The following is a 144,179-nucleotide window of genomic DNA, read 5'->3' as shown; positions in this document are numbered from 1 at the left end:
AACTCAAATGTGGTGATGTTTATCTTTTGTGTCAGCATGTACCTAGGGTGTTTAAATAATAGTTATTTTGTGGTTTGATTGTAAATGAGTTATAATTTTAATATTGGTTTGGTATATACATATGAATATGTGTTTGTGTTTGAAGTTATATCCTGGTATGGTAAATTGAACCAAATCTAGATAGGTGCATGTGAATTTAATTTTATATTTAAGTGCTCATGAACTAGGCAAAATGGATTGAATTTGGTATGTTTATAATTTGAATTTGAATGATGTTTTCATAATATAATTTGATGATATAATTGTGGTACCAATGAGGGTACATTGGTTTGACACCTAGGATGATTGTTTTGAAATTTTGGATATGTTTGATCGTGTTTTGAATAGGTTAAATGAATGATTTTTGAATTGCTTAATGTCCAAGCTTGCAGGGAATGATAAACTTGTCGTTTAAGGTACATTCTGAGTCTACACGGCCACACACACGGCCATGTGAACCCTGCAACTTTGAAAATTTTTAATATTTTTTTGAAAAATTCCCCGAGTTTTTGAATTAGTCCCAACTTGTTTCTAACGCCTATTTTGGGTCTCGAGGGCTCAAATAAGGGACAATATGTATGAGTTTAATTGGTTCTGACCTAAATATTATATGATACGAAATGTTTGAAATTTATGTCTGTTTGATCGATAAACTATGGTAATGCTTCGTAATCCGGTTCCGGTGAATGATACGGGTTGGGGGTGTTACATTACTCATATTGACAAAAAAGGTTACATTACTCATATAAATTTAAGGTAAACTATTTTGAATTTTTAGGGTATTTTTATTTTGGTTATTCAAAATTTTTTTTATAATTTCATCATTAGAATTTTAAAATGTTTCATTTTAATAATTCAAGCGTTAAATCTTTAGTAGTAGTTGACTCTATATGTTTGCATGATTTTTACCCTTTCAGTTCGGTCAACTGAAGTCGTTTTAATTTTGGTCCCTAGAAAAAAATTAAGTCTTGATCTAGGAAAAAACAGTTAAGGATTTAAGTGAAAAGGTAGAATAAACTAAAATAATGTAGAAAAAATTTATCAAATTGAACTTGTTTATCTCATTGCCCAAAATTCTAAAAAAAAATCAATATTGAAATTGTATATTTCAAAATATATCAAAATCATTTAAATAAATTGTTAATTTTTACCCTTAATAATGAAAATCAATTTGTTACTATAATATTGAGATTAATTAAATTTATTAATTTAATCTCTTAAAATTAAAATTTTATTTTAACATTTTAAAATAGCTTTAACGAAATCAACTCATATAACTCATATTTAATAATTGTCTACAAACCTTAAATTTCTTTTGATCATATAATCTCTATGGAGTGCGCCTCGCATTTTCGGACATTTTGCAGGCACTCAACGCAACCAGAACTGAATCAAAGGTGACGTCCAGACGAGGAAGCACAGGACGTCACGATGATACAACAAAGATGTCCTGACGAGGAAGCATGTGATGCCGCAACGACGCGGCTATTCTTCAAGCAACACATTCGCGTTTTTACATCCAAGTAGGACCCTTACTTTCATTCAAACTCTGATTATTCTAGAGAAGTTTTAGTTAGATTAATCCTCTAAAATTAACCTATAAATAGATCCATTATAATTCTAATATAGTAAACATAACACACAATATTAGAGAGAAAAATCAAATAATAGTTTTAGATAACTTTAAGGGAATTTTGTGTCTTAGCTAGAGAGCTTTGTATTCGAGTTACGGTTTGCTTTGAAATTTTTCCATCTTATATTTTCGTTTGTTTATTCATTAGTGAAGTCTCCTTTACCCATGGATTTTTATCCACTTGATTGGAGGAGTTTTTTCACATAAATTTGTGTGTCCAATTTTCTCTATTTCTTCTTTCTCGTTGTTTATACGGGTCGATCCCCAAAAAACTGGTATCATTGCTTGGTTAGGATTTCACAATCAACTCATTCAGATATGACAACAATGAGATTCAATATCGAGAAGTATGATGGAATGACAAATTTTAGTTAGAAAACTAGTATTGAAAGGTGCTTATGGAGAAAATGGCATCCGCATTATGGAAAACGTTAAAAACCATTTACATGATAAAGTCTCTAGCTAATTGATTGGTGTTGAAACAACGCCTATACACGTTCCATATGGTCAAATGTACGTCCATTAGTGTTCACATCAGTGAATTCGTTACTCTTGTGAATAATCTAAAGAATGTCGAGGCTAATATAGATAATGAATATCAGGCTATGCTATTATTGTGCTCTTTGTCCCATTCATATAAGACTTTCAAGGAAACACTGATCTATGTTAGAGATAAATTCTCATTCGAGGACTTGAAGGGAAACTTGTTAAGCAAAGACAAACTCGACAATGAGCTAGGTTCGAATAAAAATTTAGATGGGTAAGCCTCAGTTTTGGTTGCAAGAGGAAGACAACAGTATAAAGATTTAAGTCAAAACAGGTTTAAGTCAAAATCGAAGTTGAGGAATCGAGACAAGACCTGTGGTTACTATAAGAAGTTGGGTCATATTAAGGTAGAATTTTATAAGTTACAAAATAAAAATAGAAGGGCTACTTAGAGCAATAAGAAAGGAAAGAAAAAAATCTTAGGTAGCTGATGCTAGTGTAACTGAGGATAAGGATGATGGTTTGTTACTAATGTCTACAACTGAAAGGTTTAAACTTATGTCCGATTGGATTTTGGATTCGGTGTGTTCTTACCATATGTGTCCTAACAATGACTAGTTCTCCAGATATAGTCCAGTTGAAGGTAGAGTTGTGTTTATGGCGAAAAACTCACCTTGTAAGATAACTGCTATTGGTACCATTCAGATCAGAATGCACAACATGATCAACAGGACGTTTCCAGATGTTAAAAATGTTCATAAATTGAAGAAAAATCTCATCTCATTGGGTATTTTAGACTCAAATGGTTATAGAGCCGTCATCAAGTCTAGAGGTATTAAGGTATCTTGTGCAGATCTCGTTTTGACAAAAGTTTAGAAAATTGGCAGCCTATATTTCTGCAAGGTTCAACAATGATTGGTGTAGCAACAATTACGGGGGTAGAGCCAAAACAATCACGATGAAAAATCATTTGACATAGCGACGTCGCGGTGAATTCTATTTATTACGAATTCAGAGTCAACTCGGTTGTGGCACATGCGACTTGGTCATATGAGCTAGAAAGGTATGACCGTTTTGAATAAGAGAGGCTTTCTTCCAGGAGTAGGAGTTGGAAAGTTAGATTTCTACGAACACTGTGTTTATGGGAAGCAAACGTGAGTCAATTTTAGTTTTGCAGAGCACAAGATGAAGGCCACACTTGACTACATTCACTCTGATTTATGGGATCCAACTCAAGTCACCTTTAAAGGAGGCAACATATATATTCTAAAATTTATTGATGACCACTTCGAAAAGGTTTAAGTCTATTTTTTGAAGCACTAGAATGAAGTTTTCGGGATTTTTAAATAGTGAAAGACCGTACTAGAGAAACAGAATAGGAAGTCTGTGAAGCGGTTAAGGACGGATAATGGTTTCGAGTTCTATACAGCTGAGTTCAATGATTATTACAAACGGGAAAGAATTGATCAACATCGCATAGTTGTTGGTACCCCGCAACAGAATGGTGTTGTTGAAAGAATGAACAGAACTCTACTTGAGAGAGCCTGGTGCATGCTTATCAATGCATGTTTAGGAAATGAGTTTTGAGTAGAAGTTGTAAACCTAGCGAGCTATTTGGTGAACCGGTCACCACATCGATCATTGGATGGAAAGCTTCCTAAAGGGATATGGTCAAATAACCCTCCAAACTATTCTAACCTTAGAGTATTTAGTTATCCTACTTATGCATACGTTAGCGAAGAAAAGCTCAAACCTAGGGCAGTGAAAGGTATATTTCTTGGTTCTGCGGCTGGTGTAAAAGGCTTTAAATTATGGTGCCCAGAAACTAAGAAAACTATGGTTACTAGAGATGTAACTTGATGAAATAGTGATGCTTCACTCAAACAAGGAGTAACATGTTCTTCTTGACATAGAAAAACAGAGTATTTCAGGGAAGGTAGAGCACGAACGTTGTGATGAGGAGGCCCGTGACGTTGAAACGATATGATGATTTCTTCACAATTATGAGAAAATATAAGGGTGGCGTTACGATGAGAAAACTCAAGACATTGTGATGATATGACAAAATTCTTTGGAGCTGCAGAAGAATATTGAAAAAATTTCAGACCAGTTAGAGACTCCATATAATTCACATGTATCTCTTACATCTCAACTAAAAAAATTATCAGTTTGCTCATAACAAGAAGAGACGGGGTATTAAAACACAGCAGAGGTTCTGCCATGTAAATCTAATGGCATATGCTCAAAGCATTGTCAAGAGCATTGACCAGCCGGTCCTTTAAATTACTCTGAAGCAATTCAGGCCCCTGATTCTAGCAAGTGGCTTATTGTTATGGAATAGGAGATGGAGTCCCTCAAAAGAACGGGACTTGGTAACTCGCGAGACTACCTACCAGAAAGAAGATTGTTGGATGCAAGTGGGTGTTTAAAAGATGGAAGGATCGAGTCCAAAAGACATTAAGTATAAGGCAATGTTGGTCACAAAAGATTATAGTCAAGTGGAAGGAGTTGATTTCCATGATGTTTTCTCTATTGTTGTGAAACATACGTCCATTCATGCATTATTCGCCTTGTTGTAGTATACAAACTTGAGTTAGAGCTGTTATATGTGAAGATTGCATTCCTTCCTGGTGATCTAGAAGAGGACATTTATTAGCAGCAACCTAAAGGTTTCAGGATGAAAGGAAAGGAACATCATGTCTGCCTTCTATAGAAATCATTATATGGCCTAAAGCAGTCTCTTTGAAAATGGTATAAGAAGTTCAATTTTTTCATGTTAAGCATTGGTTTTGTTCGAAGTAAGTATGGCAGTTGTGTGTATCTATATCACTTAGATGATGGATCATTTATATATTTGTTACTTTATGTTGATGATATGCTAATTGTGGCTAAGGATCCGTTTGAAATTGATCGATTAAAAACCATCCTTAACTCTAAGTTTGAGATGAAGGATCTCGGTGTAGTCAAGAAAATTTTGGGGATGGAATTTTCTAGTGATAGATGCACCAGAAAATTATTTTTTTCACAACAGAGCTATATCGAAAGGATCCTTGAGCGATTTGCAATACAAATTCGAAGTCGGATAGTAGTCCTTTACCTGCACACTTCAGACTTTTGGCTTCAGAGTCACCAGAAACCTAGGACGAAGAAAAGTACATGTCCAAGGTTCCCTACATTAGTGCAGTTGGTAGTTTAATGTACGTAATGTTTTGCACTCGTCTCGATATTTCAGATGCTGTTAGTGTTGTGAGTATATACATGGATAGACTTGACAATTTACACCAGAAGGCAATTAAGTGGATTCTTAGGTATTTACGGGGCACATCTAATATATGCTTGGAGTTTGGGAGAAGTTCAGAGGGTTTAGTTGGATATGTGGACTCTGATTATGAAGGAGATTTAGACCAAAGGAGATCTCTCGCAGGTTATCTGTTTGCTTTTGAAAATTATGCTATTAGTTGGAAAGCCACGTTATAGGTCACTACAGTGTTATCAACTATCGAAGTAGAATATACGATAATCACAAAGGCTGTGAAGGAATCCATTTGGTTGAGAGGCCTGTTTGGGGAGTTGATTAATGAAGGAGTGACTATCGTATATTGTGATAGTTAGAGTGCTATACATCTCACTAAGGATTAGATGCATCACCAAAGGACAAAGCACAAATACATTAGGTATCACTTTATTCGGGGGGTGTTTGCTAAAAGTGATGTTCAAATCCATAAGATTAGCACAAAGGATAATCCAACCAATATGATGACTAAAAGTCTTCCAGTTTTCAAGTTCGAGCATTGCTTGGACTTGTTAGTATCCTGCAAAGGTCGAGTTAGGCCCATAACAGGGTTTGACAAAAAAGACATGTTAAATAGGGGTCAAGGTGGAGATTTGTGGAGTTTGCCTCGCAATTTCAGACATTCTACATGCACATGACGCGACCAAAACTGAATTAGAGGCGACATCCCGAAGAGGAAGCACAAGACGTCATGACGACGTGACGACGTCGTCCTGGCGAGGAATGTGATGTTGCAACAACGCGATGTATTCCTCAAGCAATGCAGTCGCATTTCTACAGCCAAGTAGGACTCTTTCTTCCACTCAAACTCTGATTACTCCAGAGAAGTTTTAGTCAAATTAATCCTCTAAAATTAACCTATAAATAGAACCATTATAATTCTAATAGAGTTAATATAACACACAACATTAGAGAGAAAAATTGAGATAGAGTTTTAGATAGCTTTAAGGGATTTTTTTTTTTGTTTTAGCCAAAGATCTTTTTATTTGGGGTTAGGGTTTCCTTTGAAATTTTCCATTTTGTACTCTTCGTTTGTTTGCTCATTAGTGAAGTCTCCTTTGCCCGTGGTTTTTTATCCCCTTGATTAGAGGATTTTTCCACGTAAATTTGTGTGTCTAATTTTTCGTTATTTATACGGGTTGATCCCGAATGATCTCAAAACTTCCATGAAAAGTTAAAAGCAAAGAAAAAAATCATTATAATTAAGTAAACTAGTATGATTCTCGCCGACACTTCGTGTTGGATTGAATATTTATTTTTTTCCTAATTATAAAGTAAAAATTTAAAGGTTGCAATATGTTCTAAGTTCTTGTAATATTCATATATTTGGAACTTAGTCTTCATACTTTTATTTTCAAGAATTTCGTCCCTCTACTTTTTGAGTTTTAAAATGTAGGTCTATTTGTTTACACTATTAAAATTTATTTGTTAAATTTGTTGGTGTGACAATTTGAAATTAAAAGAAGTACTCACTTGGTATCCATGTAACAAAATGACATTTTAATGAACTTGAATTTAATAGAGAATTTTAATAGTATTAACAAATCTTAAAAATTCACATAAACATTTTAATCTGAATAAAGTATTTAGACTAATTAAGGGTATTATAAGAGTTTTTTTGCTCAACCTATATAATATTTTTTGGTATTATAAGCATTGAGTTGTCAAATTATTTCAAAATTGAAGTATAGGGATTAAATCTCAAATTGAATCAAGTATAAGGGTTAAAACTAAAATTTAATTATTCTTATATAATCTAAAAGAAATAGATGAATTAGAGTTAAAATTTAACCATTATTATTATGTCAAAAAATAGAAAAGGAAATGATAATGGACATGTGTCAAGTAAGGTCTTCCTTTTATATTTAGTATAATAGATTAATTACTTATTCTTCATTTGAGTAAAGAAATGATAAAAACAATTCTAAGTTTTTGTTAGGAAGATAAAATTAAGTAATTTAACTAGTTGTAAGTGTTTTTCCTTTACTTTAGTTTAGCATAAAAGATTCAATATTATATAATCAAAAGAAATTTGTGTTTCAGAGACAATTATTAAAGATGAGTTATTTGATTTAATTTTAATTTAGAAACATAAAATAAAATTTAAATTTTAGAAGGAGATTAAATTAATTAAGTTTAATGTTATAGTAACAAATCGGTTCATATTATCAAGGGATAATTTTTTTCAATAATTGATTTAATTGGTTTTGTGTTTTAAAATTTCAATATTGAAAAAACAATTAGAATTTTAGCGAGCGGTAAACAAGTAGAATATGAAAGAAATTTTAATGCATTATTTTATTTTCTAACATTTTTTTCCTGTTAGTTTTAAATTTTTTAACCTTAATTAATATTTTAAAAATGATTTTTGTGTAACCAAAATGAAGGTGTAAACATGATATGGGGTGTACAGTCAAACGCTATAAAAGATTTAACGCTTGAGTGACTAAAATGAAAACATTTCTAAAAGATGGGTGACCATCTAAATAGTTTATCCTAAATTTAATATTTAAATTATTATATTATTTTCTTTTAAATTTAAAAATATATATTTAAATGGACTCGAGCTCAGTTTTATTGCTGTAATAAAAGGTGTTAATTCAACTGAGATAAGTTAAATTAAAATATATATGCTGTTGTTTTAACAAATGATGAAAGTTAAATTATAATAAATTATGATATATTAGAAATCCTATCACATGTATATGTGTGTGGAAACTACGGAATGAACACATATGTGTGTTTAATAATAACATTCAATAAATAATGAAATATATGGTTTGAAACTAATTAATTATAATAACACATGAAATATGTACAATATTAAAATAAAAATTAGATTAAATTGTGAGTAAAACGAAATTTAAACACATAAATACATCGAATTAAGAATACTAAATGTATACTATTATTAATCATGGTGTTGTCATCAATCCTAAATTAGTGTCAAGTTAGCTTTTGACATCAACTCAATTAACAACATTGTTAATATATACAACTAATGAAGATAATAAATTGTGCATATTAAAATAAAATGTATAAAATATATCAAAATAGAGTTTTGGTTTAGTGGTAAATTTAAGGTTTCATCAATTCAATTGGCGTAAATTTATATCCCACCATATGTGTATTTTTATTTTTATTGGTTTTATAAAATAAAAGACTAAAGTATCCTAAAATAATATAATATATTTTAATTATGAAAAGATATTTTCATAACTTTCCTAATCGAGTTGGTGCTCGGTTGATTCGTAACATCAACTCAGTTAGAGGCTTAAATAATTGTATATATATAACTAATGGAGATAAAAGATTTGTGTATATTGAACTACAAATGTCTAAAATTTATAAAAATGAAGCTTTTGCTGAGTGGTAAATTTAAGGTTTTACCAATTCAATTAGTATGAATTTAAATTATATTATATGCATACTTTTTATTGGTTTTGTTAAAATAAAATATTAAAATACCCTTAATAATATAGGATATTTTAATTAAGGAAGGACGATTCTATCATTTTTCTAATTGAATTGGTATCCAATTGACTCCTAATACTAACTCAGGGAATTAAGATAAATTATAAAAACATTTTTACGTATAGACAGACTACCCTCTCTTAAGTAATGAAATTTTTGTACAAGGTTTACAATTATAAAAGTATTAGCCGATGAGGCCTAGTTATTATTTTAAGTTTTATATATGTAAATTATGCGTAATTTTTATTTCAGATTTATTTTATTATTAATTTGATTTTTATAATAATTTTGAATGTTGTTATTGGGAAATAATAATAATAATAATAAAATTAATGTTAATTTTGATTTTCATCTTTGTTACCACTTTATACATGGAATTTAATTTTATATTTTAATTTGATTTAATTTATCCCTTATATAATACAAATCACTAAAATCATTAAAAATTATTAATATGCTGGTATGGAATTAAAGAAAAGTCCAAGCATAAGGTTGAGTTGGACTTTTGGTTTAAATGACAAATTAATGAAAAATAACTATTTTGATAATTATATTTTCACATTTTAAATCACATAAGGAATTTCATGTTTGAAATTTTAATTTTTTTCAAAAGAACAAAAAACACATCAACCTATTTTTCTTGTTCAAAAACTTCACCTTAACTGGTTAATGAGATTTCTAATGTTATTTGTGATTTATGTAAGAAATAACATTACTAATTGTTAGAATATTATTATCGATATCATCTTTTGCAATTTGATTCTTATACAACTACTGTTGTATAGATTTATATATATACCATTGAGGTCTATCAATAAAATCCAAGATATTACCCTATTCTTGTCATAACATCTGAGCAAGATTTTTAAATTTTTTTCTATCATTCTAATTGGTTGGCGGTGTGTCTCCTCCTCCTCCTCCACCACCACCAGGGGGTGCCATTTCCTGGTTTTATCCCTGAGCAATGGCAGTTTCTTCTGGCGAGTTCGGTAATAAACAATCAACTTCCACTCGATTGAATGGTAAGAATAATTAGATTATTGATACAAGGTGTTCAAATCATGTTAGGGTGATCTTATGTGTTTGATGAATGTGAGAGATGTTGTGGCATGTTACAGAGGACTTGCTAATGACCAAACTGTGGTGGCTATTCAAGAAGGAATGGTTAAATTGACAGAAAAAATTCACTTAAAACATGTTATTTACATTCTTAAATTAAACTACAATTTAATTTTGGTTTCCCAGTTGAATGATGATATAGATTATTTTGTCCAATTTTCTACTAACATATGTGCTATTCATGACCTTCATTTAAGGGAGCTGATTGGAGTGGGTGAGAGACAAGATGGACTTTACTACTTCCGACAGGTTTCAACAGTCAAAGCAGTTTCAGTTAAAGCTTTATCCTTTTTGGAACTTTGGCATAAAAGATTGGGTCACCATTCTAAGAAAGTTGTAAAGTTACTTGCTTATGCTAGTAACTCCCGAGATCTTCTGAATAAAGCATGTGAAATTTGTCATCGTGCTAAGTAGACAAGAAATAGCTTTCCAATTAGTGAACAGAAAGTCACTCATATTTTTGAGTTAGTTCATTGTGATTTATAGGGGTTTTATGACACTCCTTCATCTTGTGGATCTCATTATTTTTTGACATTGGTTGATAATTTCTCTCGAGCTGTTTGGGTATATCTATTGGCTAATGAAAAGGAGGTTTTCAAAGTTTTCATGTCATTCATTGCTGTGATTGATCGTTAATTTTCCAAGTGAAGTGTGTCATGTAACACCCCGGACCCGAGACCATCGCCGGTGTCGGACACGAGGGGTTAACAAGCCAAGTTCACATATTTTGCCCACCAATTTGACATTTCCAGTCAGGCTGGAAAACTGCGTCACCGTCGCCTTAAAAATCATATCTCGAGTTTCAAAACTCGGAAACTGGTTTCGTAAATTTTCCCTGAATTTAGACTCATATATCCATCCATGGATTTATTTCTAGAATTTTTGGTCGGGTCAATTGGTACAGTTTATTAGTTAAAGTCACCCATGTTACAGGGATCGACTGCTCTGACCTTCGCGCGTTATAACTTGAATATCTCTCTGTGCAGGGCTTTAATACTAGTACCGTTTGTTTCTAATGAAACTAGACTCAAAATGGAATCTGTACATATAAGGCATGACTCCTAATTATTTCTGGATAATTTATAGTAAATTTTTAAAGTTGCGACAGGGGACCCAGAAACAGTTCTGGCCCTGTCTCACAATAGCTTTAATATCTCTTAACATGTAACTCCTATGACCATTTCGTCTCTTCCATATGAAAATAGACTCATAAAGGTTCATTTACATAGCTTATTAACTAATTAATACCATTCCTACAAATTTTGGTGATTTTTCACATTCACATCACTGCAGCTGGAAGCATCTGTTTTTAAGGTAGGTCTTACCTATTTTGTAGTCTCCATGAACCAACTAGTCTTGCCATACATAGGTTCATATATGATCATTTTAACCATACCAATGGCTGATCATGTGACCAACACTCCCATTTCCAATCCAATATCACATCATGACACCATATATATACATACAAACCACAATTAGTCTAAGTTCATGCTTCCTTTTACGAGCCATTTTCGCATGGCCGTATACATATACATCACCACATTTTTAAACCAACAAGGGGTAGTCCTATACATGCCATTTCAAAGTTCAACCAAAAATTTATACCAAAATAGAGGCGTTGATAGTGTGGATGACTTCGACTTTATTGATCCCGAATCCGATTGCTATCGAGCGAAATCTATAAAACAGAGAGCCCAAGTAACGGGGTAAGCATTTTTATGCTTAGTAAGTCTCAAGGAATAAAATCAGCTTTAATTTAAGCAATACATTCACATAACCAAATGCATCATTTCATTAATACACATTCTCATAATCATTCTTACTTCACACTTCATCATTATATACTTTCACAAAGTATCAACCAATCCAATAGCTGAAATTCGTTAGTCGATTGAGCGAATGTTGCTCAAACATGTCGACTTTCCAATGCACATATAAACGTACCTTATTCTTTGGGCTTTTCGAGCGTACTAATTGAATTTATTACAGCAACCAACACTCACCTCCAGCCCAAGATTCTTTGGAATATAACCGGATATAACCACGTGCACAAATGCCTTCGGGTCTTAGCCCGGATAGAATGACTTCATACGAATGCCTTGGTCTTAGCCGGATGTAGCCACTAGCACAATTGCCTTGGTCTTAACCGGATATAATTTCCAGCATAATTGTCTTGGGGCTTAGCCGGATATCATTCAATTTCTCATGCACACATACATCAATAATCATTGGACATACATATTTCATTTTCGTTACTAAGGCTCAAACACAATTATAATTGCTAGCATAATCGCCTTCGGGACTTAACCCGGGTATCAATCGAATACTCATACACACATAAATCAATAATCAATACATCCATATTTCATTCCACATAATTCAAGTAAGGTCACTTCTTGAGGACTTACCTCGGATGTTGTCGAACGGCTTTTACGGCTATTCGATCACTTTTTCCTTCCCCTTGTCCAATTGTGGCCCTCTTAGCTCTTGAGCTAATTCAAAAAAATTCAATTTATTAAAACCTCATTGTGCTAGTTTATGGCCGAATATGACAAGGAGTTTAAATGGTCATATGGCCACCCTTTAGCTTGAATACACAATGGTCATGCACATTTTATACTACATCAAGCAATTCAATACAATTTATTCGAGCATCAAGGAAAAGCTAAGGCCTTCAATAGGCTACCCAAGGCCGAATATTCATGTCCATGTTGAAGCCAATTATGCACTTAATACCTCACAAAAACAGCATGCATTTTACTAGTTAATGCTTTGCATATTGTAGCTCAAAACTTATATTATAGCATCAAGCACTCATATGTGTGCTAGGCGAATGTGCTTGCAATTTCACAATCATTCTTCAACATCTTCTTCTTTAAACAAACATATTCATCACTTAGTTCACAACCAAAACATCATGTGCAAACATATATATACATATATGAGCGTGGCGAATTTCAAGGTGTCCATAGCCATCCAAAACACAAATTTTAACTAACATGCAAGAAGCATGAACCATGCTCATGAATGCATCATGGCGAATATGACAATCATGCCCTTTTCAACTTCAATCATGGTTAAACAACAAGAAAACTCAAAATCTTACTCAAGAGTAGACAATCCATCATTGCATGCATCATCATCAAGCTTTACACTTAGCATGCAATGGCTTTATCACCATAACAACTTTGGCCAAATGCCATTTCCATGGCATAACAAAGATTTGAGCCATGGCTAACATGCACATCAAGTTAGCAACCAAAACATGCATGAAACTCCCAACACAACCTCATACATACCTTAACCTTGATGCAAATTTAGCCAAATCTCCTTCTAGATCTCTTCTAAACCAAGCATGAAGCAAAAATCCTCCCCTTTTCCTTAGTATTTTCGGCCAAGAAGTGAAAATGGATGAACAAAATTTCTCCTCTCTTTTCCTCTACTCACGGCAACAAGGGCATCCAAGCTCATCTTTCTCTTTTTTTTCATTTTTTATGCTTATTTTTATTATAATACTTCCTACATAACTCACTAGCCAAACATGTTGGAAACATGTTTTCCTTGCCCATCATACCCACCTTGGCGGCCATTATAGTCAAATTTGGGAATTTGACATGCAAGGACAACATTTCCTAGTGTGCATCAATAGGCCACTCCAACATTTGCCTATCTCATTTCTAAGTTTTCTCACACAAGTCCTTTCTAGTGAAATTCACCTTTATAACACTAAATCAATCATCATAAAATGTCATACATGAGCACACACATATTATAGGCATCAAAATAAATTTTTAATTATTTTTATGCCTCGATTTTGTGGTCTCGAAACCACATTCCGACTAGGGTCAATTTTGGGCTGTCACATGTCAGAAGTGATAATGGGACGAAGTTTAATTTTCTCCAGGAGTATTTTCTTGCAAATGACATTATTTTTCAAACATCTTGTGTTGGTACTCCTCAACAAAATGGGAGAGTGGAGAGAAAACATCAGCATATTTTAAATGTAGCTTGTGCTTTGCGTTTCCAAGGAAATCTGCCTATATCTTTTTGGGAGGACTGTGTGTTGGCTGCTTTTCATCTCTTTAATCGAACTCCACCTCTTTTTCACAATAAAACACCCTATGAAATGTTGTTTGGTAGCCCTCATTTGTTTGATGATCTTTGTGTGTTTGGTTGCTTATGTTTTGCTCATAATCAATGTTTTAAGGGTGATAAGTTTGCTAGTCGAAGTCGAAAGTGTGTTTTTGTTAGATACCCTTTTGGAAAAAAAGTTTGATATTTATATGATCTAAAAGCTAAGAAGTTCTTTGTGTCCGTGACGTGAAATTTTTTGAGGATATTTTTTTGTATTTGGATGGGAATACTACAACCATTGAGCCTAACAATGTTGCTTTGCCATATGGGATTCGTAACACCCTAAACCTAGCCTAAAAGTTTAGACCGAATCTCGGATGTTACATTGATCACTGAAATGATCGTAGATAAATTTTTACCAAATAAGTTATCCCAAAAAAGTGAGTCATTTAATTGCTTAAATTTGTTCAGTAAAAATACAGTTAAGTTTATACTAAAACCTGAATTAAATGATTGAATGAAAAATTGAAACATTTGAAATGGAGCTTGTACCACAGTTTTATAAAACTTTACAGTTCAAAAACTAAATAATAAAATAGTATTGAAAAGACAAACTATTAATCTATTTTACTCCAAGACTATTTGAGACCTCCGCATACTATGTCCAGTGTCAAAATTCTGAATTGTACCTGAAAAGGAAACACTAAGAGGAGGTGAGCTACTCGAGCTCAATGTGAGTTCAAAACAAGACTAAAAAAAGAATCACAGAATTTAATATAACTGTGCAACAGGTTTACATATGTAAGCTGAAACAAATACCAGGTAAGGGACCAACGTCCCAACCAAACATAACATTCAGACACTCTAAATCACAACCAAACAGACAGAACACCGTCAAATAATCTAACACCCAGAATGCTCAAATGGATGCATATGAAAAGTAGTCAAGTACGAAAACCCACCCATACAGCCAATACACCTCTTCGTCCCCCGACTACACTCCAAAAGAGTTGTTAAAGCTCATCCAACCAAAACACACCACATAGGACCTCAAAAGGCCCATCCAACCCTACACACCATGTATAGTCATTCTGGGTTGCCCAACAATAATAACCTCCCACCCCGGGTTGCCCGACAATGATGGCTTATCAACATGTAGTTAAACTGCCGAATCAAATAAAGGTACGCAACAAAGCTGACGTAAGAGCCGTACGGTGCTGTAAATCGTTATACTAATAAGATTGCAGTTGAACTGCCAAATCAGATCAGAATCAGTCTCCCTTCTCTTCGTAATCCCTTCCAAAACTTTATGCAAGTGTATGTATGTATACATTAACACATAATACAAAGATCACATCCATAGACAGATATGCACACCCACCCAACTAACTTGGCTCAGAGTCAGACATCTTACACAATAATTACAAGTATCACGCGAGCCACAGCCTAAATTAAAGTCTTGATTGCCCTTTCTAAGGCTTAGCCAAGGGATGAAACACACATACACATCTTCAGATCAAATACACACACTTAAAACCAAACAAGTGCCTTAAGACCACACGCCCGTGTGCTCTGGCCTTGTGGAAATACCTAGACAGTATGAGAGGTCAAAAGTCCGTGTAAAGAGGGGCACACAACTGTATGGCTGAGACACACGCCCATGTGAAGAGGGGCACACGGCTGTGTGACTAAGGCACACACCCATGTGGACCAGGGACATGGCCGTGGGAATAGGCCGTGTAACTCTATGTCCATTTACACTAAATTAGAGTCTAGGGTAGACACAGCTGTGTGAGATCACCAGACACGGCTATGTGTCTAAAACACGCTCTCGTATGGGATTTCTAAATCCCCAAATTAGCCACGTGACCGTGTGGCACCAAATCACTCAAACCCTAATTCTTAAACACACATGCCCGTGTGCCCAAAGAACACAACCGTGTGAAAATCGACAAAATCCCCAAATCAGCCACACGGCTATGTGGCCAGACTATGTGGCACCCAAATCAGCCAAAAACCCTAATTCCCAAAAGCATACGACCACGTGTATTGACACACGCCTGTGTGCCCACCCATGTGGTCATGAAACCACCCTAAAAATAGCTCCGAATACATGCTTTCAGCCATGAAGCACTCTCCAAACCTCGATAGTTCAAAAATTTACCAAATCGTACACATTCTAATCATATAAAAATGACACAACGTCGAAATTAGCAAGTTTGCGAACACTCACTCGCATGTTGACGACTTTTCGTAAAGTCAAAGTAAAATTCAAAAATAAAATAAGAGAAGATATGAAACCCACACCTGATTCAATGATAGAGGAGTGAAATTATTTGATTTATACATAGCAAAAACCGTTTCTCAAGGGCCAAAAAGAAAAATAAAAGAGAAAGCAAAGACCAAAGTAAAAAGAAAATAAATAAAAAAATAGAAAATCAGAAAAAAAACGTTTTTGAGCAAGAAAAAATTAAAAATAAGAATAAGAATAAGAATAAATAATTTAATAATATATATTAAATTAAAACAAAACAAACAAAACAAAATGAAAATGTTCCTCCAAAAAGCACATATAAGGACTCTGTAATAGCCCGATTTTAGGGCTAGTCGGAATAGTGGTCTCGGGACCACAAATCTAAAGTTGAAGAAATTATTTTATTATTATTTTGGAGTCATAGCATGTTTATATTAGTACATGAAAAATTTGGTGAGTTAATTTAGATGTTTGTGAGCCCAATTGCGAAAAAAGACTAAATCGCATAAAGTGCAAAAGTTCTATTTTAATAGCTAAAGTTTTTTTAGAGAATCAAAATTGGGGATTTTAAAGGGCAATTAGACCCTTATAAATAGAGTGGCCGGCCATAGGAGACATATGTGGCCAAAATTTTCAAAATTTGTTAGGTTAGGTGACCAATTTTGACTAAAATAGAAATAAAATAAAGAAGGATTGTATCATCCCTTTCTCATCTCTTTTCTCCACCAAAAATTGGTCACTAAAGAGGGGTTTGAGAGCTTAAAATTTTCAGCAACTTGAAGCACTCACAAGTAAGTAATTTCCATACCCTTTGTTGATAATTTTTGTATTTTTGAGACCCTTGTAGCATGAGCTTTCAAATGAGGGGTATATCTTGCAAAATGGTTGAAGGTCTAGGGTTTTTCCATGAGAGCATTTAGGGTGTTTTATAAAATTTTTTGGAAGAATATGAGTCTTAGTTGCGTAATAGACAACTTTTGTGAAAGGTGTTACCATGAAAACACCTAAATGGACTATTTTGCACAAGTTGTAAAATAATTGATAAATGTGTGAAATGGAGAGCATTTGGGGTTGCTATAAGAGTAAAAATAGTACAAATAGGCTTAATATTAGAAGAAATTAGATAAAAATTGATTTTCGAGCATAGGGGTAAAATGGTCATTTTGCCAAAGTCTAGGGGCAAAATGGTCATTTTATTGAATATGTGAATTTTTAATTGCTTAATTTTATTTAGTGATTAAATGAGTGCATTTTTCTATTTTAGATCAAGAATTTCCAAATCCAAACCTAGACCGGGGGAAAACCAAGCAAATTCACTAAACCAACTAGTCGCCACATTTTGTAATCCGAGGTAAGTTGTACGTAAATAATACAACTACATTACTAATGTATGTGTTGAATTGTATTTGAATTAATATAGCAAGAATTTCTTGATTGTGGAATTGAGATGGTATGATGATAATAGAGATAGTAGAGTTCCTGTTTGAACCTAGGAAATAAATCCGATATTCTTGTCGTGACATATGGGTTATTATTGGCTAGTGTAAGACATGTCTGGGACATGCATCGGCTACATTATGAGAGTTAGAGTAAGACCATGTCTAGGACATGGCATCGACATTGAGATGAGAGCTAGTGTAAGACATGTCTGGGACATGCATCGGCCTCGAGACGTAAGCCAGTGTAAGACATGTCTGGGACATGCATCGGCTACGAGATGATAGTCAGTGTAAGACCATGTCTGGGACATGGCATCAGCACCCTACCCATGTTTGAGGCTTAATGGATATCTGATAGTGTTCTAAATGGTTCAACGGTGAACGTTATGTTCTTAAGCTAATGAGGAAAGTGTAACCATGTTGTGAGTGGTACAGGTACCTAATTGATACGTATGAGATATGACCTCATTGAATAATATGTAACTAGTATGGATGGTAATGAGTAAGATATGCTTATGCCTACCTTGGTATCATGAGCATGTGGATCATTGATAAAATGTTGTTATTGTGTACTTACTTCTATGCAACTTACTAAGCTTTTATGCTTACTCCCTTTTCTTTCCATTTCCTTACAGTGCCGCTTATTTAGCTCCAAGATCACCGAAAGTCAGAGATATCGATCACACTATCAACCAAAGCATTCGGTATAGTTGGATTTATATTTTTTATTATGGCATGTATAGGACTTATACTTTATTGTTTTGTGACTTTGAGAATTGGCTAAATGTGTTGGCTTGGGTTGGAAACCTTTCATTTTGTATTAAGCCTTGATTGATGGCTAATATTCATTTTTAGTTTTATAAAAGATGCATTTTCATAGTTGAATGAATATCTATTGTGACTGATCTAGTTGTATGAATTGTGCTTGTTTTGGTATTGGTTGGTATTTGCATGGAACTAGGTATGTAAGGGTGGCAATGAGGCTTGGTAAATATCCTTATATTGTCCACACGAGTAGATACACGGACGTGTGTCTAGGCCGTGTGTGACACGCGGTCTGCCCCATGGGCATGTAGTCCGGCCGTGTATCCCCTGCACGTAAAAATTTCAAGTCAATATGCATGGTAATAAACACACGGGCAGAGACACGACCGTGTGTCTCAGCCATGTAGAGGACACGGCCTAGTACACAGGCGTGTGCCATGGCCGTGTGTCATTTTGGGAATGCTGACGTTAGAAACAGAATAACTTGGTTTTTGCACATGGGCTAACACATAGGCGTGTATTGGCCGTGTGAGGGACATGGGCCATCAACACAGGTGTGTGTTTGGCCGTGTGAAAACCCCTGTAGGTGTGAATTAGAAATTAATTTCACACAGGTAAAGGACATGGGAATGTCCCTAGATGGGTAGGTCGTGTGAATCATACGGACCATCAGCACGACCATGTCGAGTTGGTCATATGGGCGTATGCCCTATTTTGAGGACAAAATTTTCATAGTTGGTTTAAGGACCTGCTATAGTCCCGATTAGTTTCCAATGGTCGATTTAGGGCTCGTAGGCTCATAATAAGAAGATTAAAGTAGAAATTGAAAAAGATTTAAATTAGGCCGAGTCTGGGTGACTCGAGATTTTTTGTGTACATGAGATCACATTAGGTAATGCCTTGTACTCTGCCTTGGCATGGGTTACAGGTATGGGGTGTTACATTTAGTGGTATTAGAGCTATGGTTTAGTCGGTTCTAGAACTAACCTAGCGAGAATACGAGTCTAGCTATAGATGCCATAGCTGTATATTGATAGTGTGATGATTTCTAACGATTATAAATTATGTTTTTATATAGTGAATGGATCATGATAGAGCCACAGCGGATGACGTGGAAAGTAACACGCTAGCTCCCGCTGAAGGGCCAAGCCAGAGAGGCTAGAGAAGCCTACCTTTGGATGATGGACGCTTGGTACATGGAGTTTGTTCGTGCGAATCCGAGCATTCCACCTCCCCCATCCCCTCCGATTCCTCAGTATGCCCCGGTAGCTCCACAAGGTGCGAACATGTTTAGAAGAGATAAGCCACTGGTAGACAAGATCCGGAAACAAGGGGTTGAGGAATTCCTAGCTAGCATAGATGATGACCCGAAAAGAGCTGAATTTTGGCTGGAAAATACCCTTAGGGTATTTGATGAGCTAACATGCACACCTAAAGAATGGGTGAAATGCGCAGTGTCACTTCTACAGGACTCGGCTTATTTGTGGTGGAACACTCTTGTGTCCGTCGTGTTGAGAGAGAGGATTACGTGGGAATTCTTCTAGGGGGAATTCTAAAAAAAGTATATTAGCCAAATATTTATAGACCAAAAGAGGAACGAATTTTTAGAGCTAAAGCAAGACCAAATGTTAGTGGCGGAATATGAACGTGAGTTTGTGAGGCTTAGAAAGTATGTGCGGGAGTGCATATCTACGGAAGCCACCATCTGTAAGAGGTTTGAGGACAGCCTCAATGAAGATATCTGAGTGTTTGTTGGCATTTTAGAGCTATAGGAATTTGTAGCACTTGTTAAAAGAGCCTGTAAGGTCGAAGAGCTGATTAAAGAAAGGAGGAAAGTGGCTTTTGAGTCGCGGGATTCAAAGAAAAGACAGATGGGGAAATCACATCAGTCCTCATCTAAAAGATCAAGAGAGTTCACTACCCAATCGAATGCTTTGGTGGGGGTATTCGAATAGGAACAAGAACCAGCAAAACACAACTTCGAAAGCCCAGACTATTTCGGTCGCCAGTGTTGGTAGCACTCGGCCAAATAGGCTAGAATGCTCACAATGTGGTAGGCATCATTTTGGAGAGTGCCAAGGGAATGAGAGGGGCTGTTTCAAGTGCGGATTATTGGAACACATCATCCATGATTGTCCCGAATTGGATGAGAGATAGAGAAGACAAGATGTGAAAGCAAGTAGTGCTCCCTTAAGGGGTAGACCACAAAAGAACCCCGGAAGTGGGGCTAGCAGTAGAGGCATGCCAAAAGATGCTGCGATGAGGTCTGAGGGCAGTGCGCCTACAAGGACTTATGCTATTCGAGGTCGAGAAGAGGCAGAGTCTCCCGACGTAATCATGAGTACCTTTTCTATCCATGAAATACCTGTTGTTGCTTTAATTGACCCGAGATCTACTCACTCTTATAGTTGTATGGATTTGATACTATGAGTATGCTAGTAGAGTCCACTGAGTTTGTAATGAAAGTTTCCAATCATATAGGTAGATATGTGCTAGTCGATCAAGTATGTAGGAATTGCCCTTTGACAATTAGAGGTCATTGTTTTCCGGCTAATTTGATCTTATTGTCGTTTAATGAGTTTGATGTAATCCTTGGAATGGACTGGTTAACTTCTCATAGTGTTGTAGTGAATTGTGGAAGAAAAGTTATTGAGCTAAAATGTGAAGACGGTAATGTTCTTCGAGTTGGTCCAGATGAGTCAGATAATCTGCCTGTAGTAATATCGTCTTTGACTACCGAGAAATATTTGAGGAAAGGATATGAGGCTTATCTGGCTTTTTTGTTGAATACTCAAGTGTTTGAACTGAAGATTGAATCGATACCAATGGTTTGTAAGTTTACAGACGTGTTTCCAGAAGAATTACCCGGATTGCCTCTGATGAGGGAAATAGAATTCGGAATTGAGTTAGTCCCCGGTACGACACCCATTTCTATTGTTTCGTATAAGATGGCCCCAACAGAGTTAAAAGAGTTAAAGGCATAGTTGCAAGAGCTAATAGAAAAGGGCTTTGCGAGACCGAGTTTTTTACCTTGGGGAGCTCCAGTACTTTTTGTGAAAAAGAAAGATCGGTTGATGAGGTTATGTATCGACTATAGACAACTTAACAAAGTAACAGTAAAGAACAAGTATCCTTTGCCAGGGATCGATGACCTATTTGATCAGTTAAAGGGAACCATTGTATTTTCTAAGATTGACCTGAGATCCGGATACCAATTAAGAGTGAAAGAGCAAGATGCACCGAAAAATACGTTTTAGACAAGATACAGGCATTATGAGTTCCTCGTCATGCCCTTTGGTTTGACTAATGCCTCGGCAGTGTTTTTGGGTTTGATGAATTGTATTTTTCAACCGTATCTAGATAAGTTTGTCGTCATCTTTATCGATGACATATTGTTTTATTCGCGTAATGAGAGCGAGCACGCGGAGCATCTTAGAGTTGTGTTGCAAACCTTGAGAGATAAGTAATTATACGCCAAATTCAGTAAGAGTGAATTTTGGCTTAAGGAGGTCGAATTCCTAGGACACATTGTGTCGGGATATGGGATCCGAGTTGACCCAAACAAGATCACAGCTATTGTAGAATGGAAACCGTCGAGGAATGTGACTGAGGTCCAGAGCTTTTTGGGCTTGGCTGGATATTACAGACGGTTTGTAAATGGATTTTCTATGATAGCTATGCCAATGACAAGGCTACTACAAAAGGATGTCAAGTTTGAATGGACAGAAAAGTGTCAACGGAGTTTCAAGAAATTAAAGGATTTGTTGACCAAAGCCCCAGTGTTAGGACAACTAGAGTCGGGTAAGGAGTTTGTGGTATATAGCGACGCCTCCTTGAATGGTTTGGGGCGTGTACTTATGCAAGAAGGTAAGGTTATAGCTTACGCTTCGAGGTAACTGAAACCACATGAGAAAAATTACCCGATGCATGATTTAGAGTTGGCTGCCATCGTATTCGCGTTGAAAATTTAGAGCCATACCGTAATAAAGAAAAGTTCATCTCTCACCTCACCTGCTTCAGAGCCTTCCTTAGGTACTCTATTTCCTATAGCTCATCATGTTAATTGTGACAAAATTACTGTGAAACACTGAAATTTTCTTACACCAATTACTATAGAGGTCGAGCCACATTCTTTTAAAAAGGCTGTGAAGGATACAGGATGGCATGACGCTCTACAGAAGGAGATTTGTGATTTGGAGGATAATGATACTTGGTCTATGGAAACACTTCCTCTTGGAAAGAAAGCACTGGGTAGTAAGTGGGTGTACAAGATTAAATATAACTCTGATGGAAGTATTGAGAGTGTAACGCCCCGTACCCGAGACCGTTGCCGGAGTCGAACACGAGGTGTTAATGGACTTAATTCATTACTTAAACAGCTCATACAATTCATTTTAAAATTTCTAGACAAGCTGGATAACTGCATCACAGTCGCTTTAAAAATCATATCTTGAGTTATGAAACTCAAAATCTAATTCTGTAAATTTTTCATGAAACTAGACTCATATATCTATCTACTAATATTTTTATAGGATTTTTGGTTTGGCCAATTAGTACAGTTTATTAGTTAAAGACTCCCCTGTTTCAGGGTTCAACTACTCTGACCTCTGTGTATTACGAATCAGATATCTCCCTGTACAGAGCTTCAATGACTATGCCGCTTGTCTATAATAAAACTAGACACAATAATGAATCTGTACATATAAAGCATGACTTCTAATTATCTTTGTAAAATTTATGGTGAATTTCCAAAGTCAGAATAGGGGATCCAGAAATCGCTCTAGCCCTTTTTCACAAAAAATTAAACATCTCATAAAATATAGCTCATATACCTGTTTTCTTCTTCCATATGAAAATAGACTCATCAAGATTCGATTCCATAACTTATTCATTATTTAATTATATTTCTACTATTTTTAGTGATTTTTCAAATTCACATCACTACTGCTGTCTGAATCTATTTTATGGTAAATTTTACCTATTTCATGGTTTCCATGGATTAGCTAGTAATTTGACATACATAACAACAAATATGATCATGATTAGCCATTCCAATGGCTACTCATTACCAAGCATTTCCATACCACTCAATAACCATATTATAAGACCATATATACAAAATGATTATAATGTTATACATGCCATACTCAAAATATACAAGCCATTATGCCAAGATGGTATACGGATAGTGTGAGCGAGCCTCCGACCGTTCCCAATTTTCGAGCTGGCTTGTCAAAACTACAAGGAATGAAAAGGAGGGAGTAAGCATAAATGCTTAATAAGTTCACATGTAAATAGCAAGTAACATAACCATATAAGCAAACATAAAATATCATTTGCATAATCATCACCAAGACATTCATATCACGTTTTCATTTATCATTTTACCATATTGTTGTTATATCGATTTTTTAACCCGAGGGTTAAGTACATACCTGTTAAAAGTACCCATTTCACAACACTTAACAATACGTCCCTTTCATCTTGAGTATTCCTCCATTCAGTAGAAATTTACCCGTTGAACACATCGGAATATAATTCGGATACATGGAAAGTTTGCACATAAGTGCCACATATGTAGCCAAGCTACCATGTAACCCGCCTATAAGCGAACTCGGACTCAACTCAACGAGCTCGGGCGTTCGCATCCATAAGTGAACTCGGACTCAACTCAACGAGCTCGGATGCCTAGTTACATCTCTCGAACTCGGACTCAACTCAACGAGTTCGGACATTCGCATCCATAAGTGAACTCGGACTCAACTCAACGAGTTCGGATGCTCAACCATCCTAGTGACATGTCACTTGTATCCTAATCTATTCCTAAGGTTCAAGCGGGATTTTCCTCGGACACATCTCCTTGCCATCTTAGTAAAATACCAAACCAATACTCGGTAGTACTTTATATTTAACAATTAATACACATAATTTGCATTTTATTCAAAATAACCACAAAGCATAATATTTCATGATAATAATCAGCATCATATCATATAAACAACATTAAATTGCTTAAAATGACAATTATGTTACTACATTTACACATGAACTTACCTCGTATGCGAAAATGGCTACTTTTACCATTTCGTCCACAACTTGGTATTTTCCCCATTTTAGCCTGAATTTCAGTTTTCCTTGCTCTATCATTTAAAATATAGTCTAATTAGGACTCACATTATTCAAATTGACCCAAAATCATATTTTGGAAAAATTACAATTTTACCCCTAAACTTTTGCATATTTACACTTTTCCCCAAAGCTCGTAAATTAAACTTCAGCCTATTTTCTTATGTTTTATGACATGCTGATCATTTTTCCCTTCTATGGAAACATCAAATTCTCACTCTAACATGTACTTATGACTATTAGGTATTTTTACCGATTAAGCCCTTTTGCTCGTTTTCACTTAAAACTGAGTAGCACAAGTTGTCTAACATAATTTAAAACCTCATATTCAATCATAAAACACCAAAATACACAAATTTCACCTATGGGTATTTTTCCAAATATAAACCCTAGGTTAAATTATTGCTAGCATAAGCTAAATCGAGCTCTAGGGACTCCAAAAGCGTAAAAATCATTAAAAACGAGGCTAGAACGGACTTACAATCGAGCTTGGAAGCTTGAAAAACCCTAGCCATGGTTTCTCCTTGCTATATTCGGCCATGGGGTTGAAGATGAGCAAAATTGGCTTTTAATTTTGTATTTTAATTCATTTTACCCCTAAATGACCAAAATGCCCTTACTACTAAACTTTCCAAAAATTCCATCCATGTCCAATTTTTGTCCATAGACTTAGAAATTGGTAAAATTGCTATTTAAGACCTCCTAATTAATATTTCAAAACAATTTCATACTAGAAACTTCTAGAATGCAAGTTTTGCAAATTATTCGATTTAGTCCCTAATTTCAATTTAAGCACTTTATGCATAAAATTTCTTCACGAAATTTTCACACAATCATGCAATCATATCATAGACCTTAAAATAATCATAAAATAATTATTTCTATCTTGGATTTTGTGGTCACGAAACCACTATTCCGACTAGGCCCAAAATCAGGATATTACAGAGAGACTTAAAACTCATCTTTTTGTTTTTGGTAATCACCAGGTAGAAGGTATTGACTATAATGAAACTTTCACACCTATGGTGAAAATGGTGACTGTTTGTGCTTTCTTAGTTATTGTAGTTTCAGAAAATTGGGAGTTACATCAGATGGATGTCCATAATACCTTCCTGTATGGCGATCTTGATGAAGAGGTTTACATACAACTTCCTCCAAGTTTTGCTTCTGATAAGCCTGGAATGGTTTGTTGTTTTCACAAGTCTTTATATGGGTTAAAACAGACTCCTCGATGTTGGTTTGTGAAGCTTGTTACTGCACTAAAAGGGTATGGATTTCTTTAGTCATATTCTAATTATTCTCTCTTTACATACACTAAGGGATATGTATGCATTAATGTGCTAGTTCATGTTGATTATTTTCTTATTTTTGGGAACGATTTCGCTGCTTTGAAAATTTTTAAAGGGTATCACAATTCTTGCTTCCATATAAAGGATCTTGGTGTGTTGAAATATTTTTTGGGGATAGAGGTAGCTCGTAGCTCGTAGCTCTTTGGGATTATTTATTTTTCAAAGGAAATATGCACTTGATATTATTTCGGAGGCAGCTTTTTTGGGAGCAAAGCCCGCATGATTGACAATAGAGAAAAATCATAATTTAACGCATGCTATAGGGATGATTTTGTCTGATCTTGATTCATACAGACGGTTAATTGCCCATTTGATTTATTTGGTAGTGACGAAACCCAATTTGGCATACTCAGCTCATGTCTTGTCCCAATTTATGCATGGGTTGAGGCAAAAGCATTGGGACGCAGGTCTGCGTGTTGTTCGGTACTTGAAAGGCTCTTCTACTAAGGGATTCTTTTGACATCTGATTGAAACTTGTCCTTGAAAGGGTGGTGTGATTCGGATTCGGCTGCTTGTCCGTCAACTCAGTGTTTTCTTACTAGTTGGCTTGCCTTTCTGGGATAATATCCCATTTCCTAAAAAACTAAGAAACAACATACTATTTCCCGTTCTTCTACTAAGGCTGAGTATAGGTCTATCGCTTTTATTACTTGTGAGCTCAAGTGGCTGAAAGCATTGCTATTGATCTTAGGTGTTCATCATCCTAAACCAATTCCTTTATTTTTTGATATTCAATCTGCATTGCATATTGCATAAAATCCCGTATTTCATGAGCATACTAAACATATTGAAGTGGATTGTAATTTTGTTAGGGATGCAATCCAAGATCGGTTGATTGCACCTTCTTATGTTCCGACTGCCATTCAGTTGGCTAAAATTTTTACAAAGGTGCTTGATAAATTGTAATTTGAATATTTTCTCAGCAAGTTGGGCATTTATGATCTGCATGCTCCAACTTGAGGTGTTACACCCCTTACTCGTACTCGATGCCGGAAAAGGGTACGAGGCATTACTGTACTTGAACGCAATCAAACACACAAAACTAGACCATAAAATTTTGTTCCAATTAGGGTCCTTCAAACATATATTTAATGTCCCTTAAATGGGCCTACGAGGCCAAAACATGCTTCGAGAAATATTTGAAACTAAATTGGGAACTTCTTAAACTTTTACAACACTTAGAAAAATTTCCATGTTTTGGAGAGTCACACGCCCGTGTCCTCAGCCTGTGTAACTCTCTGACTATGATGTCATCAACCAAATAAGGTCACACAGCCAAGGCACATGCTCGTGTCCTCAGGTCATGTGGCGAATTAAATTCTAAAATCAGGTGCAGACTTCACAAGGCCTAGGCACACGCCCATGTTCTGAGGCTGTGTCTACAACACGACCGAGACCCACGGCCGTGTCTCTGCCCTTGTGTTTACTACTAGGCATTCTGTTTTGCATTAATTAGGGTGCAGGGGACACACAGCCAGATCACACGCCCATGGGGCAAGCCGTGTGGGCAACTTTAAGGCTATTTTCCAAGCCAATTGCCACCATTATTTGTACAAACACATATATAGCTTCAATGATACCTTAGCACTCATAAACGCAGCTTAAGCATGACAAATTCTGATCACATTATACTCGTATAAGACTCCCTAATATGACAAATCAAATCTTACCAATATGCATATACATATAAGCAATATTTCTTAGACTTGCATGCATGCATTTTCATACCATCTTATACACACACGACATTCATCAACATTCAATCATCAGTAACCATAGGCCATATCATCATAGAATTGGCACATACATACATGAATGAATAGGTTTACAACCCAATAATCATTATGAGCCATATCTCATGGCTGTACACAAAATGAATTAACTATCATTATAAGCCAACCCATTTGGCTAGACCAATATGACATATAACAAAAAGACTAGGTCCCTATACATGCCATACTCAAAACGTTGAGACTAACTATACCCAAAAGATCCAATTGATAGTGTGAACGAGCCTCTAATGTCATTTGACCCCCGAGTTAACTTGACGACACTACAAGGAAATGGAAGAGAGAGGGGGTAAGCATAAAGCTTAGTAAGCTTGCATGTAATTAATAAGTAATAAGAATATGCATTTTCATACACATACATAACATAACTTGACTTGTCGCATTTTCAATAATCATTGTAGTCATACCCTGCCACATTCAATTTGTATGATATTCAATAGAACTCAATATCATAATTTCTTTATTCTCCTCTTACCGAAGTTTTATCATTTCATAATCTCAATACTATGAGCTTAACATACATACCTGTACCCTTTCAACATGATCATACCTCATCATTTCTCTGACACATCCTTGGTCTGCCTGTTGAACCATTTGGAATACTAACGGATACTCGGGAAACCCTGTTCACATAATAAGATGGCAACGCCATATCCTAGATATTGTCTTACATGGGATCACCACACGATGCCAATGCCATGTCCAAGACGTGGTCTTACATGGGATCTCATATGTTGATGCCAATGCCATGTCCCAGACATGGTCTTACATGATAACACATATCGATGCCGATGCCATATCCTAGATATGGTCTTATACGATATCTGATCAACCTCAAATGTTGTGATATTTGTACCTTAAGTATTCCAAAGGTTCAACCAGCTTTCATAACCTCGATTTTTTATCGAACAATATCAATAATACTCGCAATGAAAAATATACAATTCATGCAACACTAAATGTTACATACATAATAGGGTGTTATGCCAATTACACACAAATTTACCTCGGTACAAAATATGGACAACTTATTCGATTTAGTCCAAGATCTTGCTCTTTCCCTTGTCTAGTCCTAGACACCGTTTTTCTTGATCTATAATAGCAAATTTCACTTGTTTAATTACCACATTATTCAAAACAGCCCATAAATCATATTTTGGAAAAATTATAGTTTTGCCCCTAAACTTTCACACAATTAAAATTCAACCCCTAGGCTCGTAAAATGAAATGTGTCCATTTTCTTGGTTATCCAAGCCTAGCTGATTCATATTCCCCCTATAGCAGCCCACATTTTTCATCAAATCACATTTTTAACACCTATTTTTACATGTTTTACAAACAAGTCCTTTTAGGTGTTTTCAATAAAATCACTTAGAAGAAGATGTTCATCTAACACCAAACTTCCATATTCCTCCATTAATCATCAAAATACATGCATGACACACATGGGAAAATATTTGAACATAAACCCTAGCTCAAAATACTGGTAGAAATAGCTATATCATGCTTCAAGGATCTCAAAACCATCAAAAACATAAAAAACTAACACCAAAATGACTTACATAGAAGGAAAATGGCTTGAACAAAATTTTTTTCTCTTCTCCAAGTGTGAGAATCGGCTATGGCATGAAGGAGGAAGAAGGTGATAGCTTTTTGGCTTTTCTTTTTCTTTTTCTTTTATTATAATAGGCTTTTGTCATCAAAATACGAACTTCACCAACTTTGACTTTTCATTTATTACACTCCATGTACATCCATCATCCCCCTAAATGGTTTAATTACTCAATAAGGACCTCAACTGTTAAGTTCCATAGCTAACCAACACATCTAGCTAATAGAACACAACTTTAGCCCTTTACGTGACACAAATTAAGCATACAAACGGTAAAATTTCTTAACAAAAATTTTACACAATCCTATTATCATGCTGTAGACCTGAAAATAATACTAAAATAAATTTTATGACCTCAAATTTGTGGTCCCAAAACCACTATTCCGACTAGGCCCAAAATCAGGATGTTACAACTCTCCCCCCTTTAGGGATTTTCATCCCCGAAAATCTTACCAGTAAAAAGGTTTGGGTATTGGCTCCTCATTGTTTCCTTGGGCTCTTATGTGGCCTCTTCAACCCCATGTGGTTACCGTAACACTTTTACAAGGGCAATACTTTTCTTTCTTAATTACTTGACGTCCTGATCTAAAATTTTAATATATTCCTAACCATAAGTCATATCCGGTAGTATCTCAACCTCTGTCTGTGTAATCACATGTGAAGGGTCTGATCGGTATCGATGCAACATAGATACATGGAACACATCATGGATCTTCTCCAATTCAGATGGTAGAGCCAACCGATATGCTACCGACCCTATTCTTTTAGTCACCTCATATGGTCCTATAACACGTGAACTCAACTTGTCTTTCCGACCAAATTTGAGAACATTCTTCCACGGGGACACTTTTAGAAATACCTTATCACTGACTTGAAGCTCAATTTCCCTTCATTTTAAATCCGCATAGGATTTCTGTCTATTCGAAGCCGCTTTCAAGTGATCTCGAATCACCTTTACTTTATCTTCGGTTTCTTTGACTAAATCAACCCCATGAATCTGATTCTCTCTGAGTTCAGTCCAATATAATGGTGTTCAGCACTTATGCCCATACAATGCCTCATAAGGCGCCATTTTCAAGCTCGACTAAAAGCTATTATTGTAGGCAAATTCCACCAACGGCAAGTACTTTTCCGAACTATCTCGAAATTCGAAGACACAAAGCCGGAGCATGTCTTCAAGTGTTTGTATTATTCTCTCTGTCTGACCATCGGTTTGTGGATGGAAAGCGATACTAAAATTCAACTTTGTACCTAAAGCTTCTTGTAGCTTTTTACAAAATCGTGATGCGAATCTCGAATCCCTATCCGAAATAATCGACAAAGGTATTCCATTAAGTCTCACAATTTAAGAAACATACAACTCGGCTAGCTTATCGAGTGAGTAGTCGGTGAGTACCAGAATAAAGTGAGCCGATTTCGTTAATCAATCAACTACGACCCAAACGACATCTTTCTTTCTTGGTGACGACGACAATATTGTCACAAAATCCATAGTAACCTGGTCCTATTTCCATTTAGGAACCATCACAGGCTGAAGTAAACCCGAAGGTACTTGGTGCTTGGCTTTCACTTACTAACAAATTAAGCATTTCGACACAAACTCTGAGATGTCTCTTTTCATACTCAGCCACCAATACAACCTCTTCATGTAACACCCCGAACCCGAGACCGTTTCCGGTGTCGGACACGAGGGGTTAACAAGCCAAAACCACTTATAGCACCGACCAACTTGACATTCCCAGGCAAGCTGGGAAACTGCGTCACTATTGCCTTAAAAAGCATATCTTGAGTTACAGAACTCGGAAACTGATTCCGTAAATTTTCCCTGAATTTAGACTCATATATCCATCCTTGGATTTTTTTATAGAATTTTTGGAAGGCCAATTGGTACAGTTTATTAGTTAAAGTCACCCATGTTACAGGGGTCGACTACACTGACCTTCGCGCGTTACAACTTGAATATCTCTCTGTACAGGGTTTCAATACTGATTCCGTTTGTTTCTAATGAAACTAGACTGAAAAAGGAATCTGGAAGTATAAGGCATAACTTATAATTCATTCTGGATAATTTATGGTAAATTTTCAAAGTCGTGACAGGGGACCCAGAAACTGTTCTGGCCCTATCTCACGAGAACTTTAATATCTCTCAGTATACTGTTCATATGATCGTTTCGTTACTTTCATATGAAAATAGACTCGTCAAGGTTCGATCACATAATTTATTCACTATTTAACACCATTCCTACAAATTTTGGTGATTTTTCACATCCACGTCACTGCAACTGGCAGCCTCTGTTTTTAAGGTAGGCTTTACCTATATTGTAGTTCCCATGGACCAACTATAGTCTAGTCATACTTAGGTCCACATATGATCATATTTAGCCATTCCAATGGCTGATCATGTGACCAACACTCTCATTCCAAACCATAATCACATCATGAAACCAAATATAATTACAAACCACATATGGTCAAATTCCATACTCCACTTTTACGAACCATTTTCGCATGGCCGTACACATATACATCACAAGTACTTAAAAATAACCGAGGGTAGTCCTATACATGCCATATCCAAAACTCAACTAAAGGAGTACCAAAAAGGGCTTTGATAGTGTGGTTGACTTCAACTTCTATGATCCCGAATCCGATCGCTAACGAGCAAAATCTATAAATAGAGAAACAAAGAAACGGAGTAAGCAATTTATGCTTAGTAAGTTTCGAGCCATAATATACACACAACCAAAGCATAGCATTCAAGTAGCTAAACAATAATTCATATGCACAATTTCTCATGCTTACTTCACAATCCCAACTCTTATATTCATACACAAATAACGGCCTAGTTAATGCCGATAGCTCATTTATCATTAGAGCGAATATTCGTACGCATTTACTCATAGTGTGCAAAGCACACACAAAACATACCTTGTTGTTGGGAATTTCACAAGTGCAATAACTGAAAATTTTCCAGCAGCTTATAAATTTCAATTCACATACCTTCGAGTTTATCCGGATATAGCTACTCGTTCAAAACACCTTGGGACATAGCCCGTTATGGTAACCCGCACAAATGCCTTCGGGACTTAGCAGGATATCACAACTCGCACAATTGCCTTGGGCTTAGCCCGTATCATAGCTTCGCACAATTGCCTTGGGCTTAGCCGGATATCATAGCTCACACAATTGCCTTGGGCTTAGCCCGGTATCATAGCTCGCACAATTGCCTTGGGCTTAGCCCGATATCACTCGAACATTCATACACATCTTTGTTTCATTTTCACAACAAAACTTTTATGCACAATTCACTTAACAAAAATATCATTTCGCTCAATGGCCATATACAAGGGCAAATTTCGATTGCTTATTACTTCATTCAATCGAATCAAAATCTAAGTTTCGATACTCGAAAACTTACCTCGGACGTGGTCGAACGATTTCGACGGCTATTCGACGACTTTTTCCTTCCCTTATCGGATTTAGCTCCCTTTGCTCTTGAGCTTAATTTAACAAATAAATTGGTTTTATCATTTGAGCATCGAAGAGGAATTCAAGATACCTAGCCAATATATATGCTCATTAGGCATCAAAGTCGCATATGTACGAAATCACGAATCGAACTCAACACATTAGTTAATATTCCTCTTAGTCAATTTTCTAAGCCAATAATAGGCATCAATATGCTTGCCTCTAACCGAATGCATGCACACCAATTTCCCCTCATGTGGCGAATATGCATGTCCATGTTGATGCCAATTATGCACTTAATACCACACAAAACAGCATGCATTTTACTAACTAACGATTACATATTGTAGCTCAATACACATCTATCATGTACTTCATAACCAAACATCATCACAAGCAAATATATACCTTGAAATAGTATATATGTCATGCCAATACATCATGTGCAAACATGTATACACATATAGGTGCAAGGTCAATCTCAAGGGTTCATACCCATCCAAACACAAATTTTACCAATCAAGTACAAGCATAAATCATGCTCATGAATGCATCATGGCGAATACATCACATTTATACCCTTTCAACTTCGGTCATGGTTAAACAAAGAACTCAATGTCTTACTCAAGATGCTACAAAGAAATTTCAAGAGTAGTCAATCCATCATTGCATGCATCATTATCAAGCTTCACATTTAGCATGCAATGGCTTTAACACAATATCAACCTTGGCCTAATACCATTTCCATGGCATAACAAGGATTTGAACCATGGCTAACATGAACATCAAGTTAGCAACTAAAACATGCATGAATCTCATGACACAACTTAATACATACCTTAATCTTGATGCAAGTATAGCCAAATCTCCTTCTAGATCTCTTCTAAACTAAAAATGGAGCAAAAATCCTATCTTCTTCCTTAGTATTTTCGGCCAAAAAGGAGAGAACAAGGATGAACAAAATTTTTTTTCTTTGCTTTTTTTTCACTCACGGCAACAATGGGGAGAATACCACACTCACACACATTTTTTTTTGTTTCTCTTCCCACCACTAAATTTTTTTATCATTTCATCACATCATGCATTATCAAAACATGTCATAACATGTTTTTCCTTGCCCATAACTCCTTGTCATGGCCGCCACTATGCCATCTTTGGAATTTGACATGCAAATCCTTTAATTTTGCATGCATTATCAACTAGTCATCACACATTTCCCCATCATACTTTCAAAGTTTACTACTAGGTCCTTTCTAATGAAATTCACATTTATAACTCTAAATCGAAACATCAAAATGTCACACATGAATTAACACATATTATAGGCATCAAAATAAATTATAAATTATTTTTATGCCTCGGTTTTGTGGTCCCGAAACCACCTCTCGACTAGGGTCAATTTTGGGCTGTCACACTTCAAGTCATTATACATCTTGGTACTACCCGGATGAATTGACATACAACTACTATGTGCCTCATACAGAGTTTTCCCAATAAGCTCTTCATCTCTAGGTACAAAGATCCTATCCTTGAACATCAAACAACCATCGAAACCAATCCAAAAATCTGATTCAACACTAGGATCGACTAAACCGTGGCTCTGATACTAATAAAATTGTAACACCTCGAACCCGAGACCGTTGCCGGTGTCGGACATGAGGGGTTAAGAAGCCAAAACCACTTATAGCACCGACCAACTTGACATTCCCAGGCAAGCTGGAAAACTGCGTCACTGTTGCCTTAAAAAGCATATCTCGAGTTACAGAATTCGGAAACTGATTCCGTAAATTTTCCCTGAATTTAGACTCATATATCCATCCCTGGATTTTTTTCTAGAATTTTTGGTCGGGCCAATTGGTACAGTTTATTAGTTAAAGTCACCCATGTTACAGGGGTCGACTACACTGACCTTCGCGCGTTACAACTTGAATATCTCTCTGTACAGGGTTCAATACTGATGACGTTTGTTTCTAATGAAACTAGACTGAAAAAGGAATCTGGAAATATAAGGCATGACTTCTAATTCATTCTGGATAATTTATGGTAAATTTTCAAAGTCGCGACAGTGGACCCAGAAACTGTTCTGGCCCTGTCTCACGAGAACTTTAATATCGCTCAGTATACTATTCATATGATCGTTTCGTTACTTTCATATGAAAATAGACTCGTCAAGGTTCGATCACATAATTTATTCACTATTTAACACCATTCCTACAAATTTTGGTGATTTTTCACATCCACGTCACTGCAGCTGGCAGCCTCTGTTTTTAAGGTAGGCTTTACCTATATTGTAGTTCCCATGGACCAACTATAGTCTAGTCATACTTAGGTCCACATATGATCATATTTAGCCATTCCAATGGCTGATCATGTGACCAACACTCTCATTCAAACCATAATCACATCATGAAACCAAATATAATTACAAACCACATATGGTCAAATTCCATACTCCACTTTTACGAACCATTTTCGCATGGCCGTACACATATACATCACAAGTACTTAAAATAACCGAGGGTAGTCCTATACATGCCATATCCAAAACTCAACTAAAGGAGTACCAAAAGGGCTTTGATAGTGTGGTTGACTTCAACTTCTATGATCCCGAATCCGATCGCTAACGAGCAAAATCTATAAACAGAGAAACAAAGAAACGGAGTAAGCAATTTATGCTTAGTAAGTTTCGAGCCATAATATACACACAACCAAAGCATAGCATTCAAGTAGCTAAACAATAATTCATATGCACAATTTCTCAAAGACATGCTTACTTCACAATCCCAACTCTTATATTCATACACAAATAATGGCCTAGTCAATGCCGATAGCTCATTTATCATTAGAGCGAATATTCAGATGCGCATTTACTCATAGTGTGCAAAGCACACACAAACATACCTTGTTGTTGGGAATTTCACAAGTGCAATAACTGAAAATTTTCCAGCAGCTTATAAATTTCAATTCACATACCTTCGGAGTTTATCCGGATATAGCTACTCGTTCAAAACACCTTCGAGACATAGCCCGGTTATGGTAACCCGTACAAATGCCTTCGGGACTTAACCCGGATATCACAACTCGCACAATTGCCTTCAGGCTTAGCCCGGGTATCATAGCTCGCACAATTGCCTTCGGGCTTAGCCCGGATATCATAGCTCGCACAATTGCCTTCGGGCTTAGCCCGGGTATCATAGCTCGCACAATTGCCTTCGGGCTTAGCCCGGATATCACTCGAACATTCATACACATCTTTGTTTCATTTTCACAACAAAACTTTTATGCAGAATTCACTTAACAAAAATATCATTTTGGCTCAATGGCCATATACAAGGGCAGAATTTCGATTGCTTATTACTTCATTCAATCGAATCAAAATCTAAGTTTCGATACTCGAAAAGTTACCTCGGACGTGGTCGAACGATTTCGACGGCTATTCGATGACTTTTCCTTCCCTTATCGGATTTAGCTCCCTTTGCTCTTGAGCTTAATTTAACAAATAAATTGGTTTTATCATTTGAGCATCGAAGAGGAATTCAAGATACCTAGCCAATATATATGCTCATTAGGCATCAAAGTCGCATATGTACGAAATCACGAATCGAACTCAACACATTAGTTAATATTCCTCTTAGCCAATTTTCTAAGCCAAGAATAGGCATCAATATGCTTGCCTCTAACCGAATGCATGCACACTAATTTCCCTCATGTGGCGAATATGCATGTCCATGTTGAGGCCAATTATGCACTTAATACCACACAAAACAACATGCATTTTACTAACTAACGATTACATATTGTAGCTCAATACACATCTCTCATGTACTTCATAACCGAAACATCATCACAAGCAAATATATACCTTGAAATAGTATATATGTCATGCCAATACATCATGTGCAAACATGTATACACATATAGGTGCAAGGCCGAATCTCAAGGGGTTCATACCCATCCAAACACAAATTTTTACCAATCAAGTACAAGCCTAAATCATGCTCATGAATGCATCATGGCCGAATACATCACATTCATACCCCCTTCAACTTCGGTCATGGTTAAACAAAGAACTCAATGTCTTACTCAAGATGCTACAAAGAAATTTCAAGAGTAGTCAATCCATCATTGCATGCATCATTATCAAGCTTCACATTTAGCATGCAATGGCTTTAACACAATATCAACCTTGGCCTAATACCATTTCCATGGCATAACAAGGATTTGAACCATGGCTAACATGAACATCAAGTTATCAACTAAAACATGCATGAATCTCATGACACAACTTCATACATACCTTAATCTTGATGCAAGTATAGCCAAATCTCCTTCTAGATCTCTTCTAAACTAAAATGGAGCAAAATCCTATCTTCTTCCTTAGTATTTTGGCCAAAAGGAGAGAACAAGGATGAACAAAATTTTTTTCTTTGCTTTTCTTTCACTCACGGCAACAATGGGGAGAATACCACACTCACACACATTTTTTTTGTTTCTCTTCCCACCACTAAATTTTTTTTATCATTTCATCACATCATGCATTATCAAAACATGTCATAACATGTTTTTCCTTGCCCATAACTCCTTGTCATGGCCGGCCACTATGCCATCTTTGGGGAATTTGACATGCAAATCCCTTAATTTTGCATGCATTATCAACTAGTCATCACACATTTCCCCATCATACTTTCAAAGTTTACTACTAGGTCCTTTCTAATGAAATTCACATTTATAACTCTAAATCGAAACATCAAAATGTCACACATGAATTAACACATATTATAGGCATCAAAATAAATTATAAATTATTTTTATGCCTCGGTTTTGTGGTCCCGAAACCACCTCCCGACTAGGGTCAATTTTGGGCTGTCACAACTCTCCCCCACTTAAGAAATTTTCGTCCCCGAAAATCTTACCGGTAAATAGGGTTCGCTCTTTCATAGAGTTCTCGGTTTCCCAAGTAGCTTCTTCTATCCCGTGTTTGAGCCATAACACTTTCACTAGCGGAACCCGCTTGTTTCGCAACTCCTTCACTTCACGAGCTAGGATATGAATCGGTTCTTCTTCATAACTCATATCGGATTGAATTTCAACCTCTGATGGACTAATTACGTGCGATGGATCAGATCTATAGCGTCGAAGCATCGAAACATGAAAGACATCGTGAATCTTTTCGAGTTCGGGGCAAAATGAAACGATATGCAATCGGACCGACTCGCTTCGGATATCTCATATGGCCCAATGAACCTCGGGCTCAACTTGCCCTTACAAAGAATCGAGTATCTTTTTCCAAGGCGAAACCTTGAGAAACACTTTATCTCCCACGATACTCGATGTCTTTTCGCTTCGAGACCACGCGTCGACTTCTCGACGATCGGAGGCTATCTTCGACTTTCACGGATTACTTTCACTTTCTGCTCAAAGATCTCTAATTAAATCCACCCGAAAATTTTGCTTTCACCGAGCTCATCCAAAACAATGGTGTACGGCATTTACTGATCGTACAAAGCCTCGTAGGGTGCCATCTTAATACTTGATTGAAAACTATTGTTGTAAGCGAATTCAATCAAAGGCAAATATCGTTCCCATGAACCACTGAACTCGAGGATGCAACATCTTAACATATCCTCAAGTATCTGAATTATCCGCTCGGATTGACCATCGGTTTGGGGGTGAAAGGCGGTGCTGAAATGTAGCTTGGTACCCAAAGCTTCTTGCAACTTCTTTCAAAATCGCGAGGTAAATCTCGGATCTCTATCCGATACGATGGAAATAGGCACCCCGTGTAATCTCACAATCTGAGAAACGTACAATTCGGCTAGTTTGTCCATTGAAAAATCCGTACGTATGGGGATAAAGTGAGCCGACTTAGTCAATCTATCTACAACGACCCAAATCGCATCTTTCTTACTCGCTGACAATGGCAGTTCGGATACAAAGTCCATTGTGACTCGATCCCATTTCCACTCGGGTATCGTGATCGGCTGAAGTAATCCTGAAGGCACTTGATGTTCCGCTTTCACTTGTTGACATATTAAACACCTCGAAACGACGTCGGAGATGTCTCGTTTCATACCATGCCACCAAAACCGACGTTTCAAATCATTGTACATTTTCGTACACCCCGGGTGGATTGCCATTCGGCTACAATGGGCTTCGTTCAGAATTATCGAAATAAGTTCCGAATTCTTTGAAACACAAAGACGACTTCTGAACCTCAAACAATCGTCATCATCGATTTGAAATTCCGAGTCCTTGCTCGGAACACACTCAGCCCGTTTTGCAGCCAACTCATCGTCGACTTTCTGAGCTTCACGAATTTGATGTATCAATAATGGTTTGGCTTTTAATTCAGCTACTAACACATTGTCGGATCGAATGGACAAGTGCACGTTCATCGCTCGTAAAGCTAATAATGATTTACGACTCAAGGCATCCGCAACCACATTCGCCTTTCCCGGTGATAGTCAAAGACCACTCATAATCCTTTAACACTCGAGCCAACATCTTTATCGCAGATTTAAGTCTCTTTGAGTCATCAAATATTTGAGACTTTTATGATCCGAATACACATGGCACTTCTCACCAAATAAGTAATGTCGCCATATCTTTAAGGCGAATACGATGGCAGCCAATTCGAGACCATGGGTCGGATAATTTTTCTCATGTGGCTTTAATTGCCTCGACGCATAGGCCACAACTCGACCTTCTTGCATCAATATGCAACCTAACCCAAGTAGGGAGGCGTCACTATAGATGACAAACTCTTTGCCAGATTCGGGTTGCACTAGAATTGGGGCTTCAGTCAAATAAGTTTTCAGTTGATCGAAACTTTTCTGACATTTCTCCATCCATTCGAACTTAACATCCTTTTGGAGTAGCTTCGTCATTGGCGTGGCTATCGTTGAGAAACCTTTTTACAAATCGTCGGTAATAACCTAAGCAGCCCCAAAAAGCTCGAACCTCAAGAATATTTCTCGAGGCTTCCAATTAAGTATGGCTGAAATTTTATTCGGTCGACTCGAATACCCGATCTGAGATATCACATGACCCAAGAAGCTAACCTCCTCAACCGAACTCACACTTGTTTGAACTTAGCATATAATTGCTTATTCCGTAAAATTTGCAAAGACTAACCTCGGTGTTCAAAGATGTTCGGTCTCATTTCTTGAATAGACCAAGATGTCATCAATGAACACGACTACGAACCGATCCAAATATGGTCTGAAGATCCGATTCATTAAATCCATAAATATCGCAGGGGCATTAGTAAGCCCAAACGGCATCACTAAGAACTCGTAGTGACCATATCTCGTTCTGAAGGCAATCTTGGGTACGTCTGAATCTCCAATTCGCAACTGATAATAGCCTGATCTCAAATCTATTTTCGAGAACACTGAGGCTCCCTTCAGTTGATCGAACAAATCATCGATATGCGGTAACGGATATTTGTTCTTTATCGTCGCTTTATTAAGTCGACGATAGTCGATCTACGACCTCATGGTTCCATCCTTCTTTTCACAAACAACACCGGCGCACCCAAAGGCGAAAAACTCGGGCGAGCAAAACCTCTATCCACCAATTCTTGCAACTGAGCTTTCAACTCCTTTAATTCCGTTGGTGCGATACGATACGGAGCTATCGAAATTAGGGTGGTACCAGGTACCAATTCGATGCCAAACTCTATTTCCCGAATAGGTGGTAATCCCGGCAATTCTTCAGGGAAAACATCCGGGTATTCACAAACCACCGCACAGATTCGGGTTTCTTTTCTAACTCCTTGTCATCTAGAACATACGCAAGGTATGCTTCACACCCTTTCTTACGTATTTCGAGCCAACATTGCGATATTACACCGGCAATCCTTTAAGTCCGTAGACTCAACCCGAATTATCTCGTTATTCGCACCTCGGATCAATAGTCTTGCTTTTGCAATTTACAACCGCATCGTGCGGTCAACCAATCCAAACCAAGAATAACGTCGAATTAGTCCGAATGGCAAAAGCATCAAGTCTGCCGGAAAACAAGAACCTCAAAATACTAGGGGACTTTTCTTACACACTTTGTTGACGAGCACGTAATGACCCAAGGGTTTGACACCAATTACAAACTCGAGAGACTCAATGGGCAAAGTCTTACTAGATGCTAAGGTTTCGCATATATAAGAATGAGTAGAACCGGGGTCAATCAAAGCAATCACATTAGTATCGAAAAGAGTGAGGATACCGGTAATAACATCCGGTGAGGCAAGATCCTCGCGTGGCGTATGGCATAAGTCCTAGCAGAGCACGAGCCTCGGATCCGATGGTGGCATCTCTAGATCCTCTCGACCGCCACTAGCATTGCCCGTGTTTCTAGACAGCCTACCTCGAGTTGTGGTAGCACCGGGTTCCCACTTTGATTTACGCTTTGTCCGGATAAGCTCGGGCAATCCTTAATGAAATGATCGACCGATCCGCACTTGTAACAGGAGTGGTCACGGAATCTACAACTCCTGAATGCCATTTGCCACAATATTGGCACTCCGCTCGTCTCGACGATCATTGCCAACATCGGCGATCAAGTGACTCGCGTGCCCATAGGGGTCGATCGCGGTCTCGTCTAGAAAAGCCCGAAATGTCTCTAGACCGCCTAAGCCATCTCTAAATTTCTTTGATGATCGTGGGAAGGGCTTCCCAAGACCTCTTATGAAACTCCCTTGCTCCCACTTCAGCTTTTCTTTTCTCCATATCGAGCTCCTCGGCTTTGCACGCCGCTCGACAAGAGCCACAAACTCTCGGATTTCCAAAATGCCAACATACGACTTTATATCATCATTCACCCATCTTCAAGCGCTTACACATCATAGCTTCAAGAAATGCATTCAGCAGCATCTGCTAAGCCTCACAAATTTTCATTCGTAGTCGGAACCGACATGGAACCTTGTTTAAGTTCAAGAAATTCCTTCCGTTTTTGATCCATAAATCTCGATCGATATACTTCTTTCTAACTCGGTTAGAAAGAACTCCCAAGTTACGTGCTCCTAGGCACAACAGAAGTCGAGTACTCCACCAATAGTAGGCGAATCGCGTAGCAAGGAGATAGTACATTTTAAGCATTCATCGGTGTACATGATAGCTCATCGAGCACCGGATAGTGTTGTCCAACCAAAATTCAGCTTGCTTTGCGCATCGTCGCTATCCGTAGCTTTAAATTCAAGAGCCCCATGTTTTCAATTCGTCGACCGGGGCTTACTTGACCTTATTTGGTCGATTCGGAGGTATTGTAGGTGCGGGGTTGCATTAGTCGGGAATGGAGGTTGTGGAACAGCCGTGTTAGTTCGAATGTATTGGTTAAACCAATCATTCATCACACTATAAAACTTGAATATCTCTCTGTACAAGGTTTCAATACTGATGACGTTTGTTTCTAATGAAACTAGACTGAAAAGGAATCTGGAAATATAAGGCATGACTTCTAATTCATTCTGGATAATTTATGGTAAATTTTCAAAGTCGCGACAAAGGACCCGAAACTGTTTCGCCCTGTCTCACGAGAACTTTAATATCTCTCAAGATACTGTTCATATGATCGTTTCGTTACTTTCATATGAAAATAGACTCGTCAAGGTTCAATCACATAATTTATTCACTATTTAAAACCATTCCTACAAATTTTGGTGATTTTTCACATCCACGTCACTGCAGCTGGCAGCCTCTGTTTTTAAGGTAGGCTTTACCTATATTGTAGTTCCCATGGACCAACTATAGTCTAGTCATACTTAGGTCCACATATGATCATATTTAGCCATTCCAATGGCTGATCATGTGACCAACACTCTCATTCCAAACCATAATCACATCATGAAACCAAATATAATTACAAACCACATATGGTCAAATTCCATACTCCACTTTTACGAACCATTTTCGCATGGCCGTACACATATACATCACAAGTACTTAAAAATAACCGAGGGTAGTCCTATACATGCCATATCCAAACTCAACTAAAGGAGTACCAAAAAGGGCTTTGATAGTGTGGTTGACTTCAACTTCTATGATCCCGAATCCGATCGCTAACGAGCAAAATCTATAAACAGAGAAACAAAGAAACGGAGTAAGCAATTTATGCTTAGTAAGTTTCGAGCCATAATATACACACAACCAAAGCATAGCATTCAAGTAGCTAAACAATAATTCATATGCACAATTTCTCAAAGACATGCTTACTTCACAATCCCAACTCTTATATTCATACACAAATAACGGCCTAGTTAATGCCGATAGCTCATTTATCATTAGAGCGAATATTCGTACACATTTACTCATAGTGTGCAAAGCACACACAAAACATACCTTGTTGTTGGGAATTTCACAAGTGCAATAACTGAAAATTTTCCAGCAGCTTATAAATTTCAATTCACATACCTTCGGAGTTTATCCGGATATAGCTACTCGTTCAAAACACCTTCGGGACATAGCCCGGTTATGGTAACTCGCACAAATGCCTTCGGGACTTAACCCGGATATCACAACTCGCACAATTTCCTTCGGGCTTAGCCCGGGTATAATAGCTCGCACACTTGCCTTCGGGCTTAGCCCGGATATCATAGCTCGCACAATTGCCTTCGGGCTTAGCCCGGGTATCATAGCTCGCACAATTGCCTTTGGGCTTAGCCCGGATATCACTCGAACATTCATACACATCTTTGTTTCATTTTCACAACAAAACTTTTATGCACAATTCACTTAACAAAATATCATTTCGCTCAATGGCCATATACAAGGGCGAAATTTCGATTGCTTATTACTTCATTCAATCGAATCAAAATCTAAGTTTCGATACTCGAAAACTTACCTCGGACGTGGTCGAACGATTTCAACGGCTATTCGACGGCTATTCGACGACTTTTTCCTTCCCTTATCGATTTAGCTCCCTTTGCTCTTGAGCTTAATTTAACAAATAAATTGGTTTTATCATTTGAGCATCGAAGAGGAATTCAAGATACCTAGCCAATATATATGCTCATTAGGCATCAAAGTCGCATATGTACGAAATCACGAATCGAACTCAACACATTAGTTAATATTCCTCTTAGCCAATTTTCTAAGCCAAGAATAGGCATCAATATGCTTGCTTCTAACCGAATGCATGCACACCAATTTCCCTCATGTGGCCGAATATGCATGTCCATGTTGAGGCCAATTATGCACTTAATACCACACAAAACAGCATGCATTTTACTAACTAACGCATTACATATTGTAGCTCAATACACATCTCTCATGTACTTCATAACCGAAACATCATCACAAGCAAATATATACCTTGAAATAGTATATATGTCATGCCAATACATCATGTGCAAACATGTATACACATATAGGTGCAAGGCCGAATCTCAAGGGGTTCATACCCATCCAAACACAAATTTTTACCAATCAAGTACAAGCATAAATCATGCTCATGAATGCATCATGGCCGAATACATCACATTCATACCCCTTTCAACTTCGGTCATGGTTAAACAAAGAACTCAATGTCTTACTCAAGATGCTACAAAGAAATTTCAAGAGTAGTCAATCCATCATTGCATGCATCATTATCAAGCTTCACATTTAGCATGCAATGGCTTTAACACAATATCAACCTTGGCCTAATACCATTTCCATGGCATAACAAGGATTTGAACCATGGCTAACATGAACATCAAGTTAGCAACTAAAACATGCATGAATCTCATGACACAACTTAATACATACCTTAATCTTGATGCAAGTATAGCCAAATCTCCTTCTAGATCTCTTCTAAACTAAAATGGAGCAAAACCCTATCTTCTTCCTTAGTATTTTTGGCCAAAAGGAGAGAACAAGGATGAACAAAATTTTTTTCTTTGCTTTTTTTCACTCACGGCAACAATGGGGAGAATACCACACTCACACACATTTTTTTTGTTTCTCTTCCCACCACTAAATTTTTTATCATTTCATCACATCATGCATTATCAAAACATGTCATAACATGTTTTTCCTTACCCATAACTCCTTGTCATGGCCGCCACTATGCCATCTTTGGAATTTGACATGCAAATCCCTTAATTTTGCATGCATTATCAACTAGTCATCACACATTTCCCATCATACTTTCAAAGTTTACTACTAGGTCCTTTCTAATGAAATTCACATTTATAACTCTAAATCGAAACATCAAAATGTCACACATGAATTAACACATATTATAGGCATCAAAATAAATTATAAATTATTTTTATGCCTCGGTTTTGTGGTCCCGAAACCACCTCCCGACTAGGGTCAATTTTGGGCTGTCACACTTCAAGTCATTATACATCTTGGTACTACCCGGATGAATTGACATACAACTACTATGTGCCTCATAAAGAATTTTCCCAATAAGCTCTTCATCTCTAGGTACAAAGATCCTATCCTTGAACATCAAACAACCATCGAAACCAATCCAAAAATCTGATTCAACACTCGACTCATATTGAGCTCTCTTGGTTTGCAAATCACTATCACTTTTCTGAGCCCCACAGATCTCTTGGAGAAACATTGGTTTAGCTCTCAACTCTGCTAGTATCGAACCATCGTCAGACACAATCAACTGAGTATTCATAGCTCTCAAGGCAAATAAGGATTTCCTACTCAAGGCATCGGCGACCACGTTCGCCTTGCCCGGGTGATAGTCAATCACCAACTCATAATCTTTTATCAACTCCAACCACCTCCGTTGCTATAAATTCAACTCTTTTTGAGTCATCAAATACTTTAGACTCTTATGATCGGTGAATACTTGACACCACTCACCATACAAGTGATGTCTCCAAATCTTTAACGCAAACACAATGGCGGCTAGTTCTAGATCATGTGTCGGATAATTTTTCTTGTGTGGTTTCAATTGCCTCGAAGCATAGGCTATCACTTTGCTTTCTTGCATAAGCACACAACCCAACCCATTTAAGGACGCATCACTATAAACCAAAAATTCTTTTCCTGACTCAGGTTGCACTAATATCGGAGCCTCAGTCAACAATGCCTTTAATTTCTCAAAACTCTGTTGGCACTTTTCTAACCATTCAAACTTGGTATCTTTTTGCAACAATTTTGTCATTGGAGAGGCAATCATGGAAAATCCTTTGACGAACCTTCAGTAATAGTCGGCTAAGCCCAAAAAGCTTGTAACCTTGAATACGGTTTTCAGCGGTTTCCAATCAACAATGGCCAAGATCTTATTCGAATCAACTCGAATCCCATCACTCGATACAATATGCCCCAAAAATCTGACTTCTCTAAGATAAAAATCACTTTTGCTAAACTTTGCATACAACTGTTTTTCTCTCATAGTTTGCAAAATAGTTCGTAAGTGCTAGGCACGTTTAGACTTATCACGAGAATAAATCAAGATATCATCAATAAACACCACAAAAAATTTATCCAAATAAAGTCAGAAAATTCAGTTCACTAAGTCCATGAAAATTGTAGGAGCGTTCGATAAGCCAAAAGGCATCACTAAAAATTCATAGTGACCATACCTCGTCCGAAATGCAGTTTTTGGCACATCTGAGTCTTTAACTCTTAACTAATAGTAACTAGACCTTAAGTTTATCTTGGAGAATACTATGGCTCCCTTTAATTTGTCAAATAAATCATCTATCCTCAGCAAAGGGTGCTTATTCTTTATCGTCACCTTGTTGAGTTGTCGATAGTCAATGCATAGTCTCATCGAGCCATCTTTCTTCTTCACAAATAAAATCGGTGCACCCCACGGTGAATAACTAAGTCTCGCGAAACCCTTATTTATCAATTCTTGCAATTGGGTTTTCAACTCCTTTAACTCAGTCGGAGCCATCCTATACGGAGTAATAGAAATGGGTGCCGTACCCGGAACTAGGTCAATACCAAATTCTACTTATCTAATCAGAGGCAATCCAGGAAATTCCTCCGAAAACACGTCCGGATACTCACATACTATCGGTACTAACTCAATCTTTAACTCCGAGTCTGCTGTATTCAACACAAAAACAAGATAAGCTTCGTAACCCTTCCTTACACACTTCTGAATGGTCATAGAAGAAATCACCACAGGCAAGCTATTCGACTCATCTGATTCAACCCAGAGAATATTACCATTTTCACATTTCAGTTCAATAAATTTTCTCCAATTTACTACTACATCATGAATAGTTAACTAATCCATACCAAGAATTACCTCAAATTCATCAAACAGCAAAAGCATAAGGCTAGCTGAAAAGCAGTGACCTCTAATCATCAAAGGACAAACTTGACATACTTTATCAACTAACACGTATTTGCCTAACAGGTTTGACACTTTTATCACAAATTCCGTAGATCTAAAAAGTATGCTCATACTAGACACCAATTTCATACAAATATAGGATTGGGTAGATCCCAGATCAATCAAAGCAATAATAGTAGCATCATAGATAGAAAATGTACCAGTAATCACATCCGAGGATGAAGCCTCTTCGCAAGCACGGATAGTGTACATCTTTGCAGGGGTTCTACCCTCAGGTCTCAAAGTAAACTCTTTAGGGGCATTCTTACTACTAGCTCTATTACTTGAATTTTACTACGGTCTACCTCGACTAGTAGTGTTACCCGATCTTGCACTTTGATATCTCTCCTTTTCTACCATATCAGAGCACTCTCTAATAAAGTGGTCTGAGGAACCACACTTGAAACAAGTCCTGTCACTCTCTTGACACTCACTGGGGTGACGTCTACCGCATTGGGGACATTCCGGTCTACTTGGTCGAGTATTACCAACACTAGCAATCGAGGTGGTCTAGGCCTTAGTACCCGAATGCTGCTTACCTCTATTTCTATTTGAAAACTCATTAGAAGCATTGAAAGGAGGATGGAAGTCCCTCGACTTCTACGATTTGGGCTGAAATGACTAGCCCATAGATCTTTTCTTTGAATCCCTAGCCTCAAACTCAGCCTTTCTCTTCTCTTTGGCCAATTCCTCAGCCGTACAAGCTCTTTCAACGAGTATAATGAACTCATTTAGCTCAAGCATACCAACAAACATCTGAATATCTTCATTTAATCCATCCTCAAACCTCTTGCACATAATGGCTTCAGTCAGCACACATTCTCTAGCACACTTGCTGAGTTTCATAAACTCACATTCGTATTCGGCTACGGTCATTCTGTAACACCCCTAACCCGTATCCGTTTCCAGATTAGGGTTATATGGTGCTATCGATCATATTACAGTTCAGACAAATATGCATTTCATTTTACAGATCGAAATTACAACTTATGCATATACAAAACATATGTCACATCATTAACTTCATTGACCGAATATTAGACCTATATATATATATATTATATATAAGTTATATGTTTACACCAAATCATACATCAAGTGGAATAAATTTTTATTACTAACCCTTTTATCCATGTATGCGACATTAATACATTTGTCTGTGTGAAATTCACATGTTTGCATCATAAAATAATTTAAAACATGCATTTGGTTATACGTAACCCATTTATATATAATTTACAATTAACTAACAATCTATATAGCCGTGCATATGCTTTGATTTCTATTCATCAACCACGTGACCTACCTTAGTTCAATTAACATCCAAATAAACATATGGCTGAAACGTACAAACATTGCTCATGTATATAATGCGCAACTTACTCCAAAATAAAGACTACACTTAGCATTAATTACATACTAAAAACAACCGACCAAAATGATCATGCAATTCATGCAACATTTACCATTTAGCAACCAAATAATTTAAACTAGCATACATTCATCCATCACTTTAATTATCACATTACACATTTTCCATCAAAAACTAACTAATATACCAAGTATATATATTATTCTATTATTCTATCATAGCCGAACCTTATTACCTAAAATTACATAATATACGAAGCTTCCATTATCATTTTACCAACAATCAAGCTTAATAAAATGATTTAACCAAAGACATGTAAAATTAAGACTAAACATAGTGATCAAATTCACATATATGCTGCATACAGGTGATCAAATTCACATATATGCTGCATACTAGTGATCAAATTCACATATATGCTGCATACTAGTATGAAACACATCCAAAGCAACGAAACATATTTATGACCAATTTTACCATGCCACATACAAAACCAAAAAACCAATCTTAATATAAAATCACATAGCATAATTTATAATTGTTCATAGCATACGGCATCTTGACCAAAATAGACTTAAACCATAACTAAACCAAAACCAAAATCAAGCAAGGTAGTTAAGCCACTTTCGCATGGCTAATATTCAAACATTTTCAAAATAACTAACCCCAAAGCTAGCCTATACATGTCAAAATTTAAGTTTAGCTTATAAGGTACCAAAACAATAGATAGTGTGATGAACTTGGCTGACGGTCCCTGAGCTTGTAGCTTGACTCCAAAATCTGTAAAACAGCGTAAACATAACATATAGAGTAAACTATCACAGCTTAGTAAGTCATAAGCAAATAAATAACCCAATGATGTTATCAAATTAACTAAACTAAACCAGATTATTTTATCATTTCACATTTAGATCCAATCATCTATATATATTCATATTAAGTATATATAAACATATATAATTATTTCCATTTATATCATCACTATGACTTAATGTTTATATAGCCAAAATTTACACATTATCATTTAACCTTCAAGGCAGAATATTCATTATATACCTAGTTCACATACACAAATACAAAACTCATATGTCCTAATATAATTTCATATACATATGTTAACCATATAACCGAATATGTATCTCATCATTTATACAAATATACATAAGAACTATTCATAACATGCTTACTACTCATTCACAAAACCAAATACACATATCATATACACATATTTTCTTAATTTGCACTTTACAAGATTCATAACAAATAGCCAAGGTTTTTACTTACCTTTTCTCAAGTAGGTGACAAGTTAATTCATACCTGACATATAGCTCATTTTACACATTCGAACTCATTATACCTTTGCCCGATGAACCATTCGGAATTGGATAGGACACTCGGATAATCACACAAGTCGTATAATGCCAACGTCCCATATGTGGTCTTACATGTAGTCACATATCAATGCCACTGTCCCAGACAGGGTCTTACTCATAAACACATATCGGAATCACATATCGATGCCATGGTCTTACTCGCACACACATATCAAAATCCTATGTCATGACATATGTATCCTAACTATTCTTAAGGTTCGTACGGGGCTTTCGGACGTCGAAACGAATTTGAAAATGTAGTAACCAACCCTTTTCACATTTAGCCATTACAAATATAAATTCATACATTTCATAACAACATGTAACTCTGGCATTTAACTACAATTAAACACGTCTATTTGCTTATAAACTTATCTCGGACGTTATAAAATGAAATAGGACAGGTAGTCGACAACTTTCTTTTTCCCCGATCCAAATCCGATTTCTTTAGTTCTTGATCTAAACATATTCAAATTAAGTTCATTCAAACATATTTTCATTCAATTTAGTCCAAAAACACATAAATAGGAAAATTACCATTTTACCCCTAACATTTACCATTTTTACAATTTAGTCCCTATTGCACAAAACACAAAATATGCAAAATTTCAGCATACCCATGTTGAGCCAAATTTTACTCACTCTCAAACCAACCCATATATTTCATTTATTTCACATTTTAGTCCCTCAAATTATTATTTTTGCAATTTAGTCCTAATAACTCAAAATCATCAAAAACTCCAATACAATATATGTTAATCTAAAACATATCTTTCATATTTCATCATCAAACAACAAAAATCACAAGTTCTCAATAATGGCATAACTCAAAATATTCACCAAAATAAAAAATTCAAGCATGGGTTTTGTAGTACTTGAAGCAACGATCTCAAAAACGTAGAAATTATCAAAAATCGAACAAAAACGAACCTTGATTGAGCTTAAATCAATGTCGAACCCTAGCTTTGTTTCTTTTTTTTCTTTTTTTTAGCTTTCGGAAAGAAGAACAAATGAATATAAAATGAATTTTGATAACTTATGTTTTAACTAATATATGTTTTATTACTAAATTACTTTTATAACCTTAATGAAATAATAATAAAATCTTATAATATAAGTCCATTACCGTCCCAACAATATGTTAATGGAAAATTTACAACTTAAATACTCCAATTTAGAAAGCCATTAGCAATTAAGTCCCCTTTTAGAAATAACCACCAATTTTCCCTTCTACGCGATTAAGTCCTTTTATTTAATCGGATACCTAAACAAAAAAACTAAATCACGAAAATTTCATAGATATAAATTCACAAAAAATAAACACAGTAAATAATTTTTAAATATTTTTCTAACTTAGATTCGTGGTCCCGAAACTACTATTCTGATAAGGTCTAAATCGGGCTGTTACACATTCTACCTTGCTTCAACTCAATAAACTCTTCTTTCTGGTCCATAAATCTCTGACTGATATACTTTTTCCGAAACTCCTCTTGGAAAAATTCCCATGTTACCCTCTCCCTTGGTGCGATCGAGACAATTGTCTTCCACCAATGGTAAGTCGAATCTCTAAGTAGTGATACAATACATTTCATGCATTCTTTTGATGTGCATGACTATTCGTCAAAAACCCAGATGGTGTTTTCGAGCAAAAACTCTGCTCGTTCTGGGTCATTATCAATGCTAGCTCAGACCTCTTCGGCTCCTTGCTTTTGAATTTTATCCATTAGAGGTCTATTCAGTCTCATAAAATCCATGCCTTGGGGTGCTACAGGAACAAGCTGAGGGATGGGAGGGGGTGGAAGGGGTTGAGCGTTCGGGTTCATCCAAATGAACTCCATGTACCAAGCATCCATCATGTGGAGAAAGGCTTCCCGAGCCCCTTCTCCTCCTTCCTGACTAAATGTGGGAGGTTTACTCTCTTGTGGCACTGTCCCTTCAGTAGGAGCAGGCACGTTCCTTTCTACATCGTCGGCCTCAGCTCGATTGACATCCATTACTATATAAAAAAAAACACAATTAAGAAGGCCAGGAGTCGTCACACTATCACAATGTTTTTATGGCATGTATAGCTAGACTCGTGCACTCGCTACGTTAGTTCGAGAATCGACTAAATTGTAGCTCTGATACCACTAAATGCAACACTCCTTACTCGTACTCGATGCCGGAACAAGGTACGAGGCATTATTGTACTTGAACGCAATCAAACACACAAAACCGAACCATAAAATTTCTTTCCAATTAAGGTCCTTCAAACATACGGGCTTACGAGGCCCAAAACATGCTTTGGGAAAGATTTAAAACTAAACCGGGAACTTTTGAAACTTTTACAATACTTAGAAAAATTTTCATATTTTGGAGAGTTATACGCCCATATGGGTAGGCCGTGTGGTCACACACGACCTGTGGCTTGGGACACACCCGTGTCCTCAGCCCGTGTAACTCTCTGACTATGACGTCATCAACCAAATAAGGTCACACGGCCAAGCCACACGCCTGTGTCCTCAGGTCATGTGGCGAATTAAATTCTAAAATCAGGTGCAGACTTCACACGGCCTGGGTCTATCACACGACCGAGACACATGACTGTGTCTCTGCTTTTGTGTTTACTACTGGGCATTCTGTTTTGCATTAATTAGGGTGCAAGGGACACACAACAAGATCACACGCCCATGGGGAAAGCCGTGTGTCACACGTCCGTCTGTACACACGCCCGTCTGTCTACCCATGTGGGCAACTTTAAGGCTATTTTCCAAGCCAATTGCCACCCTTATTTGTACAAATACATGTATAGTTTCAATGATACCTTAGCACTCATAAACATAGCTTAAGCATGACAACTTCCGATCACATTATACTCATATAAGACTCTCTAATATGAAAAATCAAATCTGACCAATACGCATATACATATAAGCAATATTTCTTAGACTTGCATGCATGCATTTTCATACCATCTTATACACATACGACATTCATCAACATTCAATCATCATTAACCATAGGCCATATCATCATAGAATTGGCACATACATACATGAATGAATAGGTTTACAACCCAATAATCATTATGAGCCATATCTCATGGTTGTACACAAAATGAATTAACTATCATTATAAGCCAATCGATTTGGCTAGACCAATATGACATATAACAAAAAGACTAGGTCCCTATACATGCCATACTCAAAACGTTGAGACTAACTATACCCAAAAGATCCAATTGATAGTGTGAACGAGCCTCCAATGTCATTTGATCCCTGAGCTAACTTGACGACACTACAAGGAAATGGAAGAGAGAGGGGGTAAGCATAAAGTTTAGTAAGCTTGCATGTAATTAATAAGTAATAAGAATATGCATTTCCATACACATACATAACATAACTTGACTTGTCGCATTCTCAATAATCATTGTAGTCATACCCTACCTCATTCAATTTGTATGATATTCAATAGAACTCAATATCATAATTTATTTATTCTCCTCTTATCGAAGTTTTATCATTTCGTAATCTCAATACTACGAGCTTGACGGACATACCTGTACCCTTTCAACATTATCATACCTCGTCATTTCTCTGACACATCCTCGGTCTGCTCGTTGAACCATTTGGAATACTAGCGGATACTCAGGAAACCCCGTTCAAATAATAAGATGCCAACGCCATATCCCAGATATGGTCTTATATGCAATCACCATACGATGCCAATGCCATGTCCCAGACAAGGTCTTACATGGGATTTCATATGTCGATGCAAATACCATGTCCCAGACATGGTCTTACATGATAACACATACTGATGCCGATGCCATATCCCAGATATGGTCTTATACTGGATCTCATCAACCCCAAATGTCGTGATATTTGTACCTTAAGTATTCCAAAGGTTCAACCAACTTTCATCACCTCGATTCTTTATTGGACAATATCAATAACACTCACAAAGACAAATATACAATTCATGCAACATTAAATGTTAAATACATAATAGGGTGTTATGCCAATTACACACAAACTTACCTCGGTACAAAATATGGGCAACTAATTCGATTTGGTCCAAGATATTGCTATTTCCACTGTCTAGGCCCGGACTTTGTTTTTCTTGATCTATAATAGCAAATTTCACTTGTTTAATTACCACATTATTCAATACAACCCATAAATCATATTTTGGAAAAATTATAGTTTTGCCCCTAAACTTTTACATAATTATAATTTAGCCCCTAGGCTCGTAAAAGAAATGTGTCAATTTTCGTGGTTACCCAAGCCTAGCTGATTCATATTCCCTCCTATAGCAGCTCACATTTTTCATCCAATCACATTTTTGACACCTATTTTTACATGTTTTACAAACAAGTCCTTTTAGGTGTTTTCAATAAAATCACTTAGAAAATTATGTTTATCTAACACTAAACTTCCATATTTCTCCATTAATCATCAAAATGCATGCATGACACACATGGTTAAATTTTTGAACATAAACCTTAGCTCGAAATAATGGTAGAAATAGCTATACCATGCTTCAAGGATCTCAAAAACATCAAAAACATTAAAAACTAACATCAAAATGAATTACATGCAAGGGAAATGACTTGAACAAATTTTTTTCTCTTCTCCAAGTGTTAGAATCGGCTACGACATGAAGAAGGAAGAAGATGATAGCTTTTTGGCTTTTCTTTTTCTTTTTCTTTTATTATAATAGGCTTTTGTCATCAAAATACCAACTTCACCAACTTTGACTTTTCATTTATTACACTCCATGTACATCCATTATCTCCCTAAATGGTTTAATTACTCAATATGGACCTCAATGTTTAAGTTCCATAGGCATTTAGCTAATAGAACACAACTTTAGCACTTTACGTGACTTGGTCTTTTTTCACAAATTAAGCATACAAACGGTAAAATTTCTTAACAAAACTTTTACACAATCCTATTATCATGCTATAGACCTCAAAATAATACTAAAATAAATTTTATGAAATCAGATTTGTTGTCCCGAAACTACTATTCTGACTAGGCCCAAAATCAGGATATTACATGAGGGAGTTGTTAGGATATTACTATTAGATGTTATCGCATAGCAATTTGATATGATATTGTTATTAGATATTATCTTTTAGCAATTTGATTTCTAATATGTAACTATTATTGTATAGATATATATACTCTTGAGGTTTACCAATAAAATTCAAGAGATTCCTATTCTTATCCATAATAATAAATGAAGTAAATTGTGTTAAGTATATAAACATTAAATTCTCATAAAATCAAAAGAAAATGTTAGGTACATTAATTCTTGATAAATTAACCTTCAATAGTTAGATCATATATATAAATAAAGGTTACACTAATCGTGTATGGGGACAAAACAAAAACAAAATAGGCGTGGGTGGGGCTGTTTTGGCAGATATAAAAATGATCGAGGGGATTTGTAACACCCCTAACCCATATCCGTCGTCGAAACAGGGTTACAGAGCATTACTAGAATTTACAGAATAATTACAGTTAATTTATGTCATTTACTTTTCATATCCAAAACCAATCATATTCAATCATATTTTCCATTAATTGGACCTTCGAGACCCAATTTATACATTAGAAACAAGTCGGGACTAATTTGGGATCTCAGAGAATTTTTCACAAAATTTTTAAAATTTCTCTATATGTAGGGGACACACAACTGTGTGGCTCACACGGCCAAGTGACACGCCCGTGTCTTAGGTCATGTGGGTATTTAATGTAAGGCAGATGACCATGTCCCAGTCCATGCTCAAAATTAGGGTAGCTATTGACTTGGGTCATACGGCCAGCCACACGCTGGTGTGCTAGGCCTGGACAATTTAATTTTCAAAAATAGGTTCAGGATTCACATGGCCAAGACACACGCCCATGTGTTGGGCCGTGTATTTCACACGGTTGAGGCACACATCCGTGTCTCTGCCCATGTGACCAATTCTGAGCATTTTGTTTCTCAATTTTTAAGTTGCAGGGGACATACGACCAAACCACACACCCATGCACATGGCTGTGTATCACACACGGTTGAGACACATGCCCGTGTGTCTACCCGTGTGAACATAATAAGGTCATTACCAAGCCTTATTTCTCATCCAAATTTTGCCTTGTACATTCATTAATACTTCTATACATATACCAACAAATTCAAGACATTAAAACCAAACCAACATTAACATTATACATGATATATCATCACATGTATTCAAACTAACCTTTTTTTTTTTAAAAAAAACATATATGTTTACCATAATTCAATCTAACCATACCAAGTACACATTTATTAATCATATTATAACCCCATATACATATTCACTAAACATACCATCACTAGTTATTCCAATGGCTAGATTACAAACAACCATTTATATGCCAACATTAGCCAAGTTAGCCTATACATGCTATTATACCAAAATAAGTTTACTATTTATACCAAAACAAGCTGAAGGATAGTGTGATGGTGCTCCGACTGATTCAAACCTTTATGATCTTCTAAGCACTACAAATAAAGGAAAATAAGACAAAATAAGCATTTAATACTTAGTAAGTTCGCACAACAGGAATTTAACTTACCATTTATATTCAATTTAAGTAATCATGTAAATATCATGCATCCCAACAAATTGACCAATTGCCTAATCACATACACTCAATCAAGCAAGTTAGTCATGAATTTCTAAATAATTTTCAAGTAATAAAGAAGAGCTCATCATGTAATAACTTCTATACACATCTACATTTCTTATCACATTTTCATATAACATATACATTTCTATGATAAATCATCTTAAGTTCAGATTAGCCATAATAGAACTTTTCCTGTTGAATTTATTCGAATATCGATGGATACACATGTAGTACTCTTGAAATGTATGACACTATAAACCAACAACTCATATTCAGGGGTACCCAATTAGGGCACGTAATCAAGAAGCACTCTCTTGAGCCATATAACAGGATGCTCATGTGAGCCATGTAACATGAAGCTTATCCGAGCTATAACAAAAAACTCATAAGAGTTTAGAACATGAAGCTCATTGAGCTTAACAGGTTACTTTGAAGAGCTATTATGAAGAAGCTCAGGATAGCCGTATATTAAAAAGTTCAAGCGAGCCATATCAGGAAGTTCAAAAAGAGCCTATATCAGGGCATTCATAAAGAGCTGCGTTTGTGTCTGTAATATATGTAGGATCACAACTGATCATATAATAGGATGCTCATAAAGAGTTACGGTAGTTCGCAACACATGCAGGTTCACTATTGATCAGGATGCTCACAAGAACCATATAACAGGAAGCTCGAGAGGGCTTATAATAGGAAGCTCCTTCAAGTTATGGTGTGTCTACAACATATGCAAGACCACAACCAATCGGGAAATCCTGTATCCATCGAATTCCATCTATTCAAACGAGACTTATACTTATCGAGCAATATTAGGCATGTAATTAATTTTATACACTAAACATTTATACGATTCACACATAGTCAACATTCAATTCAAAACATATTAATATACATAATCTATTTACACGAACTTACATCGATAAACATTCGTATACAAGGATCTACTAATCCGATACTTTTTGTTTTCCTCGATCTGACTCCGTACTAGGTCTATTTGGATCTATGCAAATGAATTTAACATCAATTTAATCCATTTCATACTCAACTTAATTCAATTCACACCCTAGGCAAAATTACCATTTTCCCCTATACTTTCCATAAATGGCGATTTCATCCCTAGGCTCGGAAAATGAAATTCGTGCAATTTAATTCTTATTCCAAGCCTAACCAATTTCTACATATAAAATTTATAGCACATATATTTCATAAAAATAAAAAATTTTCCATGAATTTTACATCTTTACAATTTAGTCACTAAATCACAATTTCATGAAAATTCACTGCACAAAAGTTGTTTATCTATCAACAACCTTTCAATTTCTACCATAAATTTCAAAATTTCAGCATATTCATCCATGAAAATTTTCAATACTTTAATATCTTTACAATCTGATCTCCAAAATAGATAGATTAAGTGATTATGATTTCGGAAAAATGAAAATTACTAAAAACAGGACATGATTACTTACCTAATTAAGCTTGCTTGATTTTCTTTCTCTTTTCTAGGGTTTCCATAGAATTTGGGGAAGAAGATGATATAAAATGATAATATTTTCTATTTAATTAAGATATCATCTTTTTTTTTTCTTTTTCCAATTTAGTCATTTTCTTTTTTAATTTTCCATGGATGAATCATAAAAAAATATCTACTAACTTCTCTTAATGGTCTAATTACCATATAAGGACCTCATGTTTTGAATTCCATAGCTATTTGATACTTATAGCTACTAGAACTCAACTTTTGCATTTTATGCAATTTGGTCCTTTCTATAATTAAACATGAAATTGGTAAAATTTTCTTATCAAAACTTTCATACATCTTTCCTATCCTAATTTAGACCATACAATAATATTAAAATAAATTTTCTTTCTGAATCGGATTTGTGGTCTTGAAACCACTATTTCGATTTCAATGAAAACGAGCTGTTACAGAGTTGTCAAAATTTAATTAGATGAGTGATTCGTTAATGACTTTTATTACACTCCAAGCTTGAATTGATTCTTCAATTTCATTAACTTTTGTTGTTGGGAGTTAGATCCCTTATATTACCATATTTTGTTGGTTGGGTGGTGGTTCTGTTCTAATTGTTTTTGGAATTCCAATTAAGTTTCAAATCAAAATAATTATAATTATAATTAAATTATTATAAAATATAATTGGATTGATAATTGAAATATATTTGAATCTAAATTAATATAAATTTAAATTCTAAATAAAATTTATTCATGATGACAACAACTTAGTTAAAAGGCAAATAGGGGGGCTTGATCTCCCTTGAGTAAATGGAAAATCTTCTTTTTAACTTTTTGCCAAAATTTAAAACAATCAATTCAAGGCTTTGTAATTCATTAAATTAAAACTTGTATTTTTATCCCTTTGAAAAGAAAAGAACAATTCAATTTAAGTTGTTTTTAACATAATTTTTAACTTTTAACTCTCGTAATTTTATAATTTTAATTTGATCCATCCTCAACAAAAATTCTTGCTTCACCTCTGATAAAATTTAAATCAAAATAAAATCTAAAAAAAAACTCATACATGATATATGATTTATAAAGGATATAACTCTAAGTTCGGATTTCAAAAGTATCTTTCTATTTCAAAGTTTGGAATGAAGAATTTTATAGATGGTTTCGGAGAATGGAATGAAATGGGTTTAAATACCCAATAAAATTGCTAATACATGTGAATGTTATTAATCCAAATTATCCCAAGTTACGATCGATGCATTTTGTGTTTGTTGGTGTGGCTTGGCTTTGCATGGTTACATACACCAACGGATTTGGTGGGGTTCAACTCAGTGAGTTGGTTAGAAAGTTTGCAACCTCTATATGTATACACTAATGTTTTTTAAATTGGACCGATTATTAAATCAATTAGGTTATTTGTTTGTCAATTTAATTGGTCTGATTAAAAAATCATTAAAATTTTAAAACAAATAATTTTAAAAATTTTGGTTTAACTGTCGGTTTAATCATCGATTTAGTTGATTTTTTAGCTAACTAAATTGGTTCGTATTGATTCTTGACTTAACTAGATCAAAACTACTTTCCGGATTCATCTCTCGATTGGTTTTCTATCCAACCAACTTGACCGACTGATCCGATCTTATTCAAACAACACTAATATACACACATTATGTAACCTCCCCAACCCAACCTAGATGTTAGACTCAAATTCAGAAGATTAAATTAGCCACCGAAGTGACCCAGTAAGCTATCAGAGTTTTGAAAATAATCATTTTAAAACAATTGTTTATCTTTGAAAGAAAACTTCGATAATTACCAGTTTATTTACCAACCAAAATTCTTAATTATAATGTAACAGCTAAAAACTGATAACTAATTGTTTTTAATAAAAACAGGGGTTCATGCATAACTAATTAATAATCATAAAACTTGATATCCTAACATTTAAATTAAATGTCATTCAATATAACAACTCAAATCCTATGTTGCATGCCATCGTTCAAAATAAAGCTATATAGACTTTGAATAATAAAATAAATCAATTAATAAGCATAAATAATTTAATAAATAGAAATCGAGTCAAGACCCTCTGGATATCATGCTTGCGTCCTAATCTAGTGGGTTATTTGTAAGGATGAAAATTTAAGGGGGAGTGAGTTATGACACTCAGTGTGAGTTCATTCACAAGAAAATCGGTGCAAACAGTCGGTAAGACACATTAAATAATATCGCATAAAATAATTGAAATCAAACAACAATTCAAAGTATTGGCTTTTCAATTTAACCATCATTAATTTCACAAAAATCAAAATAGAAATTTCAGAATAAAAAATTTTCAGATTGCCCACAATATACCTATATATACACGTCATAACAGAAATTTAGATTTGTGTGCACATGATCTTATAGAGCCATACCGTTTTAGTTTTAACAAAATAGATCCTACTCCACCGCTACACACCACAATAGGAGTTTCCCTGAACTCTATCCTTCAACACACCAAATTCTAGATAAACCACTACTGGTTCATAGATAAATTGCCAATGGTTGTGGACACACAACAAATCCCCATAGATGGAATCTGCCTCTGGTTGAGGGTTCCTAACAAAATGTATCACATATGAAATCTGCTTTTGGCTATGATTTACACAACAAATAACTTGCAGATGGAATTTTCCTCCGGCTATGGGTTCCCAAAACAATGTCTTACAGATGAAATCTGCTTTTGGCTGTGATTTACACAACATATAATTGAGATGGAATCTGCCTCTGGTTGTGGATACCAAGCAAATATATTTACAGATATACTGTCAAATCTTCCTTTGTTCACATCGTCCCTCCCCATGCAATGCAATGTGACATACTTAATACAGATTAATATGATAGTAATTAATATGCTTATAACATGGTAATTTAGTAGAAAAAGTCAAGCTTTTCATGTAACATCCCAAACTCGGCCTAGACGTTATGGCCATATATGGCAATGTCACACGATAGTGTTTTTAAAACCTCGTTGTTACGATGAAAACATTCCATGTTATTGTCTTTAGTAAACCTTTTTTAGAACTTAGGAAGTCATCTTTATTCATTTAAAACATTCATTTTGAAACATCCCTCGTTGCCGAAGCTTTAATAAAATAGTCTAAGTGATCATGTGTTTAGAAAGTACTTTAACTTTTTGAAAACAGAATTTTTTACGACCAGCAGGTATAAATCCATAAAGTAAAATAAATAAATAAAAACCCAAATTTAAAACCAAAGTCCCAGAGGGTCCTTAAATTACAACCCAAATAATCAATAATAATCAAATTATAAATCGTAAATTGAAAACCATGAAGTCCAAAAATTACTGTGGTCACCGCTAAGTCCTCCATCGCACCGATCTATTTAAGTCTAGGGATTACTTGTGCACATTAAACAAAAAGGGTGAGTTTATGTAAACTCAGTGCATAATCCTTCACAAACAAACAAACAATTAGTATTCACAGTGCACAGTTGAATAGTCTTGGGCCTAAGCCCTTTTCAGTATCAATGACAGTTTGGGCCTTAGCCCATCTCAGTACAGTGTCAAAAATGCAGTAGGGCCTTATCCCATCACAAGATCGATGAGCGATATGCTTATGCAAGAGCAAAATCCTACCCAACCAGCCTCTACACACCATCTCCATCCAACCCTACACTCAATGTGGGGATATAAGCAACCCACCTATCCCTACACTCCAGGTACAAAACAGTAGTTTGCAGCTGAGCTGCCAATAAATTAGGCTTAAAGCCTTTCAGTACACTTCCTCCAAATAACAACCCCCAACCCAATGCAATGCAACATACAATGGATGATATGTTATTATGCAATTCTAGTACATATATTCAGTTCAGATATTAACATCCTCAGTACAAATATCAGTCGGTCAATTTCACACATTTAGGGGTCTAAGTAGCGCTTACCAACCTTACAATAAGTTCACAGTCGACTTGAGTGAACGTGCAACCTTAGAAACATTTCGGTAAAAATGGGCTCACACGCCCATGTGATCTACCCGTGTGGGCCCACACGCTTGTGTGGCCTACTCAGCCCAAATTGGCCTTGGCCATGTGATCCATTTTTAATGTAATCCATGCTAGCTAAATATTCATATATGTTTTCGCTATTTACTTATATGTTCATTCAAAGTTGCCAACTTGAGTTAGTGTCACTAAATTATTTATACCTTGAGCTAAAGAATTCCAAATTAAGATCCGCTTGGTGTTTTTGAAACTAGGCTCAAATAACTTTCTACCATAAAATTTTTAGAATTTATAGTTTATCAAATAAGTACAGTAAAATCTTCAAATTTATTCTTATTCTACTGTTTGACGGCTTCAACATTTCCTTACTAAAAATTATTTATCTCTTAGTATGGAATTTGGATGATGTTTCCATTTATTTCTCTTGAAAATAGACTCATTTATTCTTATTTTTTAAAATTTTTGATGATTTTTCAAAGTCAGAACAGGGGAACCCGAAATCATTCTGATCTTCTCTCACAAAATTTATTATATCTCATAATTTACAATTCCATTGCTTACATTTTTTCTTCCATGAAAAACTAGACTCAATAAAATTTAATTTCATATTTTATTCAACCTCTGACTCAATTTTCACTATTTTTGATGATTTTTCAAATTTAGACTACTGCTGCTATAACAAAACTACTTTAGTGTAAAATGTTGATTTCCAAGACCCTTATTTCCTTTCTTTACAACTTTGTTCGCATCATTTTCTCTTATTTCTCTTATTTCTCGACAGCAAGAAATTTTAGCTTTTCGTCGAATCCCGTTTTTTGCGTTTTGGGTACACACCTAGTATCGTTTCTGATGCATAAGCACTCCTAAGCCTCTAGAACCTAATAATCGACCAACATATATCTAGATTAATCACTTAATTCATTTTTAATCAACCAATTTAGGAAGAAACTCGACTAAAAACCCTAACAAAACCCTTACCTCGCTTGAGTAACCACGACTTCGCACAATCACAGCGTCGATTCAAAACCACCAGCCCCTCGATTAAGTTTTAAATACCAAAAAAGAATCCCCCTTTTAGAGATTAACCAAGAATGATTAACAATAGACAAAACCGTTACTTACCAAACACGCGCAACCAACGATGATTAATCGAATAATTGGAAAGAAAAGAAAGAAACGGAAGGGGAAAAATAATGGAAATTTCGGCAGCAACTAGGGGAAAGAACCAACAGAGGAGAGAAAAAAAAGAAGAAAATGTCAAAAAAAGTTTGGGGAATTGGAGAGAAAACCGAAACTCTATTATTATTTTTTTGCAACAAAAAGATAATCTGATTATTTTCTAATAACCTCTCTAAAATTATCTCCTAAAATCACTCCCTATTAACCGACTAAAACACAACTACTCAGTAATTTGCCTCAAGAAAACTCTTAGTTGAAATTGGAGCAAAAATACTGTCTCCACACCATCACAGAGAATTAAACACAGGACCTCCAACACTCTAACCCTCCACTTAACCACCAGACCAGCAGGCCCATTCTGATATAAACTTACCAACAATTAAACTTAAGCCCTTTGCACAAGGTTAAGCCTTTATTTAGAAAAATACCAAAATTTTCCCAAGTAAAGCTTGAACTTAGGACCTCTCACACACAACCAGAACACTTAACCACTAAAGCAAACAGATATTTGTGTGTTACATTTCATGTGCTTGAATTAATAGTAACATAAGATATGTTGTACGTACGATTACAAACATATAGATACAATGGTCTTGTGTACTATTCACAATTCATGCAAATATATATAAATGCAATATCAATTAGCCAATCAAGTTTTGGGTCCTAACAAGTTTCATATATCAGGGACTTAATTGAAGAAAGTTAAATATTAAAGTAGTTCGGGAATCAATCAGGGACAAATATGAATAAACATACAATTTTGGGAAAAATTGTAAAATTTGAAAAACTGGGGACACATGGTCGTGTGACCGGACCGTGTGGGAAGCCCTGAACTATGTTTAGGTGTTACAGGGCTATGTGGAAAATGCAAAATTAAGTTACAGAGGAGAAAAGACCGTGTGGCAGGCCATGTGGCTTATGAACTAGCCTAGGGTTTCAAGGGGGACATGGTCGTGGAGGAGCTGTGTGGTCCACAAGCCTATGTGGCAGACAATGTGGCCATATCCTAGGCACGATTTTACCGTAATTCTTTTGTAAAAGAAGACACACTTTTCACTGGGTTCTTGAGCGATGTTCCTCACGCTCATTTCTGATCTGGGGTACCTAAATCGGGTCCTTCAAACGAAAATTACAAAAAAGTTAATGTTTGTTTTCAAGATTCGACAATGTTATCGTAAGATTCGGCAAGAATCAAGAAAGATTGGGTAATTGAGTTTCAAGATTAATGTGGATCAATGCTATTACGAAAATTACAAGTTTTACTAGTAGGAATGATTGAACTTTCTAAACTTGGATGAGAGAAACAAGTGCTATAAATGAAAAGATCAACTATCGGTGGAAAACAATTCATGCTCGGGATTTATTTTGACTCAGGAAATGAAAGAAATTCCAACAGTTGGAGAGAAAAATATTTTCAAAGAAAAAGATGAAAAAGAAAAGGAAGAAGAACTAGGGAAAAATAGGGAAAAAATTCAATTTATTTTGGAGAAGGAGACTATAGTTCAATTGCAATTAGGAGAAGAGATTAAAGAACTACATTTTTCAAACTTTTAGGGGTTGAATGGTACATTACCTCTTCAGTCAAAAAAAAAAAAAGGAGAAAGAGTGGCATGGCTCAAATTTAGTATGCAAGGGAAAAGAAGAGTGCTTGACCATTGGGCTGCTACTCATACTTAATAAGTTTTTATTCTATTTAATAAATATTTTAGGTTGTTTCTATCCTAGTTTGCTGAAATTAAAAAGAAGGGAAAAAATGAGAGATGAGTGGATAAAACCTGAGACCTCTTGGAAGTGTTTTAATTACTTAACCATTAGACTAACTATTTCATCTAACTATATATATTTTGGAGTGTTACACATTCATATAAGCATTTTTGTTTGATATATTATTAAGATTATCCAAAGGGTTGGAAAAACCTATATCCTGTTGGTTAAAATAGAGAAATTGTATTTTAATCCATTCGAAAATTAATAGTTTAATTTACGTTCTCTTAACATAATTTTTAACTTTGTTTCTTTTAAAAATTATAATTTTATCTCGATTTCTAAAATAAAATTTTGAAACATTGATACTTTATCAAAACCCATTTAAAAGGAATTTGGATAATTAAACTTTTTAACATTTAATTAAATTTTATGAACCTCATATAAGATAAACTTACTTTCAATATATAGATTTATATACCGACAATCATTAAATAATTATATACATTAACCCTAATTAAGGGTTAATATTTTTGATAAATAAAACAAATGATTACATAGAAATATTAATAAATGAGTTATTATAAGTGTTTTCTCCTTCCAAGATCTCTTTAATCTCCAAAAAGGGTTCTTCAAATGTATGCAAAATTTCATCACTTGATAAAGCCATTTTTGCTAAAGTGTCTGCTATCCGATTAGTCTCTCTAAAGACATATCTCAAGGACCACTTTTCTTCAAAGGCTAGAATGTAACAGCTCGATTTTGGGCCTAGTCGGAACAGTGGTTTTGGAACCACAAGTCTGAGGTTAGAGAAATTATTTTTATATTATTTTATATGTTATAGCATGATTATACGAGTGTTTGAAATTTTTGGCGAATTAATTTTAGTGATTTCATGCTTAATTTTGAAAAAGGACTAAATCGCATAAGGAGCGAAAGTTTTGTTCTACCAGCTAAATGTGTCAAATAGCTATGGAACATTAAAGTAGAGGTCTTTATTGAGTAAATAGACTAATAAAATGTTAGTGGCTGGACATAGAGCCTTAATTCATGGAATGGTCAAAGGTTAGTTGACTTAATTGATAATAAAATAATAAATCTAATGGCTAGCTATCATCTTTTTCATTCCTTCTCTTCACCACTGAAAATTTTAGCAAAAAGGGGGGGTTTAAGAGCTCAAAATTTCAGCAACTTCTATCCCTTACAAGTAAGTGATTTTGATGATCTTTATTGATGATTTTTGTATTTTTGGGACCCTGGTAGTATAAGCTAACTAATGGGGGGACAATTTTGCAAAATGGTTAAAAGTCTAGGGTGTTTCCATGAGAGTATTCATGTTGTTTGCTGAATTTTTATAGAAGAAAATGAATCATGGTTGTTAAATAAACAACTTTTGTGAAGTGGTTTTCATGAAAACACCTAAAAAGATCATTTTGTGAAGTTTATAAAATAGGTTGCAAATGTGTGAAATAATTGAAATTGTGAGATGTTATAGGTTTAAAGTAGTCTCGGCTAGGCTTGGTTAATGTGGAAATTCGATGAAAATCGTTTTACGAGACTAGGGGCAAAATCATAATTTTATGAATGTCTAAGGGCAAAACAGTCATTTTGCCAAACTAAGAATTTTGGAATGTCTTGATTTATGTGATGATTGAATAAATATTTTTTTCATTATAGATCAAGAAATACGAAATCCAGACTTAGACCGGGGGAAAACCAAGCTAGTGGACTAAATCAAACTAATCACCCATATTTTGTATACCGAGGTAAGTTGCACGTAAATATCACAATTCTATTGTTATTATGCATTAAATAATTGATATTGCATGAAATGTTTGATTTTGTTATGAATATGCATGACGAGATTTGATGTGGTAAAACTCCCAATTGAACCGTAGGAATAGATCGGATATCTATGCCGTGATACTAGAGTTATGTGAGCTAGTGTAAGATCATGTTTGGAACGTGACATCGGTATTTATATGAGAGCTAGTGTAAGACCATGTCTGGGACATGGCATCGGCCTCGATATGAGAGCTAGTGTAAGACCATGTTTGGGACATGGTATCAGCGTCGATAAGTGAGCTAGTGTAAGACCATGTCTAGGACATGGCATCGACTTCGATATATGAGATAGTGTAAGACTATGTTTGGAACATGGCATCGACATTTATATGAGAGCTACTGTAAGACCATGTCTAGGACATGGCATTGGCCTCAACTTGTGAGCTAGTGTAAGACCATTTCTGAGAAATGGCATTATCATATTATCCTTTTGTATGAGGCATATTGGGTATCCATTTATTATTCCGGCTGATTTAACAGGTAATTTAAAGATTATATAACGATTGAGAAAAGTTACGATTATGTTGCAAGTGGTATAGGTACCTACACGAAACTTATAAGAATGAGCTTGGGTTATGTATATGAATAGTAAGGGTGAAAATAAGTAAGCTATGTCTATAGTTATTCGAGAATCTTATGCAAGTGTACGATACGTTATGAGTATGATGTTACTTGGTAAAGTGATATTAATTATTTACTTGTGACTTACTAAGCTTTATGCTTACTTCCTTTCTTTTCCATTTTCTTATAGTGTCGTCAAGCTAGCTCGGGAATCAAGGGAAGTCGGAGGCATTGATCACACTATCACCTAAAGTTTTTGGTATAGTTAGTTTAAATGTTTTGAACGTGGCATGTATAGAGACCTGGTCTTTTGTTTAGTGTCATGTTGGTGTAGCCATAAGTGTTGGCTCATATAGATGTGATGTTCATTTTGTATAGGCTATTGATGTTGGCTAATATTGATATTGTTAAATGCATTTGATGAGAATTCTCATGAATGTATTTGTTGCATGGTTTGTGTTGATAAGTATGATATGTTGTATGTTATAGGAAATAGCTTGGAAATGATGTATGGATGCCTATGTATTGGCTAATATGGTCATGTGTTTATGTGGTATTGGTATTGTTCGATGTTTTTGTAGGTGGGTACAAGTAAGGGTGACATAAAGGCTTGGTAAATAGCCTTGTTTTTGTCTACACGGGTAGACATACGGGCATATCTCTAGACTGTGTGTGACACACGGTCTGCCCCATGGGTCTGCAGTTATGCCATGTGTCCTCTGCACCTAAATTTGGAAAAATAGAATGCCCAGTGGTAACCACATGGGCGGAGACACGACTGTGTGTCTCAACCATGTGGAGGACACGGCCTAGTACACAGGCATGTACCTTGGTCATGTGCCCCTAAATCGATTGATGACGTCAGAAACAGAATGTCAAGGTTTTTGTACATGGGCTGAGACATAGGCATGTCAGGCCGTGTGAAGGACACGGGCCATGGACACAAGCGTGTGCCAGGCCGTGTGAAAGCCCCTATAGGTTCGAATTAAAAAATAAATCTGCACAGGCTAGTGACACGGGGGTGTCCCGATATGTTTAGGCTGTGTGAGCCACACAGGCCTTCAACATGGCCATGTTAAGAGGACACACGGGCGTGTGCCCCTGTTTACATTGAAAAATTTTCAAAGTTTTCTAAAGTGTGTAATTTATTCCTGAACCGTTTCCAAAGTGTGATTTGGGCCTCGTAGGTCCATATTAGGGATGTTGAAAGGAAGTTTGAAAGTTTTAAAATTTGAGCGAAATTTTATGACCCAAAAATGTTTGTATGCATGTGTTTAAGTCTAGTAATGCCTCGTACCCTGTCCTGGTGTAGGATACGGGTAAGGGGTGTTACATAGAATTTGTTGAACCCTTATTATTAGAGTGATTTTTGGTCTTTCAATATGCCTATCACTAATAGATATAACATTCTCGAGGTTTTCCAATTGAATGATGACCTCGTCATTACCTTGTTTCTGAAGAAGTAAGCCATCCAATATGCCCCAAAGCTCAGCAACCGTGACTGAACATTGTCCCAAGAAGCGATTATAGCCCAAAATCTAGGTCTCATTCCCATCATGAATTACTTCAAAAACTAGAACCAGAGTGAACAATGCCATCAGTATTAAGAAAATCACACATACCTAACTTCAGATGATCGAAACTCTATTGCGTACTATTCTTTAGAGCTTCATTGTGGATAGAAATAAAATGTTTCACCCAGAAATACGAAACTCTGATGACTTCCTCCAAATTCATAGCCTTTCCTTGATAGATGAACACGTTTTTCCAAATGCGCAATAGGATTAGCCTAAAGAAATAGGCCCAAGCTGAATCGCTCAAGTTATTAGCCGTATGGACCTGCAAATTCAAGAATAACTACTCTGAAATATTACCAACAAAAAAAGTCCAATATGATTGGGGGGAATGATTTGATACCAAATTTCATTCGCATAGGAACAATCCCTAAGGACATGCAAAATATCTTCAGTTATATGACCACAAAGATGGCACGACTCATCTTGTGTAATACCCCACCGAACCCTTTCAAAATTTGTTAGAGCCTTTGTTTAAAGATTAACCAGATAAACTGTCGAACTCATTGAGGGCCTGGTATTTTCCAAACTATATTCTAATTAGCATCACTCGAATTCCAAGATTCCTTCTGAAGCATCCAATAAGCGCTTCTAACAGAGAAAACACCCTTCGTAGTCCTAGACCAGGAAAAACTATCCGAGCTAGCTAACTTCAAGGGAGGTGGGACGCTAATGATACGTTGGACGACCTCTTCTAGCAACCAAACCTGAAATAAATCAAGATTCTATGCGCCATTCCCTAATACCATCTCATGAACTTTGCACTCAGTAGATATATTTGCATGACCCGAATATACTTAATAAGAGGTCCCACATTGGGAACCCAGTTATCTTCCCAACATCGAACGGACTGTCCATCCCCAATAGACCAGATCATATTATTACGCAGTAAAGGCCAAACCTTTGCAACAACTTTCTTCAAAAAGGAACATATACTCCTCAGAATGTAGTTTAGCATACCCGCTTGAATACCATACTTAGCTCTAAGAACTTGAACCCATAAAGCTTCTGTCTTAGTGACTAGGCTATAACCAATTTTCATCATGAAGGCTTTATTTTGATCTCCCAATATCATAATCCCTAGGCCTCCATGTGATATTGTCTGAAAAATATTATCCCACCCAACTAAGGCCATTTTCCTCTTTCCATCGAAAGCACCCAAATGAATTGTCTTGCCATCTTTTCAATTGAGTCACAAATACCCTTAGGAACCAAAGTCGATTGCACACAAAAGTCTATGCTAAAGTAACCTTCCCTACAAAAGAAAATCTTTTAGCATCCCAACTAGAAAGATGATTACAAATTCTTTCCATCAGAAAATATAAGGTGTTGTTAGTAACTCTCTGATGAAAAAGTGGAACCCCCAAATAGTTCCCCCAATCATGAACTTCCTGAAAGCCTAGCAAGTTATTGATATCCTTCCTTAAATTCTCCTTAACACTAGAGGAAAAGAAGACATTAATTTTCCTAGAATTAACCTTATGACTAGAAAGCTGTCAAAAATTCCCCAAAAAATTCTTGAGAAGACTACTATGCTTCAAATAAGCTTTGCTGAAAATAACTAAATCATCCGCAAAGAATAGGTGTGAAAGATTAGTTCTGGTATGCAAGAGCTGATTAGGACACCACTCTCCTGTCGAGACAGCGAAATAGAAATGATGTTCCAACCATTCCATGCAAAGGACGAAGAGATACGGGGACAGAGGACAACCTTAGCGAATTCCCCTTATAGGCTTGAATTTTAGAGTTGGGGCTCCACTCCATAAAAACTAGATGGTATACATTGAAATAGCATTCATTATAACCTTAACTAAGTTAGAAGGAATATATGTTGCTTTGAGAGAAGCTTCTACAAAATCCCATCTTACTTTGTAATTAGCCTTCTCCAAGTCAATTTTGACTGCCATCTAGTAGAGGTTCTTCTTAGATATCATGGAGTGGAAAACTTCTTGTGCAATAATTACATTACCAAAAATGTTCCTCCTTGCTATAAAGCCAACTTGTTCTTGGCCTATGATCTTCGGAAAGATGCTCTTGAACTTATTCACAATGATCTTCATAACCAACTTATATGAAACAGAGTAAAGGCTGATGGGTTTGAACTGTGAAAAATTTTCAAGGTTCGAAACTTTAGGGATTAAGACAATAAGAGTGTTGTTAATCTCCAATTTTATGATCCCTCATTCAAAAATCTTTTAAACCCATTCACGAATGACTCATCCTATATTATGCCACTGATTTTAAAAAAACACTGCGTGGAATCCATCACTACTTGAAGCCTTCCAAAGCGCCATATCAAAAAGACTCAAAAAAGCACTTGGGGTTAAACACCCCAATGGAATTGGAACGTCCTCATAAAGCTTCTGAAGAAATTGACTGCTTTAGCTTTAAGGACTTCAGGATAAAAAATCCACCCCCATTAGAATTACACAAAGCAGCAATTTATCAAAATTTCTTCTACACAGCGTGTGCCTGTGAAAATATTTTTTGTTGCGATCCCCTAATTTTAACCACTCACACATCGATTTTTGTTTCCAGAGAAACTCCTTATGGTGTAAAATATTCTCAAGCTCCTCTCGAACCTCTAACTCATGCTGAAGCAGAGAATTAGTCCCAGATAAATCCATGGCTTGTTGAACTTTAGAGAGCTTGTGTAATAACTTCTCTTCCATTGATCTATGTGGTTGTAAACACACTTGTTCTAACTTTTGTGCTTACCAGTAAACCTGACAATCACACTAGTTATGTCACCATCAAAGCTCCAATTATCCCTAATAAAATAAGCAAAATTTGGAAGTTGCAGTCATCCAGCTAAAAATTGAAAAGATGATCACTTGAGAAATTAAGAACAAAATAAGAATTTAGAAGCAACGATCTATAATCTGATTTAATTCTAGTGGAACAACTTGGGAAATACTCCATCCAAGCTTCATTGCCCATGACCCTATACTGTCTCTAGAAAAAAATGCATTGATGCCACATAAAAGGAGGCCTCTAAAAACCCAAGTCAAGAAGTTGAGTCTTATCCATGAACTCTCCAAAGAACTGACATTTGCTTCCTTTAACATGAGCACCCTTTTTGTCTTCTGAAGAGAGGATTGCGTTAAAATCACCAATCGCCATCCAAGGATGATGCCCAAAAGGATAGAAAGACTTAAATCTCTCTAAGAGGCTTTCCTTTTCTGTCTATCGAGCCTCCCATAAACAACAACAATAAATATCGACTGAGAAAGTAGATTAGAGTGAATATGTGCTAGAATAAATTGAGGATGATTACCAACCACCTCTAAATCGATCAAATTATTCTAGCCTAACCAAATACTGCCAAAAACCCCAACTGCTTCCACTTGATAAGATTTATCCCAACCCAATTTAGCGATGATTATTTCAGCTTTAGTCCTACTGACCCTTGGTTCGAGAAAACTGATAATATCCGGTTTATAATGATTATTATATTCACAAAAAGCTTGCAAAACTTTTTCATTTGCATACCCATGCACATTCCAAGATAAAATAGAAAAATTCATAATGATAATTAAATAAGAGAGAGGATAAATCTTATCTAGTGTCGATTAGTTTGAATGAGTCTCCAACCACTATTCTTCCTCCATCGAAAAATCATTTACATATTTCCCATCATGTTTTGAGACAATAAGATCCGCAGCCCTCTTCATAGACTCAGTTAAGGAAACCCCAAGTTTTTTAGAATTCTTGAAGCGGTTACCCGATCCCTTTAAAGTTTTGTTTAATTTCCACTTGCCTTTTGAACATGACACTTTAGCTCCATGACCATTATTAACCTCTTTAGACGAATGATTTCCGGTCAAAAATACTGCCTCCAGCCTCATCGCCATCAGGTTTAAGAAGGGTATTCATTTTGAACACCACCACTGAATGATTTTTGGCATCTAAGAGGTCTTCCTTAACCCCCACTGTAACACCCCAAACCCAGCATAAACGTTATGGCTGAATCTCGAAAATTACATTAACGATGTGCAAAATTATTTGTTTACTTTCAAATAAAAGTTTTGAGTTTAAAACGTAAAATTTTGAAGTTTGACTAATTTTATTTCTTGAAAAATATTTAGTAAAATTTATTTATTTATTTATTTATTTATTTTAAAATAAAAATGTCATTTAATTGTAATTTAGTTTGAAAACATTTTAAATACTAAGGCTCTTATATTATAATTATAAAAATGGTTTTATAAAGAAACTCGCAATAGATTTTCATAAAACTATTTAGAAAATTTACAATTATTATTTTATTTATAATTTAAGAAAAAATTAATAGATTTGCAAAAAATGACATTATCAAAGATAATTAAAGATATCATAATATTATATGCATGCATGATAGTTTCAAAGTCATAAAAATAAAACCACAAACCAACTAGAGCTAAAGTCCAAAGTCCAAAAGTCCACAAACCACAAACCCAAAATCAAATTAAGCTAAAATACATAAAAATATCCATGTAATAAAATATATTCTAAGAGGCTCCACCGAGTGCTGATCCAAGTCCTATGTTTAAGTGTTACCTGAAAGGTTGAAACACTAATAGGGTGAGCTTGTACGCCGAGTGTGAGATTAATACAAACTCAATCACATACTTTATAAACATAAACAATAAATAATCATAAAGTTATATAACTCAATTTTCATAAATATATCATGCATGATTGTGTCAATGCATATTTTGTAAAAATGATCCAGACTTTTGGAAAATGGTCTTACCACTCTCCGCGACACACCATAATCAAGTTTTCCAAAAATTCGTCCAACCAGCACAACAAAATGTGAACAGTGTCACAAACACAGATAAATTGCCTTATAATCAAATTCGTGGACAAGCCACCAGAGTTGCAGATAAATTGTCATATAGTCATAATTATGAACAATTTCACATTAACGTAGATAAGCTGCCATAGACCCACCTTTCACATAGCCCACCCCATGCATGTGATATGGCCAAAACACTTGAAATCATATAGGCATGTTTAACATGAAAATCACATATGTACTCAAGGTACCAAATTTTCATATTTTATTTTAATATGAATATCACATAAGCCAAATAATCACATAACATGAGAATGAGATGTACATGTTTTTCATATTATTAACAAACATCAATAACACACAACATGCTTTTCACAAATGCATGGTTTAGGAAAGATACTTATTTGATAAAAATCCATAAGAATGACTTATCTCACTTTAAGGTTACAAATAGTATCCACATTTAATCATAATTTAAATAATCATGATTTAAAAAAAAAGACAAATTTAATTGTTTAGTGTTAAAACCCACACCTGATTTGTAGATCCGATGTGAAACACTCCTTATGAACACTTTCACTTAGATTTAGCCCCAAAAGTCTTATCTAATAAACTCAAACGATGATTAAAACTTAGGATTTATCAAGAGTGTCATACATAATATAACTGAAGTCTCACCACTTTACTTACCTCACGATTTAACACTCGGATCAACGATTTTGTCTCAAATGCTAGGGATTTCCCAGATTGTTGTTAGACCTCCAATAAACATAAGGATCAAGCATTAATACATGAGGAGAAATAAATTTCAATGACCACTATACCATTCGATTAAGAAGGGGATTAAAGGGAAAAAGGATGATTTCAACACTACTCTTATACTTACACTACTTGGTTAACACAATAAGATCAGAGATTTGTCTTAGTAAAGAATGGAGGAGACAAGGGATTTATTGAAAGATAACTAGATTAATGATTCTAAAAAGAAATAAACATTAAAACAAATGGTTTAAGTTTGATCATTGGAGAAAGATGGATGATTTAAGAAAAAAAAGAAGAAATTTCAACCACTGGCAGTGGAGCTACGACGACGACGGTGGTCTGGTGACAAGAAGGGCGATGATCCGATAAAAGGGTGTAGGGTAAAAAATAGCCAAAAGGTTCGGACACTAACAAAGGATGGAGAAGAGAAGAAAAAAGAAAGGGTTGAGCAGAAAAGAGAAATCGCGGTGGCACGTGGTGGTTGTCATGGCGGTAATGGAAGTGATGCTTGAAGAAAAAAGAATGAGGATGAGGCTATAGTGTTAACACTGTGGAGGGAGGAAATAAAGTAAAAAGAGGATAAAGGTTAACCAAAAGAGGGAGAAAAGAAGATGGAAAATTGAGAGATTTAGGAGGAGCTAGTGGTAGGACAGAAATGAGAGGAGGTTTAAGCCAAAATGGGTGAGAAAAAAGTTGGTCAACCATAACTGGGTTCATTGAACCTCACACAAGGCATTTATGAAGAGAAAAGGAAAGAGAGGGAGACAAGGGACTAAAAAAGAAATCATGTTTCATCTTCACAAGGTAAGTTTGACTCATAAAGGATGGAAAGAATCTCCCAAGCATGTCATGTATGGGGTGGATGGCAGGGCACATTAAGCACATTGGAATAATTGCAAAAAATTAAATTTAAAGGATGCTAATGCAGAGACTTAAACCTAGGACCCTTAGTAAACTAAGTAAGCACTTAACCACTTGACCAATCACTTGCTTGTTATCATTTTATTAGAAAATATTTAAAAACATGGAATGACCTTTATTAAGGGTTTAAAACAAGCTTGCACCAAATAGAAATTAACGAGAGGGAAGACATTCAAACTTAGATTATCCAGGCAACTCCATCACTACTCAATCACTATAATTGATATTTATTTATTATAAAATGTGCTAAGGTCATTAACCCAATTTCTGCTAACCCGATTTTTGGGATGTGACACCCACTTTGATGATAGAATTTTCCTCAAAAGTTGGATTGAAATGCACCTCATGCTCCACTTGAAGTTCATTCGAATTAAGATAATATGTACCTCAATTAAAACATCCAGTGAATTTGAAAAAGAATAAGAAAAGGGTACTGAGGTACCTGACTTTGAAATTTGGATACTTGCGTCAACACTAGGTTGTGGCCTACACAGTTCTCCTAAGGGCCTTGGAAAGTCCATAGCAAAATCTACTAAATGCTAAGTTTCCTTATTCGTTCCCTCCTCTAATGAAGCCGCTGCTAATCCTACAAGAGATTAAAAACAGTATCCTATTAATTTCTCCTTAGAAATATTATTACCTTTTTTATTCCCTTCAAGATTGACATGCTTGGTCTGCTGCTCTACTAGCACCTATGGGTAGTAGTCCCCATCACCAGCCACCGTGGCTTCTGACGTAGCAACCATTGACTTCGCCTCCTTCACAGATTCTGTGATATGGGCAATGTTCGGACAACTTTCCTTATTGTGCCCATACCATCCACATGAAAAGCATACTAAAGGTAAATTTTCGTACTCAATTCTTTGAAGGTAACTGTTGATGAGAAACATAGAAGTCAACGGTTTCCCTAAGTTGACATTCACTTCCATACGAGCATAACGACCCCTCATTCTGCTATCAGTGTTAAAATCCAGTTTTGCAACTTTGCCAATCATTCTCCCAATCTCCCATAAGATATGCTTCTTGTATAAGTGACTGGGAAGACCTGGGAATCTAATCCAAGTAAGGATTATATTAGGATATGGTAGCCCAGGATTAAAATAAATTGTCCAAGGCTAGACGATTAGATATTGACAGAAAATTAACCATGGCCCGTAGGATAGAATTTTTTCATAATCCTTGGCATTTTGAAATTTGGCTAAAAAAATTCCATTTTCAATATCCATTAATTCAAAAGGCTAAGAAGGTCTCCAATTTCCATATAATCTATTTTGCAGGGTCTTGAATCTGGTGTTCCGTCCCAGCATCTTGAGCACTACAGGGGTAGCTATTTCCTTTTCAAGAAGATGATATATTCTCTTCGAGAAATCAATGGAGAGAATACCATTAATGACTGATTTCTTAACATACTAATCAGAGAGGATAAAGCTTTCATCAACATGTTAGGTATCACTTGCCCCTTTTTGTTGAATATTTTCTTTTCCCACTAACTGTTGGAGAATGATACAAAACTAGGTTTTCTAAATTTAGATTTGGTTGGGTTGTGCTCAATTTATTTTTTTCCTTATTTTTTTATTTTTTGTTGAAATATGATTTAGTGCCAGATTTTTTTCCCATTGAGATTTGTTGCTATGTAAAGGCTATATAAGAGGCTGATCTTTAGCTGAATAAGATGCATCAGTTTTTCCAAAATATTCTATAGCTTATTTGTGTCCATAACCTATTTGATAAAATTACTCTTAGAAACCTTTTTACTATCTCTTATTTTTAAAGGTTATTTTGAGTTTTTTTCTCTTTGTGCAGCTATCCTCTCCAACATTCTTTGGTATCAACGTAAGGTTCGATTGTTATTAGTTGTATTTCTCATGACAACAAACAACAACACTGTTCTCAACCGACAGTTCTCGTTTTCAATGGTGACAACTATGAGCTTTGGAGCATTAAAATGAAGACACTGTTTAAGTCTCAAGAATTGTGGGACTTAGTTGAGAATGGGTATCTTGATGACAATGGGGAGGATAAGTTGAGAGAAAACTAGAAAAGAGACAACAAAGCATTATTCTTCATTCAGCAAGCTGTTCAAGAGTCAATTTTTTCAAATATTGCAATAGTAAAAACTGCAAAAGAAGCTTCAACAACATTGGACATGGTGGATCAAGGCACTTAGAAAGTTGTTACAGTGAAGCTTCAGACTCTTCGTTGTGACATTGAGATGTTGCAAATGAAAAGTGGAAAATCAGTACAAGATTATCTTACAAAGGCAGTAGCGATTGTCAATCAAATGAAGTCCAATGGAGAGTAAGTTACGGATCAAACTACTATTGAAAAAGTGTTGCGAAGTTTGACTCCAAAGTTTGATCTTGTCGTTGCAGCTATTGAGGAATCTAAAGACTTAACTACTTACTCATTTGATGAACTACAGGGATCTTTCCAGCCCCACGAAGTGAGATTGAACCGCACAAATGAAAAGTCTAATGAAAAGGCATTGCAAGTGATGGGGGAGCCTCTCAAGTAGCAAGATGATTCAAGAAAGGCCACATACGAAGGTGGTTATTGTGGCAGAGGTGGTTATCATGGTAGAGAAGGTCGAGGCAGAGGTAGAGGTGCTGGACATGATGAACAAAGGCAAATGATAGAAAAATAGAAATAATACAGGAGTAATATTCAATGCTATTATTTCAAGAAATATGGGCATGTGAAGGCAGATTGCTGGAAAAGGGAAAGACAAGCAAACTATGTAGAAGGTGACGAAGAGATTAAGCTGTTCATGGCTTATCAAGATGACGTTATAGTTTCAAAAGACATATGGTTTTTGGACAGTGGCTGTTCAAATCATATGACGGGGATAAAATCTTTGTTCAAAGAGCTGGATGAGTCATACAAGGTGAAGGTGAGACTTGGTGATGACAAGCAGATGCAAGTTGAGGGCAAAGGCATTGTGGCGATAAGTAATGGTCATGGTAACATAAAACTCCTTTATAATGTCTATTTTATTCCTACTTTATCTCAAAATTTATTGAGCATTGGGCAGCTTATGGGTAGTGGATATTCTGTCATGTTTGATGATATGTCTTGTGTGATCAGAGACAAAAAAATCATGAAAAATTATTGTTGATGCTCAGATGGCACCAAACAAGCTCTTTCCTCTTAAAGTCTCTAATGTAGAAAGTCAGCCTCTTGTTGTTAAAGAGAAAAGTGAGTCTAAGTTATGGCATTTATGGTATAGACACTTGAATGTAAAAGGTCTAAAATTGTTGAGTCAAAAGGAAATAGTGTTCGAGCTACCAAAAAATTAATCTTTAGATTTAAGCGAAGATGTATATTTGGGAAACAATGTAAAAAACCATTTCCTGTAGGAAACTCTAGAAGGGCGTCTGAGTGTCTTGGGCTTGTGCATGCTAACACTTGTGGTCCCATGAAGAAAAAATCCTTGGGTGGAAGTCTCTATTTTTTGTTATTTACAGATGATTATAGCCGCATGAGTTGAGTGTATTTTCTTTACTCCAAATCAAAAGCATTCGAGACTTTTAAGAAGTTCAAGATGCTCATTGAAAAGCAAAGTGAAAGAAGTATCAACGCTTTGCTCATTGATTGAGGAGGAGAATTTTTGTCTAATGAATTTAACCAGTTTTGTGAAGAGTAGGGCACACATAGAGATTTGACAGCACATTATACACCGCAACAAAACGGTGTGGCTGAACGTAAGAACAGAACGATTGTCAAAATGGCAAGAAGTTTACTGAGATCTAAAGGGCTGCCAAATAAGTTTTAGGCTGAAAGTGTTGCTGTTGCTGTTTATTTGCTATATTTTTCTCCAACAAGGGCAGTTCTTAACCGAATACCTTATGAAGTTTGAAGTGCTAGAAGACCTTCAGTAAGCCATTTGAAAATATTTGGTTGTATTGCCTATTCTTTGGTAGATTCACATAATCGAAGCAAGCTTGATGAAAAGTTTGTGAAATGCATCTTTGTTGGTTATTGCTCTCAATCCAAAGCATATAAGCTTTACAACCCTTTGAGTGGTAAGGTGATTATTAACAGGAATGTTGTTTTTGATGAAAATGCAAGCTGGGATTCGAATGAAGAGCATGTATATCAGCAAATTTCTATGCCCATTGAGGTTTCACAAGATGAAAGACAAGAGTTAAATTCAGCAAGTTCACCTCCTAACACATCAAGAGCTACAATTTCTGAAGAGCCTTTAGTTGAGCAACTCCCACTTAGAAGATCGGCAAGGGCCAGAAAGCCGAATTCAAAATATGTTGATGAAACTTATGCATCTTTTCAGTTTGCTCTTGCTGTTTCAGATCTTATATACAATGAAGAAGCTGCCGAAAAAGAAGAGTGGCAGAAGGCAATGGAGGAAGAGATAAAAGCTATTGAGAAGAATAGAACATGGGAAATTGTGGACTTACCGAAAGACAAAAGTGCAATTGCCTTGAAGTGGGTGTTCAAAACAAACTTTGATGCTGATGGAAGCTTACAAAAACACAAAGCTCGTCTTGTGGCGAAAGGTTATGAACAACAACATGGTGTTAATTTCAAAGAAACTTTCTTTCTGGTAGCTTGGTTTGAAACAATGAGGCTTATCCTAGCATTGGCTGCACAATTGCAATGGCCTGTTTATCAATTTGATGTCAAGTTAGCATTCCTCAATGGAGATTTACAAGAAGAGGTTTATGTAGCACGGCCGGAAGGTTTCACAAAGAAGGGCAATGAAATAAAGATGTACAAGCTAAAAAAGGCGTTATACGGACTGAAGCAAGCCTCTTGAGCATTGTACAGCAAGATTGATGGGTATTTCCAGAAAAAAAGGGTACATGAGAAGTGAGAACGAGCTCACCTTGTACGTGAAAAAGGAAGGTAATGATTTCATCATTGTCTATCTTTATGTTGATGATATCATTTACACTAGTTCTTCTACCTTTCTTGTGGATGAGTTTAAATATCAAATGATGAATAAATTTGAGATGTCAGATATAGGTCTACTGCATTATTTCCTTGGTCTTGAAGTTCATCAGGTTGAAGATGGTATTTTTATCTCACAAAGAAAATATGCCCAGGACCTTCTTAGTAAGTTTGGCATGCTTAATTGCAAGTCTGCAACTACACCCATGAATATCAATGAGAAATCGCAGCAAGAAGATAAAGGAGAAATCGCAGATGCAAAAAGGTTCAGAAGCTTGGTAGGTGGTTTAATTTACTTGACGCACACCAGGCCCAATATTGCATTCCCTGTTAGTGTTATTTCCAAGTTTATGCAACAACATTCAACAGTTCATTATGGAGCAGCAAAAAGAGTCTTGCGTTATATTGCAGGAACTTTGGAGTATGGTGTTTGGTACTCCAAAACTCCAAATTTCAGATTGTATGGGTTCACAGACAGTGATTGGGCAAGTTCGTTGGATGATAAATGAAGTATTTCAGCAAATGTTTTCACTCTAGGTTCGGGAGTGATCACTTGGAGTTCGAAAAAACAAGCTACAACAGCATTGTCAACTTCTGAAGCTGAGTATATAGCAGCAACCTTAGCAACTTGTCAAGCCATTTGGCTAAGAAGAGTGTTAGCAGATCTTCAACATGAGCAAAAGGGAGCAACGAAAATATTTTGTGACAACAAAGCAACTATTATCATGAAAAAAAATCCAACATTCCATGGTAGAACAAAACATATAGACATTCGCTATCATTTTATACGCAATCTGGTTGCAAAGGAGGAGATAACATTGGAATATTGCAGCACTCAAGATCAGCTGGCAGATGTACTGACCAAGTCATTGTCCAAAGAGAAGTTTGTTATTTTAGAGCCTTATTTGGAATGTGCAAGTTTGAATCAATAGGGAGTGTTGGAGAATGATTCAAAATTAGTTTTTCTAAATTTAGATTTGGTTGGGTTGTGCTCAGTTTATGTTTTTCCTTATTTTTCTTTTTTTTGTTGAGATATGATTCAATGCTAGATTTTTTCCCATTGAGATTTGTTGTTGTGTAAAGCCTATATAAGATGTTGATCTTTAGTTGAATAAGATGCATCAGTTTTTCCCCCAAATATATTGTAGCTTATTTGTGTCCATAACCTGTTTGATAAGATTACTCTTTGAAACATTTTTACTATCTCTTACTTTTGAAGGCTGTTTTGAATTTCTTTCTCTTTATGTAGCTGTCCTCTCCAACACTAACTTATACTTCCAGGATAGAGATGGCAAGGGTGATGACTCCATGACCATCACATCTTCTGGTGGCACCTCCAATTCTTGGAGTGGGACTTTCTTTGGGCTAGGATCTTCAGGAGGATCACCTCCTCATTCATTCTTGTCGCACGAAGAGTTCGAAAGAGACAAGAGCATATTCAGGATTATTTTCAATCAATTAAGTGCATCATTTTCGATAATTTTAATATTAAGGGTTAATATTTTCAAACTCTACCGAATGACATGCGCTTGCTTTAATTTACTTGTAATATTATGTGAAGACATATGAAAACATATATTTTAGCTTGGAGTTTAATAAATCAAATGATTTCTCTAATTAAACCCTATAATAAATGAATATCCTTTCTAAAGCACGTACTATTTAAAGTTTTTATTTCATGAAGTATGTGGCAATATAAAAATGTAAAAGAAATGGTAGGCTTGGGAATGATGATAACTTCAGAGAAATAATGGATTAAACTCCGAATTCAAACACAGCAGTGATTATTTGATAAAGAAACTAACGGTTGCTATGAAATTGCAGGCATGGTGGGGGAAGACTAAAGATTAATAAAGAAATGGTCGTAATCGGAGAGAGCCATTACAGGTAGTCAGGGTGTCATTTTCATGGAATAAGAGCAGTCTAAAAGGAGACATGATGTGCAATAAGATAAGCGAATCTGATTTTAATTTTTGTAAATTTCCACTCCAAACCAAAAATAATAAAAGAAATGATTTCCTACAGAACATACAAACACGATTTTTCAGTATTTTCGTGATAAAAATATCTTTAATTAGAATTTATATTTTAAATAAAAAAGGATCTCTCTTATCATTATAGGTAATCAGTAGGAATTTTTTTAACGTGAAAAATAGATTAAACTCCTACTAAATTATTATTTTTTAACATGTAAAACACTTTTTACTATTTATATCCTTCTCAAGCTATATACCTTTCACTAAGAAGGGAAAAAAAAAGTTCTTCCTCATTTTCAACCGCTGGACCCTCATCTTCCTCATCATGGAAAATTTTGATTGAAATATTATTCATCAGTGTATTGCTTGCAAAAATAAATTTTCAATTATCATGAATTGCATATCAATATTTTCCCCTTTCTTCTCTTTATTTTAATTAACAAAATTATTTTAAATATTGTTTCAGAAAAGCAAATCTTCATCAATCAATTTTTTTTCTTGAGGTGTATTCAAACAATGAACGATCATAATCAAATGAATAAGAAATTTTATGTGGTTTATCATGGGAAGAAATTAAATATTTATAGTTCATGGCATGTGTGCTCTTAATGTTATTGGAATAATGAGAAACATTTACAAGTCATTCAAAGCTGAGATGATTACGATTGAAGTGTTCAAGATGTTCCTAAAATCTAGATTGGAGGAGGACAAGGAGGAGAGGTTAAGCTTTGAAGCTTCATCCTGTAATTCGAGTCTGAAAAAATTTAAGGTTTGCGTTGAGAATCTGGTAAACATTATGAAACCTTGTAATGAATGATTAAATCATTCTCATATGATGTATGCATTTATTGTTGGCTATATTATTGGATTGAAGAATGGGGAAAACAGTTATTATCCAATTTCTCTATGTATCTATTAATAGAAGTGAAATTATTTTGTGCTGTTGTTAAGGGGGATTGTAAATTTAATAGAAATTAAAAAACCTATATTTATATAGTTAAAGGTGAATGATCTAATAATTTTAGTTTTAAAAACGAAGTAACCAATGATCAAACATAAGAAGTGCAGAGGTAACTTTTGCAAAGACTATTTTTGATAGAAAAAGGGCCATGGTTGTTAAGCATATATGATAGGTTTAGTTTGCATAAGTGTCTTAATATAGTTTGAAAAAGAAAGCCCTACACCTGTGAATGAAGAATAAATCGCCATTGTTGTTTGAATGAAACTTGGTGAAATTTTGTGGTTGTAAAAGCCATGGTTGTTAAGCATGCATGATATTTTGAGTAGATTGTCATTGAAAAAGAGAACCATTCACTTGTGACTAGAGTAGATTGCTAATGTTGTTTAAAGTACAATAACTTATAGTTGAGTGATTGGTTAAACGTTGTATTCCATATTATTGAATCTATTATATGTACTTTAGAGGCCAGAGGTCATTTCTATAGAGGACGAGTTTGGGTAAACAAAGCGAAGGAAGAGTTCATAATATGTATTCAAACAAAGAAATCAATTGAATGGTCAAATAAGCTAATAATGTAATTTATTCCATTGGTAACATAGGTCACAAGGTGAACTAGGGATCATCATAACAATGTAAACCAACATGAACAAGGAACTGAAGAAGACCATTCATATATCGGTGGATTTGGAATTAGAATCATCAGAGGAAATCATAATAAGCTTTCTGGGTGTAGCACAACCAGACATTCTACTGGACACGTCCTTTCCTCCCACCCCAGTTGGCCTAACCTGAGATAATAGTATGTAGCATTTGGTCTTTTAACAGGCGCTTTTGTTTGAAGAACATATCAAATATCTTAGTGAGAGGGTTTTCCTGGAGGATTATAGTCTTGACAAATTCTTCTCCCATATCAAAACTGATTAAATGCATTAACTCCCTTAGTTCACCCTTGTATCCAAGATAGTTTTGCCTTATGTGGTTGTAGAGTGTTTCAATGGCTACAAGAGAAGCAAGAGGAATCGATTGGAACGGATGACTGGTTTTTTTTGTCACACCTCAAAATTTTGAATCTATATTTTGGACAATTAACCAAGTAGAATTAGTAGGAATTTGTATACGAGCCCATCTAATTAGCGAAATTAGACTGGATTTATTTTGGCGCACCCTCTGGAAAACCATTTAACTGTGTTTCGCCATATTTGTGGATTCCCATTCTACGGTTGGAGAACCCGTATGTTTTGAAAAGATTACCTATGTGAGAACACACCAGTGGTGAGTTCAGTTGTTGTGAAGTTAACAATTATTAACCATGGTAAGTAAGACACATACCAATTACATGTCAAACCTGTCACACCCCAAAAATGACAGATCCAAAAAGGTGAGTAAGCATGTATGTAAACTATTTTGGTACTGTGATAGTATAATTTGCCACACTGCTGACTTGCTGGTAAGTTACAGTATTACTGCATACTAGTGTTAAAGTATCAGCCCGTTAGCAGTATCTAAGGATTTAGTTACAAGGTATCCTTAAATGAAGAAAGAGTATGCTCTAGACTTTTGGCTGAGCACTAAGAGCCTATCAAGTGTATGAGAAAGTTGTAAGAGATTTGATTGTCTTTAAGACCACGCCATAGGCGAGTCACCACCAAGGTATAGTATGCGTGGTTTACGCGAGTACTATTCTAGTTGGTTTTTGTAACGGGATTAATTGGGAGTGAATTGGATTTATTAGGCTCTATCCATGACCGGTCAAATAGTAATAAAAATCTTCACGGAATTCTCTTTACCTTCCCCGAGATTTTTATAGCAAAATCTGGAGATTTGGGTTAGGTAAGCATCGTCACATGTCCATAGTAAGGGGATAAGAGTTTATATCTAGCGAAGGGGGAAGACTTTTCAGATGGTTCTCTTTCTAATATGTGTTTTGGTCATTCTTTCTAACCTAAATGTTCTTTTCTTCTTCGTTAAGATAGAACTAAGACATTGTTTAATCAATAAATGATTCAACCTTCTGGTAAGTCTTATAGCCATGTATGTTATTATTGTTGATGAGTAAGGATGTTAAAAGGTGTAAGAACAGTAGGGTGTGACTGAAAGGCCCTGCACGGTGGTCACATGCAATTGAAACATTGGTAAACTATCTGTAAATCAAGATTCTAATGGAAATTTCATGATCTTATAAGCAATTGCTACTACTAGATTGGGAAGGACAACCAAAACAGAAACTCTAAGTTGAGGTAAAGGTAGGTTTATGGTGAGTCTTTGGACTCGAATTTTACACAATATATTATAATGATTCCTTGTATAGTCAATGTTCATATAGATGCACATATCTTCTTGAGGAGTTGTTGTATGTATGTATGGTTGTGTGTGTTCTCTATGTAACATTTGTATATATGTACTAAAATGTACGAAGTGCTGCATTAAAATGATGATGCGTGGTAAGCAAGTCTGAGAAATTTTGTTTTAGAAAGTAGAGTGAAGTCTATGTAAATATGTCCAATATGTTATTAGAGTGATGCATGCCAAATTTTGGTTGGTAGTAAGGGGGTTCGGGCAAAGTGTCGAAAAAATATGTGATATGATAATAGACCCCATGGTGGTGCTTGATGACGTCTGTCGAGACAGTAAACTTGATATAAGGCCAGTGTGGTAGATATGTGTAAAGACCATAGCCATGGCATATTCTGGGAATGGTAGATGAGCCACATTTTTCTACTAGGGTTTTTGTGTGTCCCGGGGACGATATTGGACAAACCTTAGGTGATGGTGAGTTTAGGAAAATCCATATTTAGGAAGCCTTTTGGGTGAGTCACCTATAAATCCTTTGTGGCAATTTATTTTGGAAGGCTTTTTGGCGAGTCACTTGTAAATCCTTTCTGGCGATTTATTTAGGAAGCCTTTGTGGTGAGTCACCTGTAAAGCCTATGTGGTAGGTTACTTGTACAGTTTATGTGGCATAATATCTGGAAAGGTTGCTAGGAAAATTATGTAATGCCCAACTGGTGAGTTGTTAGTCCGCCTTTGTGGTGAGTCTTGGTATGCCTTTGAGGAATTTTCTAAAGGATTCCTCGACAGTGTACTCAACTGATGAATCTACCATCGTAACTCACTAGGTCAGAAAGAGAGCTTAACATGTATGTAATTATGGGTGGTGTAAATGTTTGCCAAATCTGGAAGTTTTCCATTTTGTATTGAACTTATCTGAATTTATATTGGGTGATCTAAAATATTACTGATAGTGATATTCGTGACAGGTTTTTGAAATTTATAATTAATCGTTCTTGAAACTAACTATTATCACGATGAAGGCAAGTGAACCTATTGAATAGTAGTATAGCTTTAGCAAGACCAGATTGTCGAACCCAAAGGAACCAAGAGTACTAGTAATTACTTTCTTTTTATTATCTAGCTTAAAAATTAAGGGATTTATTTATCAAAATTAATTAACTAAACTAAGAGTGAACAAAGAGAAATTGGGGAAAAGCTTTTGGGAAAATTCAATTGATTAAGACAATACCCAAGGAAAAATCCACCTAGACTTCACTTGTTATTTGACTTCTGAATCAGACGATTTATTCACTTGACTTGATCCGTAGAAATCCCTAAGTTATATTATTATCTCTCTCGAGACTAATAACGTCTAACCCTTGGTTGATTAATTGAAATCTCTTTCTAATTAACGCCCTAGTGTTGCATTAACTCGATCTATGGATCCCCTTATTAGGTTTCACCCTAATCCGAAATAATCTTATCACCCTATCTCTAGGCGTGTGCAATCGACTCCGCTTAATTACGATAAATTTACTCTTAGATAGGGTCTTTTCCTCCTCTGAATAAGAGCATTAACTTGAATCAATATCCTGGAATATTAAAACAAGAATTAAGAACACATAATTAAGAACAAGTCAAATATTTATCATACAATTCAGATAATAATAACAAGATTTGTCTTAGGTTTCATTCCCATTAGGTATTTAGGGGGTTTAGTTCATAATTATAAAAGAGAACATCTCAGAAGAATAATGAATACAAAACATATAGAAAACTTAAAACCCCTGAATGGAAATTGAAGGGAGATCTTTAGTCTTGACGATGAATCCGGCTTCTGAGATGGACCAATTAGTTTCCCTTGAGTAATTGCTTGCTTCCTATTCCGCGTCTCCATTCTAAGTGCCTCATCCAGTGTTTAAATAGGCTTTCGAATGCCTACGAGCCCTCAAAAGTGGCCTTTTTCGAATAGGGCTATACTTGGGCTCAGTAGAGACACGTCCGTGTGCGATTACTCTAGCCCGTGGTCAAGGCTGTTGAATAGGCACGGGCGTGTAGTCTACCCGTGTAAGTCGTGATTCGATCTTACCAAATGGACACGGCCATGTGACACGCCCATGTGAGGAAGTCCAGGCCATGTTGATTTCCCATGTGGGTCTATTTTCTCTGTTTTCAGCCCGTTTCTCGCTTTTTTTACTCTCCTATGCTCACCTAAGTATAAAATATGAAATTAAAGGATTAGGAGCATCGAATTCACCAAATATAAGGAGAAACCATCCATAAATGTGCTAAGCATAGGATAAAAATATGTATAAATTACAGTTTATCAATTACCTTCATCGAACCAAGTTCGTTATCTGGATCAACATGAAGTTACAGCGTGACTGGTATTTCGACAACCATAAAATCCAATATATGAATCCCCTGAGAGTAGTGTTTGTAGGTATATCATAGTGAGGAATGTATCCAATTTCTATATTTAATCAATTTCGAAATGGGATCTACTATATGGTGGGAAGTTTTTAATCTACCAATCGGGTGAAACGTATACAATGTGGTCGAGTTAAAGGTTGACATATAGTTATCTGCTAGGAATCAGAAATGTATCCTCCAAAATCTAAAAAGAAGTCCATAATTCTTAAGTCAATTAATTCAACATCATCGTTTAAAGGTAACAATGTTTGAAATTCGTTAAGTTCTGTTGAACATAGAGGCGTTTATTTGTATTGCAGGTTCTTTGAATTGAACCAGTGTGGCAAGAGGGACCAAGTCAGGAATGTGCCAGGGTAGCAGTTCGAAGAGTGATATTATGCATACAGAGGGACAATTTTGGGAACATGGCGAACTGTAACACCCCAAACCCGGCTTAGACGTTATGGCTGAATCTGGAAATGTTACGAAGAAGGGTTTTGAAACCAACTTTCGTGTTTAAAATTTCTTGTATTAATTGATACTAAAAGAGTTCACATTTTTGGAAAAACTTATTATACTCTTTAAATGAATCTGTCATTTATTGCACTTTTAAGTAAAACGTAATTTTACGGCGGAAGCTCGCAAATCGTTATAGTTGAAGACCGAATTTTGTATTTTTAGAAAAATATTTGTTTTCTTAGAATTGTGATTCTAGTCAAATTTTGCAATAAAAGAGTCAAAAAACACATCCAAAACCAAAATAAAAATCAAACAATTTGGAGAGTCCAATAATTACAAAACTCTCAAAAATAATCCTTAATTTAAATAAAAACCATTATTTAAGATAGTTCATGAACTTTTGGTCATAGTAGAGACTCCATCGCACCGATCCACCTATGTCTAAGGATTACCTGAATAGAACAGACAAATAAATGTGAGTTTCCATAAACTCAACGTGTAACTTAACAGAGACATACATGCATGAAATTTAGATTTGCAGTATACCAAAATAGAAACGGACATGAGTCATTATCATGTTTAATTACACAGGGTCTTTGAAGAGTTGAAGAAATCAGAGATTTACCCAAAGATTTGCAATTGACTGAGTCCTGATCCTGATGATGTTGTGGCACTTAAATCAAGCAAAAATCAGCCACATTTCCACAAATCATGGCCGGCCACCTTGGGATGAATTTGCAAAATATGGACACTCTTATTTTTAGCAAACTAGCTCCCTTGCCTCACCTATAATTAAGACCCCATTTTTTACTTTTCTAATCATCCCTCATCCCTTATCCCTCACACTCATTCATCATTCTCTCCTCTCTCAACTCTCTTAGCCCTCACGCCTATCATCATCTTTGAATAAAGATTTTTCGTAAATTAGCCTTTTAAAAAGCCCTTGGTTGGCCACCTCGGAGAGCCATCAACAAAGAAGCGAAGCGAAGGAACGAAGGATCCCTCGTCAGTCAGAGTCTTGGGTGATAGCCACTTTGATTTGGGTTTCATCTTTCTTTTCTTTAATTTAATTCAAGAATGTTTGCTATGTGTTTATTGTTCTTGTTTACAACAATGATAGCTTAATTTTATTTAAGCTAGGATGATTATTTTGTTCGAATAATATTTATTTGATTCCTGCTTATAATGTTTGTGCCTCAATCGATGATGTTTTCAATTAAAATCAAGTCTATATTTTGTTCATACGTGATTGAAATGCACCTGAATTAGCTAAGCGATCCTAACCAGATGACAGCTAATGGGCACATAATTGAAATGTGCATGCTCAATTTAGATCCTAACCCGATTAAATTGTAGGTTACATAACAACCCTAGCCAGGCTCTATTATCTGCATAGTTTTTAGATTTGTGTGATTAAACTATTTCAAACCTAACACATCCCTGTTACCTTGCACGAATACTAAGAAACCCTTAGTAAATAAGGATCAGTAAAATGCGTATTTAAGGATCAGTAAAATGCGTATTTACTAAGTAAAGAATTTTGAAAGGACCTAATGTGATTTCCAAACTCATGAAAGATCGAGTTGCCGTGGAATATTTTCCCGAGTTTTGATAAGCATGTTGATAATAATTTGAGTTTAATTAAAGTAATTTCCTAGCTTATTTATGTTATAATTATTGCTTGTTATGTTAATTCTGCTAAAATCTATTTCATTCATATAGTTGCATGTTAGGATAAATCACATAAGGGATCATTGCATTTAGTTTAATATATTTTAATCATCACTTCTCAATTATATTTCTTTTATTTATCAAATTGTTAATATAATTTTACAAATTAATTGACTTAGCACAAATAAATCCCTATGGAGATGATAACTCGATACTTACTTATTACTTGATAACGACTGTGTACACTTGCACAAACCCGAGCATTACAGATACATAGCATAAGGGGTACTATGCGCTTCCCTTAGAATTGATTGTCTAAAATCAGATTTGTTCGGCACGCAAACACATCCTTGAAAACACAGAACCCATTACTATTTAGCCTAAAATTAGACGTACTGCCACTATCAACTTGACGAAAATGCAGAACCAAAGAATCATCCCCCAACTATTTTTCCCAAATCTGATTAATCCAAGTTGGCTTAACTTGCAACTCGGCTAACAAACTTCCATCCTCAAATAGACTTAGGCGAGAAAACATCACCCTCAAATCAGACATTGCTCTACGATTAAGAGCATCGGCCACCACATTGGCCTTACCAGGATGATATTCTATTGTGCAGTCATAATCCTTGAGCAACTTAATCCATCTACGCTACCTAAGGTTCAATTCCTTTTGTGTAAGGAGATACCTGAGGATCCTGTGATCAGTGTAAATGATACACCTCTCACCATACAGATAGTGCGTTAAGATCTTTAAAGTAAATACCACGACCGCTAACTCAGGATCATACGTTGGATAATTTCCCTCGTGTGACTTAAACTATCGGGATGTGTAAGCCACAACCTTACCATCTCACATCAATACACATCCCAAATGATGTGTGATGCATTACTATAAGCCAAAAAATCTTTACCAGATTCAGGATGTATTAGAATAAAAGCCTGAGTCAAAACAGACTTAAGCTTCTCAAAGCTCGATTGTTGCGCATCAGTCCAAACAAAAGAAATATTCTTAAGCAGAAAGCTTAGTCAAAGGAGCTACAATCAGTGAGAACCCCTCAACAAACCGTTGATAATAACCTGCAAGACCCAAAAAACTCTGGTTTTTAGAATGTTCTTAGGTTGTTTCGAATCAAGTACAGCCTCAATCTTTCGATGATTAACTCGGAAACATTACTTCTCTTAACCATAATTCACACTTACTCAACTTAGCATAGAGCTGCTTCTCTTGAAGCATCTGAAGCACTACTCTAAGATGCTCATCATGCTCATCCTCAGTCTTAGAGTACACCAGAATATCGTCGATAAAGACTACGATGAACTGGTCCAAATACGGGTAGAAAACCTGATTCATCAGATCCATGAATGTTGCCGAAGCATTTGTCAAACCAAAGGGCATAACTAGGAACCCGAAGTGCCCATAACAAGTTCTAAAAGCTGTCTTAAAGATGTCAGCTTCCTTAACCTTAAGGTAATGATACCCGGAGCGGAGATCTATCTTAGAGAATATTGAAGGCCCACGAAACTGATCAAACAAATCATTGATCCTTGGAGGTGGGTGCTTATTCTTCACAGTCAGCTTATTCAACTGTCGGTAATCGATACACATCCTCATGGTACCAACCTTTTTCTTCACAAACAAAATCGAGGACCTCCACATAGACATACTAGAACAATGAACCCACGATCCAGAAGTTCTTGAAGCTAAGCCTTAAGCTCCGTGAGCTCTTGCGATGCCATAGGATATGGAGTGATGGACACTGAAGCTGTACCTGATAGAAGTTCAATGCCAAACTTAACTTCCTAATTCGGAGGTAGACTCGGTAGCTCATTAGAAAATACATCCAATAATTTCCTTACTGTTCTGATATTCTCAACAGAAGAGTCCTCAAAAACTGAAACACTTACGAAGGCCAAATACGCTTCACACCCTTTTCAAACCAATTTTTTGTCTACTAAAGCTGAGATCACATTAGATAAGTAATCCTGAAACTCGCTAATCACAACCATTTCTATATCATCCTCGGTTCTCAAAATGATCCTTTTAGACGCGTAATCCAAACTGACTCGATGCTCTACTAATCAATCCATACCCAGAATCAAGTCAAACTCTCCAAATGGTAGCTCCATCAAATTTTCTGGGAACATAACCCCTTGTACTTCTAATGATACATTCCTATACATTCTATTTACTCGAATCGACTGACCTAGTGAACTCAGTACAGAAATCTCACCCGAAGTACTCTCAACCACAATCCTCAAGTTTTCAGAAACAAAATTAGCTACGTACGAGTATGTTGAACCTATGTCTATCAAAGTAGTAAAAGGGGTGTCAAAAATAAAGATTGTACCCATAATCAAATTAGAGCTGTCTTTGTCCTCACGGTGTCGAGTAGCATAAACCAGTGCAGGTTGCCTCGCCTCAGTCTGATTAGCACCTCTGCCCAGTGCTCTCTGTACTCTTCTCAAACCATTACCACCCCTAGCCGGACCACGACCCTAAGATGGCTGCTGTACTGCCCTTTGAGCTTGAACAAAACCTGAATTTGGAGCTTGCATCTGATCAGAATGTTGTGGGCACTTTTTAATCTGATGCTCCAATGACCCACAAAGAAAACAAGCCCTAATCTCCTCCAACACTCGCCCGGATAGCACTTAGCACAATCGTTGCATGGCTGAACCCTAGTAAGAGCAACTAGAACTGCCACCCTAAAAGGCCCATCAGGTCTGGCCCGTTTCTTAGGCTTTTGAATAGAACTAGAGAGCTCTGATTCCCTCTTATTCTTGTCTCTCTCACAATCCCTATTTTGGCACTCCACGCGCTTAACCTCTTCAGCGATCTTTGCCTTGTCCACCAGAATGACGAACTCTTGCTCCATCTGCAGAGCTATTAAAACCCTCAAATTGTCTTCAAAATGAATACACTTTTTTTCTCAGATGCCACAATGCCTCGCGCGTAGCAACTCAGTCTTAGAAATTCGACCTCATACTTGGCCACAGTCCTATCCCCTTACGTAAGATTCATGAACTCACATCTGTGAGCAGCCATATAACTCGCTCCTACATACTTCCTCTGAAAAGCAGTCTTGAATACTCCCAGTTAACCCTATCCGGCTGAGTACCTTCCTCAACCGACAACTACCACTGATATCCCTTGTCGTGAAGCAAAGACATTGCACCCTTCAGTTTCTGCTTAGATGTGTAGTCGATGTCGTTCATTACCCTCTCGGTGGCCTCTAATCAGTATTCGACCACAGTAGGGGTGACTCCAGTGACGCCTCTAAATAATTTTGCACCATTGGACTGAAGTTGTTCAGTTATCGACCCACGGCCCCCAGATCTAGAATGAGGTTCAACGACCCTCTACAAAACTCTAACATGACTTGGGACAGTGTGTCGTCCCCACTTAAGCAGCTTTGAGACCTAGTCTCGGTAGTGGGTGAAACTGGTGTCTCACTCGTATCCAGATTTGGCATGCTGCCCAAAGAGGAAAACTCAGCTTGAGTCCCCCTACGGCGCCCACCCCGCCTATGAATACCACGAGCGTTCATTGTTTCAAAATTTTATCTACATTACGAAATTTTATGCATCAGTTTCAGCGTTTATTAGCGAATGTTTTATGCTTCAAATATTTATCAGAAGTTTAGAAATCATAGTTTTTAGCTAACTCAGTATAGTTTCAGATAGTTCTAACTATAATATTTCTAAGTCCAAAAGTACTTATAGATCAACGCAAGAGACTCGGTGTACCACATGCATTCCACATAAAAACAAACTTTGTTTGAAACCGTTTCTTTTACAAATTCAATTTTGAACTCAAAATCCACAGCTCGAGTTCTGTAACTTGACTCTGATACCACTAAATGTAACACCCCAAACCTTACCTAAACGTTATGGCCGAATCTGGAAATGTTATGAAAAAGGGTTTTGAAACTAACTTTCGTGTTTAAAATTTCTTGTATTAATTTCAACTAAAAGAATTCACATTTTCGGAAAAAATTATTATACTCTTTAAATGAATATGTAATTTATTGCCCTTTTAAGTAAAATATAATTTTATGGCGGAAGATCGCAAACCTTGATTCTAGTCAAACATCGCAATAAAAGAGCCAAAAATACATCCAAAACCAAAATAAAAATCAAATAGAGAGTCCAATAATTACAAAACTCTTAGAAATAATCCTTAATTTAAATAAAAACTATTATTTAAGATAGTTCACGAACTTGTGGTCACCGTAGAGACTCCGTCTCATCGATCTGCCTATGTCTAAGGATTACTTGAACAGAATAGAAAAATAGATGTGAGTTTTCATAAACTTAGTGTGTAACTTAACAGAGACTTACATGAATGAAATTGGCCTTGCCCGTGTTGCCTAAACGGTCTGGCGCACGTCCCACACCCAGTGTGAAATGCCCATGTGGCCCACACGCCCAAATCGACCTAGTTCGTATGACCCATGAGGGCACTCACTCGCCCATCACACGGCCATGTGTCACACATGGCCAGGCACACTCCCGTGTGGAGTAGACAGGCCACTTGTTTAGCTTTCGTCTAACCAATTTTCTCGTATTCTTGTTACACACTTGGTTCATTTTTTATGCTATAGCAATCCTGAGACCACCAGAACCTAAAAACGGTATTACAATGACTAATTAACAACCAATTTATGAATGTATTGACATAAAACTGAATAGCTCACACCTACTTGCCACCGAAGAAAATAGTTATTATCACGGTTTAAGCCATTGAAGTGAAATTCACAGGTTCACCGCCTTCCCCTACGCCATAAATTCACAGAAATCAAATCCCTTAACTACACCATTACGTTATAAAGAAAGAATAAATTCAAATGGCCCTACAGAAATCGAACCCTACAGACGAGCGAAACCCCACTTACCAGAACTGCACAAAAAATGCTAAAAATCATAAATGTAACGATGAAAAGAAAAGATTGTGTGTAGAATCGAAGGGAAAAGAAAAAGAAGGGAATTATAGAGGGAAGGAAAATGGGGAATGTCAGAAAATTTTGAGCAGGGAGAGAAAAATTAAATAAAATAAATTTAATTTAATTTGAAACAAAATCTCACTACATCACAACTCCCACAACCCCACTAACCACCAAATCCCACTAAATTCGACTACTAACCTCATCCAATTACCTTAGAATCCCAAATTTACTGAACTTCTATCAAACAACCGAAACAAAAGTTAACATTCCTGTTCACACAGGGACTCGAACACGGGACGTCAAGGCAAGCTAACCCCTTACCACTCGAACTAGCAGGCTCATTCTAATATGAGTTTACCAAAAGTATAAAATAATCCCATCTAAAAGGGATAAGGCTAGGACTAAAATAACAGGATTTTCCATTACTAGGACTTGAACCCAAAACCTCAAGCACACACCCATATCACTTAACTACTGAAGCAGATACATATGTATGACTGAATTTGCAGAAATAAAAATAAATTAGTCAAGTGTTACACGAATAGTCTTCTATGTCATGATTATGTTTGTCCCACAAAAGATTTAAGTTTTAATGCTTTATACTACTTTTAAGAGTCTGTTATAATTAATGAATGTTTCATTTAAATCTTTTAACTTAGAAAAAGATTATAAATAAATAAGAAGTACATCTTGTATGGTTTTCACCAATGGTAAAATTTTTGTCAAGTATTTAAGTGTTGTAACATCCTACATCCAGGTCCAGTAATCGGGTTAGGTATAGGGCGTTACAAAAACTTAGGAAAAGAACGCGTCACTGTGCATGATACCTAGAAAGTCTAAATGGTTATGCTTAATTAGTGGAATTGTGTGTGCATGTAAGGTGATTAGGGATCCTATCTAAATTCGAAAGAGTTTAATCTTATATTTAAATAGAGGTATACAAGAGGAAAGAATTTAATTTTCCTTTATTGAGTTCTCTTTATTCTCTTTGAAGAAAACTTAAAGTTTTCTTTGTTGCTTGAAGGACAAACCTGAGATTATAGCCTGTTTAGAAATGCCTTTAGAGCCAACCATTGGTAATTGCTTAAGTCCTCATTTATTTCTAATACTAGGAAATGTAAGAGTGGTAGGAGTCTTATATATATAAGTTTTCATTGGAAATTTTTGGAAGGAAGGAAAGCTTCCTTTGGTTAAACTATTCCATGTTGGTGATTTTTATTTTTACATATCAATCTCGGTTGTTTCTATATTTAATAAAAATATTTGATTGTATTTAGCTAAAGATAGGGAGAAGTCCCCAGTAAGAAGGAGAAAGAACCCATTGAGTAGATCAAGCTTTCCTAGGAGTTTTTGGTAAGCTCCTTCCACTTTCGCTTTTTATAAATAATGAACTAGCTTAAAATTAATGTTTCTTTCCAGGTAAAGTTAGTATTATTTTAAAATTTATAGGTGCATTCTTGTGTTAATAAATTGTAAACACAAAACCTATATCAAAATGTATGAATAATTGAAAGGGACACTCTTTCCTTGGTGCATAGGCTCAGTATCTGGAAAGGTGGAAAAAAAGGTAATGGAGGTTTATTGAAGTGTAATGTTATGGAAGAAGTAAATGGAGAACATGATATATTATATGTTTTGCCTCTGGTAGGGCAAGTGAATACAAACCGAGATTGGTGAATGACCTCAGCCTTACAGGGGAACATGTATGTTTTCAACTTAACAAGAAGGATTTGCAAAGGTTCTTTTGGTATAAATAGACACTGCCTCTATAGAGTAATATCATGGAGAAAGGATCTGAAGCTAGCACAAGGAAGGGTGTATAAATGTTTGTAAATATACCGCATGTAATTTGTACTAGAATGTATTAATAACCGAAAGTAAATTATAGTTACTTACAGTTGTACTTAGATGCAAATAGTTTCTACCAAAGCATAAACTTACTCATAAATTGAGTTAGCTTGTAAATTGTTTTTAGATACAGTTAGTATCCACTAAGGAGCTATACTTAGTTACAAAGTGAATTTGCATAAGAATGGTTTATTCCTCCTAAGTTAGTTATTGTTTATTTACAGAATTTATTAAGTTTTTTTGAACTTACCTAGCTTCTTTTATCCCTATTTTAGGTCTTTTAGAGTGTTTGCAGATGATTTGAATAGATTCAGTCAGATTGCTAACTCAATTGTGAGCCATTCATTTTCTTAATTTGTAACATGCATATATCAAAGTGGCTCATAGTTTTAGCCTCTTTTTTTCAAACTTTGTATAAAGTGAATTCGGGTTGTACCTTCATAAAATATTTTATGCAAGCTGATTGTTATTGTCACATCACAAAAAAATTGAACCTTTATGTTATGTATATTCTTGGTATACTTTTATATTTTTTCCTTGGGTATATGCCATAACAACCATAATCCACTAAGTGGAATTTTAAAACTTGTTCGCTGTCTGACAGCTTCGACCTCTATCTACTAAAAATAGAATATCTCGTAGTACGAGACTCAGATAACGTATCCATTTCTTTCTATTGCAAATAGACTCAGTAAGGATTTCATTAATCTGAATTTTAACTCATAATTATTTTTTTAAATTTATAGTGATTTTCAAAAGTTAAGACAGTGGAGTCTAGAATCACTCCAACTCTATCTCACAAGAATTCAAATATCCATTTTTTTAAAATTTATAGTGATTTTCAAAAGTTAAGACAGGGGAGTCTAGAATCACTTCAACTCTACCTCACATATTCAAAAGTTGTGATATTGCGTAATGTTTTTAGTCTTTTGGTAACACCATCGTTCGTTGATGTACTCGCCAAATTGGGTGTGTTACATTTCTGTCAAGAGTTCTATCCATGTTGTAGTAGAATATGTGAGGTGAAATATGAATGTGATATGAATAATTTCTTTTTTATTTTTTCTAAATGTATAAATAGTTGAGAGTGATGCAAAAAGGCATATTTTGTATTGAATGTAGTTGTAAATGTTTTTATTATTCCATTGGAAGAATAAATGAAATGATTGGATAAATGTATGGCCTTGAATAGGATATATGAAAAGTTAAAGGTTAAAAGTATGTTATATGTATATAGACTCTTGTGAAAATTTAAATTTAGTCTATGTTTTTATAAAATATAAAAGGAAAATTGTAGTGTAGGGATTTTTATAAAGGAGTAATATAATGGCTAAATTTTAATTTTTTTATGTGTAGAAGGACTTATGGCATAATGTAAATTAAAGCAAATGACATTAAATGAGGCATTTAAATAGTTTAAAATCAGTAATAATGCATGTACATAGTTTAAACCTTTAAAACATGTTAAAAAAAAAAGGAGAGCATGAGTGAGATCAAACCTAAGATGCAACTCGTTGTTTAGTATTTTCTAACCATTTAACTATAGATATTTGATTTGCTAGAGTTTTGCACTTGAATATTTTAAGTGTAGTTTATGAGTTTAGGGATTATGTATAAAAGTACAAATATCATAATAGGAAATGTATGTACATAGTATAATAGTGCATGTATGTACATATTGATGCTAGGGACCATGTACAAGGTCACATATCATAATGGGAGTAAGGCATGCATTTACATTGAGATGTTAGGGACTATTTATGTAGGTCAAATATCACAAAAGGGAATGCATGTAATTTGAGTTAGTAGGGACTATGTGCATAAGTCGCATATCATAATGGGAGTAAGACATGCATTTACATTGTGATGTTAAGGATATAGTATAATAATACACATATCATAAGAGGTAATGCATGTAATTTGAGTTGATAGGGGCTATGTACATAAGTCACTTATCATAATAAGGTATGCATGTACACATTGATGTCAGGGAAAATGTACATTGTGATGTTTGGGACATAGTATAATAGTACACATATCATAAGAAGGAACGCATGCAATTTCAGTTATTAGGGACTATGTAAATAAGTCACATATCATAATAAGGCATGCATGTACATATTGATGTTAGGGACTAGATATATCATGATGTTGGGGACGTAGTACAATAGTACACATATTATAGTAAGGCATGCATGTAAATTGTGATGTCAGGGACATTATAATAGTACACATATCATAAAAGGGAATGCATATAATTTGAGTTGGTAAGGACTATATACATAGGTCACATATTATAATAAGGCATGCATGCATAATTTAATGTTAGAGATTATGTACATTGTGATGTTAGGGACATAGTATAATAGTATAAATAACATAAGAAGGAATGCGTGCAATTTGAGTTAGTTTGAACTATTTACAGAAGTCACATATCATGATAAGGTATACATGTACATATTGATGTTAGGGACTATATACATTATGATCTTAGGAACATAGTTGTTAGGCATGAAAATACCAATGAGGTGAATTGGTATTTTAAAATTCTTTACAAACTTTTCTAAATAATGAGGAAAGAAAAGAAAAATGTAACGCCCCAATTTTTAGGAATTCTGTGGATATTGGCAAATTTTAAATTTTTGGTGTTCTGTTTGCTTGGCGTAGATTTAATCAGGTTAGTGGGCCTCTGGAAGGACCAAGCTTAAGTTAAAACCTGATAATTTTAATTAGTTTTGATTCCATAGGAAGAAGGGGTTCTGGTTAATTGGGCTTTTAAGTATTAATTGGGTAAAAATTAAACACAAGGAAGCAGGTGGCAAAGTGGCATGTGATGCCACTGGGGAGGCTATAAAGGTGGCGTGTGGATACTAGGGAGAACCAAGGTTCAAGTCACAATGAAAGCATATTAAGGGAATTAATTTTATGGTTGGAAAGGGTAAGTAATGGAACTCAAGTGAAAGACTGTCAGGAGGAGTTTAAATTGCTCAAGGGATTGAGTAAGGAGGGGATAAGGGAGAGGATTTAGGTGCTGATTAGGAAGAGCAGTATTGGCCGAATGGTGGACTCTTGGGGAGCAAGAGTTGGCCGGCCAAGGGTTTGCTTAGGGGGCAAATTTCGGCTAGGTTAAATACCAAGTATAAATTCGGCATTTAGGGGTAAGTGTGTCGTTTTTCTGACCATCTTACCTCCTCCTCCTTTCTTTTCTTTTTCTCTCCATTTACCTTCTTCTCTTCTTTTCTTCATACCCGAATCCTTCTACCACTCTTCCCTACACCACTTTCTTACTATTATTTTTAAGCTTTATAGCCTAATATCACAAAAGCCGAAATCCCGAAGGTTCATATTGTCTGTGTTGAATTCTCCTAGCAAAACCTACTGATCTTTCTTCATCCTTTTTGATCAATTCTTTCTTTTTCTGAACCCCAAACCTCTGTCGACAAAGCCACTACAAAGCCCTCACCTTTTCTTCACTGTTGCAAAAAGCCGAAAACGCATAGCCTTAGGGACATAACCGAATTCTGAGATCTCTAAGGGCTCCACTTTTGTTACCATTTGAGGGGTTAGATCTGCATCAGAATTGAGTAGGAGTTAATTGGAATCATTGACCGAAGGAACCGGTGGTAAGTTTTTGAACCTAATCTTTATTTCAGGTTTTAGAAAAAGCCGAAACCCCCTAAAGGTTAGGGAGGTTGTCGATTTGGGCTTGTAGCTCTAAGGGTTGTTATAATTTTTTTATTTTGGTATTAGTGTGATCTAGAGGCTGCTGATCGAAGGCTTGGACAAGTGGAACGACTGGATCTAAACCTAGTCGCTAATTTCGGTAAAGGTAGGATCACTAGTGCCTAAGGTGTTTTTGGCCGAATATGTTAAGAGGGTTAATATGTAGTTTGTTTTAATAGTTAGATTAACGTGTTAGTAATCAAATTGTAGGTAGTTCGTGTGTGGATCTTGTCAGCATATCGTCCAAACAGGTGTCTAACTGACACCCTTTCATAGTCTAGATCGGCAAAAGCTGAAAAGCTGAAATGCCTAAAAGTCGGCATTTTGTGGACTTACGAGTGTGCAGATGCTCGTGAGGTAAATCGATTAACGTTTTGGTAAACTACAATGTTTAGACTGCAGAGTGCATGATTTCTGTGCCTTTGATATTTTTGGGCTTTATGGGCCAAAATTGGGATAGTGGGCCAACGGGCCCAATTCGATAAGAACCCTCGGTAAGTGGTTCTGTTAGTACGTGAAAGGTGGGAATATGCATGAAAACCCTTAAAACTGATAAAATTACTGAAATACCTTTATAGGTGGACAATTTATAGATTTACCCCTAGGAGTAAAATTACTGATATACCCCTAGGGTAAGGTTGACCTGAATACATGTTTGACTGTTATTATTTACTGCATGCCATGTTATTATTATCTGATGCATGTGACTGGGATACTAATGTAGGAAGCACTGAAAGTGGCTTGTCCACGTACTGGAGGCTTTGCCTCAACTTACTGATAACTGAGCAGCAATGCTGCAACTGTGGAGTGTAAGGCTGGGTGGGTTGAGCTATTCCCCACATGGAGTGTAGGGCTGGTACGGGTGGAGTTTAGCGGTTGGTTATAGGCTGGGTTGGGCTTGCATACACGAATATGTCTAATCTATTTTGGAATGGGCCTCTGGGCCATACTGTTATCTGAAAATGGGGCTAAGGTCCAGTTTATTGTATTCTAAAAAGGGCTTCGACCCAATACCTACTGTTATCTAAATGGGCTTAGGCCCAATGGGCTTGAGCTGACTTGGGCTTTGGATGGGTTTTCCTTACACACTGAGTTTTCCAAACTCACCCCTTTCTCTTCCATCTTTGCAGGTGAGCCCTAGTTGGTGGACTTGGAGCTGGGCGGGATTCAGAGTGGCCACGAAGATTCATTTCTATTTTTTTTAAGTTTCGCATTTATTATTTTGACTATTTTTATTCTGGTTTAAGTTGTAATAAGGCCGTTCTACTTATCATTTTTATTATTTTGGGTTATTAAATTGGTTAGCTCTAGGGCGCAGTTTATAAAAGTTACTTATTTTCAAAATAACACGATAACCGAGCAAAGCTTCCGCAATGTAAACATTTTCAAAATGAATATTTTAAATAGACTTAAACTTAATTAATTATTCATGGACTAGTAACAGGCTTAAAGTGTGGCAATGGATGTGTGCATGTCTAGGATTGGATCCGTGAAGAGCTTGGTACTTAAGTAGTCCAACAGACTCACCTCCTCTTTTCTGGCTTCCTACCTGGTGCACAGCTTCCATTCACTTTAACTTAAAACAAAACATTCTTCAAACCCTAAGAAAGATTTTTGGATAAAGCATAACTTCTTTAGTAACATTCTCCATGTGACACGCTGAATTCGGCTGTAACGTCTGGGCCAAGTTTGGGGTGTTACAAAAAACTTGGATAATTTAATTTATAGTGGTTTGACTCTAGTTGCCCACCTCCACTACCTTGGTTGAGTTTTTAAGCATTTAAAATTTGTAAACGAATTTGTAAAAGAAAAGAAAACCTTTAAAATTTGTTTTTTACCTTGAAAATTTTCGAAAAAAAACATTGATTTCAATTGGTAAACAAATTCAAATCGATCTGATATTTTGTACATTATTTCTTGGAACTTTGGTACATTGAAAAAATATTTTCCAAAAATATTATTAAGGATTTAATTTTATTCCCAAAATTTCAAGATATGATATTTATCTCAAAAACAGGCTTCAGTTTAATTTTTGTGATTTTAGCACATCGGGAAGACCTTGAACTATAAATTCAAGTTGTTTTCCATTATTTCGGGTTTTCTATTGGGTCGTTTATTTTCTTTGATTCTAGCCTTAGGTTTTTCTCTTCTTTTTTTTGTTTTTGGCTTTTCTTATTCTATTACGCATTTTAACACATTTTCGCTTCTTGTGTTAATAGGTACGAAAAGTGTAACACCCCTTACCCATATCTGACGCCAGGACAGGGTTCGAGGCGTTACCTGACTAAAACATAAACATTCACAAAAAGTCGGGCCATAAAATTTAGCCCAAATTTAAAACTTTTCATTCACATGCATATCATCCCTTATATGGGCCCTTGAGGCCCAAAACATAGATTGGGTGTGGTTCGGGACTAAACCAAAAACTTTTGAAACTTTTGCGACACTTAGAAGAATTTCTTGTTTTAAAGGGTTACACGCCCGTGTGGGTAGGCCATGTTGTCACACACGCCCGTGTGGCTTGGGACATGCTTGTTTTCTCACCCCATGTAACTCTCTATTTATGACATCATCAACACAATTAGAGTCACACGGCCAAGTTACACGCCCATGTGCTTAGGTTGTGTGGCGAATTAAATTCCAAAAATTAAGTGCAGACTTCACACGGCCTGAGCACACGCCATGTCCTATGGCCGTGTCCTTCACATGGCTAAGACACACGACCGTGTCTCTACTCGTGTGTTTACTATAGGGCATTCTGTTTTACGTAATTAGGGTGTAGGGGACACACGGCCGGATCACACGCCCATTGGGCAGACCGTGCGTCACACACGGTCTAGACACACACCCATGTGCCTATCGTTTGGACAAATTTGAGGCTATTTTCCAAGCCTTTTGCCACCCTTAATAACATATGCACACTTACACATCTCAATGATATCCTACATAGCATAATTGGCCACTTAAACATACATAAACAAAACATGATCATGATCATTTCATCTTTACTAAAACATGTATAAGATTTCATACTTGGTCAAGCCAATTTATGAATTTGCATGCACTAAGAGTTGTAGATTACTTTCATTTAACATACTCATGCCTTAGTTGTCCTCATGCCATTCACTCACAATTCCATCAATGAACATTCTTAGCCACAACACATCTTATCACATAGTCACAACAACCAACCACATCACGATTGCATAGGCATATGTATGCATATATGAATAGGTTTATAACCCAATAATCAATATGAGCCATATCTCATGGCCTTATCCAAAATGAATTAATATCGTCATAAGCCAACACATTTGGCTAAACCAATATGACATATAACAAAAAGACCAAGTCTCTATACATGCCATACTCAAAATACTTAAATTCACTATACCCAAAAGATTAGTTTGATAGTGTGAATCAAGCTTTGACGTCCTTTGATCCCTGAGCTAGCTTGGCGACACTATAAGGAAATGGAAAAGTAAGGGGAGTAAGCATAAAGCTTAGTAAGTTTGTCTGTAAATAATTAACAACATTAACCATACATTATTATACACATAACATAATAATATTTATCATAATGTCATCAAGTATCACAATTACATTTTAAGTCATGTCATTTGCATAATGTACAATAAGACTCATGATCATAATTCATTCATTCACATCTTACCAAGGTCTTCTCGATTCATAATCTCAATATTTATGAGCTTTGTCTACGTACCTGTACCCTTTCAACATGATCATACCTTATCATCTCTTTACCTGTAGAACCATTTGGAGTTACTAAAGGATACTTGGGAATTCTCATAAACATAGTAAGATGCCAATGCCATATCCCAGATATGATCTTACATGGGATCACAGATTGAAGCCAATAGCCCAGCTATGGTCTTACACAATGTCTCATATTGATGCCAATGCCATATCCCAGATATGGTCTTACATGGGATCACATGTCGATGCCAATTCCATGTCCCAGACACGGTCTTATATGGGATATCATAACGATGCCAATGCCATGTCCCAAGCATGGTCTTACATGGGATCACACATAACCCTAATGTCATGACATTTGTATCTTAACTATTCCTAAGGTTCAACCAGGATTTTGAGGTATCGAACTCATTGAATCATCATTGGGTCTTCATTAATTAAATCCACAAGGACAATTATACAATTCATGAAATGTTAAAGCATTAAATACATAATAATGTAACGTTTCATTATTTACATAGAAACTTATCTCGGTACCCAAAATATGGCTACTATTCGATATAGTCCACAATTTTCTTCTTTCCTCGATTTAGGTCTGGACTATATTTTTCTTGATCTATAATAGCAAATTTCACTTATTTAATTATCACATTGTTCAAAATAGTCCATAAATCATACTTTGGAGAAATTACAATTTTACCCCTAAACTTTCACATAATTATGAATTAGCTCCTAGGCTCATAAAATGAAATGTCTCCATTTTCTTTGCTACCCAAGCCTGGCCGAACTTATATCATACTTATATGAACCCATATTTTCTTTCAAATTAGATTTTTAACCACCTATTTTACAACTTTTACAAAAATGTCCTTTCTAGGTGTTTTCATGAAAAACCACTTTATAAAAGATGTTTATCATGCATTAAACTTTCATATTCCTCCATTAAACCCCAAAATACATGCATGTCAGACATGGGCAAGTTTTTAAACATGAACCCTAGCTCAAAATAATGATAGAAATAGCTAGATCATCCTTCAAGGATTTCGAAAACATAAAGAACATTAAAAACGGGGCTAGTGTGTACTTACAATGGAGCTTGAAAGGATGAACAAAAACCTAGCTATGGCCCCTTGAGAATTTTGGCTAAGGAGGAAGAAGATGGACACAATTTTTGACTTTTTTTTTCCTTTTTATTCTTTTATTAACTAAATGACAAAAAAGACCTTTCTTTCAAAATTTTCCTATTCATGCCATTTTTGTCCATAAAAATAGAAATTGGGCAAATTGCTATTTAAGGACCTCTAATTAACAATCAATGGAAATTTCATGCTTAAAGCTTCTAGAACTCACATTTTACAACTTTTGCAATTTAGTCTTAGATGTCAAATTGGACACTTTATCCATAAAATTTCTTCATCAAATTTTTACATAAGCATGCAATTATATCATAGACCTCATAATAATAAATTAATTATTTCTACTTCGGATTTGTGGTCTTGAAACTATTATTTTGACTATACCCTAATTCTGGATATTATAACACTCCCCCCTTAGGGATGTTCGTCCCCAAAAATCTTACCGGTGAAAAGGTTTGGGTATTGGTTTCTCATGTTTTCCTCGGTCTCCCATGTAGCCTCTTCAACCCAATGTGTTTGTCATAATACTTTCATAAGGGCAATACTTTTTTTTCTCAATTGTTTGACTTCCCGAGCCAAAAATCTTAATTGGTTCTTCGCCATAAGTCATACCCGGTTGAATCTGAACCTCTGTTGGTGAAATCACATGCGAAGGGTCTGATTGGTATCGGCATAACATAGACACATGGAATATATCATGGATTCTTTCCAACTCAGGCAGCAAAGCCAATCGATAAGCTACCGGCCCTATCCTTTCGGTAATCTCATATGGTCTAATAAAACTTGGACTTATCTTGCCCTTTCGGCCAAATCTGAGGACTTTCTTCCATGAAGATACTTTCAGGAATACCTTATCACCGACTTGAAACTCAATCTCTTTTCGTTTCAAATCCACGTAGGATTTTTGTCTATCCAAAGCAGCATTCAAACAACCACGAATTATCTTCACTTTCTTTTCGGTTTCTTTGACTAAATCAACTTCTTGAATCTGACTTTCTCTGAGTTCAGTCTAATATAAAGGTGTTTGGCACTTACGCCCATACAATGCCTCATAAGGCGCCATTTTCAAACTCGACTGAAAACTATTGTTGTAGGCAAATTCTACCAATGGTAAATAAATTTCCCAATTGCCTTGGAACTCAAGAACACAACACCGCAGCATATCTTCAAGAATTTGAATTACTCGCTCAGACTGACCGTCAGTTTGCATATGGAAAGCAGTACTAAAATTTAGCTTTGTATGCAAAGCTTCTTGTAACTTCTTCCAAAATCGTAAAGTGAACCTTGGATCTCTATCTAATATAATTGATAAAGGCACTCTGTGCAATCTCACTATTTCAGACATATGCAATTCGACTAACTTATCAAGTAAGTAGTCGGTATGTACCGGTATAAAATGAGCCAACTTTTTCAATCGATCTACAACAACCCATACAGCGTCTTTCTTTCTCAGTGTCAAAGGCAAACTCATCACAAAATCCATAGTAATACGGTCCCATTTCCACTCAGGAACCATCAAAGGCTGAAATAAGCCAGAAGGTACTTAGTGTTCGGCTTTTTCTTGCTGACAAATCAAGCATCTCGAAAAAAACTCTGAAATATCTCATTTCATATCTGGCCACCAATACAATTTCTTCAAGTCATTATACATTTTTGTACTACCCAGATGTATAGACAAACAACCACTATGTGCCTTATGTAAAATCTTCTAAACCAACTCGGTATTTTTAGGAATACAAATCCTATCTCGGAACATCAAGCAACCATCGAAACTAATTCGAAAATCTAATTCAATACCTAACTCAAACTGAGCTCTCTTATCTTACATCTCACTGTCACCTTTCTGAGCTTCATAAATCTCTTGGAGAAACATCGGTCTAGCTTTCAACTCAGCTAGAATTGAACCATCATCTGATAAAACCAACTGAGTGTTCATAGCCCTCAAAGCAAATAACAACTTTCTACTCAAAGCGTCGGTGACCACATTCGCCTTTCCTAGGTGATAATCAATCACTTGGTCATAATCTTTTATCAACTCTAGCCACCTCCGTTGTCATAGGTTCAAATCCTTTTGAGTCATCAAGTACTTTAGACTTTTATGATCAGTGAATACTCGACATTTTTCACCATACAAATGGTGTCTCCAAATCTTCAACGTGAACACAATGGCGGCTAGCTCCAAATCATGATAGGATAATTTTTCTCATGTGGCTTCAGCCGCCTCGAGGCATACGCTATCATCTTACCTTTTTGCATAAGTACACAACCCAATCCATTGAAAGATACATCACTATAAACCACAAATTCTTTTCCCGATTTAGGTTTCCCTAAAATCGGTGCCTCGGTCAACAGTGCCTTTAGTTTCTCAAAACACTGCTGGCATTTTTCTGTCGATTCAAACTTGACGTATTTCTGTAACAACCTCATCATCGGAGTAGCAATCATGGAGAATCCTTTCACAAAGGCTATAATAACCGGCCAAGCCTAGAAAGCTTCTAACCTCAATTACATTCCTCGGCGGTTTCCGTTCAACAATAGCCAAAATCTTACTCGGGTCGACTCTAATACCATCACCCAAAAAAATGTGCCCCAAAAACCCGACTTCTTGAAGCCAAAAACCACGGCGAGGAGGACCACCACCACAGAGGGGTCGTGAGCAAGGTAGAGGTGGCAATGGTAATGGACGAGGATGTAGGGCACCTGGCAGAGGTGCTGGACATACTGAAGCTCGACAACCGGCATTGGTTTATACTGCACGACGTCATGAGGAGGGAGACGCTCCCGATGTTATAACGGGTACGTTCTTCATTCATAGCATGCCTTACACTATTTTGATTGATGTGGGTTCCACTCACTCGTATGTTTCTTGTGATGTATCTGGGGCTTTGGATGTGCGTTCTGAGGAGACTGTGAGTGGGGTATTGGTGATAAGCCCATTGGGACATTTAGTTAAGGTAGATAAAATTTTTAGGGCAGTACCGTTAGTGACACAAGATAAAATCTTTGAAGGAGATTTGATGGAGTTGCCATTTGGGGATTTTGATCTTATCTTGGGAATGGACTGGTTAACTAAGCACAAGGTGACGTTGGATTGTGCTGCAAAGAGGATGGTACTAAGTACTGCTGAAGATGAAGAGATAATGGTCATAGGGGAACGAAGGGATTATTTATCCAATGTTGTTTCGGCGTTAAGAGCTGAGAAGTTGATTCGGAAAGGTTGTGAGGCGACTTGGCCCTTGTAAGTCAAACGGGACTTGAGGAGATAACGATGGAGTCGGTTAAGACTATTAAGGAATTTCGGGATGTATTCCCGATGAACTTCCGGATTACCCTCAATAGAGAAGTCGAGTTTGGAATCGACTTACTACCGGAACGACTCGTGTCCACTGTGCCTTATCGGATGGCACCAAAGGAGTTGGTAGAATTGAAAGCTCGATTCAAGAGCTGTTGGATAGAGGTTTATAAGACCAAGTGTTTCTCCGTGAGGTGCACCCCTTCGTTCAGAAGAAGAAAGATGGGACTATGCGAATGTGTATTGACTATCGGCGGTTGAATAAGTCGACTATCAAGAACAAGTATCCGTTACCAATAATCGATGATCTGTTCGACCAATTAAAAGGAGCCTCGGTGTTTTAAGATCGACCTTCGATTGGATATCATCAATTAAGAGTTAAAGAGGGGATATTTATAAGACGGCGTTCAAGACTCGATCTGATCATTACGAGTTTCGGTAATGCCATTTGGGTTGACTAATGCACCGGCGGCATTCATGGATTTGATGAATCGGGTGTTCCAACCATACTTGGATCGGTTCGTAGTCGTTTTTATTGACGATATCTTGGTGTATTCAGAAACGGAAGAGAAGCATGATGAGCATCTTCGTGTAGTACTGCAAGTGTTAATGGAGAAGCAACTTTATGCAAAGTTTAGTAAGTGCGAGTTTTGGCTGAAGGAAGTTACCTTCTTGGGGCATGTTGTGTCTACCGAGGGGATCAAGGTGGACCCTCGAAAAATTGAAGCAATTTTGGAATGGAAACCACCAAGTCGATAATGAGATTCAAGTTTTACGGGGTTGGCAGGTTATTATCGGAGATTCATGGAAGGATTTTCTGTGTTGGCAGCACCGTTAACGAAACTTATAAGGAAGGGAGCACCTTTTGTTTGGACAAATAAGCAGCAAGAGGCTTTTGAGAAGTTGAAGAAGGTTTTGACTGAGCGCCAGTTTGATTCACCAGTCCGGTAAGGATTTCACTGTGTCTGACGATCGTCACATGTAGGTTTGGGCTGCGTGTTGATGCAAGAGGGTAAAGTGGTCGCTAGCTTAAGCCACACGAGGTGAACTACCCTACGCATGACTTGGAATTGGCAGCGGTAATCTTTGCACTCAAGATATGGAGGCATTACCTGTATGGAGAGAAATGCATCATCTATACGGATCACAAGAGTCTTAAGTACTTGCTGACTCAAAAGGAGCTGAATCTTAGGCAGCGAAGGTGGATAGAGTTGTTAAAGGACTATGTCTGTTCGATCAAGTATCATCCAGGTAAGGCGAATGTCGTGGCTGATGCGCTAAGTCGAAGGGCTATGGCGGAATTAAAGGCGATGTTTGCTCGTCTAAGTTTGTATGACGACAGAAGTTTATTGGCGGAGTTGCAAGTAAGACCAACTTGGGTAGAACAGATTAAGAAGCAACAGTTGGAGGACGAGTCGTTGGTTTCTCGGTTTCAGCAAGTTGGGAAGGGGGAGAATCCTGACTTTGGGTTAAATAGTGAGGGAGTTCTTTGTTTTCGAGGAAGAATTTGTATGCCGAAAGACTCTGACTTGAGATTGATGATTTTGAAAGAGGCACATAATGGACCTTGTGCTATGCATCCAGGAGGGAGTAAGTTGTATCGAGACTTGCGAGAGCAATATTGGTGGCTTGGGCTTAGCGAAGTGACCGAATTTGTAGGGAGATGTTTGACATGTCAACAAGTGAAGGCCGAGCATCAACTACCTTCGGGATTGTTACAGCCGGTAAAGATACCACTTTGGAAGTGGGAAAGGGTAACTATGGACTTTGTGAGTAGGTTGCCGTTGACACCTTCTAAGAAGGATTCGGTTTGGGTGATTGTGGATAGGCTCACGAAATCTACTCATTTCATACCTGTCCGAACCGATTACTCACTTTAGAAGTTGGCCAAATTGTATGTGGCAGAAATAGTACGGTTGCATGGTGTGCCAGTATCGATAATTTCAGACCGAGACCCAAGATTTACATCTCGGTTTTGGCAGAAGTTGCATGAGGCATTGGGAACGCGATTGGATTTCAGTACGGCTTTTCACCCTCAATCGGATGGGCAGTCGGAGAGGGTTATTCAGATTTTAGAGGATATGTTGAGGGGTTGTGCTATTGAGTTTAGAGGCAGCTGGGAGGACCATTTGCCATTGGCGGAGTTCGCGTATAACAACAGTTACCAAGAAAGTATTCAGATGGCTCCATATGAGGCACTATATGGGCGAAGGTGTCGTTCGCCTACTTGTTGGGTAGAATTGGGGGAAGGGAAAATACTTGGACCAGAGTTGGTAGCAGATACTGAAGACAAGATTAAGGTGATCAAGAAGAGGTTAAAAGAGGCGACGGATCGACAAAAGTCTTATGCCGATCTGAAGCGTAAGGATATTGAATATGCGGTAGGAGACATGGTCTTTTTGAAGGTTTCGCCTTGGAAGAAGATTTTGAGATTTGGTAAGAAGGGTAAGTTGAGCCCACGGTTTATTGGGCCTTACCGAATCACTAAACGAATAGAGCCGGTGGCTTATCAGCTAGAGTTACCTCCAGAACTGGATCGCATTCACGATGTCTTCCTTGTGTCCATGCTAAGGCAATATCGTTCTGACCCAACTCATATCATGCCAGTTGCAAAAGTTGAGGTACGGTCGGGTTTGACCTTTGAAGAGGAACCTGTGCAAATACTTGATCGTGATGTCAAGGTGTTGAGAAGAAGGTCAGTCCCGTTGGTGAAGGTATTTTGGAGGAACCATGGCAACGAAGAAGCTACTTGGGATACCGAAGAGGCAATGCGTGAGCAGTACCCTCAACTGTTTGGATTAGGTAAATTTCGTGGCCGAAATTTCTTTAAGGAGGGTAGAGTTGTAACATCCTGATTTTCGGGTTTTTTGCGATTCCTAATATTTTAAGTAATTTTCTAAAATTTGGTATGTGATTATGGAATTCATAATTTGGGTGTGTAAATGGGCTTATGGAAGGCTTATGAGTTAGCCAAAACCCGGTTGAATTTTTAAATTTTGGACTTAGGAGTTAGGGGTTCTGGCTAGGTGCCCTTATATTAAGTTGTGGGTAAAGTGTATCATAAAAAGAGCTTTAGTAGAGTGGCAAGGGTGATGCCACTAAGCTCCTAAAAAGGTGGCGTGTGGAGCATAAGGGAAGACCTGGGATCGATTCCCTGTGGTGGCAAATAAGATTATTTATTTTTATGTGCAGGAAGGGTAAGTGTTGGAACCTAAGTGGATTCTGTAAGAGGAGAGTTGGATCAAGTCAAACGCATGGATTAAGGAGGGATAAGGGGACAGATTTTAGGATTTGAGAGAAGGATAGAGCTTAGCCGTTTGGAAGGGGTTAGAGAGGAATTGGCAGAAGGGTATTAGGTTAGTAATTTCGGCATTAGGGTCTTAGCTGTGCCGTTTTCTCCTTTGTTTTAGTTTTTCTCTTCTTTCTTCTTCCCTGGCCGAATCTACCATCTTTCCTCTCATCTTTTCTCCCTTTTCTTATTCAAAAACCAGCCCATCACTTTCCTCTACTCATTTATTGTTCTTTCCTTAATCTCTACTTCTACCGAAATACCGCAAAAAGCCGAAATCAGTGAAGATAGGGGGTGCCAATTCTTTGTGACCAGCAACCTTTTCTTTTCTTTTTAATTGTTGGCGTCCAATTCCTTTACCTCTTAGGCATCCGGATTCAAGAGGAGAAAGACTGTGGTAAGTGCTCAAACTCTAAACAATTCCTAGTGTAACTTTTGGCCAAAAGCCGAAACCCCTCTAGTTTAGGGAGGTGGTCGAATGTGGGTGTAGGCCTTATGGGGTCTTCTTTTAATATTTTTGTGGTTTATTTAGTGGAGGAGCAGCAAGGTGTAGTGTCGACTTGGAGTAGCTTGGATCACCGGGGTGGCTAGACCTAGTCATCAATCGCGACAAAGGTAAGATTCCTAAGGCCATTATGGATGGTGGCCGAATGTGTAAGTATTAGTATTAGATGATTTTTGGTTTGGTTCAATTATGGGAAGCTGATTATTAACGATGGATTATAGGAGAAATCGTGTAGGAGATCTCGTCGAGGAATATCGCCAAACAGGTGTGTAACAAACCCTTTTCATAGCTTAAAGCGATAAAATGCGAAAAGCGAAATGCCAAATTACGGCATTTCGAGGACTTAATGAGCAAGCTTAACGCTCACTAGTTAGTTAGAATCGATGAGATGATGATTGGGAACAATGGAAACAGTAAGGACGTGATTTTGGCGTTCACAGTAGGTTGGGCCTCGAGGGTGAATTAGGGCCCAATAGGCTTTCGCCATTTGGGTAAATTTGGTAGAAAATGAGAAATCATTAAATTGCATGATAAGAATGTTAAAACCGTTATGGAATATAGGCTAAATGGGCCTAGATGACGAATCGGCTAAGTAGGCCCATTAGGGTTTTAGGCCCAATAACTCGATTTCGCTAAAATGGGCCAGGATCACTTTGCTTGCACCTATGAATTGTTTGTAACCATTAATGGACATGGAAACCCTAATTTTTGGTAAAATTACAAGATTACCCCTATAACATGAAAATGACCGTTTTGCCCCTAGGTAAAAATGACCGTTTTGCCCCTAGGTAAAAATGACCATTATACCTCTAGGGTTTATGTATGATATTAATACATGGGATTTTGATAAACATGGGATGTATGATATGCACATGACATATATGATATGCACATGATATGTATGATATGCACATGATGTAATCATAAATGCATTGGGTTGGGTTTTATATGAATGGAGGAAGTGAAAAGGGCTTATGCCCCGCTTATTAAAGGGCTTATGCCCCGATTATCAAAAGGGCTTATGCCCTGGTTATCAAAAGGGCTTATGCCCGCTTATTAAAGGGCTTATGCCCCGTTATCAAAAGGGCTTATGCCCCGCTTATTAAAGGGCTTATGCCCCGATTATTAAAAGGGCTTTTGCCCGTTATTAAAAGAGGCTAGGCCTCAGATATATGATAAAGCACTATCTTTGCCAAGGGAGAGTTATGGCGGGGTGGGTCGAGTTAATCCCACATGGTGTGCTGGTTGGTATGGGTGGAGAGTAGCGGAAGGTGGGTTGAGTAGTCTCCCAAATGGGTTGCATTCTTTCATTGACATTACATGTGTTATAAAAATAGGCCTTTGGGCCTAGCGTTCTGATAAAGGCTTGACCCAAGAATATGAAATATGGAAAGGCTTCGGCCCAGTGTTATGAAATATGAAATATGAAAAGGGCTATGTGTGACAGCCCAAAATTGACCCTAGTCGGAATGTGGTTTCGGGACTACAAAACCGAGGCATAAAAATAATTAAAAATTTATTTTGATGCCTATAATATGTGTGTGCTCATGTATGACATTTTATGATGATTGATTTAGTGTTATAAGGGTGAATTCCACAAGAAAGGACTTAGTAGTGAACTTTGAAAGTATGATAGGGAAATGTGTGATGACTAATTAAAGCATGCATGCAAAATAATGGACTTGCATGTCAAATTCCCCTTTATAGGTGGTGGCCGGCCATGACAAGGAGGATGGGCTAAACATGTCATGAAACATGTTTTGTTGGTGCATTAGGGTGAAATAATAAACAAAGGTGTATGGGTGATAAAAAATGAAAAAAATGTGTGTGAGTGTGGTAATCCCCCTTACCGTGAGTTGAGAAAGAAGGAAGAAAAAATTTGTTGTGTTCTTCCTTTCTCATCCTTTGGCCGAAAATCATAAGGAGGAAGAAAGAGGATTTTTGCTTCATGCTTGGTTTAGAAGAGATCTAGAAGGTGATTTGGCTAAATTGGCATCAAGATTAAGGTATGTATGAGGTTGTGTTAGGAGTTTCATGCATGTTTTGGTTGCTAACTTGATGTGCATGTTAGCCATGGCTCAAATCTTTGTTATGCCATGGAAATGGTATTTGGCCAAAGTTGTTATGGTGATAAAGCCATTGCATGCTAAGTGTGAAGCTTGATGATGATGCATGCAATGATGGATTGTCTACTCTTGAGATTTCTTTGTAGCCATCTTGAGTAAGACTTTGAGTTTTCTTTTTGTTTAACCATGATTGAAGTTGAAAAAGGGGCATGATTGTCATATTCGGCCATGATGCATTCATGAGCATGGTTCATGCTTCTTGCATGTTAGTTAAAATGTGTGTGTTTTGGATGGCTATGGACACCTTGAAATTCGGCCATGCTCATATATGTATATATATGTTTGCACATGATGTTTTGGTTATGAAGTAAGTGATGAATATGTTTGTTTAAAGAAGAAGATGTTGAAGAATGATTGTGAAATTGCAAGCACATTCGGCCTAGCACACATATGAGTGCTTGATGCTATATTATAAGTTTTGAGCTACAATATGCAAAGCATTAACTAGTAAAATGCATGCTGTTTTTGTGTGGTATTAAGTGCATAATTGGCCTCAACATGGACAAGTATATTCGGCCTTAGGTAGCCTATTGATGGCCTTAGCTTTTCCTTGATGCTCGAATGAATTGTATTGAATTGCTTGATGTAGTATAAAATGTGCATAACCATTGTGTATTCAAGCTAAAGGGTGGCCATATGACCATTTAAACTCCTTGTCATATTCGGCCATAAGCTAGCACAATGAGGTTTTAATAAATTGAATTTGTTTGAATTAGCTCAAGAGCTTAGAGGGCCACAATTGGACAAGGGGAAGGAAAAAGTAATCGAATAGCCGTAAAAGCCGTTCGACAACATCCGAGGTAAGTCCTCAAGAAGTGACCTTAATTGAATTATGTGGAATGAAATATGGATGTATTGATTATTGATTTATGTGTGTATGAGTATTCGAATGATACCGGGCTAAGTCCCAAGGCGATTATGCTAGAGATTATAATTGTGTTTGAGCCTTAGTAACGAAAATAAATATGTATGTCCAATGATTATTGATGTATGTGTGCATGAGAAATTGAATGATATCCGGGCTAAGCCCCGAAGACAATTATGCTGGAAATTATAACCGGGTTAAGACCCGAAGGCAATTGTGCTAGTGGCTACATCCGGTAAGACCGAAGGCATTCGTGCGAGTCATTCTATCCGGGCTAAGACCCGAAGGCATTTGTGCAAATCGTGATATCCGGGTTAAGTCCCGTAGGCCTTGGTGCGGGTTACCATAACCGGGCTATGTCCCGAAGGCGATTGAACGAGTAGCGATATCCGGTTAAACTCCGAAGGTATGTGATTTGAAAATTATAAGCTTGCTGGAAAATTTTAGCTAATGCACTTGTGAAATTTCCCAATGACAAGGTAAGTGTGGTGTGTGCTTTGCGCGCTAGGAGTAAGAGCGTATGAATATCCGCTCCTATGATGGAACGAGTTATCGGCCTTAACGGCCGTTATTTGTGTATGAACATAAGAGTTGGGATGGTGAAGTAAGTATGATTATGTGAATGTGTATTAATGAAATGATGCATTTGGCTATGTGAATGTATTGCTTTAATTAAAGCTGATTTTATTGCTTGAGACTTACTAAGCATAAATATGCTTACCCCGTTGCTTTGGCTCTCAGTTTTATAGATTTTGCTCGATAGCAATCGGATTCGGGATCATTAAAGTCAAGTCATCCACACTATCAAAGCCTCCATCTTGGTATAATTTTTGGTTGAAATTTGAAATGGCATGTATAGGACTACCCTTTGTTGGTTTAAATATGCCGTGATGTATATGTATGCGGCCATGCGAAAATGGCTCGTAAAGGTGAAGTACGAACTTAGACTATTTTCGGTTTGTATATATATATATGGTGTCATGATGTGATTATGGATTGGAAGTGGGAATGTTGGTCACATGATCAGCCATTGGTATGGTTAAAATGAGCATATGTGAACCTATGTATGGCAAGACTAGTTGATTCATGGAGACTACAAAATAGGTAAGACTACCTTAAAAAAAAAACAGATGCTGCCAGCTGCAGTGATGTGAATGTGAAAAATCACCAAAATTTGTAGGAATGGTATTAAATAGTGAATAAGCTATGTAGATGAACCTTGATGAGTCTACTTTCATATGGAAGAAACGAAACGGTCATAGAAGTTACATGTTAAGAGATATTAAACCTATTGTGAGACAGGGCCAGAACGGTTTCTGGGTCCCCTGTCGTAACTTTAAAAATTTTCTATAAATTATCCAGAAAGAATTAGGAGTCATGCCTTATATGTACAGATTCCATTTTGAGTCTAGTTTCATTAGAAACAAACGACACCAGTATTAAAGCCCTGTACAGAGAGATATTTAAGTTGTAACGCGCGAAGGTCAGAGCAGTCGATCCCTGTAACATGGGTGACTTTAACTAATAAACTGTACCAATTGGCCCAACCAAAAATTCTAGAAATAAATCCATGAATGGATATATGAGTCTAAATTCAGGGAAAATTTACGAAACCAGTTTCCGAGTTTTGAAACTCGAGATATGATTTTTAAGGCGACGGTGACGCAGTTTTCCAGCCTAACTGGAAATGCCAAATGGGTGGGCAAAAATATGTGGACTTGGCTTGTTAACCCCTCGTGTCCGACACCGGCGATGGTCTTGGGTTCGTGGTGTTACACTATGGCCCAGTACATGTTGAGATTGGATGTGGGCTTAGGCCCAATAGGCTGTTATTGTTTTTGGCTCTGAAAGGGGCTTGTTGCACACTGAGTTTCCAAACTCACCCCCTTTCCTTAACCTTGCAGGTGAGCCTTGATGTGGGGACTTGGGCCAGAGGGGATTCAGAGTGGCCACGGTGATTGTCTTTGGACTTTTAAATAAGCGTTGGTTTTTTTTAAATTTCCTTTAAAAATTATTTATTTTTGGGTTGTAATAAGGCCATTCTAACTTTCCTTTTATTTCTTTTCGAGATTATTTTAATTTTAATAACTTTAAAATTGGTTGATAATTATTCAAATGGGCTAGACTTAGGACGTGTTTTCAAAACGATAATTGTTTTTAAAATATCTCAACGCCACGATTAATTGATTTATCAAAGACGTCCACTTAAACAAATTTAAACTCAGTATAACAAAGTGTGGCTATGGTTGTGGGCATGTCTAGGATTGGATCCAATCAAAGAGCTTGGTACTTAGCGACCTTCATGGCTCACCTCCTCGCCTCGAGATACCTACCTGGTGCCTAGCTTCCATACACTTTGTTAACTTAGCAAAATATATGGCTTTTAAAACACTAAAACAAAACACGGATTTTTAACTCCAATGTGGCATGTCAGATTTGGCCATAACGTCTGGGCCGGGTTTGGGGTGTTACAATAAGCTTCGCAACCCTTTCTCATACACTTCTGAGCTGTCATAAAAGAAATCACTACAGGCAAGCTATCCGATTTATCAGGTTCAACCTGAAGAATATCACCGCTTTCACATTTCAATTCAATGATTTTCCTTCCACAGTTTACTACCACATCATGCATGGTCAACCAATCCATACCAAGTATTATATCAAATTCATCAAATGGTAAAGATTAGCAGGAAAACAATGACCTCTAATCATTAAAGGGCAATCCTTACATACTTTGTCAACTAACACATACTTGCTTAGAGGGTTTGACACTTTTATCACAAATTTCGTGGACTCAACAGGCATATTCATGCTAGACACCAATTTCACAAAAACATACGAATGGGTAGATCCCAAATCAATCGTAGCAACAACGTGAGTATCATAGAGAGAAAAAAGTACCTGTAATCACATCTAGAGACGAAGCCTCTTCGCGAGAGCAAATGGCATAAGCCCTTGCAGGTGCTGTAACGCCCCAAAAACTAAGTATCTATTTTTGAATGTTTTTTACACACAACTGTGTGTCTGCTTCAGTGGTTAAGTGTTCTGGAAATTTTCTGAGAAGTCTTGGGTTCAAGCCTTGGCTTATGAAAAAATTTTGTTTTAATATGAATTAACCCTGTCTTTAGTTAGCAGGCCTTTTAAATAAATGTGAGTATTTTATGTCAGAAAGGGCCTGCTGGTCTAAGGGATAAGTGGAGTGGTACTATTACAGAGGGTCTTGAGTTCGAGTCCTGCTTTGTACAAGGAGTGTTTTATTTTACTGTTGTGCCGTGTAAGTGGTTGAATGTCAGTGGAATTCTGATGCTAGTGGGCAGTTAGAGTGTTTGATGGGTGTGGCAGATTGTGTAGCTGAATTCTAGGAGGACATTGTGGAAAAAATTGTGGGAAGTGAGGGGAGAGGGAGTAGTGTGTCGAATTTGAACTGTGGCACTCTAAACTTTCGGCTTTGGTGAGTTTGAGTACTCAATTTTGGGTTTGTGAACATTTTGGGGTTCTTTTTCTTTTGTTCTCTGGTTGCTGAACTCTGCTTCTAGTGTCACTCTTTTTACATCGGGTTCTTTCATTTTTTCTTCTTAAGGCCGACTGTAGCAAAAATTGTTTTGGGTTTTCTTGTTTTGGCTTGGTTCGAGGTTGTTCTCCCCTAATCCTCTTGCTAGTCGATTGCCTTTTCTTCTTTCATCTCTCTCAATCAATTCTCTCTTTGGTTGAATACCTTTTCCTTCCTCCCTCTCAAACTTTTTCAGTTTTTAGCCTTGGTTATTGGTCGATTCTTCCCTTCTTCTACCTTTCTCAAGTGATTCCCTCTTGACTGAGTACATCTTCTTCCCTCTTTCAATTCTTTTTGTGGTAACAGTTTCCTCCTCTTCTTATTTGGTTACTTGGGCCGAATCCTTCATCTCCCTCTATTTTTGTTTTCGAATATGCAAGTGTTCTTTGATCTATCTGCATGGTTATTTTCCTCTTTATCTCTCTCTCTGTTGTAATTACACTCCACCAAACATCTTCTTTGCTGCCGATTATTGCTAGGGGTGTTAGTGTTCCATCTTTTGCCTCCGTCATATTGAAGGCTTTCGGCTCTCGTGTTGGGTGTAAGCCGATTGCTTCACTCTCCTAATCTTGGTTTGCGTTTTCAGTAAGCGGGTTGCATTTTTTTTAAACTATGTGTATGAACAATATTGGTTAATAGAATTTGGTTATAATGCAGATTTGTGCCAAGAAGCTTGAAATTAGTCTTTGTTAGCGGTTTAAGTGGGCTAAGCCATATTTAGTCAATCAAGGCAAGTATTAGTAATTGTTTTGGAATAAGTATTAATAGGGGTTGTTAACCCTATTGTCAATGAGTAATAGAATGACTTGATTCAATGTAGGTTTTGGTGCTCGTGGGCTATTCGCAAATTTTCAAGAACAAGGTGTGTAAAAACACTGTATCTATTTGTAAATTGGCAAAAGCCGAGATAAGTGCCAACAACACCACACGGGTGTGCGCTCGCGTGTGTGGTAGTCTGAATGCCTAAACAAGGGCTTATGAATGTTGAGGCCATCCATGAGCGATTCCATGGGCCGAGGCCGTTTTGGGCCATTTTGGGTTGAACTGGGCAGTATGGGCCCATGGGCACATGGGCCCCACACGGGTAAACACACTGACGTGTGGTAAATATTGGTCCAAGCTGTGTAATCCATACAGCCAATGCCATTTCTGGGCTAGGTGGGCCACATGGGTGTGTGGGCCAGCGTAATGGGCATTGGGCCCATTTTCACTGTTTGACTGTTAAGGTTGCATGGGTCGCCCGAGATGATTGTGAACCTTTTATGGGGCCGGTAACCATACCTAGACCTTAAATTGATAAATGACTATTATGCCCCTGTGAGGTAAAATGACTATTATGCCCTTATAAGATATATGACTGATTGAGCATGTCATTTTATATATTTTGCATGCATGTATGATATTATGATATGTTGCATGGGGATGTGATTATTATGATTGGAGGAAGTGTACTGTACTGGCAGCTCTACTTCAAATACTGTTTAGTGCCGCAACCGGCGATATTTTGGAGTGTAGGGATGGGTGGGTTGATTTTATCCCCACATGGAGTGTAGGGTTGGACGGAGTGGAGTGTAGAGGCTGGTTGGGTAGGATTTCTGATTGCATATCTGTATGGTTACCAACACTGAAATGGGCTAAGGCCCATACTGATACTGATACTATAATGAGCTAAGGCGTAAATGGAACTGAACTGTTACTGATACGGGCTTAGGCCTAGGCTGTATATGTTTACTGCATGATTGACTATTTGTTTATCAAGGGATTACACATTGAGTTTTCGTAAAATCACCCTTCTATTTATTTGTGCAGGTAATCCCCAGTCTTAGGCGGATCACTGCTGCGAGGGACTCAAAGGTGGCCACACAACTGCACTTGCTTCCATATTTGCCTTTCAATGTACAAGTAATCTAATTTGGGTATTTGTTTATGTAATAAGGCCTCTTTAAATTTTTAACTTTTAATTTGGGGTTTTATTTATTTTGATTCATATCTGTTAGTAGTAGGACACGAGTTTTCAAAAAGATAAATGTTTTTCAAAACACCACGTTTATGAAACAAATTTTAAAAGCTTCTACAACAAACCATGTTTTAAAAGCCTAGCTGAACTTATATCATACTTATATCAACCCACATTTTATTTCAAATTAGATTTTTAACCACCTATTTTACAACTTTTACAAAAAGGTCCTTTTTAGGTGTTTTCATGAAAAATCACTTAGTAAAAGATGTTTATCATGCGTCAAACTTTCATATTCCTCCATTAAACACCAAAATACATGCATGTCACACATGGGTAAATTTTTAACATGAACCCTAGCTCAAAATAATGGTAGAAATAGCTAGATCATGCTTCAAGGATTTCAAAAACATAAAGAACATTAAAAACGGGGCTAGAGTGTACTTACAATCGAGCTTGAAAGGATGAAAAAAACCCTAGCTATGGCCCCTTGAAAATTTTGGCTAAGGAGGAGGAAGATGGACACAATTTTTTACTTATGTTTCCCTTTTTATTTTTTTATTAACAAAATGACAAAATGTAACACCCCTAACCCGTATCCGTCGTCGGAGGGGTAAGGAATATTACCAAATAAGTACGAAAATTCATTTGACAATACTCAGGTAATTTCCGATAGCATACCATTGAATTCGAATTTCGTTTATACACTATGCAACGCAATCTTCTCAATTTAAATAGTACCTTAATTCATTCCTAAGTTTAATTCACATCAAAACATTTAAAACATTAATTGATTATCATCCACACATACACATTAATTTTGTGGAGCACATATAATAACTTAACAAGCCATTTTCGCATGGCTATACATATAAACATCACCAAAAAGATACGTAATTAACATCAAAAGTCAATCCTATACATGCCATTATCAAGGTTCATTTACAAGAGTACCGAAAGGTTTAGATAGTGTGGATGACTTCGACTTTGGATCTCCCGAGTCCGATAGTTCACGAACAAAATCTATAAAACAGGGAATGAAGGCAAAAAGAGTAAGCATTTCGATGCTTAGTAAGTCTTAAGTAATGCAATCATTTATAACTAAAGCATAGCATTCATAAGGCTCATCATCTTTACGACTAAATGTAGTCATGATTAAATATACCCTATTGTTCATACATGTCATCTTAAATTTTTCCTTAAACACGAATTCATATATAGATAATCTATTTTACCCAACTAACCTCATAATTATGCGAATACATCTAATTCGATTACAAGGCTAAATAAATGCAAATACATAAAAATCACATACTTATGTTACTTCACACTTCAACCCATATACTTACATGCTCATAGTCAATCTTAACTTAATTTCAATGTATATACGGTGCATACCGATCATCTTAGGGTTGTAAGCCCATCAATAGAAATTATTACGACAAGATCGCACATTTCAACCCAATTACCTTGAGATTTAGCCGGATGTAACAACCAAAGACAAATGCCTTCGGACTTAACCGGAAATAGCAACCAAGATGAATGCCTTCGGGACTTAACCGGAAATAACAACCAGCACGAATGCCTTCGGGACTTAACCCGGAATAACAACCAGCACGAATACCTTCGGACTTAACCCGGGAATAACACCAGCATGAATGCCTTCGGGACTTAACTCGGAAATAACAACCAGCATGAATGCCTTCGGGACTTAACCCGGATATAATCCTCAATTGTCATGCACAAAATATATTTATATTATAAATCATTAACAATTTATTTACATTATTAGATCACAAACACAACATAATTATCCATCATTCCATTTTCGGCTCAACAGCTCATACAAATAACACGATTCCGTTTCGCTACTCTACATGATTTTCTATAACCATTCGACTACAAGCCGATGCACTACCCATTTATTTCAATATGTAAATCAAGAGAAACCATCAGGTCACAATTTATTTATTGTGCTATATATATAAATATATAACATTGTTTAATCAAATCATAAGCTAAGTTCCATTACTCAAAGACTTACCTCGGATTTATTTGAACAATCATGGATAGGCTACTCGATTGCTTTCTCTTTTCCCTTATTCAAAATTGCCCCCCTATGCTCTTGAGCTTTAATTCAACAAATTTTAAACTAATCATTAATCGACTATTCAAACATTATTTTCAGAATATAGTACATATATATTCGACTTTCACACATACAGATTATAGTAAGCTTATAAGAAAACATTAAGCAACTCCTTAACAAATTTTTATCTAAGATTACCTCATAATCACAAATTCATAATAAGTAGTCTTCCTGAGCAATAGTCACTAAATTATTTATAACTGGAGCTACGAAACTCCAAATCAATTTCTGTAAAATTTCCATGAAAATAGACTCATATATCTTTTATCCATAAAATTTTAAGAATTTTTAGTTTGGCCAATCAATACCAGATTTTTCTTAAAGTTTCCCTTGTTTCACTGTTTGACTAATCTGACCACTCTTCACTACGAAATAAATTTCTCATTGTACAGGATTCAAAACATGTCCTTGTTTATTTCATTTGAAACTAGACTCATTAAGGAGTCTAGGCATATAAATTTAATCATTTGACTATTTTTATACATTTTAAAGTGATTTTATAAAAATAGAATAGGGGATCTAGAAGTCATTTTGACTCTGTCCCACATTACTTCAATTATCTCATTATCGGCAATTCTTTTGCTTTTATAGTTTCTTTTATAAGAAACTAGACTCATCAAGCTTTAATTACATAATTTATTCAGCTTCTAACTTAACTCCCACAATTTATAGTGATTTTTCCAAAATCACTTTACTGCTGCTGTCCTAAAGAGATTATTGCCAATTCACTCTTTCACACATTCTTTGTATACACATTATTTAATTATTTATCACCCTAGATATTATTAGCTAAATAGATCAATTGTACATATATACCACCAAGACCGTACCTAATAATTTTACTTATACATAACATTACTCAAATTCTTCGAAATCATACTAACAAAATATCATGTACTATGCCGAACCTTTAGGAAATCAAGCACCTAATTTATCCATTTCAAAACACCTAATCGGCATTTGTTCAAGACATTAAGCAAAGTCTATGTTCGGCTATTACACATATGAGTATTAGAAATTATAGTTTTAACAAGATCAACTTCTTTCATCAACAATTTCTTCATCAAAACTTAAAGATAAAATCAAATTCCTTCCTTATCTTCCATAACCGAATGTTCAATTCAACCATCCAAATTCAAAGTTTTGGCATGGGCTAAGTAAGTAGCATGATGAGTAACCTAAAACAAACCTGAATTTCAAAAATCTAACTTGATTTACTAACCTTCCTTAGGTTTCAAATGGCCGAATGTTTGCTCCCCTTTTTCTCCCTTTTGGTTCGGCTAAGAAGAACAAAGTTAAGACTTTGTTTTCTTCCTATTCTTTCTATTATTCTTTTCATTTTATTCATCTATACTATAACATATAAAGCCATTAACTAATAATTAATACATATTTTTATATATCACTTCATCATGGCCGGCCACTAATTGTCAAAAATGGATATTTGACATGCAAACCCATCCTTTTTCTAACATGCATTATTACACCACTTTGAGTTTAACCTATCATCTTTCACATTTATTTCACATGAGTCCTATTTAATCTATTTCACATACAAATGATAAAATTAAAACATGAAACTTTCGCACGTGCATGTACACATACAGTAAGCATAGATTATAACGGTTAATTATTTTTTATGACTCGGTTTTGTGGTCCCGAAACCACTTTCCGACCAGGGCCAAATTAGGGTTGTCACACGAAAATTCCCTTAAGGCCTTTCTTTCAATTTTTTTCCTATTCATGCTTATTTTTATCTATAAAAATAGAAATTGGGAAAATCAATGGCAATTTCATGCTTAAAGCTTCTAGAACTCACGTTTTGCAACTTTTGGAAGTTAGTCTTAGAAGTCAAATTGGACATTTTATCTATAAAATTTCTTCACGAAATTTTCACATAAGTATGCAATTATATCATAGACCTCATAATAATCATAAATTAAATATTTCTACTTCATATTTATGGTCTCGAAATCACTGTTCGGACTAGACCCTAATTCAGGATGTTACAAAAAGAGTTGCCTCTTCTTTCTCTACACAACTTACTTCCTTCGGAGTTGTGTAACACCCCTTGCCTAACCCAACTATTGGGTCTAAGCTACAAAATTCCACAATAGTTGCCGGAGGAACTATAAACAAATATAATTCAATTCACAACATTAACATTCAATTACAAGCTATTTAAGTATAAATAGACTATAAATGCATTTTTGGGTCTTATACGAGCTTATGAAAGCTATAACGCAACTCAAGATTGAATTAGGACTAAATTACAACATTTTCAAACAAGTTAATGTCGCGAAGTCAGGGGTTCCTCTTTGTGATTCAATATACTGAGTAGGTCTCGTGGTTGATCTCATCACGACGACACTAGTCTGACATTGCGACGTGGCATGGTGTTTGATCTCGTCACAATGACACTAGTTTGACGTCGCGATGTGACAAACTATTTTTGTAATTTCTAATGAATTTCAACCTATAATTTTTCAATTTAGATAGTTTATACATTCAAACCTTATTTTTAGTCCAAAACATGTACTATCGATGAATCAAAATAAGCAATCAACTTACTCAATAGAGCACCAAAGCCATGTTTTCTAGATCAAACCAATCAAATTCTTAAACTACATGTTTAATCATTTAAACTGTGAACATAACCACATCAACCAAAATATTTTCTCATCAACACTCATTTAACCATTTCAACTATGCCAAGCCTAATAGAATATGTCAAAAGAGACTTATGCTACTTGAAATAAACCTTTTACTTACCAAACCATCCATATCATTCATTTAAGTTTAATTTCATCATGTACCAATCCAAACATTCAACCTATCATATCTACAATCTTTATCATACCAACATTATCAAATGACATCATTGAGAATACAATCATTCCCCAAGACCAAACATGTATTACTTAATTCACATAGCCAGTAAATTTCATAAGTTTCAACATTACCAGCTTGTCACACAACATTTACACCAACTTAACCATCTACACAACAAAGGTCCCTATGTACATGCCACAAAGTCTAAATTCCAAAACAAAATTATAACTACTGTCTTGGTATAGTGTGTGCTCTATCGTTGATTTGGCTTGACAGTTTTACAAAGTGAAAATCTACAAGTGAGGAAAACAAGCAGAGTAAGCATTCAGAGTCCTTAGTAAGTTTGGAATGACAACTAAGCATACCTTGTTCATTAAAGGCAAAATTACCTAATCAAATTAGCATTCAAACTAGTTACCCTTTGGCACATTATGTTTTAACTAAAAAAGTATCAACAACACCAAATAAACGAGTCAGTCACATTCCTGAATCATAACTAGTATCGAGAATTTAATGAAATCATATAATAATTACCATATAAAGCATCAACAATTTCCATTTCATTCCCAATTCACAATTTAGTTTCCATTTCCATTAAATTTAATATCACTGGAAGGAACTATAGTAAAATGGACTCGAATACATGGGAATAAGTTGCTCACACAAGTTGATAGTATATTTATTTTAATTAATTTGATTAATTTAATTTTAATTGATTAAAATTAAAAATTTCTCAAAAATCACTGAGATTTTCAGATTAATTTTTCAAGAAAATTCTTTAATCAAACTCTCTAGTTGAACAATTCTCACACCACCTAATTTAAATCAACGTCGAATAAATCGACTTAATTAAATTATTTCCAAAGTTAGAAGTTTCTTCTAATTCAAATGTAGTTGAATCAAGCTTTTGTTGAGCTAGCGACAGTAACAATCAGACATATACAATTAGGCTTAAGTTAATTGCAATTATGCCTAGAAGCATCGTTCTGATAATTTTCTATTTACTTAATTATGGAGTCAGTCTACAAAAAGTATCATGATTGGAAACTCATTATTGTATACTATTTACGAAAGCAATTCATCCAACTACTTTGTCCAATGACCTCACCATGTGTATGCTATCTTCATATGATATCTTTGATTCCTTTGAGTTAATTTTTTTCACTAAATACTCCTATTTTATCTCATTGTCACCATTGTCTCTTCTTAATGACTAATATAATCACTGTCAACTAATGATTGTGATAAATTGCTCATTTGAGAACAAGCAACCCGTGGCCACGTTCTATAACAACCCGTTTTTAGTCAAATCGGAATAGTAGTTTTGGGACCACAAATCTAAGGTTGAAATATTTATTTTATTATTATTTTAAGGTCTATAGCATGATAGTATGATTGTGTGAAAATTTCTTTAGGAAATTATATCATGTAAATGCTTAATTTGATAAAAAAGACTAAATCACGTAAAGTGTAAAACTTAAGTTCTATTAGCTAAAAGTGTTTAATAGCTACGGAACCTTAAAGTGGAGGTCCTTATGTGGTAATTAGCCCATTTATAAAGTTAGTGGACAGTCTTGGACATGTAGTAGGTGATTTTAATGAATTAAAACAAAGGTTAAATAAGTAAATTAATAAAGAAACTTAAGTAAAATAACATAAAAGTTACGGTTATCATCTTTCTTAGTTTTCTCCACCGAAAATTAAAGGAGAAAAAGCCATTTTTTGAAGACCTAGGTTCGGCCAAGCCATTTTTGTCCAATTAAGTACGATTTTTGTCCCATTTTTAATGATTTCTATGTTTTTAAGATAGTTGCAGGTTAATCTAGCTAGCCCAGGGACTAATTTGCAAAATTGCTAAAGGTTTAGGGTTTTGCCATTGATGAATATAGATGTATTTTGCTGTTTGATGATAGAAAATGTATGGTTGTTGATACGTGATTTTTTGTGATAAGTTTGATATATTTATAATTAATCGCTCTTGAAACTAACTATTATCACGATGAAGGCAAGTGTACCTATCGAATAGTAGTATTACTTTAGCAAGACCGGATTATCGAACCCAAAGGAACTAAAAGTACTAGTAATGACTGTATTTTTATTAACTAGCCTAAGAATAATGGGGTTTGTTTTAACTAATTAATTAACTAAACTAAGAATTCACAGAAAATAGAATTGGGGGGTTGCTTTTGGAAAACTATTGAATTAAGACAATACCTAAGGAAAAATCCACGTAGACTTCACTTGTTATTCTGACTTTGAATCTGACGATTTATTCATTTGACTTGATCCGTAGAAATCCCTAAGTTATATTATTATCTCTTTCGAGACTAACAACTCTAACCCTAGGTTGAATAATTGAAATCTCTTTCTAATTAACTTCCTAGGGTTGCACTAACTCGATTTATGGATCCCCTTATTAGGTTTCACCCTAATCCAGCAAAATCTTGTCACCCTATCTCTAGGCGCACAACCAACTCCGCTTAATTATGACAAATGTACTCTTAGACAGGGTCTATTCCTCCTCTGAATAAGAGCTTAACTTGACTCAATATCCTGGAATATCAAGACAAGAATTAAGAACACATAATTAAGAATAAGCCAAATATTTATTATAAAAAAATAATAACAAGATTCGTATTAGGTTTCATTCCCCTTAGGTATTTAGGGGATTTAGTTTATAACTAAAATGGAAAACATCTCAAAAGAATAATGAATACAAAACATAAAGAAAACTCAAAACTCCTGAAGGGAAATTGAGGGGAGATCTTCAGTCTTGATGATGAATCCGGCTTCTAAGATGGATCAATCGGCTCCCTGAGAGTAATTCCTTCCTTCCTCCCTGTGCCTCCCCCTTTTCTCCTCTTCTAGGGCATATTTATAGGCTTTGGAATGCCTAAGAACCCTTAAAATTAGCCTTTTCCGAATTGGACTCAACTTGGGCTCAGCAAGAACACGCCCGTGTACGATTACTTCAGGCCATACTCGAGCCTGTTAAATAAGCACGGGTGTGTGGTCGACCCGTTTAAGTTGTGCTTTTATTCTACCAAATTGACACGGCCGTGTAGTCTGCCCGTGTGAGGAGGTCCAGTCGTGTTGATTTCGTATGTTGGTCCATTTTCTCCGTTTTTGGCCTATTTCTCTTTCCTTTCGCTCTCTTATGCTCACCTAAGTATAAAACATGAAATTAAGGCATTAGGAGTATCAAATTCACCAATTCTAAGGAAAAATCATCCATAAAATGTGTTAAGCATAGGGGTAAAAATATGTATAAATTACGGTTTATCAAATACCCCCACACTTAAGCATTTTCTTGTCCTCAAGCAAAATTCTCAACTCATAATCAAAATAAATTCTTCTCAACTTATAATATCTATCGAAAATATCTCAAACTAATTCATCAGTAGTCGTACATTGAGGATTCAACTAAAAGAACATTAGAGCTTTAAAAATTCCAAGTTAAGTATTTAATCATGCAAAACTTAGGCATCTCCTATTATCTAAGTGGTTACCCCAATTCGAAATCTCACGGAGTTTAACATTCTCACCAAAGATTCACTCAAATCACTCAATGTGTTTAAGGACAATGAAATTAGCACTCATCAGTCAATATGAAAAGTTATTACCATAGGCTTTCATGAAAATCAAATCTCCACCACTATAAATTGAGATGATACATCAATCAAAAAGGTCTTTAGAGGGTTGTAACGAGGCTTGGTTAGGGGGTGTGGTCACAAGCTAAAAGAAAAAGTTAGAATCGAGATTGAATTGAAAAATTACCTAACTAGAAAAATGACTAGTCATTAATTGTGTACAACAGAGCTTCTTCTCAGAATATGGAATTTAACTTCTTTTGCTCAAAAGATCACTACTACTATTATGTATACATTTTTTTTAAGAACAAGTCAAATAACTAACTATTAAGAACAGGACATGGCTAAGCAATTTACTCAGATCAAATCTCGACAAAAATAAGGATCAAAATAATTAAGGGGATTTCAACAATAATAGATTAAGGGTTAATATTAAGGGTAATACAAGAAATGGGTTGTTAGGCTCAAAGGGGGTTCACTAAGGGTTAATCGTGGAGTTAGAGTTTTCATGGCATGAGTGGGTTAATCCTAAGTGCCTCTATCATCTTGACATATCAAATCAAGTAATGTGGTATTGACATGTATAATCAAGCAAGTTCTAGAATAACAGTTCAATACTGACGCACTCATAATGAAAGTAAGCATGAAAGAATTAATAGATGCTCTTGAAGGCTCAAGATCTCACAAAAATTATGGCTTTTTGATGTTTAAACTTGTGAATTCTAATTCAAGATAATACTTAGACTTGGGGAAACAACCTAAAATTTTAAACTCTTAAAAATCAACGTATCATGCTTACTTCCCTAATGTTTGAAAGTCTAAACCATCAATGCATGAATGCCTATGTTTTAATTCAAGATATATTAATAAAAGTCATAAATCAATCAAAATTTATCCTAAACATAATATGAGAGCTTTTCCAGAGAACAAGGCAATCATTCAGGGATTTTTTCCTGATAGTGAAATAAATATCCCCCCCCACTTAAGATGTACATTGCCCTCAATATAAAAAGATAGTTATATAGAAAAGAATATAAGAATAAGTTAGGGAGAGAAGTGAAACTTCCTGAGTGATGAATAAATTTCCTTGAACTGGAGTTTTGGAGAATAATCGGCGTGAAGGTGGAGGAGGATACTCCGGTGGTGGTAGAGGTTCATTAGTCCATAAATCCTGTGCCAAAAGTATATTATATCTGGTGGTAGCTCTGGTCGTGGTCGAGTAGGACATGGCAGTTGTGGAGAACCTTTCCCAGTGGAGTTTCAAGTTCCTAAGTAATGGTGAGGTCTATAACTCTTTATAACTGTGATAAAATCAAGAACTTTTTAGGGGATATTAGAAGGAATAATTACTCATAAAGAATTAATCGAGATTTGTTTATAAAACCTAAAATAGTAACAAAAAAGAAATAACATTTTAAAAGTTAAAGGTGAAATTAATAAAAACATAAAATAAAAATAAAAATAAAAATTAAATTAAATTAAATTAAACATCATCATCACCGGATGGTTTGCGAGGTGGTGGTGGCGATGCGATATGGAAGTGCAGAGTAGCATCAATGTTATCAAATGTTGACAACACTGTTGCTCGAATCTAGTAAGGCACTCAGAGATGTTAGCATATGAAGCTGCCGCATGAACTGGATAAGAGGGTGGTGGTGGCTGAGACGGTGGGTCCTCGTGCTGTGGGGGACATCATCAGTAATGTCCTCAGGGGCCTCCTCTTCGATAGATTGGGCGAGACGATATTGAGGAGGGTAGGTTCCTCGGCGCTTTTCGATTATCCTCATGCTTAGCATACTCGAGATGCCTTGCGAAGACATCTGACCAATGAGGGTCAAGGATGATTCTTGGGCTGCGGTGTTAAGGAGCCCGAAGTGTTGAGCCAACAGAGTAACATAAGGGCCAATGGAGATGACCCCTTTCCTATGCCGCTCCATCTGGCGTTGAATGGCGAGGGCAATGAAATAAGTAAGGTCTATGACGTGCCCGTGCGACATACACCATAGAAAATAGGCATCGTGAGTGTTGACAATGCCAGTGCTCTCTCACCTTCCTGTTATCGTGTGAGCCAAAATGGTGTGTAGGTACCTCAGGAATAGAGGGAGAGTCGATGCCTTGGAGCGGTTAGGATTGTAGGTGGTCGAACCTGGTACTAGTGCTTCCCAACACCGTGAAGGAGAACGATGGATGTGGCGGATGAGAGCATGTAAGTCATTCTCCTCCGTATATAAGCCCAGTGCAGTACCTAATTCTGCGACGCTTAACTGGCGGACTAATCCACCTAGGCAAAATTGGACCGTACCGGGATCATCTTAGTTCGTCATTACGGTCTGAAGATGAAACGTTGAGCATAGTTCCATCATGATCTTTAGCTATGTTGGCTCAATGATCCTAAAGAAAATCTCCCAAGGGTCGATGGTTAGGAGGGCCCGAATCGCATCAGCCAACTGAACTTGTTCTACTACAGCCTAGTCGATGCAGCGGCCCACAGTTAAAAGTCGGGCCCGGAGTATTTGGAAAAGTTCTTCTTAGGGCCCGATGGGGAATTTCAGGAAAGGGTGGTGAATTTTCGCGGTAGGACTCGAGGAAGATGACGCTCATTTCCTTTTCTTTGAAGCAGGGACGGCAGCCTTTTTACCACATGAAGACGACATTATATGCGCTAAGGGAGAGAGATTGGGAGTCAAAAATGGAGTGGGAAGCGGCGCACGGGCGTGGTAGGGAGGTCGTGAGGACAGCGGCTAGGGTTAGGGATTTTGAGTGAAACAGACAATAAATAGTGCAGGGTATTTATAGATTTTGGGCCACACGGCCAGGGAACACGCCCGTGTTCCCTAATTTTTTCCCTTGTGATTCGCGAATTTTTAATTTGGGCACGTCTGACAATTGGCCCACGCCCGTGTTCCTTGGGCGTGTGGGTGCACACGGTTGTGTCGCACGGCCGTGTCTGTCTTCTTTCTCTTCTCCCATACCCGTGTATGTAGTTAGTGTCTGTTTTCACACCACCTAAGGCACGCCTATGTGCTAGGCTGTGTCTGTGTGGGAAACTTGTATTCAAGAGCTCTGTTAGTAAGTTAGGTGTCAAACACTAAAATTTAAAGAAGTTAATATAGTTAGTGCTCGGGTTGCCTCTCGAGAAGAACTTATTTATAGTCTAAGCTCGACTTACCTCTCCATTGAATAGTCATGGTGGTTCGAGGAGTCTATACTTCTCATTCCTGCTATCATTCTCATCAAAATAAGGTTTTAGACGGGTGTTGTTTACCTTAAAAGTGCCAAACTTGGGATGACTTACCTCGATTGTACCGAATGGGAAAATGCTAAGTACCGTAAGAGGGACTTCTTCATTCGGTTTGGTAGTGACAATGTGAGGATCTGCGACATCTCATAAAACTTTATCGCCAACCTTAAGTTGATTTGGAAAGGTATTGAGCTCATCCTAGAGTAGTTTTGGTTTATCGTGGGTTTTCGATTTATGGGTCCGCCATTCATCTAGCTCCTCGATTTGTAGCCTTCGATCTTCATGAATAGGTCTTCTACCTTTGCTTGAGAATGGCTCATGTACTTCCTTCAAACTCATTTCCTACAAAGTAGGTTGCACCATATTGTCAATTTTTATAGAATGGTTTAGACGATCACCTTCAATTTCTTATGTGTTTCCAGAATTGCGAGCTTGAAGGGTGATTGTTTCGTCTCCCACACAAAATGTGAGCTCATCTGTGCCAACATCAATAATCGTTTTAGCAGTTGCTAAAAAGGGCCTTCCTAAAATCAAAAGAGTGTTGCTATCCTCCTGTATGTCTAGAACAATAAAGTCAACGGGAAATATAAATTTATCAATTTTAACTAGCACATCTTCAATAATACCCTTAGGAAATCTTATAGTTTTATCTGCTAATTGAATGCTCATCCTAGTCTATTTGGGTTTCCTAAGACCTAATTGTTTAAACATTTTGTAGGGCATGACGTTAATATTAACCCCTAAATCAGCTAATGCATTATTAACATCTAAACTACCAATTAAGCAAGGAATTGTGAAACTCTCTGGATCTTTTAATTTGTTGGGTAGCTTATTCTGCAGAATAGCTGAGCAAACTGCTTTTAGCTCCACATGCGACACCTCGTCCAACTTCCGCTTATTTGCTAAAAGCTCCTTTAAAAATTTCATTGCGTTTGGCATCTATGATAGAGCTTCAATAAATAGTAAGTTAATATGTAATTTTTTTAAGATTTTAAGAAATTTACCAAATTTTTTCATCTAAGCAGTCTTTCCTTGTCGTGTTGGGGTATGGCACACAAGGTTTATATTCAATATTCACTGATTTGTTTTTATTATGACCTACCTCACCTTGACCTCTGTTCACCATAGTTTCTTGCCTCGATTCTGGCTCAGGCTCAACGAATCATTTTTCATCTTGAACATTAATTGTATTGAGCTATTTCCTTGGGTTGGGTTCAGTATTACTTGGCAAGTTACCTTGTGGTCGTTCGGAGATTAGTTTGGACAGCTGGCCTATCTGAGTTTCGAGCTCTTGGATCGCCGCTTGTTGATTTTTAAGTGTTGTCTCAGTGTTCTAGAAATGAGTTTCTGACACTGAGATGAATTTAGATAGCATCTCTTCAAGGTTCGATTTCTTTTCCTGTTGATAGGGTGGTTGTTGAAAATCTGGAGGATTCTGTGGCCTTTGATTCCCTTGACCACCCCAAGAGAAATTTGGGTGGTTCCTCCAACCTGCATTATAAGTATTGCTATAAGGATTATTTTGAAATCAAGGATTATTACCCATGTAATTTAATTATTCGTTCTCTATGCTGTGGCAATAGGATTGATATTATGAATTGCTTGATCCACCTCCACTGACTTCACAGTGCATTACTGGATGAACCTACGAAGAACCAAGTAGACCATCAATCTTTTTATTTAGAAGTTTTACCTAGTTTGACAGCATAGTAACAGAATCGACATTATAAACGCCTGCTATTTTAGTTGGCTTAGTCCTCATGACTTGCCACTGATAGTTATTCAGTGACATCTCTTCAATAAATTCGTAAGCCTCTTCAGGTGTTTTGTTATTGATGGTTCCCCCGGCTGCTGCATCAATCATCTGTCTTGTTGAGGAGTTCACACCATTGTAGAATGTTTGAACCTGCAACCATAGAGGTAATACCTGGTAAGGACACCTTCATAGTAGGTCCTTGTATCTCTCCCATGCATCGTAAAGAGTTTCTAAGTCCACCTACACAAACAAAGAGATGTCATTACATAATTTGGCCGTTTTAGCCGGTGGAAAATATTTCAATAAAAAGTTTTTGGTCATTTGTTCCCCAGTAGTAATTGACCCTCGTGGTAATGAGTTCAACCACTGTTTAGCTTTGTTCCTCACTGAAAAAGGGAATAACCGAAGACGAATGGCATCATCAGAAACGCCATTAATTTTAAATGTATCGTAGAATTCCAGGAAATTTGCCAAGTGAGTGTTTGGATCCTCATCCTGCAAACCATCAAACTGAACAAATTGCTGTATCATTTGAATAGTGATAGGTTTTAGTTCAAAATTATTCGCAGCAATAGCAGGCCTAACTATACTTGACTCAGTTCCTGTTAAAGTAGGTTTAGCATAATCATACATAGTGCGCGGAACAGGATTTTGATTTGCTAGTTCAGCGGGTATCGCAGGAGGTAGCTGATTGTCTTGATTTTCAGCCATCTTCTCAGTTGTAGTTGAGATATCGTCCTCTTGCTCTTCCTCTATGTATCTTAGGCTTTGCCTTATTTCTCTTCGGTTTCTACGAGTTGTATGATCGATTTCTTCGTCAAAAAGTAGTGGTCCTGACGGGTTTCTTCTAGTCATAAACTATAAAACCCTACCAAGAGAAAGAAAAAGTACATTAATAAATAATAATAATAATTAAATTAAATTAAGAAAAAGTACATTAATAAATAATAATAATAATTAAATTAAATTAACTTGCGCGAAAAATAAATGGCTAAAGTAATAAAAATTGAGTGTTCCTAATATCTTAGTTCCCTGGCAACGGCGCAAAAAACTTGATATGTGATTTTTTGTGATAAGTTTTATATATTTATAATTAATCATTCTTGAAGCTAACTATTATCATGATGAAGACAAGTGTACCTATCAAACAATAGTATAGCTTTAGCAATACCGGATTATCGAACCCAAAGGAACTAAAAGTACAAGTAATGACTATCTTTTTATTATCTAGCCTAAGAATAATGAGGTTTGTTTTAACTAATGAATTAACTAAACTAAGAATTCACAGAAATTAGAATTGGGGGATTACTTTTGGAAAACGTTTGAATTAAGACAATACCTAAGGAAAAATCCACCTAGACTTCACTTGTTATTCTGACTCTGAATCGGACAATTTATTCATTTGACTTGATCCGTAGAAATCCCTAAGTTTTATTATTATCTCTCTCGAGACTAACAACTTCTAACCCTAGGTTGAATAATTGAAATCTCTTTCTAATTAACTTCCTAGGGTTGCATTAACTCGATCTATGGATCCCCTTATTAGGTTTCACCCTAATCCGACAAAATCTTGTCACCCTATCTCTAGGCGTGCAACCAACTCTGCTTAATTATGACAAATGTACTCTTAGACAGGGTCTATTCCTCCTTTGAACAAGAGCTTAACGTGAATCAATAACCTGGAATATCAAGACAAGAATTAAGAACACATAATTAAAAGCAGGCCAAATATTTATCATACAATTCAAAAAATAATAACAAGATTCGTCTTAGGTTTCGTTCCCCTTAGGTATTTAGGGGATTTAGTTCATAACTAAAAAAAAAACATCTCAGAAGAATAATGAATACAAAACATAAAGAAAACCCAAAACTAAATTGAGGGGAGATCTTCAGTCTTGATGATGAATCTGGCTTCTAAGATGGATCAATCGGCTTCCTAAGAGTAATTCCTTCCTTCCTCCCTATGTCTCCTCCTTTTCTCGTCCTCTAGGGCGTATTTATAGGCTTTGGAATGCCTAAGAACCCACAAAATTAGCCTTTTCCGAATTGGACTCAACTTGGGCTCGGCAGGGACACGCCCGTGTACGATTACTTCAGGCTGTGCTCGAGCCTATTAAATAAGCACGGGCGTGTGGTCCACCCGTGTGAGTCGTGCTTTGATTCTGCCAAATTGATACAGCCGTGTGGTCTGCCCGTGTGAGGAGGTCTAGGCTGTGTTGATTTTGTATGTTGGCCCATTTTCTCCGTTTTTGGCCCGTTTCCTCTCCTTTCGCTCTCCTATGCTTACCTAAGTATAAAACATGAAATTAAGGCACTAGAAGCATCGAATTCACCAATTCTAAGGAAAAATCATTCATAAAATGTGTTAAGCATGGGGTAAAAATATGTATAAATTACGATTTATCAGTTGTTGTTAGATAAACGACATTTGTAAAGTAATTTTTAGTAAAATTATCAATTAGGGATTAAATTAATAAATGTGGAAATTTTGTGGTTAAATTGTGAAATAGATGAAAATTTTGGGTTGCTAATGACTTGATTGATATTCGGCTATGATGGGTTGAAATTGAATTGCATGAATTTGTATTTTTATGAGCTAAGGACTAAATGGTAAAGAAATTGAAATATTAGGGGAAAAAGTGTAAAGTTTCCATAATATGATTTTTGGGCTTAATTGAATAGAATGAAAATTAAATAAGCTAAAATTTATTACATATAGATCAAGAAAAGCGAAGTTCGAATCTAGATTAGGAGAAAAACAAGGTTTTGGACTAATCGATCTATTTTGTCATTTTTGCGATCGAGGTAAGTTCGTATCTTAATAAATATTATTGTAATTGTGTTTTAAATTCTTTATATTTGAATTGTTGATGAATATGATTGTACGAAAATGTTCGACGAAGCTTCAACTATGAGAAATCCTAGTTGAACCTTAGGAATAGATTAGGAAACGAATGACATGTCATTAGAGGTTATGTGATTCAGGTGTTGGTCCGTATGTCCTACCGGTGGCTAAGTTATCCAGCATGTGTTGCTAATTCTCGTCAGCTTATGTGAGCAGCACCATGTAGCTACGTCATGACCATCAGCTTGTATGATCAGACCCGTTGATAGCTCGAGAATGAGCATTATATGAGATATGAGATCGAGATAGCTTCTGCTATGTATTTGGTTCAACGGGTATCCCATATTATTCTGAATGGTTCAACTGGTATATTGAGGATATGGTTGAGTATGAGATTGATAAGAGTTGGTATAGGTATGTACATGAACTGTACAAGCATTGGATCGAAGAAACTTGTGAATTTCATATCTAACCTTGTGAATGAATATGTAATAGGTTTGTGGATCAATATGAGATTATATTATGATATGTTTAATTGCAGAAATTGTGCATGTATGGTAAGTTGAGTTTATTACTATACAAACTTACTAAGCATTATAGCTTGCTCTGTTTACTTTTCCGTGTTTTATAGTGTTATCAAAGCTTGCTTGGATTGGGAGTCGTCAGAGATCCTATCACATTATCAAGCTATCACTTCGGTACTTTGAACTTATGTATTTCGTTATATGGCATGTATAGGAGATATGGTCATTTTGGTATATAGTTTGGTAATAGATTTAGCCATTTGAGTTGGCTTGTAAATGTTAAGTGTTTGGTTTTGTGAATAGCCATGAGAGTTGGCTTATTTTGGTATATTAGGTGATGTATATATTTGTGCAAAAGGTCTTTTGTTGTGTGGTTGATAATTGCCATTTATATGCTTGTTGTGAATTGGCATTATGGATGTCAAATGGTTGAAATTGGAAGTTGATATGCTTATGGTTTTATGGTAAGATAATGTATGTATGAAGTTAATCATTTAGGTAAAATTGTGAATGTGATTGGCATGTTTTGCATAGGCAAGTTATGATGTTATGAGCATTATAGTTTTTAGTATGGAAATACCATGAATTAGACTTGATTGAGATTGGTTGGAATGCCTATTTATATCATGTTATATGCCATTTGGTTTATATAGGTGATTGAAAGTTTGGGTAAGAAAAATGGCTTGGAAAATAGCCCATTTTTGTCCACACGGGTAGAGACACAGGCGTGTGTCTCAGCCGTGTGTCAGCCGTGTGTGACACACGGTCAGGTGACACGGTCGTGTGTCCCCTGGTGTTTAATCAGAAATCAAGTCAATATGCTCCACACGGCCCAGCACATGGGCGTGTGACTTGGCCTTGTGGCATAAGTCAGTATACCCTATAGGTTTGGCACGACCTAGCACACAGCCTAGCACACAGGCGTGTGAGGCCATTTCGAAGGGCATACTGGCTGGTCACACGGGCATCTGGTTGGTCGTGTGACCCAAGTCAGAGAGTTATACGGGGTGGACACGGGCTAGGACATGACCATATGAACCCATTTTGAATGTCTACATGGCCTGTGACACGAGAGTGTCTTTGGCCGTGTGTGTCACATAACCGGGCCACACGAGCGTGTGTCCACTGTATTTTGAAAATTTTTTCTAAGTGTTCCAAAAATTTCCTGAGATATCGGTTTAGTCCCGAACCACTTCTAAAGCATGTTTTGAGCCTTGTAGGCTTGTATTAGGGATGATATGAATAATTGTGAATGATTTATTTTTGGAATGGAAAAATGTATGAGAAATGTATGCTTAATTGTGTCATAAGTCTGATAATGCTCTATAACCCTATTCCAGCATTGAATACAGGTGAGCGGTGTTACACATTTCATATTTATCAATCCACACAATGCCAATGGAAGGATATTGTTAACTCTTTAATCAAGTTATGAATTCCATTATTGCTAGTAAAGCCATGTCATACACAAGTCATGTACCCAACATAATGGTTATCAACTCGATCATCTTTAGATCATACCCCTCCACTTATATCAAAGCACATGAGTTCCGTACGCATGGTTAGTGACTAACTCAAGGATTTAGGTCACACCATAAATGTCACAAGTGAATTAATTCATAAATGGAGTTAGAATTAATTCAACTTAGGTCTTGTCCAATGTACCATTCTTCTAATAAGTACATCTATGTCTCTACCTGTGGAGTCAGCTGCTCCGATAGCCAAGACTAGTCATCTTCCCAATTGGAATTGTAGACGACATAATAATCCTTCTAAGTATTTGAATTAAATACTCACTTTGATTCTTTTACGGGATTACGAAATCATTTAGATTATCTACTGAAGTAAGCTGTCTTTCTTGCAATGTCAACGTTCTTATAGTGCCACTTATCATCAATTTGAACTTAGAAAATCAATGAGCTAATATTTTTTTGTCACAATTTTTCTATGTATGCAAAACATGAAAGACAAACACAAAAGATATAATAGTGAAATGTGAAATTAACTTTATTCATTTATTCATTGTTCAAATACATATAAAACAGTAACATGTTTACTACAATATGGGCATATTTTCCAACAAAATATTCTTTCTTATTTGACTGAAAACAAGATTTTAGGATGAATCTTTTTGAGGAAATGAGAAATGATACATACTCGGATAGGGTGAAATTTATTAAAGTCAATTCAACAAAGCTACCAAATTTCACATTTGAAAGATTAGTTCACTTGCAACGAATTTTTGGATGGGATCTAGGAATTTTTGGGTTGAGATGTCTACATAGTGTTTTAAGAACTATCTCTTATCTTCAAAAAAACATTTTGAATCACTCAATTTTTGTAACACCCCGAACCCGAGACCATCGCCGGTGTCGGACACGAGGGGTTAACAAGCCAAGTTCACTTGTTTTGCCCATCCATTTGACATTTCCAGTCAGGCTGGAAAACTGCGTCACTGTCGCCTTAAAAATCATATCTCGAGTTTCAAAACTCGGAAACTGGTTTCGTAAATTTTCCCTGAATTTACACTCATATATCCATCCATGTATTTATTTCTAGAATTTTTGGTCGGGCCAATTGGTACAGTTTATTAGTTAAAGTCACCCAAGTTACAGGGATCGACTGCTCTGACCTTCGCGTGGTATAACTTGAATATCTCTCTGTACAGGGCTTTAATGCTGGTGCCGTTTGTTTCTAATGAAACTAGACTCAAAGTGGAATCTGTACATATAAGGTATGTCTCCTAATTCTTTTTGGATAATTTATAGTAAATTTTTAAAGTTGCGACAGGGAACCCAGAAACAATTCTGGCCCTGTCTCACAATAGCTTTAATACCTCTTAACATGTAACTCCTATGACCATTTCGTTTCTTCCATATGAAAATAGACTCATCAAGGTTCATTTACATAGCTTATTCACTATTTAATTCCATTCCTACGAATTTTTGTGATTTTTCACATTCACGTCACTGCAGCTGGCAGCATCTGTTTTTAAGGTAGGTCTTACCTATTTGGTAGTCTCCATGAACCAACTAGTCTTGCCATACATAGGTTCATATATGATCATTTTAACCATGCCAATGGCTGATCATATGACCAACATTCCCATTTCCAAGCCATAGCCACATCATGACACCAAATATATACATACAAACCACAATTAGTCTAAGTCGATACTTCACTTTTACGAGCCATTTTCGCATGGCCGTACATATATACATCACAACATATTCAACCAACAAGGGTAGTCCTATACATGCCATTTCAAAGTTCAACCAAAATTTATACCAAAATAGAGGCGTGGATAGTTTGGATGACTTCGACTTTATTGATCCCGAATCCGATTGCTATCGAGCGAAATCTATAAAACAGAGAGCCAAAGTAACGGGTAAGCATTTTTTTTGCTTAGTAAGTCTCAAGGAATATAATCAGCTCTAATTACAGCAATACATTCACATAGCCAAATGCATCATTTCATTAATACACATTCTTACTTCACACTTCATCATTATATACTTTCACAAAGTATCAATCAATTCAATAATTGAAATTTATTAGTCGATTGAGCGAATGTTGCTCAAACATGTCGACTTTCCAATGCACATATAACGTACCTTATCCTTTGGGCTTTTCGAGTGTACTAATTGAATTCATTACAGCAACCAACACTCACCTCCAGCCCAAGATTCTTCGGAATATAACCGGATATAATCACGTGCACAAATGCCTTCGGTCTTAGCCGGATAGAATAACTTCATACGAATGCCTTGGGTCTTAGCCGGATATAGCCACTAGCACAATTGCCTTGGTCTTAACCCGGATATAATTTCCAGCATAATTGTCTTCGGGGCTTAGCCCGGATATCATTCAATTTCTCATGTACACATACATCAATAATCATTGGACATACATATTTCATTTTCATTACTAAGGCTCAAAACGCAAATATAATCACAAGCATATTCGCCTTCGGACTTAGCCCGGTAGAATTCAAATGCTCATACATACATAATCAATAATCAATACACATCCATACTTTATTTCACATAACTCAAGTAGGGTCACTTCTTGAGGACTTACCTCGGATGTTGTCGAACGGCTTTTTCGGCTATTCGATCACCTTTTCCTTCCCCTTGTCCAATTGTGGCCCTCTTAGCTCTTGAGCTAATTCAAACAAATTCAATTTATTAAAACCTCATTGTGCTTGCTTATGGCGAATATGACAAGGAGTTTAAATGGTCATATGGCCACTCTTTAGCTTGAATACACAATGGTCATGCACATTTTATACTACATCAAGCAATTCAATACAATTTATTTGAGCATCAAGGAAAAGCTAAGGCCTTCAATAGGCTACCCAAGGCCGAATATTCATGTACATGTTGAGGTCAATTTTGCACTTAATACCTCACAAAACAGCATGCATTTTACTAGTTAATGCTTTGCACATTGTGGCCCAAAACTTATAATATAGCATCAAGCACTTATATGTGTGCTAGGCAATTGTGCTTGCAATTTCACAAGCATTCTTCCACATCTTCTTCTTTAAACCAATATTTTCATCACTTACTTCATAGCCAAAACATCATGTGCAAACATATATATACAATATGAGCATGGCCGAATTTCAAGGTGTCCATAGCCATCCAAAAATACAAATTTTAACTAACATGCAAGAAGCATGAACCATGCTCATGAATGCATCATGGCCAAATATGACAATCATGCTCCATTCAACTTCAATCATGGTTAAACACAAAAAGAAAACTCAAAATCTTACTCAAGAGTAGACAATCCATCATTGCATGCATCATCATCAAGCTTCACACTTAGCATGCAATGGCTTTATCACCATAACAACTTTGGCCAAATACCATTTCCATGGCATAACAAGGATTTGAGCCATGGCTAACATGCACATCAAATTAGCAACCAAACCATGCATGAAACTCCCAACACAACCTCATACATACCTTAATCTTGATGCAACTTAGCCAAATCTCCTTCTAGATCTCTTCTAAACAAAGGAAATGAAGCAAAATTCCCTTCTTCCTCTTAGTATTTTCGGCCAAAAAGGGAGAGAGCAAGCATGAACAATTTTTTTTGTTTTCTCTTCTTGGTTGCACGGCAATGGGGGGATGCTACTCTCTCACACACATTTTTTTTTCTTTTCTCACCCATGCTTAGTTGTTTATTATTTCTAACATCATCCATTAGTAAAACATGTTGGGAACATGTTCCTTGCCCATAACCTTGTCATGGCCGCCACTCCTCCTTAGGAAGGGATTATTTGACATGCAACTCCACCTTTTTGTTAACATGTACTAACAAGCCATTTAAAATTAGCCTATCATATTTCACCATGTTTCACTTTGATCCCTATTTAATACTTTCTCATACAAATGGGTAAAATTAGAGAATGAAATTTCCACATATGCATGCACACACATAGTAAGCATAGAATATAACAATTAATTATTTTTATGACTCGGTTTAGTGGTCCCGAAACCACATTCCGGCTAGGGTCTATTTTGGGCTGTCACAAATTTGAGTTCGGGAGCTCAAGTTATAACCATTTTATTGAAGACTATGTGTGCAGAATTTTTGGACGGAATTATTACGGAAAATTATTTCATGCTTTAACTCAAGTTTAAATCATATTGGATTCGAGTTTAAGTCCTAATTTTGGTTATATATGAGCTAAATATTGCATCTAGTAGGTTTAATTATTTTATTATTTATTTATTCCGAATTTTAGGATAATTTAAAGTTTTTAAAGTTGTTTAGAGTTTTGTGTTTCTTAGTCAACAAGAAAGTTTAATTCTAGTAAAACTACTTATTGTTTAGATTAATTAGAGTTTCATTATACTTGAGAGTTTTATTTAGATGTAATTAGCTAGCCTATATAAAGGACTATTCATTATTCATTAAAGGGATTGATTCATTCATTAATAAAATTTTCAACTCTTGGAGTTAATTTTTGTCGTTCAAGATTCCTTTCTTGTAATTTTTAGAAGCGGTTATTTTTCTCAATTTTCTTCAAAGAGTTGTAGGAATCCATTCTTCATCATTCAATTTGCCAAGAATTATTTCTTGGAGGGTTGATTAGAGCCATTAATTTAATATTTTAGGGTCTAAATCTCAAAGGGTTTAGTTGGATAACTATCTATTATTAATATTCATCGGTTTACTCGGTCCATCTTTGACCTTTTAATTTTCTTTTTC

The sequence above is a fragment of the Gossypium arboreum genome, chromosome 6, assembly GCF_025698485.1.
Source record: "Gossypium arboreum isolate Shixiya-1 chromosome 6, ASM2569848v2, whole genome shotgun sequence".
NCBI classification, from domain to species: domain Eukaryota; kingdom Viridiplantae; phylum Streptophyta; class Magnoliopsida; order Malvales; family Malvaceae; genus Gossypium; species Gossypium arboreum.
The sequence above is the reverse complement of the archived record's forward strand: the minus strand, read 5'-3'. Positions refer to the sequence as shown.